Source organism: Brachypodium distachyon, chromosome 2 (assembly GCF_000005505.3).
Source record: "Brachypodium distachyon strain Bd21 chromosome 2, Brachypodium_distachyon_v3.0, whole genome shotgun sequence".
Lineage (NCBI taxonomy): Eukaryota > Viridiplantae > Streptophyta > Magnoliopsida > Poales > Poaceae > Brachypodium > Brachypodium distachyon.
The window spans coordinates 4,888,491-4,991,018 of record NC_016132.3 but is presented as its reverse complement, the minus strand read 5'-3'; the positions used below and the strand labels follow the sequence as shown (position 1 = coordinate 4,991,018).

General features: G+C 45.7%; 12 protein-coding genes and 1 non-coding gene across 25 annotated transcripts; 6 read left to right on the top strand and 7 right to left on the bottom strand.

Moving 5' to 3' along the window:
- Positions 1-4,781: 4,781 nt before the first annotated feature.
- LOC100845578 (putative serine/threonine-protein kinase) lies at positions 4,782-6,410 on the bottom strand. The gene is made up of 2 exons (XM_003565431.4): positions 6,076-6,410; positions 4,782-5,985 (listed from the first exon to the last, which is right to left on the bottom strand). The coding sequence occupies exons 1-2, from the start codon at positions 6,149-6,151 to the stop codon at positions 4,880-4,882; spliced, it is 1,182 nt and encodes a 393-aa protein (XP_003565479.1). The 5' UTR covers positions 6,152-6,410; the 3' UTR covers positions 4,782-4,879.
- An 8,355-nt stretch (positions 6,411-14,765) lies between these two features.
- On the bottom strand, positions 14,766-16,283 carry LOC100846387 (peroxidase P7). The gene is made up of 3 exons (XM_003565224.4): positions 15,881-16,283; positions 15,571-15,762; positions 14,766-15,463 (listed from the first exon to the last, which is right to left on the bottom strand). Exons 1-3 carry the CDS (start codon positions 16,100-16,102, stop codon positions 14,894-14,896), a joined length of 984 nt encoding a protein of 327 aa, XP_003565272.1. The 5' UTR covers positions 16,103-16,283; the 3' UTR covers positions 14,766-14,893.
- Positions 16,284-24,758: 8,475 nt separating this feature from the next.
- LOC100841209 (shaggy-related protein kinase GSK1) lies at positions 24,759-29,886 on the top strand. Its single transcript, XM_003565209.4, has 12 exons — positions 24,759-25,038; positions 25,171-25,251; positions 26,839-26,898; positions 26,977-27,249; positions 27,334-27,408; positions 27,491-27,547; positions 27,774-27,914; positions 28,016-28,066; positions 28,146-28,241; positions 28,420-28,503; positions 29,025-29,126; positions 29,352-29,886. The coding sequence occupies exons 1-12, from the start codon at positions 24,952-24,954 to the stop codon at positions 29,442-29,444; spliced, it is 1,200 nt and encodes a 399-aa protein (XP_003565257.1). The 5' UTR covers positions 24,759-24,951; the 3' UTR covers positions 29,445-29,886.
- A 1,580-nt stretch (positions 29,887-31,466) lies between these two features.
- LOC100844862 (enoyl-CoA delta isomerase 2, peroxisomal) lies at positions 31,467-32,774 on the bottom strand. The gene has a single exon (XM_003565219.4). It carries the CDS (start codon positions 32,439-32,441, stop codon positions 31,716-31,718), a length of 726 nt encoding a protein of 241 aa, XP_003565267.1. The 5' UTR covers positions 32,442-32,774; the 3' UTR covers positions 31,467-31,715.
- Positions 32,775-32,941: 167 nt separating this feature from the next.
- On the bottom strand, positions 32,942-35,328 carry LOC100843642 (60S ribosomal protein L11). Its single transcript, XM_003565215.3, has 5 exons — positions 35,182-35,328; positions 34,949-35,056; positions 34,451-34,493; positions 34,163-34,358; positions 32,942-33,321 (listed from the first exon to the last, which is right to left on the bottom strand). The coding sequence occupies exons 1-5, from the start codon at positions 35,182-35,184 to the stop codon at positions 33,129-33,131; spliced, it is 543 nt and encodes a 180-aa protein (XP_003565263.1). The 5' UTR covers positions 35,185-35,328; the 3' UTR covers positions 32,942-33,128.
- Positions 35,329-35,447: 119 nt separating this feature from the next.
- On the bottom strand, positions 35,448-35,520 carry TRNAE-CUC. Its single transcript has one exon. It is a non-coding gene; the product is annotated as a tRNA-Glu (tRNA).
- A 2,179-nt stretch (positions 35,521-37,699) lies between these two features.
- Positions 37,700-39,287, bottom strand: LOC100838460. Of its 2 annotated transcripts, none has more exons than XM_010232297.3 (3): positions 39,085-39,287; positions 38,546-38,815; positions 37,700-38,053 (listed from the first exon to the last, which is right to left on the bottom strand). In XM_010232297.3, the coding sequence occupies exons 1-3, from the start codon at positions 39,173-39,175 to the stop codon at positions 37,908-37,910; spliced, it is 507 nt and encodes a 168-aa protein (XP_010230599.1). In that variant the 5' UTR covers positions 39,176-39,287; the 3' UTR covers positions 37,700-37,907. The 2 variants fall into 2 exon arrangements, with proteins under 2 accessions (XP_010230599.1, XP_003565249.1); XM_003565201.4 differs by having other exon boundaries at positions 38,546-38,806.
- Positions 39,288-39,472: 185 nt separating this feature from the next.
- On the top strand, positions 39,473-42,995 carry LOC100845277 (pentatricopeptide repeat-containing protein DOT4, chloroplastic). Its single transcript, XM_010232296.2, has one exon. The coding sequence runs from the start codon at positions 39,562-39,564 to the stop codon at positions 42,808-42,810; it is 3,249 nt and encodes a 1,082-aa protein (XP_010230598.1). The 5' UTR covers positions 39,473-39,561; the 3' UTR covers positions 42,811-42,995.
- A 12-nt stretch (positions 42,996-43,007) lies between these two features.
- On the bottom strand, positions 43,008-47,739 carry LOC100834783 (WD repeat-containing protein 53). Of its 3 annotated transcripts, none has more exons than XR_001406139.2 (11): positions 47,524-47,739; positions 46,348-46,444; positions 46,187-46,248; positions 46,010-46,066; positions 45,220-45,276; positions 44,883-44,939; positions 44,697-44,739; positions 44,479-44,556; positions 43,861-44,180; positions 43,638-43,774; positions 43,008-43,485 (listed from the first exon to the last, which is right to left on the bottom strand). XR_001406139.2 is itself a non-coding variant. In XM_003565190.4 (11 exons), the coding sequence occupies exons 1-11, from the start codon at positions 47,659-47,661 to the stop codon at positions 43,396-43,398; spliced, it is 1,149 nt and encodes a 382-aa protein (XP_003565238.1). In that variant the 5' UTR covers positions 47,662-47,736; the 3' UTR covers positions 43,025-43,395. The 3 variants fall into 3 exon arrangements, 1 of the variants encoding a protein (XP_003565238.1); XR_001406140.2 differs by having other exon boundaries at positions 43,638-43,741; XM_003565190.4 differs by having other exon boundaries at positions 43,025-43,485; positions 43,638-43,785; positions 43,859-44,180; positions 47,524-47,736.
- Positions 47,740-47,879: 140 nt separating this feature from the next.
- On the top strand, positions 47,880-56,424 carry LOC100832632. Of its 8 annotated transcripts, XM_024459621.1 has the most exons (9): positions 47,880-48,200; positions 48,471-48,578; positions 48,881-49,133; positions 49,659-49,776; positions 50,398-50,534; positions 51,920-52,087; positions 54,132-54,644; positions 54,730-54,955; positions 55,059-56,424. In XM_024459621.1, the coding sequence occupies exons 4-9, from the start codon at positions 49,734-49,736 to the stop codon at positions 56,303-56,305; spliced, it is 2,334 nt and encodes a 777-aa protein (XP_024315389.1). In that variant the 5' UTR covers positions 47,880-48,200; positions 48,471-48,578; positions 48,881-49,133; positions 49,659-49,733; the 3' UTR covers positions 56,306-56,424. The 8 variants fall into 8 exon arrangements, with proteins under 8 accessions (XP_024315389.1, XP_024315393.1, XP_024315391.1 ...); XM_024459625.1 differs by lacking the exons at positions 49,659-49,776; positions 50,398-50,534 and having other exon boundaries at positions 51,956-52,087; XM_024459623.1 differs by lacking the exons at positions 49,659-49,776; positions 50,398-50,534.
- Positions 56,425-57,552: 1,128 nt separating this feature from the next.
- On the top strand, positions 57,553-63,759 carry LOC100831421 (protein IWS1 homolog A). Its single transcript, XM_003565179.4, has 8 exons — positions 57,553-57,836; positions 58,786-58,841; positions 58,933-59,057; positions 59,241-59,400; positions 59,696-60,171; positions 60,317-60,814; positions 61,314-61,395; positions 63,243-63,759. Exons 1-8 carry the CDS (start codon positions 57,756-57,758, stop codon positions 63,385-63,387), a joined length of 1,623 nt encoding a protein of 540 aa, XP_003565227.1. The 5' UTR covers positions 57,553-57,755; the 3' UTR covers positions 63,388-63,759.
- Positions 63,760-70,578: 6,819 nt separating this feature from the next.
- Positions 70,579-77,383, top strand: LOC100844969. 3 transcript variants are annotated; one of them, XM_024459723.1, is made up of 3 exons: positions 70,579-70,924; positions 74,502-74,736; positions 75,401-77,383. In XM_024459723.1, exon 3 carries the CDS (start codon positions 75,502-75,504, stop codon positions 77,044-77,046), a length of 1,545 nt encoding a protein of 514 aa, XP_024315491.1. In that variant the 5' UTR covers positions 70,579-70,924; positions 74,502-74,736; positions 75,401-75,501; the 3' UTR covers positions 77,047-77,383. The 3 variants fall into 3 exon arrangements, with proteins under 3 accessions (XP_024315491.1, XP_003565477.2, XP_024315492.1); XM_003565429.4 differs by lacking the exon at positions 74,502-74,736; XM_024459724.1 differs by lacking the exons at positions 70,579-70,924; positions 74,502-74,736 and adding an exon at positions 74,756-75,290.
- Positions 77,384-93,337: 15,954 nt separating this feature from the next.
- Positions 93,338-95,313, top strand: LOC100844661. Its single transcript, XM_003565428.4, has 3 exons — positions 93,338-93,727; positions 94,660-94,777; positions 94,859-95,313. Exons 1-3 carry the CDS (start codon positions 93,414-93,416, stop codon positions 95,081-95,083), a joined length of 657 nt encoding a protein of 218 aa, XP_003565476.1. The 5' UTR covers positions 93,338-93,413; the 3' UTR covers positions 95,084-95,313.
- The last annotated feature ends 7,215 nt before the right edge of the window (positions 95,314-102,528 follow it).

Here is a 102,528-nt window from a genome sequence, read left to right as displayed (position 1 = left end):
TATGCCACGCAGAACTAGGAAAAAGTTGTATTATACTCAAATTTTGGCCGGAGCTTGGACCACATGTTGTGAGGTGTCGTGTCATGTGACTCCTTACCATGCAATTTTTTCGGTGGTTTGGCCAATGGTGCAAGTGTATTCGAAGATCAAGTCTGACGGCTCACAAACCACCTTCCTTCTATGTACGTATTAGGTTTACGGCTGCTTTCTTGGTGTGTGTGTGTGTGTCTATATATATATATATATATATATATATATATATATATATATATATATATATATATATATATATATATATATATATATCCTCTCGGATGCCCTAACCTCTATCTATCCCCTTCCCCGCCGCCTCCTACCACCTCCCCGGGTAGGTCTTTGATTTACCCTCCTCCTTTGCCTCCGTTCCCCGCACGGCGGCCGCCGCATAAAATCGACAATCATCTTGCTCCAATTGGCACGTATCATGGAAAGCACTTGATGAGATTTAAGGTGGGAGGGCGAGTGAGCGACTCTGAAGGTATCGCCGGGGCCGTCCTACTCCACCAGAGAAGATCAGCAAGTATTGTGGTGAGTTGGATAGTTGTATTTGACTTTTGGCCAGAAAACGCCATTGCTTTTTACGGAGCCCTTCCACTTACCACAGTCTTTATCTCTCTTGCAGACACAACGAAAAATCAAAGCAAGGTGCAATACAAGGAGGAGAGGCTAGATGGTGCGACCAAGAAGGGGAGAACGTAGGATTAACTTCGCCATTGACTATCTTGCCAAATACGGCTTTTCAAGGCCTCAAATCCGCAAGACCATCAACAATCTCCTACAGGTATAGACCGCAATTGCTGCCCCGCACCCTGTTGTTTTGTCTATGATCTTGTCCTCTACATGTTCGTTAGTACTTATTGTTATATAATACATCCCGAATCATCTAGGGGATCAATGTTCTTGTTTTCTCCAACTGGGTCTAATGAGTATGTCTAGGATGGATCTCCATGTGATTGTAGGCGCTACTAGGGGCTTTATGTAAATAAATAAAATACCTCAATGGATCTCCTTCCATATGTGGATTCTTTTTTTTTTGTATAAGGGTGTTAATACTTTGCAAGTATGAAGAATTAATTCAGTTTCTTCTTGTTACAATTTATTATCAATGTGGGAACACTTTTAGTCCCCTCCATAAAAAATGTGTGTAACACTTTCAATCCAGGTGTATGGCAAAGAGGGGTGGGTGTTCCTCTAAGAGGGATCGTACCATGTTGTGCTAGAAAAGCTCCTAGAAGAACAAGAGCAACATGATCAACAACAAAATGTTAGTTTCCTTTCCTCATTTTTCATCCAGTGCCACTAGGTTCAATTAGTTTTAAAATGGGCTTATGTTTTTATGTAATAGCAGGAAGCAAAAACTGAAGACGAGGAGGCATCATTGGGTACCGAGGCACAAATGTCCAAATCGCATGCTAAAACCGCAATAGTTGTTGATGAGACCGAACAACCTTCTACTGAACCTACACTACCATCTCCTGGCTCAGCAACTAACAGACATGTTCCTAGTAGAGTAATCATAAGTGCTTCTGAGATTGGATGCAATGAAGAATCAGAGCAAGTGGACCCTCTACCTGCTCGGCAACATGAGGCGATTGTTACGACCCATGAAGTTGGCTTGCCTCCTAATACGAAGAGCCCAAGTACATGGACCGAGCATCCTATGAAGAAATTAAGTGGACAAGATGTGTGCTCTTCAACACCTGCGGGCTACTTACTTGCTAGGAGCAAGCAACCAAATGACCAGGAATCCTGTCATGTGAATACTCCAAGTGTACACAATAACTCGCTTCCCAGAAGAAAACGATCAAGTGAAGGTGATGTACTCCCTATAACTTATCAAGGTGATAAGACTCCTAGGACCAATCAACCAAGTGGATCAAAACCATTGGAAGTGTGTGCTCTAGCTCCTGATGAGGATGACTTCCTTCCTAGGAGGAATCAAGCAAGTAAATGGGAATCACGGGATGTGCACCTTTTAGTTCCTCAAAGTGACTTGGTTCCTAGAGTGAATCAATCGAGTGGATGGGAACAACCGTCTGAAGGTAACATATTTCCTAGGAGGAACAGATCGAATCCTCATGATGACTCTGTTCTCGAAAGAACGCAAAATAGAAGAAGGGAATCATGGAATGTGCATCCTTCGAATCCTCGGAGTGACTTGCTTGCTAGGGGAAATCAACCAAGTGTATTGAAACCATTGGATGTATCTCCTCCCAATCCCGAGGGTAGGAGGACTCGATCAAGTAGATGGAATGTTGCCCCTTCTACTCCTGAGAGTGACTTGGTTTGTCCAGTTAGTAATAAACAGAGTGGATTGAAATCATGTGATGTGTGTCCTCCAGGAATCAAGTGTGACACATTTCCAAGAAGCAAACATCAATGTGGACAGAAATCAGGGGATGCACAACATTTGACCCTTCATGGCGACTTGGTTCCTAAGAAGAGTGAAGTAAATGGATGGCAAACACATGATGTGCATTCCTCGAATCCTCCAGTTGAACTGCTTCCTTTGAAGAAGCGATATGGTCGTGACATGCGACATGCTAATTGGTGAGGGTTTTGTCTCTAATCTACCTTACTATGGTTTGTCTAATTGGCATGTCTAGGATGCATTTATTTGATTTCTTGTTGCTATAACAAAATAATAAATGTCTCCAATAAAAGTGAAGTCTAAGTAATAGACACAACTTCATTTCTCTGAATGGATGATCTGCCGCCTCCGGCTTTGCTCGTCAGTGCGATACCCACAACCTACTAACAAAAAAAAAGTATATGTAGCTTAGAAAAAAGTGTTCTTTAATTTGGTCTTATTAGATAGAAATTTGTGTCACGTTTGCTAGTTAATATTTCAATATCTAAGCTTTATTTGTGTGGATCATTTTTTTGTTTGGTACGGAAGAGAATATTTCTACAAAAGTTAACTATGTATGTTAGGAACTAGGTCTGTACAATATTTTGTATGTTTGACATGAAAATAGAAAATTTATATAGATATTTGTGGTGTGCTATATCCATTTCTGAGAACATATGTTCCATATGTTTTTTACTTGAATGTGTCTCATACATTTCTGAGTTTATATGTTTTTCTTGTGGTAACTTCTAATTATTATTATGTGTCTATGTCTCTTGAATCTAATAGAGAAGTTGCTGATCTATTAGGATGGAAATGTGTTATATCAGGAAGCATCATAGAAGTGCAAGCATCTACCTATAAATTCACATGAAGGTAATTGATTGAAGTACAAGATATTTTTTTCCTGAAAGGGGAATACAGGTATCATTCCATATTGAAGTTAATCAAAGTAGACGTAGTATCCGCCAGAGAGAGGATAGTGATCTTGCAAGGATGATGTTATCTTTTACTCTCTCTTTTTTACGGGTGTCTTTTTTCTTTTTCTAGTATTAAACATTGATTTACTCTTAAGTATTTGTTTTTATAAGTGGTTAAGTCGGTGTCGATAATAATTCATCTGCCATAACTTGGTTCCAATAATTTCTTGCATCCGGAATCACAAGAGCATATATCAACCTTATTACGTTATGATTGCAACGTAAAACTTTAAGCACGCTAAAATTAAGTTGAACCAGTATCTTAATCTGCTGGAAAAGAACACTATTTGGTACCAGATCATGTCACTAACACTCGCAAGCTTGCGCCAAGAGCAGGGCATATGTTTCAACTTGCGGTTGCATCATTCCTCATGCACATGCTTTTGTCATGGCCTAGATGTAGCTTTCTGCTTCTTCCTGGGGAGGATCATGAACATGTGCAAAGGTGTCCAGCTCCCAAACATCCTCACCCAGTGGCTGAGTGTGAACAACATATAAGAGGCGGTCAAGTTTATATCAAACACGAAATATGTACTGTGAAAAAGAGCTGCCAAATGATAAAAAAGATTGAGTTGGCATCAATTAAATCAGGAGAGTTCACAAAAAGAGCGTACCGGCAGTCGTGTGCCGAGCGGTGGGCCGTGCAGGCGTGCAGCAGTGGCAGGCAGGCATCAGGCTGCCAAAGTGGGGTGCACGCCGATGAGAAGCCAAGAAGTATGGGAGACCAGAAGGGATTGAGGAGCCGGGAGGACTGGAGGAGAACTGAGGCGTTAGGTGATCATTGATCAGGCAGAATGCTATTAGAGATTTGGGAAGACGACACGAGTAGAGGGTGTGTGCTTATGTATCGTGGCGTTCTGACGATTGCGTGGGCTGGCGAATTGGAACTTTTGAAGAAGATCATTGGGTGATGGGTTGGGACGCTGCGCTATAACGTGTGGTATTAATTTATTTATTCTTAATTTTGAAGGGGGGCGTGGCCCATTTTGGACTTCATTACGCTCGGCCAAAAACCTAGCCACCCGGTTGATTGTCAACAACGCTAGTAGAAAAAACAATGAGCCAACTTGCATGCCCATTTTTTAGTATTAACTAAAAAAACAATGACCAACTTGCATTACAATTTCTTTATTTCAAACGACGCTAGTAAAAAATGTAATTGTATTAGTATTAACATGGGTGCCCAACAACATTATTGCTTTTTTTTTTAGCGAAACAACATTATTGCTTATAGTTGGGCCTTGCAGGCTGTCTTCAAAGAGATGGGCCGGCTTATATCGGTATGGTATTGTAGAGTTTTAAAGTCCCGATCGATCGATTGTTTGAGTGTCTCAACAACAAAGTATTGGGTTTACAACCTCATCTCGAATTCCCGATTGATCCATCCAACATCCAACCAAGCAACAGAGATCTTTGCTTAAGCATTTGCTGGAATTGCTTGCTCGCTCTTATCGATACTCATGAATGAATGATGCCAGTATACAGTACTCGTAATTAAATGAAAGTCCGATCACCTTGGCGCAATCTCAGTGACAGTACTATGCGAAACATTAACAAGCATGGACGAAACGGAAGAATGTTTCTTGTCCGACCCGTCCTGACGATGATGAGACTTGACCACGTACCCTGGCGGCGTCATCTCCGTCTCCCTGATCCTCACATCCCCTCTCTCCAGCATCTCGACCACCTGCGGCATCGCCGGCCGACGAAGCGGCGCCGCCTGCGTGCAAAGCAGCGCAACCTTCATGTACCTCACGGCCTCCTCCTTCTCCTTCGTCTCCGGCAGAAACACGAGAGCCGGGTCGATGATGTCACCAAGCTTGCCGGTCTCAAATGTCTCCCACACCCTCTCAACCAGCACCTTCTCATCGTCGTCGTTGTAGAGGCAATTATGGTGGAGACTTCTTGAGCTGCTCTTCCCGGTGACGATCTCCAGCACGAGCACGCCGAAGCTGTACACGTCGGCCTTCTTGGTGAGCTGGCCGTGCCACGCGTACTCGGGCGCCAGGTAACCCGTGGTGCCCGCCACGCGTGTGCTGACGTGGGTGACGTTGTCGGGGAAGAGCCTCGCGAGCCCGAAGTCGCCGATCTTGGGCGCCCAGTCGGCGTCGAGAAGCACGTTGCTGGCCTTGATGTCGCGGTGCACCACGCCGAGCTCCTCGTGCAGGAACGCCAGCCCGCGCGCAACGCCGACGCACGCGCCACGTCGGACGCGCCACGTCATCGCCGCCGGCAGCCTACGGGAGGAGCCGTTGGCCGCCGTGCTCGAGAGGAGGGCGCGGTGGAGGCTGCCGTTGGGGAGGAGGTCGTAGACGAGGATGCGGTGGCGGTCGCCGTGGGCGCAGCAGCCGAGGAGGTCCACGAGGTTGGGGTGGTCCACGTCGGCGATGACGTGGATCTCGGTGAGGAACTCCTTGATCCCCTGGCGGGAGCTGGCGGAGAGCACCTTGACGGCCACGTCGGATCCGTCGCGGAGTGTGCCCTTGTAGACGGCGCCGAAGCCGCCCTGGCCGATCTTGTTGCTCCGGTGGAAGTTGTTGGTCGCCCAACGCAGCTCCCTGTACGTAAACACCTTGAACTTCTTCTTCTTTTTCGTCTCCGGCTCCGATGACGATGCTGATGATCCGCCAGAAATTAGTTAATCCAAGCAAGAATATAAGATTACTGGAGTAGTTGATAATCTTAATAAGGATATGATCGAATTACCGGGAACGGAAGGGGAGTAGCTGAGGTGTTTCTTGCTGGGATTAGCGCGGCCGCGGAAGCAGCAACAAGCAGGCATGCTATGCCAGCTATCTTCGGATCCAAACTAGCTCTGTGGCTCTAGGAAGAGAAACAGAAGCTGCATGCCGTGTGGAAGAGGAGGGAATAAGAAGATATGATGATTTTGTTAGTGGAGGAAGCAAACTTATCAAAGTGAATGACCGATTAATATATCTTCCTGCTTCCACCAGGTATGTACTGATCGATTGAGAGTGACAGCCCACTGGGAGTCTTGAGGTCGATAAATGAAAAGCACAAGACGACTATCTATTTCAATTTCAGACTCGTGCACGTTGTGTATGAACGTAGGGGCGCCGGACGAGCTTAGACAAGCAGCTTGCTAGCCTTTTGTCGGGTGTGCTGTGCGCCTGTGCGGCGTGCGTGGACTAATCTTTGGCCTAGTTAGTTGAGTCGGCATCTTGCATTTCAGATTGCCGACGACTTGATTTCCTTTATTCCGACAATCCTTTACTCCAGCTAGTAGGTTGACCTGGGTGTATATAATAGAGGAATTGTTTAACAAGAATCGATCACTAATTGAATAGCAGCCACACGAGTAAAGGATTGATGAAGTAGCAGCCACACACGTACAAGAGTAGAGCAGGTAGTTGTGTTTTTGTTACACTAGTACGTCAGTGCTCACATGTATAAAACACTTTTCCTACTAGGAACTAGGAACACAGGAACGCCGCCAAGTCACTGTCCAGCACAGAGTAGGGTGGTGAACTGGTGACTGGTTTTTTTTTTTTAGGGGAAGTGAACTGGTGACTGGTGAGTCTCCGAGGCTGGTTGGGACACTGCTCTGCAGGGCCCGAAGAAGCGACCCAGATTCTCGAACTTCCCCAAGCGAATAAAGCCAGCTTTCTCGGTGAAGAAAAGCCAGCCCAGATGCACATTCTAGCCCAAACAAAGCCCAGTGTAAATCCAACTTTTGATACAGTCGATTTAGCACAGGATTTTCAACAACAGCTCAACAAATTCATCCCGAAAGAATAAAATGAATCTAACGCAAGAATTTTGTAATGGAAAACTAAAATGGATTAGCCTTTGCTGCAGTGTGTGAGCCAAACGGTTGAATTGGAAGGGACGTCCAAAAGAGGCAAGTGAGAATCTGCGTCGATTTGAGTTACCAAATGGTTCACCTTTCTGATGCCTGGAGAGGGTGAAGAAGAAGCGATCCGTGCTCGGCCTTGGGCGCGAGCGCGAATGTCACGTCGAGGTCAGTTGGCTCGCGGTCGTCGTAGACGTAGGTGGTGGATGAGTTTCTCGGCGTCGTGCAGGGGTACCACGAGAGATGAGCCGTGGCAGATAGAATGCGACGGCAACCAACGGGGTGAGGTCAAACCAACATAGATGGAACAGCTCCTCATCGAGCGCCCGATCCTTTCATTTCAGCAAGGAGATGGGTCAATTGATGCCAGAGACTTTGTTCGGGAACAACGACATAGAGATGCTGGAGAGACGGAACAAAAGCTCGAATTGGGCTTGAAACACAAAGCAAGACCTCAAGAGATCGAACTCTTCCCGAATCGAGGGTTCGAAGAGAGGCACATATGTATTTAACGAGGCGGGAACTGTTCAGGAAATAGTCGGGCACAAGTTTTCTTATTTTCGTGGAACTTAGAAGAAAGTAAAACTAAGCTAGCAGATCCAGAATGTCAGGGGAGCTCGTAAGGATCGGGTTTCCATAACAGAGATTGCTATGTGTAAAAGCTTCTTTGCACGCTAGGAATTGAGGTGATAGACGTGCTTTAAATAAATTATCTAACTCTTTCCGTCAGCTCGGACTTTTGGTTCTTGAGTTCGACTCCTGACCAACACAATATTAAAATAAATATCTGCGGCTCCCCAAAGAACGTCAAAATAGCCGACGGGGGCCTGATCGAGAGCATGGAGGTGCGGCAAGTTACAATTTTACTCTACTATCTAATTACTCCGTTTAGTTTTGGGATGATACTCCATCCATCCAAATTAGAAGAACCCTTATACATAGATCTCCATCTACTATATCTGACAATATTTTGAATGTCTTAATTTCTCAAACTGTTTGATATTAGACAGTCTCAGATGCTCCGTTGCGTGCATAGTCTAACATCATTTATAGATGACCTTTTTTCGTTGTAATATAAAGTAATTAGGTGTATAATATTTTCACGGTTTAAAATGCTTGGGTTTTCGTTAGGCACATTCATTGCATGTACAATAAAACGACTCAAAACATTTACTGCATATCACATATCATTAACAGAAATAATTAGGTGGATGAACGTGCAGATTGTGTTTATCACATTGGTTTAATGAATGGGCATATCATGCAAATAGCTCAGGCGGCCATATCCAAGTATTGGCAAGCCAATATATGCATTGTTGCCTCTTTCAAACAAAAACATTGTAATTCTAGGATTTCCCACTACTATATGCTCTCATGTCTTCCATGATAAATATCATTTCTATTCGAGTAATCTCACAATTTTTTTAAAATATTTCTATGTTTGTCATGGTGGACTTGCTCTCGGAGCTTCCATGGCAAATATCTCGATTTTCATGTAACCTCTCAAACCATCTAAATTACTCCAATCTTCTCAAGACAAACATTCGCAAGCTTCTTGTAAATGTCTTATTTCTATAATTATTCAAAGTATTCTAAAAAAAATTCAAGTATGCATAGCTAATTTTCAATGCACAGAGAATACAAAATAAATTTCTAAACATGCTGAACACGCCTAGTCACATATGTGCCTATCTCTGAATTGCTCGCTTTGTTTATTGTGCGATGCCTTGGATTATTCTTATCTCTTGTGTTGATCGGGTGCTCACTTTTTATGAACAGTTGGCTTCACTATGAAGCTAGCAAATTGGCTAAGCAAACCAAAAAATTTGCTTGATCTTTTGATTACATTTGGCAGAAAATAGAAGTACTGACTTTGTAGTCTCAAGGAAATTGGACTCTTGCGTTGCTATCAGAAGTGTTTGACGTTCCATAGCAAACAACAGGTCTGCCTGTTTATTGCGTGACCAGGGCAAGAGGAGTTTGGTGCTTCAAATGTACTTGCTTCGTAGAAGTATTGATTTATTCCCTGCTCATGCAAGCGTATATTAGCAGGAGTATTGTTGGCTAATTTTCACGAGTTGTGCTATATGTTAACTTGTACTCGCAGTCTCCATCCCAATTAGGCTGTTCCTGCCTGTCCAGCGCGACAACGTAGACTATTCAAAAAACGTTGTGGGTCGATATGTCTGTCCATGTGGGTTGCGGCTCACTCTGCAAAACAGTTTTCTGGCAGCCACGAGCCTTTGCCTTCCGCGAATCAAACGGCACATGTCTAGCCGGTGTACCATTGGCCCGGGAGATTCCCTGCCCCCATCTCAACCGTCCATTTCGCACATCAAACGGCTAAAGCTTGTTCTCCGTACAGAACTAAAACCTCACCCCTGCCACGGATCAGGTTACCTGCCTTGAGCGATCGAAGCTTATCAGACTGGAATTAAAAGTGCAAGACCGGCATTTGTAATTTATCAGAAAGAGGCTTAACAATTGATGCTTTTTGCGAAGAGTACAAGAAGAATCAAACGATGGATCGATTTGATTCGACTAGATGGGTGTTCCCCGCCGGCAGGCACGCCCTGGCCCGCAGGCCGCAGCCCCGCGGCGAAGGCGGCCCCGGGTACGTCTCTGTGCAAGTGTGTGTTGTTTTACTGCTATAAACTGAATCGAGTGTTGTGTGTGTGTGTCCCCACGGACAGACCGATGGAGCGCGAGCCGGACCAAAACCAACCTCGGCGATCCAGCGGGTTTGGTTGCCCGTCCGTCGAATCCGGCGAGGCAGCGCCAGCGCGCCGAGCCCGTATGGAGAGGCTACCGGAGGAATGTCGCGTGCATGGCAATGTAGTGGCACCAACCGGACAAACGGACGGACCCGTGCTACTGGGTAAAATCGGAACTCGGAACATCAGATCAGCGATGGCCATTTCACCTGTGGTTCACCCTCGCCGGCCGGGCGGTAAAATAGAACCAATCATTCAGCGAGGACAAAGGGGTTTTGCTTGCCTTTTTGGTCAAACTCAACGTCGGCGGGGTCTTGCTCAAGTTCCACCTCGTAACTTGGATCTACCAATGAAACACCGGAAAAAGGGAAACAAGCTACTGTTACGCTTATGCTCAAGACCAGCATGTAATACTTGCAATGATATGACATGACAATCTACAACTCAGAATAAGGCTAATACATCATGCACAGGTTAAAGCTTTAGTAATGAATTCCATAATTAAGAAATAAGCCTAACACTCTTCTTTTACTAAAGAACAACGAGCTAAGTGGACCAAACATGCATGAACATGGCACCATCAGGTAAATCACATTTTTCTGATCAATTTGATGTACTCACTTGTATTTTCTGAGTTCGTATGAAGTTTCCAAGTTTGGAGGCCTTTTAAGCTATTAATGGAATTCCAGATTAATACTTATTTTTATAGCCAACTTTTGTCACCTACTGCCGGAATAGCTACAAACATTGACATGTGGATCCGCGGCCAACAGTGCTGCCACGCGGGTATGGACTAGTCAACTGACATGTGGGCCCCACCATCAGGATTTTCCCTCATTTTCCAAAAATGGCTAAACTCGCTGACGAGTGGGTCCCAGCTCTAGCAAGCGGACCCAGAGGTCAGCGGCTGACGACGGTGACCAAAACATGGCGGCGCGGCTCGGGCACACCGGAATCGTGCCGGAAACGGTACATGGCACCAAACTGGACGTGGATAGGTTCATTCGAACGAGCCCTGGATGAACCTAACTACGGTGGAGGAACGACCTGATGGTCGCCGAAGATACGCCGGTGACAATACAACGGCGGTGACGGTCGACTTCGTCCTAGACGACACTACAAAGCACTAAAGGCTACGAAAAGAGAGGGGAAATGCTCCTCAGATCACCACAAAGCTAGCAGACGGGTCGGCGAGGCTCGGGGAGGCACGGAAGTGTGACAGCGGAGCAGCAATGGCCGGAGTTTGGGGAGACGGCGCCGATCTCGTTGCAGACAGCGTCCCGAGGTGGATGTGCTCGTGTTCGGGTTCAATCGGAAGCGGCGGAGATTCTTGACATGGTGGTGGACGCTATAGGAGACATTGGCTACGACGAGGCACGGCGGCGGTGGCATCGAATGTCGATCGCGTTCGGAGCGAGGAGGGCGAGACAGGGAAAATGACAAGCACGAGGAGATGCATACCGATGGGATAAACTTGTGGTCGCAAGAGAATTCGATACTCGCCACCTCATAAATCAAATGGTCTGGTTTGCATGGCACTCCATTCCCAATAGTGGAGTCCAAGCTACGGTAAAAACTCTCACGATTATACCCTTTGGTACTCTCTGATCTGCTTTGTTCTCTATCATTTTAGCTCTGCCCCAATATTTGCCTGACCACAGCGGCTGAGCGGACATCAAGAGAATACCATCTCTGAGACCATCTCTGAGATGACCGCACCGCCCACAGAGCTCATCGGAACAACAATCCTATAGCACAAATGAAAATGAGGACGAGACTTACGAAAAAAGTGCATATCAGGAATATGTTTTATAACAGAAAGTAATAGATGTGCGGGGAAAAAAAAACTTTTCTTGTGTGGGAAAAAAACTTGCCTTAGGAAATCTAGCATGCCACGCCATGATGTGGACGAGTAAAGTTACATCAGGATAATCGTTCCATAATTGTTGAAAGGTGTGTGCGGTCCGAGAAACCAAAGCAAAATGTTGGTACAATGTACAAGAGAAAAAATATCGATACATATGCACAAGAGGAGGAGGACTACTCGCCCGATCCATATCCTCACCCACTTATACTTCTTCTTGCACCTCCCTCGAAAGTAAAAAACCACTATAATAGTTGACACGATTGAGAATAAAATCAATAAGAACTCTGGGTCGTCGGCTAGAACGAAGGAGGAGTAGGATGGATAGACAGGCCCTCCAATACACGTTGATACGAAACACTCGTAGTACAAAACTTGTTGGTCATACATGTGAGTACTTTCCTGCACGAGACAAAACAAGAAGAAAGTACGGTCACAACTCACATGTACGCAAGATATTCGAAAACCCAAGATCTAGTTTAGCCACATAGACGTATAACGATCTAAACAAGCAGATAACAGCAGCCAACATGCGGATGCAATTTCGTCCCGATTTGAACGATTGGAACGAATGAAAAGGAACTACGGCACGATTAAATAACCGAGAAACAGGGACACACGAAGAAAGTAAAATGACCGCAATTTTAAGCATGCTCACCGTCAGGTCGTTGAATGTCGATGAGGAGGTCGATGTCCAGGCGGACGAGACCGTGGTTCAGGTGGATGAGGACGAGGACGAGAGCGAGCGCCATGGTTTGAAGGAAGGCAGGGATGAGATCCCGATCTCCTCATCCCGATCTCCTCATCCCGCTCCGGCTCAGAATCGCAGTCTGCCGCAACGGTGGAGTGCTTCGCAATATGGGCGGCGGTGCTAGCGGCGCATTTGGCAGCGACCGATGCCGACGCCGACGCGTTTGCGGCGTGCACGGCAGCAGCTAGAATGGTCACTTGTTTTATGTTCTGAATGTCATTTGGATATCACGGATAACCAATTATACCTAGATCTCCATCTATTATATATGGCAATGTTTTGAATGTTTTAATGTCTCAAATTATTTGATACTAGATAGTCTCAGACGCTTCGCTTCGCGCATAGTCTAACATCATTCGTAGATAACATTTTCTTCGTTGTACTATAAACTAATTAGGCGTATAATATTTTCACGGCTTAAAATGCTTGGGTCTTTATTATATTAGTCACATTTGTTGCATGTACAATAAAATGACTGAAAACATTTCATGCATATCACATACCATTAGCAAAAATAATTAGGTGAATGAACGTGCAGATTGTGCTGATCACATTAGTTTACTGAATGACAATATCATGCAAATAGCTCAGGCGGCCATATCCACGTATTGGCAAGCCAATATATACATTCTTGTCTCTGTCAAACAAAAACATTGTAATAGTAGGATTTCCCGGGGGGCTAGACCTACTATTGTATGCTCTAGTGTATTCTCCATCAATATCTAGTGTCTTCCACGATAAATATCATTTCTATTTAAGTAATCTCGCTTGCTCTTTAAAATATTTCTATGTTTGTCATGGACTTGCTCTAGGAGCTTCCATGGCAAATATCTCGATTTCCATGTAACCTCTGAAGCCTTCTAAAATTACTCTAATCTTTTCAAGACAAACATTCCCATGCTTCTTGTAAATATCTTATTTCTCCAATTATTCAAAGTCTTCTAAAAACTTTTCAAGTATGCATGACTAATTTTCAGTACACAGAGAATACCAAAGGAATTTATGGCTGGTCTAAACATGATGAACACGCCTAGTCACATATATGCCTATCTCTAAATGGTTCGCTTTGTTTATTGCGCAGTGTCTTGGATTATTTTTATCTCTTTTGTTAATTGGTAAGTACTCACTTGTTATGAACAGTTGGCTTCACTATGAAGCTAGCTAATCGGCTAAGCAAACCAAAAAAATTGTTTGATCTTTTGATTACATTCGGCAGAAAATAGAAGTACTGAGTTTGCAGTCACAAGGAAATTGGACTCTTGCGTTGCTGCTAGATCCGCCTGTTTATTGCGCGACCGGGGCAAGAGGAGATTGCTGCTTCAAATGTGCTTGCTTCGTGGAAGTATTAATTTATTCCCTCCCCATGCAAGCGTGTATTAGCAGAAGTATTGCTATATGTTAACCTGTACTCGCAGTCTCCATCCCAATTACGTTGTTCCTGCCTGTCCAGCGCGATAATGTAGCCTGTTAAGAAAACGTTGGGGGCCGATATGTCTGTCCATGTGACCGCGGCTCACTCTGCAAAGTACTTTTCTGGCTCGGCTTGTGTCATGTTTCCGGGGAGGTCAACGATTGGTTCCATCAGTTGGGAGTCACGAGGAAGCGTCGATCATTAGCTGTGTAAGCGTCAGAAGCTAGAAATGCCCAATGCGCGATGATGAGCAGGGTTTTTTCTTATGCGTAGCATTCGTTTCATACCAAATGAGATGCTACATTTCTAAGGATTGGTCTCAAATTTAATCTAATTTCTAAGGATATACATAGAAGGTGAGATTTCATTTAAAATTTCTAAGAATTAAAGTGTCCATCACATCTCAATCCTCTATTTTCCCTATTCCCATGATGGCTGCGAGTGCAAGGCTGAAAAATTATCTAATTTTACACACGTAATTGCACGGTTGTAGACTCTAGTTTCAGAGTTAATTTCTTCCTTCTGTAGCTATCTGACAAACACAGCTCACTGAGTGAGTGAAATTGACACGGATAAGAATCTGGCACACACTTTTGACAGACAGCCACGAGCCTTTGCCTTCCGCGAATCAAACGTTACATATCCAGTGAGCGTCCCATTGGCCCGCGGGAGATTCCCTGCCCCGATCTCAACCGTCCATTTTGGTCCATTTTGCACATCAAATGGCTAAACCATGGTCTCCGTAGTCCGTACAGAACTAAAACCTCACCCCTGCCACGGATCAGGTATCTGCCTTGGCGATCGAAGCTTGTCAGATTGGAATCAAAAGCACTAAAAAAAAATTTGAAACTGAAATCGCTAATTTTTGCTTTCTTTATTTGTCAAAAGAGGCTTAACAATTGGTGCTTTTTGCGAAGAGTACATAAAGAATCAAACGATCCATCAGTTTGATTCAACTGGATGGATCCGATCAGTTCACTCTGCGGCAGTTGAGCCGGACCTCGCCGCTGTTCCCGGTGAGCGCGAGGCTGCCCATCTTCACCATAGCCGCGGCGAAGTCTGCCGCAAACGCGGCCCCATCGGCAGCATAGGCCCGCACGAGCGCGTCCGTTGCGCCGCCGCCGCCACCGTAGAGCTCCTGGTCGGACCGCAGCAGCACGCGGCGGGCGACGAGGTCCTTGAAGTAGCCGTTGTCGAAGGCCGCGGGCGCGCGCTGCTCGAGCGGGGCCAGGTTGCCGTCGCCGCCGCCCCCCGCCGGCGGGCACGCCCTGGCCCGCAGCCCCGCGGCGAATGCGGCGTCGATGGCGGCGCCGCTGCTGTTGTAGACGTGGGCCCGGAAGGTGGCGCAGCGGGCCCAGCCGACGGTGTGGGCCCCCGAGAGCGCGGTGAGGTCGCGGGCGTCCAGGCCCTTGGACCGGAAGCGGGCCAGGAGGTCCGGGAGCGTCGCGTCTGGCGGTGGCAGGTTCTGGTTCGCCGCGTATTGGTTCGCGTCGCGGCCGTCCCGCCGGCCCAGCTGCACCGTCCAGCTCGGGCCCCCGAGCTGCATTCATCCAGCCACGCGATCGATTAATTAACAATGCCACTAGCTAGCTAAACTCACTCGATCGGACATGTGTTTCTTGGGAGAGAGATGAGAGAGGAGCGGACCAGGTTGACGGCGTCGCGGGCAGCGAGGGCGAGGATGTCGGCGCAGGAGACGGTGGCTTTACAGGAGGCCTCGACGTGCGCCTTGATGTCGTCGATGACCTCGTAGCCGCGCACCGAGTTGGCGTTCGGCCCGGCGTTCTTCTCGCCAGGGGAGTTGGCCGTGTCGTCCAGCAAGATGGACGCGTCGCACCCCTGCACCATGAATTCTATCAGAAACGCTGCCCGTACGCGATGCCCAGGCCTGAAACACGACGGTACGTAACGTGCATTTGGATGCGACTTGATCGGATGTGTATAGCAAGTGACGTACATTGACGAAGCAGTCGTGGAAGAAGAGGCGGAGGACGGAGGCGCCCATGCGCGCCTCCTTCTGCACCGCCTGCGCCATGCCGCGGCGCACCAAGGACGGCAGCCCCGGGCACGTCGCGTCGTAGAACCCCGGCATTAGCTGCCCGCCGACCGCCACGACGGCCGCGGCCAGAACAACTGCGACGACGCGCGCTCCCGCCGTCACTGACGCTCTGCTAGTCATCTCGGAGTGACAGGCTCAAGTGTTACAGTCTTACAGAAAACACAAGGTGTAAAGCCCGCGCCGCGGGCTCATATAGGACAGGCGAGGGGCAGCGCCAGAGACGGGAAAACCTGCGGCTCACACGGCGCGTACCCTTGGATTCTTGGTTTGCTCGGCGTAAGCGTGTGATTGTGTGTCGCGCATGCAGAGTCGAAACCGAAAATTGGACGTCGAAGTGGTGTACTGAAGCGTAACGTGTGAAACCGCAGAAGATTGTCTGTGTGCTGTTTTACTGCTATAAACTGGAGTGGTACAGATCGACTGCCAGGGGAAGCTCGGATAGGACGTTGTCGTCGATCGGTATTCTTGCAAGGTGACAGCTGACACGTGGGTTCGGTTTGTTGGTTTGCTCGAGTGGCGTGTCCACGGACAGATCGATGGAGCACGAGCCGGACGGAAACCAACCTCGGCGATCCAGCGGGTTTCGTCGCCCGTGGATTCGCGCCAGCGCGACGAGCCCCTATGGAGTGGCCACCGGAGGAATGTCGCGTGCATGGCAATGCATGTGGCACCAACCACCGTCGAGCTAGCATCAATCGATCAGTCGGCACGTCCCCAAGTTGCCACACGTCCGGACAAACGGACGGACCCGTGCTACTGGGTGAAGTCGAAAGTCGGAACATCAGATCAGTGATGATCACTTCACCTGTTGTTCACCCGCGCCGCCCGGGCGAGGCTCTGGGTCACAGTCCAACTTCAAATCCGTCCATTGCCTATGTAATGTACACTCACCACTGTAAGCACCTTGAAAAGACTGAGTTGGTCGATCTTCAAGTTAACGATAACATCACCTGCTACTGGAAGTATATCGCCGGCTAATTAATGAAATTTAAATGTAAAAGTATATCATGTCTAGAAGTTGAACTTAGGTGGAATTGTTCCACTACAAGTAACCAAGCCCCTCGAGCTACGCACAATTCACATTGACGGTGCGTCTAACATCTCTAGTGTTCAACTTTTATATTTTCCTATCTTATTCTGAACTTCTGTTATATTTTCTATCGGAATACACATAATCAAAAATTCAACTGCCACAAAATGTATGTGGCATAACTCACATATTGTTAGAATTTTATTCATTGATCAGAAAAAAAATTCAGACAGTCAAAATGTATCCTACATTTTTCCACAGAACAAGTGTTGATGACACAATCAATAATAATATCACCTACACATTTTAAATCGGGCAATTCTTGGGTTTTCCTTTCTAACGGGGAGTGTTACATTCTAAAAAATTGTGTGACAGATAGTCAACTGTTTACGAAATGTGGTTTGTGTTTTACTGAACTCGGAGTGTATCATTTGCACTTCAACAAATTTCATTTACGGTTGTACTTTCATATATTATTATAAATGCGGCATTTACATTTCCTTGAAGGGCCAAATGTGGTATTTACATTTAACGGAGTACTGCATTTGGGGATGACCAGCAGCGCAGAAGGCTGTAAGGAATAATGGAGAATACATGACTCATTTCGCAGTCACGGGCTCAGCCATGAAATTGGCCCTGTGGTCCAACCAGCCCGGGCCAATTCTGATTACAGAGCCCATGTTGTCTACCGAGCTTTCTTCTTGCAAATCTTTTTTTTTTCCATCCTTTTCTCAAAAAACAAAAACTATTTTCTCATCCGCAAGTTCTTTATTTTCTGAAACAGCGAGAGGATGCGTGCGCTTACATACACTCAAACCGTTACATGCATCATGCACGGACTCATTTGCAGTTTTGCACTGTGCCTAACACTAGACAAAGTTACCATAAACATGAGTTTGTTCTAAGAAGACCCATATGTGTCCAATTGAGTTTGTTCTAGGGAGTATATGGTGTAAAATATAAGTGTTAATAACAAAACTTTAAATTTAACAAAATGAATGCAAGGGCCAAAAAAAGCCCTCAAACCTGGCAAAAAAGAACATCATCTTCCGTTTGGAAACGAAGAAGATTTTTAGCAGCAACGTGCTAGTACTCCAAATTAGGCCAAAGTCTACGAGCTTGTTGTTTTCCTCTGTCTGGAGCAGCTTCTCCGTAGTTAACGTCCTCCGTCCCATTGCTCTGCCCAATTAGCAAAAGCCTCGCTGGTTTTTTGGATGGGAACGGCAAACAAAGCTGATCATCGACGGACGACACAGCATGATTGAGGTCCCTTGTTCCCTATTTTGGTCAATGTTGGATGTGACACCATCTGTGTCCTGTATCTGCGTCTCGAGGGCATTCCCTGGCCCACCACATGGCACCGTCTTCCTTCCTGTTCGCTGATAATTGCGTCCAGCGTGTTAAAAATCTTACTACTGCTCCCGAATCCCCATCGAACGTACCCCGTATTCTATTTGGAGAAAAGAATAATAATGGGGACGAGACGAGCTTGGCCATCAATCATTCGAGCGCAGCACTGAAAGAGGAGCGGTGCAGCCGTTGAGTATGCTTCATCAGAACGAGAACACCCCTTTTTCCGTTAATCTTTTTGTAGTACTAGTACTAGTACAGAAGAACAAAAAAGACGACCAGCCTAGTCAAGCTCATCACAGTACTATGAGTACGAGATTTGGAAGGAAGAGCATGTTGCTGGTTCGACGGAAATAAATTGCAAGATAGCCGTTCAATCGAGACCGTCTCTTTTGCTTGCACGAATATTAATTTCCATGTTCTCAGTGGACTCAGCCGAATCGAAGAAAATCTCTATTCGTAGCAAAAATCGCTATCGGAAACGCATGGCATTCCAGGAATGATAGAGAACGGTGCGCGGCAAACGGTTTTAATCAGAGGAAAACAGGGGCACTACTGCGCGTTGAACGTGGTTAGTTTTCCATGTCTCGATAGTACCCAGGCAGTACATACAGCGTCACCACTGCTGAATTTTGCCTAGGTCGGCAAGGCAAGCCAGCTGCTCTGCTCCCGGCCGGTCAAGTCAAGGCGGCCGGCCGGCCGGCCGGTCGAGTGGTAACGTCAGCGGCTCAGCGCCCCGTTGCGTGCGTCAGGTCGTCTAGGAATAGCTTGCGGCAGGGAGGGACGGCGCGGCAGGTTTACCGAACCCAGGGCAAGCAATGCAATGCCAATGCCAGGGCGCTGCAGGCGTCGTCTGGATGGACTCTGGAGGCGGTCAAAACCTACCCGGTTCTCGGTCATCGCGTGGCTAGCTACTCCTGGTAGTAGTACCCTGCCGTTCCGGGTTTTCCGAAAGGGTCCAAGTTCTCGGCGGGATTAACAACGAGCCTAGCTTATGGGAAGCAGCGCGGCGCAGAGCCGAAAGCTAGACGCAGTAGACGCAGTCGGTAAACAGGGAGGAAGGAAGGATGAGTTTATGATCAGTAGATCGGCTCTGCAGATGATGGCTTGGCTGTAGCGTTGGCTGCTAGCGACGGATCAGACTGTCGGAGGCATATGCGGAATCGTAGTAGACGCAGGCAGGACCATCGAATGAATGCAGAACAATTAGCCCGGTGTTAATTTCTTCGTTCTTTAAGGGTTCTCAGCGGTCAAAGTGTCAAGCGCGTGGTGTATGTGCATACGGCGTGGCGCGGGGTACAGCGCGGGCAGAGGCAGAGGCCGACTGGACGGGACGAGCAGTGAGTAAGTAGCAACGGTCGGTGGCGATGCCGTGCCGCACAGCGCGGGGCAGAGGCCAGCATGCATGTGGCGCGACGGGATGGCCAGCGCCAAGGACGAACGCAAATAATTTATGGGGCGCTACGCTGCTGCGAAATAATAATCGGACCGGACCGGACCGGAGCCCCATCCGTCTCTAGGCCGTAGGAGTAGCTTGGGTTAAAGAAATGGCGGATGAGGGTCAAGGGCGGGCCGCGCTGTCGGAGCACCGGACACCCCGCGCGCAGGCTCCCCGGCGATCCAATCCACTCTTGTCTTTTGAGTTTTGATTGCCACGCCGCGGCTGAGTCTGGCTCGTTCGTGAATCGGTTCGGGCGGGCACACCGTCCGGAGGTACGGAGGCATGAGCTTGGTGGGTTTTTTTCTGGTTGGAATCAGGCTGCGGTCGAATTCAAGGACCTGGTCTGCATTCATGCCAAAATAGTTAGTTCCGGTTTTTTGATCATTTCCTGCGGGTTTCAGGAATTTGTGTTCCAATTTCTATGTCTGAAACGACGTGCATTGAACAACTCTGCATAAAATTCTTATAAGTGTGGTATAACCCGAATTATATTATGTGGTTAGCACACTTAAGAACTGCATCATGTGGTTAGAACACTTGAATTGTTAAAGTAATGCGTAAGGGTCTAAAAATTCTAGAGAAAACACCCTAGTCAGGACGCTTACCTTTATCGTATTGCTCACTTGGTGGGCCGCATCTCGTCTCACGCCGGGACGCGCTCCGCTTTCTCTGGTTTGTCAAATTCCTTCACATCCGTTCGATTCGCCCGGCAGTTTGTGGCATCCGCTCCTTTCCTAATACTCTTGTTGCTCCCATCTACACGGTCATCGAAACGGGTTTCGTCGGGTGTACCATTATCAATCCATACACATCCGCAGAGAGGGCTATCAGATGAGAAGTGGGAACATTTTAAAAGGTTTTTTTTTACGAAATACTCGCTCCGTTCCATATTAATTGTTGCAACTTTGTTTGGACAGAAATATGCATACATCTAGAGGCGTTTTAGTGTGTAGGTATATGTGTATATTTAATGCTTATACCATGAGAAACACATGTCTTGAATTAAGACGAAACAGATGTTGTCATAACCGAAAAATCACTACAGCTTAAGCAAAGTGATAAATAAAAAATGTAGTTGGTTAATGCACAATAAAGAGGACATGCCCTCTTGGGATGACATTTAGAGTGAAATGTGTGCAAGTGTTTATAGTATTTTTAGTGGTGCGAACTTAGTCATAATACTATTAAAATGTGGGTCCAGGCCTCGAAAGTATAGTAAGCATACCATCTGATGTCCTGCCTGAATCACATAAGGGCATGTACAGTGGTTGATAAGGCTGTCTTCTCTCATGTGTTACACGCCATTTAGATAAGACAATAAATCATGTTGTACAATAGATCATCTCTTAGCGTCATATCTTACGATTAATGCCTAAATGAATAAATTAATCAAATAAATGTTAAGAAAGGTGAAATCTAGTACAGTGAGAAATTTGACTTTTGTTTGTCTTGTCCTTCTCATGAAGAGATCATCTCTTAGCTAAGATAATGCTCATGCCTTACTTCAACCCTCTCTCTTCCACGTCAGCAATTATCCTACTTGGCAGCCTTACGAAAAGACTGACGTCACCCCATTGTACACGCCCTAAGCTTTGCCTACTCATGTGGTTGCATCTCGCTCACACACGCTGGCGAGCCCAGCCGAGCTTGAGTCGGGAAACATGGTGTAGAGAGGGCGCAAAATGAGAAGTGGCTTTTTAGGAAGTCTTCTGTAAAATATATCACATGTTGCGGCGGTCAACTCACGAGGCATGCGGGATATGAGCTCTGATGACTTACTTAGCGTAGTTTTAGGATTCAAATATGCATATTTGTACTAATAAGCGTATCTTGACACCCCTACAATACTATATTTCACTCTAAATTTCATACCGTGATCAAACCATGCTTTGAAGAAAGATGAAACGAAATGTAGTAGTTGTTGTCCTTAATGTTGGGAATATGCCCTAGAGGCAATCATATATGATGTAATTCCCAATGTATTCATAAAGATTATTAAGTTGTCTTTATTTGAACATCTGATATGTATAATTGAATATGTGATTTGATTGTGGAACTATGTATTCATGTTGTTCATACTAAATTGTCCTTAGTCATTGAGATTGTGCTGGACACATAACCTAGACTAATGTGAAATTTGGTTGATGACTCAGTCCCACTTGTCATGGGCATGGTGATGTCATTCCAGCTTACACGGACTCGGCTAAAGAGTTTAGCGAGTCGGACTGACCCATATTGAGATGTAACGAGTAGGTCGTCATTTGCATGTCTCAATCAATGTAATCCTTAGACCTGAGGTTATCGCACAATCCGAGTTGTGGATCACCAACTTAGGTTCTGTCAAACGTTGTTCCGTAACAGGGCAGTTATAAAGGCAGAGTTCGGGTTGACTGAGAATCAAGCTGTGTGATGTGGATAACCAAGATGGGATTTTGCCCCTCCGACTGGAGAGATATTCTCTGGGCCCTCTCGAGTGATATGATTCGGGAAGCATGGCCATGCGCGACTCGGTTAACTGTTAACCGGGTCGATCGACTAAGAGTTAGTCGGATGAATCGTATATCACAGATCGAGAAGAGAGTTGAACTATTAAAAGGATGACGATTAATCGCCTATAGTTCGACAAGGTATATCGTGAGGCAAAAGGGACTAAGACGTATGTCACATTGGAAGGTACGTCGTCATGACTCGATGGTACTTGGGAGTCGGCACGTTCTGCTAGGAGCCGCTGCCGATTAATCGATTGAGAGTCGGACTCCAATCGTGTCCAAGTCGCCATAAGCCTGCGGGGTCACACAGTTAAGAGCGGGAGCAAGTATTTGGTCGGGTTGGACCCGAACCGGAAATGGACTGACAATGCGAGTTGGACTCGCAGAGTGGATGGGCCACAAGTGCTGGAGCCCACTTCCACTCGGTATATAAGCAGGGGCGTGGGATGCCTAAGGGGCACGGTTCGCCGCTCTCATGCGTTGAGAACCCTAGCCCCATTCAGTCCAACCGTCGCACCGGACCTAACAGTCCGCCGCCGGAGCTCCTCCTCGCACGTGTGGATACCGGCAGAGGTGCTGTACGTTCAGCACTTCGACGGTCGCGGGATTGGATCGGCTGGATCGGATCGAGGGACCGCACTGCATCAAGGCGCTGCATCAATAATCCGCAACCGCGCGTCTAGTGGTAATCCTCGTGGCCTTCTACCTTGGCTAGATCTTGGGAGTTCGCGTAGGATTTTTTTTTTGTTTATCTCTACGCGCCCCTTCACTTAATACTATACCTTTTCCTCACCAAACTTCCTTTTGCGTTAACAGATAAGCACATTGCACACGTATTAGCGAAGCATCACCCTAAAATTTTCCACAGTACTAAACATGAAAAATATGAATTCCAAGAATCTGTAAAACAAAACAACATAAGGATAATCCTTTATCGTCCACATAAAGAGCCAACTGTCGCCCCACGAGTATCAATTGCCAGATAGTCTCCGATTGATAGGCAATCGATTAATACATACTATACAGATACATGAAATACGATATCACTATCCCGGGATAAATTTTATGCCGCGATCAAAGCATTCCTTGTACCGAACTTCCCAAATTGCGAAATGATATTTCACGTCTCCGCACGTAAATTGCAACAACCGGTTAGCGCACTTGCTAATGAAATTTCACCCCGGTTTATCCTGGACGGTAAACATGAGTCCCAGCAATCTATAAAAGAACGCATTTTGCCACTAAAACAAACATATTGACCATGTCCTTTAACTTCCAGCCCTACAATACTCTTATAACTTCCAGTATATTTCACTCTAAATTTTATACCTTGATCAAAGCATGCCATGAATTAAAGATGAAGCAAAAATGCGGTACTTGTTCTCCTTTAGCTATACTGCTTTCCTTACTATATTTTCAAATTCTATTGATGATATTGAAGTTCTCCATGGGTGACCCACCTTTTTCTTGTGTTAACCTGTTAGCACACATCACACATATGTGAAATCATCCTAAAATTTTCCGTAGTAGTATACTCGCTCGATCCATATTACTTGTCTCAAATTTGCCCAAATATGGATGTATTTGTGTTTAAAAAACATCTATATACATGTAATATTTCGACAATTAATATGGATCGGAGAGAGTACATGAAAAATATGCATTCCTAAAATCTATAAAAACAAAAACAATCTATTTTTTGCTAAAATAAAGTAATGAGTAATGACTACGCCCTTATGTTTTTATTCCTTTAAGCGAGATAATCATTTCTTGTCCACATAACGTGCCAGCCGTCATCCGACATGTATCAATTGCCGGATAACTTCTAATTAATAGTCAATCGATTAATACATACTATAGAGATATATATTCGATATCGCTATTCCAGGATAAATTTTATGCGGCGATCAAAGCATGCCTTGTACCAAGCTTTCCAAATTGCGAGATGATATTTCTCGTCTCCACGCGTAACCCGTCTCAACAGATTACCACGCTTACTAAGAGCATTTCATCCCGATTTATCCAAGATGATAAACACGTGTCCCAGAAAATCAGCAAAACAACGAGGACAACAACAACGCATTTTGCCTTTAAAAGAAGCATATTGACTATGCCCTTTACGTTTATTCTGTAAAACGGCGATAACCCGTCCTTATCCATCATCTAACGAACCTCCTGCTGACACATGTCACTGAAAACGACCCCGCCATTAAAATGAACTAGTTTTGACACCGATCGTTTCCAGAACAGGAAACTAAAACTCTGCTAGCAGTAACAGCAAAACTGACGTGGCCGACCGTTTCCACTTTCGACCGGGTTTATCTTCCACTAAACTGAAGCGGCACTTAAAAATTCACCAAAGATAAATCATCCATTTCCCGAATTCCCCGGTTTGTCCAAAGCGGCATCCGGTACTCATAGCCAGCCCCACGACACGCCACCCCACACCCCAGACAGACCGGTCAAAAGCAAAGCGCGCAGCCAGCCACCATCCCATTCCCAACCCCCAACGCAAAGGCAAAACAAAGCCAAGCGGAGAGAAGTAGGAGAGCGCAGCAGGAGCAGCAAGCTGTTGTAGGTGGTGTGTGCGCGTCGCCCTCCTTCCTTCCCCCCCCCCTCGCCCTTGCTGCTGCGGAGCACACGCAACCCCGACCGACCCATGGAGGCGCCGCCGGGGTCGGAGGCCATGGCGCTCGACGCGCCCCCGCCAGGCGCCGCCGTCGCGGGCCCCGCTGTCGGCGACAAGGTACCCGCCGTTTTTTTTCCTTTGCTTTCCCTCCAGATCTGGTGCCCTGCGCTGGATCTGAGCTGGGTTTCGCCGCCGATCCGCTGCTCTGGGTGCTTGCTTGGCTGATTTTGGGCGTTTTTGGAGCTGCAGAGGAAGGAGGAGGGGGGCGACCCCGTCACCGGCCACATCATCTCCACCACCATCGGCGGGAAGAACGGCGAGCCAAAGCGGGTGAGCAGCTAGCTAGCTTGGGGTCCCGGTCTCGCGCTCTCGCGCCGGTGTACCGCCGAATGTGCCCTTTTCTTCCTACAGTGGTTTCCTTGCTCTGTTATGTTGTGGGCGGCATCATCTGTTGCCGCTGCTAAGGGATTTGTGTTCCCTAGCAGAATTAGCTGCTAGAGCTCCGTTTTCTCTAAGTTTATCGACTTTTGCAGTGTCGTTGCATGACTAGTGTGTCTTTGTACGTCTTCCTGTGCTGTTTTAAGCATGCCATGCCATTATGTTACATTCTAGTCAATGTTAACGCATATGGTAGTTGAGATGAACGGGACATAGCTCGGCGGTAGTGAAGCAAGAGGCATCCAGTAGTGTCGTTTGGATGGAATTTGGTGGCCTGGTGTTGATTCGTCCCGGAAGTTAGGGGCTGTTTGGTTGGAGGCCTGGACAAGATGCCTGACGAAAATTGCTGCCTGGTCAGGCGAGTTAGTGGCGGTCAAACCAGGCGTGCTCAGGCGACCGATTTCGCTGGCCTGACTCAGGCGCATGCTGCCTGGATGGACGCGAACCAAACATCTTGCCGTCACATGTCCAGCTGCCATCAGGCCAGGCTAGAAACACACCAGGACGCAATCCAATCAAGTCCTTAGTGACGTGGCTAAATTTGTGGGTTTGGTTGACAAGAAATTAGTTTTTGTTTTTCGTTTTACAAACTGTTTGGTATGCGGCAGTGTAATTGTGTGGATACCGCTTGATTGTGCCTGCTAACTGTATTATGGGGAAGGCACGTTTTGGAATGTTGTTCATTGCTTGTTTAGTGCTTAGTTTGTTGTTTCTAGAGGATACTAACTCTAATGTGCGGTAATCAGTCTGAGTCAGCTATCATTTGTAGTGTTTTCTTTTCCCGATTTACAAATTGTGTGGTATGTGGCAGTGAAATTGTGTGTTTACCGCTCGCTTTAGTGCTTGCTAACCATAAGTGGCGAAAGTGCCCATTTCAAATGCTATTCACTGCTTGTTTAGTACTCAGTTGTTGTTTCTAGAGAATAATTCTCAGCCTCCAATCCTAGTTGGTGGTGCAATGACTGAAATCTTACAAACTGTTTGGTATGTGGCAGCGAAATTGTGTGGCTACCGCTTGATTTAGTTTTCGCTAACCGTATTACGGGGAAGACACATTTTGGAATGCTTTTCATTGCTTGTGTAGTGCTTATTTTGTTGTTTCTAGAAGATAATTATCAGGTGGTTGTTATCTTGCAACTCTAATGTGCAGTAATCAATCTGAGCCAGCTATCATTTGTAGTGTTTTTTTTTCCCGATTTACAAATTGTTTGGTATGTGGCAGTGAAATTGTGTGTTTACCGCTCGATTTAGTGCTTGCTAACCATAAGTGGCGAAAGTGCCCATTTCAAATGCTATTCACTGCTTGTTTAGTACTCAGTTGTTGTTTCTAGAGAATAATTCTCAGCTTCTAATCCTAGTTGGTTGTGCAATGACTGAAATCTTACAACTCGTGTGCAGTATTCAATCTGAGCTAATTATTGTTTATGGTCTCATCTGAAACCAGAATACTCATATGTGTTGTTTTAATTCTGATTGCAGACAATTAGCTACATGGCCGAGCGAGTAGTAGGAACTGGTTCATTTGGGATTGTTTTCCAGGTACGGCCCGAGGTCTTGCTATTGCTTTTTATGTGTTGAACATTAGTTGACTCAATGTTTATCAAATTGACTATGCAGGCTAAGTGCTTGGAGACAGGGGAGACCGTGGCCATCAAGAAGGTGCTGCAGGACCGGCGTTACAAGAACCGTGAGCTGCAGCTTATGCGCTCCATGGACCACCCCAATGTAGTCTCTCTGAAGCACTGCTTCTTCTCTACCACGAGCAGGGATGAGCTGTTCTTGAACCTTGTCATGGAGTATGTACCTGAGACTCTATACCGTGTGCTCAAACACTACAGCAATGCCAACCAGCGGATGCCGCTTATCTATGTCAAGCTTTACATGTATCAGGTCTGTGAACCGACAATATCAGCAATTGCCTCCCTGCCTATATTCTTTATTGCCTTTCTAAGGATTCTTCTACCAAGTTTGCAGCTTTTTAGAGGGCTGGCTTACATTCATGCTGTTCCAGGAGTTTGCCACAGGGATGTGAAGCCACAAAATGTTCTGGTATGCCTTATGTGAACATGATGTAGTGTTTTCTAAGATTTGGTAGTTGGTTCTGAATTGGTCTCTTCTCTTGCCAATACAGGTTGATCCTCTAACTCACCAAGTCAAGATCTGTGACTTTGGAAGTGCAAAAGTTCTGGTATGTTGATTTCCCTCTTGAATCAGTAGTTGAATTTATCTTTGAAATTTTGTAGAGGTGGACCAGGCATACTGTTGAAATAGCGTGTGATTATGCCATTATCTTTACATGTATCATCAATATGCTATTTTTTTTAACTAAACCTGCATTAACCTTTCTCTTCATTTCCGTTATTTTCACTCATTGATTTTAACCCCAACTGTTCATCTCTGTTTTGTTGTGGCAGGTACCTGGGGAACCTAATATATCATACATATGCTCTCGCTATTATCGCGCCCCTGAACTCATATTCGGTGCAACTGAATATACAACTTCCATAGACATATGGTCAGCCGGGTGTGTTCTTGCAGAGTTACTTCTTGGCCAGGTTGGTTACCTTGTCAAGGACTTTCAACGTTTTTCTGGTGTGTTGATTAGACCATGTTATCTTTGGGGTGATTCTGATCATCTTGCGTGTTGTATTGCCAGCCTCTGTTTCCAGGAGAGACCGCGGTTGATCAGTTAGTGGAGATAATCAAGGTACTGCAAAATGTTCTGCTTGCCACATTATTTTCTTGTGCTATGAATGTTTCTTAAAGTTCATGTGATATTATTGCAGGTTCTTGGTACTCCAACACGTGAGGAAATACGATGCATGAACCCTAACTACACCGAGTTCAGATTTCCTCAGATAAAGGCTCATCCTTGGCACAAGGTATTTCTATGTTTAATCTTATGTTGGATTACCTGCCTCGTGCCTATTTTACTTTCAGGGTATTGTAGTCAGCATCTTCTTGTGGGGTTGGTTTAATTACCAGCCTCTACATCATCTATAAGTTGTGAATTTAAATTGTGCCTGTTGCTAACTGATTCCTCTACTTTCCCTCCCCCAGATTTTCCACAAGAGAATGCCTGCTGAAGCCATAGATCTTGCCTCTCGTCTTCTCCAATATTCACCAAGTCTACGGTGCACTGCTGTAAGTTCTTTTTCTTGGATTACTTCCGGGTCTGTCTTTAACACTGTTGGTTGCACTTCGGTGACACAAATTTGGGTGTCGTACCAAGTTAAGGCTGTTTTATTTTCATATAGCCGTATGTATTTGCTTATTTTCGCTATTCATTTTCAGATGTTTCGTCACAGTCAATTTCTATTTTTCTTTCTTTTAGAAAATAATGATACAAGTCATCCATTATGGCCAATGAAAAGAGCTGCTTCTGCAGAGTAGGTTCATAATGCTTAGCTTGCAATATTTTGTTAGCTTCTGGTCCATGCTGTAGAATTATGATATTTAGTGGTCCCGAACCAAATGTTGACGAGTGTTGACTCATAAGAGTGGGTGGAGCATTGTATTGTGGCATGTGCTTGTTAACTACAGTTTTTAGAGCTACACTGCAAAAAAGTTTAATGCTGATACTATAGCTGGAAAACATCATATCTTCAGCATAGTTATCTGTTCAATTTTAAATTGTTCTTATGTGTTTGGTTGCTTGTGTGCAGCTTGATGCATGTGCACATTCCTTCTTCGATGAGCTACGTGAGCCAAATGCACGCTTGCCGAATGGCCGTCCATTCCCCCCTCTGTTCAACTTCAAGCCTGAAGTAAGTAAACGAGGCACTGTTCAAACAACAACCATTTAAGTTGCTAAAAAAGAAAGCAATATTTAGTTCCAGGCACATGGGCACATGGCTCATTCAACATTGTATCAGTTCAATAATTATGATTGCTGTGCTGTGCGTTGTCATTGCTAGCCTGGAAAGAACCCTCTTGGGCTAGCTCTTGATATGCTGTTGTGCTTATCAATGCTCATTATTTCTGGCATGCAGCTAGTAAACGCCTCTCTGGAGCTTATCAACAGGCTAATCCCAGAACATGTTCGACGGCAAAATAGCCTCAACTTCGCGCATTCTGGGAGCTAGAAACCGTGCTGCAACCCTCAACTTTTTGGTTCTTCATCCGTGAGCTGCGCATGCGCAGGCTCAGATCGCCCCATCTTCGAAGCCACTCTCCTAAAGCCAGTGGAGAGACCGATCCAGTGCCAGAGAAAGGAGAGTACAATTATGTAAATTATCTGACCGTGAAGAATTGATGTTTGTTGCTGCTGCCGTTGTTAAGTATGTGACGGCGCATGTTGGTCGAGTTATTACTTATTTTTAGGTAAGGTAATGATGTAGGTTGGTGAAGACATGTTAATGCTAGGGCTTGTGACCTGTTGATCTTGCCATTTTTGTACTGCTTAGTAGTATTGCCGTGCAGCTTGTGTAGCCGCACTCCCTGTTTTGTCGGTTCTACTACCTGATGTAAATGTCGTCGCCCAGTCGCAATGACTAGTCTTCTGTTACATGGTCTGGTTCCTTGTTATGATGCATGTTTTTAGGAACTGTGAGATCGAGCACAGGGCGGCTTGACTATTTCTATGGCGCTGTTGCTAACATACTGTGCCAATTGGTCATTTTTACTCGTTAACGCTAACATGTAAGCAAACGAGTTTCATGAGCAGCTGTTATTTTTCTAGAAGCCGAGTGAACTCAGCCCATGTAAGAGGGCAGCTCGAGCAGCCCTCAGCCGGCCGGCCCAGCATTTCTCTTCCTGAGTTCTAATCTCAATCGAAGGTTCGCAGCCCGTCTCTTCTTTTCAATTGCTCCACTCATGGTCACCAGACCCACAATTTAAGAACTGACTTAAAACACAGTACACCAAATCGATGGCAACCACTAATCAGCCCAGCACTTTTTGATAGCGTTCGGTGTGCTGTCCTGCCGTGCCGGTGGAGTGTTCCTGGCCTGCCGCTTGCCTGCAGTGCTGCTGCATAGTGCTAACTTGCATAGTTGTGCTGAAGCTGCTTTCTGTAGTTGTGATTTTGTTGTATTGGTGTGGCTGTGCCCTGTGCGGCTAGCCGGCTATGCCTGCAGAGTATATCTTAACGAGCGCTCATGAACGACCTGAATTTAACGTAGTTCTTAATGAACTGAGTTCGCACAAGAGGTTCAGTTTGGGGGTGTTTGGTCGAGTGCACCGCATTTGGCCCGCACCCGCAATGCAAGTTTCAGGAGGTTTGGTTGCCTGGGCCTTAGTTTGCACCTGCAGCCCATCTGCAAAAAGAGGCCTCTCATCCCGCATCCAGGCTACGGCCGATTTGGCCATTTTTCTCGTGCAGCGCTCTTTCAGTCGTTTCACATCTAACTCTCCCGTCGTTCTCCTCTGCCCCCGCCGTATCCTGCCCGCTGCTGCCTTCCCTGCCCCAGTCTTGCCCACCGTCGGCAAGATCCGCTCTCTGTCGACGGCCGCAGCGACGGCGAGGGCGCCGGCGACATAGGGCTCGGCGAGGCCGCTCCCATCTTCATTCTCCATCGCCGCCAGCGACGACGGCCCCGACCTCCGTGCCTCCCTCTCCGTCCTCCTCGGCGAGGGCACCCCCTTCTTCCTCGTGCCCTCCATTGCCGCCAGCGACGGCGGCCCCGACCTCCGCGGCTCCCTTTCTGTCCTCCTCGACGCTCTGCTCACTGGCTGCTCCCGCCCCGGATGCAGCGAAGCCAAACACACTGCTGCAGTGCCAGCTCGCACCCCCGGTGCATACATCCCTCGTGCCGTAGCCCGGCTGCGATGCAGCCCGCGTCCGTCTTCGAAACCAAACACGCCCTTTGTTAATCTTTACGAACTTAATGGGCCTAGCAGTTTGTTAATCCGTACCTAGCTTATTTTCACACCAATTGGGAAGCCGAAGGCCGAAGCTGTGATCCCGGGTACATGTGTACCTTGCTTACCGACCTTGCCGTTGCGCCAGGGGCAGTTGCCGCGGGCACCGGCGCCAGCCAGGAGGATGATCAGGTGAGGCCGCCCTGCCAAGATGTCCATGTTTCTGTTGCGTATCAGTGTTTGCCTGAAGTGTTGAGCGAAACTAGATGCTGACTGACGAGGATGCAATCTGACAGAGAAACACCAATGCTAATGTCCTCCGAATGTTCACGGCAATTGGGTACCAAATAGAACGTTACATCACACTAGCTAATGCCCCATAGCCATAGGAAATAACCTGTGATCTTTACTTAGTTCCTGTCTCGAGCAATCCCATTCTGTTCCTAAGTAGAATTCCCAGCTCGATCTACAACATGCTGTAAATACAGAGCAATATATATCAGGCCACACCTAGACTGCACCAGGGGAGTGATCGGCAAGCCGGAACAGAGAGGCTAGAGCCGCGGCCGCGCGGCCGCCGCCTCGGCGCCGTAGTCCTTCACCTTGTCCCAGACGGCGGGCCACATGGCCTTCCTGATCTCGGCCACGACCTCACCGTCCCACCCTCTCGCCGCGAGCGCCTCGGCCGCCGCGACGGCCGCGTCCACCACGTCTTCCACGCCGCCGTCCGCCGCGGCGTCCACCACGCCGCGCCGCACCGCCTCCGCCGCCGTCATCTTGTCCCCCCTCAGGACCATGTCCCTCCGGGTCGCCGCGTCGGGGACCTTCTGCCGGAGCAGCTCCGCGAAGTAGTCCACGATCTTAATCCCGGCGTCGACCTCGCTCATGTACAGGAACCCGCGGGACGCGCGCATGACGGCGGCGTCGTGCGCGAGCGCCAGCGCGCAGCCGGCGGCGGCGGCGTGGCCCGTGACGGCGGCCACCGTGGGCATGGGCAGCGCCAGGAGGTCGGCCACGAGGCCCCGGAAGGCCTCGCTCATGGAGGTCTGGAGGCGGCGCGGGACGGTGCGCGCCCAGGCCTGGTCGAAGCCGTTGGAGAAGTACTTGCCCTCGGCGGCGATGACGAGCGCGCCGGCGCCCGAGGAGGCGCGGACGGCGGCCACGGCGGAGCGGAGGGCCGAGAGGAGGGGTGGGCCGAGGCGGTGGTCGCCGGCGCCGGTGATGGTGATGAGGTGCACGCGGCCGCGCTTCTCCACCGTGCATAGGTTTCCCGTGGCCATTTTGGGGATTCGGCCGTCGCCTCGCGAGGGGATCGATGTCTCTGTCAAAGGGTTCCTTGGTTGGACAGACTTTTGGGTGGTTCGGTACTAATCTCTTCCTGTAAGCTTCTCCGTGATTTTCTTCTTTACTGTGGCCGCCAACCTTTAGTGCTAGCTCATCCTTAAACTGTTGTGCGTCTCACATGACGCAAATTGCCGGCCTACTGGGAGCGACTAGTTATTGGTAGCGACGGTTATGTGACAAATTATAGAATATGTTTCGTATCTTTACTCATGTTTATCAATCATAATTAAAATCTTAAGTAGACAATCATTGAAAATGAAGGTATCTTAAGTAGATAATCATTGAAAATGAAGGTTTGGAGGTGGCAAATGCAAATACATCATACGTTGCGAATCATTTTTCATGGCGTTTGTTGCTTTCATCCTTTTCTGACTCAAAAAGACTTCACCACGGCTGTGCATGGAATTCAGGAGGGACCAAACAACGGCAGTTCATCTTATCCCATATGCCAAACATATATCTCTATTCTTGCAAGGATAAAACACAAGTGAGCATTTTAGACGAAAGTGCAGACCACCCGAAAATATCCAACTTCAGTACAGGCAAAACTGACAAAGCATTTTGGTTTCTAAGAAACATACAAATCCAGCATCAACACTAGTTTAATCAACTTGGTGTTCTTCTTAGCTCGCATGGGACTTGTTGAGGATGACACCCTCGTATTTGACCTGGAACCACTTCATGGCGTCCTCCTTGGTGACCCTCTGGTGGATCCCAACGCGGGCCTTGCATCTGCGGCGGCGGGAAACACGGTAGCCAGCACGCTCAAGAACAACGTAGAAGTCCATACCATAGATACCAGTAGATGGGTCATACCTGATAAAGCAAAAAAGTCAGTCACATGCGATTAAGTCAGAACTTCATTCACAACTATGAGGGGATAAGACGCCAGTGTGCAATGAGCAAAATAAAGGAACCAGGACTGCTTGAATGTTGATATGTGAAATTACTAACCCGAATCCCAAAACTAAAAAAATCAAACATCATGATGCCCACTATAAAACCAAAGAAGATTAGGTATCCTCTAGGATTCCAATATGTTGTCAACAATTAAGAGTACAACAAGATGCATCTAGTGGACCATATGATGTATCAAAACTCAGAGAACTTCATTTCTTGTTCCAGACTTGATCCGCAATGTGGCAACCAGCTATACTCGAACACCAATTACAGATGATCCATTATGAAAACACGCTTGTCCAGAGTATGATGCAGAAACTTGGTAAAATAAAGGAACTAATGCATTGGATTGTCTCTATTATACAGATGTGCTTTGTTGTCAATTGAAAACCTGAGACCTAAAATGAGGATTCTGATAAATGAAACAACATGATAAACATTAGTTCCAAGAATACATGACCAATCTGATAATCAACAAAAGATCCATTAGTTCCAAGAATACTTTAGGCATAGGAAAATTATAACTGCATTACACAATAGAAGTGAATTTCACTATATAAGTAGCTGACTAATGATTCTGGCTGCAGCTCCTACTATTACAACAAATTACTAGCCTGTGTTCTTATTTCTTAAACAGTTACTAAGTACATGTGGTTTCTTGTACTTGACAAGAAAACAGTTTCAGCACAAAAATAATAATCAGCAGAAACAAATGTACCACATTGACATCAAAAGTGCACGCATCAGATCAACTTACTTCATGCCAAGGTCAATGTGCTCCTGGATACCAAACCCAAAGCACCCGGTGTCACTGAAGTTCCTCCTCAGAAGCTCATACTCCTTCACCTTCAGGCCACTCTCCAGCAGCTGCATCGCCTTCTCACCCCTGACTGTAACGTAGCACGCAATCTTCTCATTACGCCTGATACCGAACGACCTCACAGTGTACCTCGCTGCAATAACACATCATTATCACAATGAGCGCAACCCAAATAGACCACATGTTACATGACCAATGAGAACAAGATGGGTTTAATATAATTACCCTTGGAGAACACGGGTGATTGTCCACTCAGCTGCTCCAGCACCTGACAAACAAAAGACAATGCAGTTGACATCAAGGATTAACAGTTAAGCTGCATTTTCCCCGACAACACAAATGCAGAGAGAATTCACTTGAACTACTGGGCGCGGCCCAGACTAGGTCAGTTAACGCCTCTCTATAACATCAGTAATGAGCAGACCACAATTGTTACATGGTAGCCGGTAGCGCATCAGTATCACTAGCTGGTTCATTTCCTGCTAGCGCGCTGCCCTTTTTTTACTCGACTACAGATAGAATGCACAAGTGCCGGACGGGGCTAGATCGCCACCAGCTTCAAATTCCCTGAAGCATTAGGGGATTGCTACAGGTGAAGCAGAAAACTCGCTACTGATCTGAACCTCATAAGAGGCAACAATCAACATAACCGTATCTCACGAAACTAATCTGAATCCACCCGCTTTAGGCGCACCGGGTAGACAAACATAGATAGTCATATACCTTGGAGGCGCGGGTGAGGCGATCTCCGCTCTCGCCGACGGAGATGTTGAGGACGAGCTTTTGCACCTTGATCTCCCGCATGGGGTTCAGCTGCTTCTTCTCCGTCGACTGCGAGCACGGAACCCAGACAAAACAACATCGTCAGAAAGTCCACAAACCTGAGCAACAGAGCAATTCGGTACAGGACAAAAAAAAAACAAGGAGAGCGATGCTTCTGGGCACCGAGCGCTCACCATGGAGGCGGGGGATCTGGGGGGTCGACGGCGGGGGAGGGGAGGGAGGGGGGGGTTGAGACGTTTAGAGCGTGGTGTGGGCCGGCGGCGGCGGCGAGGGCTTTGTAGGAAGAGAAGGAAACCCTAGTGCGGAGGCGCTTATATCGTGTGCAATTACCTTCGCACCCCCTCCGGAGCGTAGAATTAAGAACGTCGAATGAAGGGCTGAAGGGTGGTTTAGTAATTGTTGGATAATTATGAGTTGAGAAGAGCGAAATGGCAAAAATTTCCGTCGCCGGGACTTGAACCCGGGTCTCTCGGGTGAGAGCCGAGTATCCTAACCACCTAGACTACGACGGATGATGCCTCTAAATTCTTTCGACAGGTTAAATAACCTCTACCATTCCAAATTTTGTTCCTATTATAGCAAAATATATTAACATTTGGTATACGGATCAAACATACTATGAAAGCATAATTCATGATGGATCTAATGATTTTGATTCGTTAATATTTTCTCTATAAATTTTGTCAAACTCAATCAACAAAATGTTATACACCTTGTATTTTGCAATGGATGGAGTAAGGGTGTGTTTGGTTCTGTTTTGCTTTTTCTGCTGTTAAAAGTTACTTTGCTTTTTCTGTTGTGGAAAAATAGGAAGTGTGTTTGGTTGGATCAATTGCTTTTGCTTTTCTAGACCTAAATGACCGTTTATATGCAAGTTGATCGTAAATTGAATCTCTGTGTTGATTGTAACCACGACAAGAAATGTAATATTTATAACGATGCATATGTGTACATAAAACAATAAAGATTGATCTTTTAATGTTATTGTACAAAAGATATATAAATCACATAATAATGAATGCCATCGATGCAGCTAAGCTAGCTCGCTCTCGCACCAAAACAAAGCATTAGCTACACGGAAGAGTGAAAGCATGCAGAACTGCAGATGGAGAGCTGAACTTTTCGGTAGCTGAGCGCATCGTCCTCCGTGGTCCGGCGGAAAATGATACCTTCGTGACAATGTAGCTGAGCGCAGGTACCGTGGTCGTCGACGGGCACGCTCTCGAGCATCCGCACGGGTTCGTGTCGCGCAGGCGCTTCACTGCCACCATCCGCCCGTCGCTGAGCGTTGCTCTGTACACCATGCCCATGCCTCCACGGCCCACCATCTTCACCGACGCCCGCACTTCTTCATACCTGAAGGGGGCAGGGGCAGGCCGGGGTCAGGCGTGGAAGGGGGCAGCCGGGAACTGGCGTGGAAGCTTGGAGGCGGACGGTCGTTGGGGCGCGGCGGGCCGACGACGGGACGGCCGGGGATGGGTTTCGGGGCGGGGCGGCCGCCGGTGGGGAGCGCCGCCGATAGGGTACCCAGGCTCTCGGTCGGGACAGAGAACTGGCAGGAAAGAGGAATCGTGGGCTTGTTTCTGTTCGCGGAAGGGGACGGGGCATGGAAAGAAGTGAATCGTTTTCACCTATGGGTGTCAGCGTGGGTAAATTAACTGAACTTGGCAAAGAAAAGCAACTAAAAGCATCTATGTACCTACTTTGAGAATTGTACTACCAAAAGCAGTTTGCTTTTTTGCTTTTAGCTTTGAGAAATACACCTTTGGTTAACATTTTTTGTTTTTTGGAAGCAAAAGCAGAAAAGCATCCTAACCAAAGGCACGCTAAATAGATTACCAAACCCGGTATTCAATTGAATCATATTTAGCTACTCCAGCGAAATAGAAGCCTTTATAATTGATCGTGGGCGTCTTAGATTTTCTTTGTGGTGAGGCAATAAAGTCGGAGGTGCAACATTTTCTATACGCCAGAGTCCTTGATTTGCGAAGCTGCTCTTGATGTTAGTGATGTCGTGGCAGGAATGTACGCCGCTTTCTGTAGCTTGTCGGCGATGATGCCTTGCGAACGATGCTTTGGTGTCGGCGGAAGGGTTGTTTCCTTGTCAAGCCTGTGATCGGAATCAAAGCCACCTTGCCTCGACATGTTGGTTGACCGTTAGCATAGGTCGTCTTGGGCTTCGTGAAATTGTTGCGATGAGGGCTTAACTGGTGGTTATATACGGTGAAGTTGTGATGCATGATGACAATGACATTTGCAAACAACCTAGACAATGGTCTTCTCCTTAGCGGTGTATGTCGAGTGCATGGTGGTAACCAGATCGGTCAGTGACATCCCTTGTGTTAGGCAACATTGTAGCGTTTTTTGCTTAGTTTGTTAACTAGCTCCGGATAGAAACTTTTTAATTAATGAGATGAAGCAAGCTTCGTCCCGGTTTCGACAAAAAGAGAATCTCCCTTTGAAGAAAAAGAGAGGCATTTATTTTTAGATTAAATTAACAAATCCTGATATATTATGTTGGCAACGGCTATAGTTCTCAGCAGCTGACAAATACTGGAATGGATGGAGAGGTTGGATTTGCCAAAATAGAGGCGAATTTGCTTCCAAGAGACAAAAAGGGAATGCAAAGAGGTCATGTATTTTACGGAGTATGTGCTTGTGAGTTTCATAAAAAAAGAAGTGCCTCTTTCGTAAGCTGCAAACTGAAAAAGGAACTCATCTTGAAATGAAGCTAACCAGCAAGCCCTCCACCGAGTCAAATGATGATGCCATCAAATTGTACAAAAACTGAACAGAAGATCGAACCGCTAGAAAAATTAGTTCTGAAGAACCATGCCAGCAATTCAGTCACTGGCGCCATCCGTGTTCATGGCCTAGGACAATAAGAAGCCTGAAATTATCAGACCAAACCCCCCTTCAAACGATCGATCAGCTCCCCCTTCTTCAGCTTCGAGTAGCCTCTCATCAGCCTTGCTCTTGCCAGCTCCCTCAGCTCTGGCACCTTCATGTCCTTCAAATCTGGCTGCCCATCTCGTCCCAGCTCACCTGAAATTTATATCATTGAAATAATCCAAAATTAAGAATGGGTTTAGTTGGTTAAATTCAAAAAAAAAAGTTAATCAACTAACTTCGTTACCTAGTTATTATCTAAATAAGGATATTTATGAAAAAAAAAGTGGAATCATTTAACTTTCTATTCATTTTTCTATTTCTTTAAAACAAAGATGAAGCAGCTCTCTTGTTTAGAGAACTAAAATCATAATTACTATAATTACCTAAGTTTTATAATGTCTTGTTTAAGAGACTCAGTATTTTTTGTTTTTTAATTCGAATTCCATTATGGAATACCATTCTTAACTTAATTAAATAAATTAAATATTTGCATTTTCCGTTCTTTTTACTAAAATGTCTCGCGTTTTCAATTTCATCTTGAAATGCCCTGTTTACGGTAGAACGAACGGCCATTCTGTACCTGCAAATGCAGAAAAAATTGAAAAACGAAACGGTTTTGGTCTGAGTACCGTGTTTTTCAGTTACCGTGTGTTTGCTTCGTCATCCTGCCGGCGTCTTCGAATGAGTCAGGCGCCGGCGACGATGGATTCCTCGTCCGCTTCGACGCCTTGGGCGAGTCCCTGGCAATGGCGGCCTGGATGCTTCCGAAGAAATCCATGAGCTCCTCTTTGCTGTGCCTCCTGACCGTTCTTGGCAGCGACGGAGATCCGTTGACCTCTGATCTGACGGTCACCGCCGGAGACGAGCGCCGAAAGCCTTGCCGTGGAGCACGGGGGAGAACACCACCTGAAAATGCTAGTACGTACCAAGTTCGTCAAGGTTTGATGTGTGCATTGTGGATATAGTTCAGCAATTGTTTATACTCTCTCTCTTTTCTTTTCTTTGAATTTTTCCTTGGTAATAAATATGGTTTCAGAAACTGTTGCAAGGTTGGGGCATGAACAACTGGACTTTAAATGGCAAAAATGGACTGAAAATATCAGCAATGAACACATGGCAAATAAGGGCACTAAAATATTCCTCTCGAAGATAAAAGTTAATTACTGAAAATGTTTGACACTCACCTTTGAGGAGAGCAGAAAATGATCCGGGAAAGGAGTCTTTCCGCAGAGGACTGGGGGAAATTTGGTGATGCTGCATGAGAATTCCTCCCATTTTTCCTTTCTTCTTCCTCTCCGAATCAAAGAAGATGACCTCGCTGCTGTCCTCTAATGGAGTCACCGTTTGCTTACTTACTCTGTGTGCTGTGCTCTGCTGCTTCCTATCCTAATTTTTAGCCAGTCAAATGCAGGCCATGCAGATTTACACAAACACCCTTGTTACATAACTGAAGTTTGTGGGCATCTCACTGCAATGGTTGGAACTTGGAAATGTGGGGAAAGTAAATTCGACATGCTATTTTGTTAATTTTATATTTATGAGGGTGTAAATTGATAAAGAGGCAACCTAATCCAGAAACCTATCCATGAGTTGCAAAACCAAACTACGCCGTCGTCGCGAGGTTTCGCGGCAAAATTTGAACTCGTCTTCCACCGGCTCGCATGGCGACGCCTCCAGTCGCCTCCATATCCAGCCACCTCCGTGCCCCGCCGCCATGGCCACCTCCCAAGAACATCAGCCAGAGAGCAAGGGTTAGGTGCAGCGTCCTCGCGCCGTCCGGCCAAGCCTTGGAGGCAGCCGCTTCTCCGAGGGGTGCCGAGAAATCGCCAGATTGGGTCCCGACATCCGACGTGAACCTGCACATTCAGAGACTGTGTCGGTCGGGTGACTTGGAGGAGGCTTTGGGGTTACTCGGCTCAGATGGAGTCGATGACCGGAGCTATGGCGCCGTCCTCCAACTCTGCTCGGAAGTGAGATCGTTGGAGGGTGGGAAGAGAGCCCATTTCCTGGTTCGTGCATCTAGCCTTGGAAGAGATGGAATGGACAATGTTCTCGGACAGAAATTGGTGCTAATGTATTTGAAATGCGGGGACCTGGAGAATGCAAGAAGGGTGTTTGATGAAATGCCTCAAGTAAGCGATGTACGTGTTTGGACTGCTCTGATGAGCGGCTATGCGAAGGCTGGTGATTTACGAGAAGGAGTATTGCTCTTTAGGAAGATGCACTGTTGTGGGGTCAGACCGGATGCATACACTATTTCCTGTGTCTTGAAATGCATTGCTGGTTTGGGCAGTATCGAAGATGGCGAGGTAGTTCATGGACTCCTTGAGAAGTTGGGTTTTGGTTCACAATGTGCAGTTGGAAATGCACTGATGGCTTTGTACTCAAGGTGTGGCCATAATGATGATGCTCTGCGGGTGTTTGAAGGAATGCCTCAGCGGGATGCTATTTCTTGGAACTCTGTGATCAGTGGGTGCTTTTCAAATGGATGGCACGGCAGGGCTGTTGAAAATTTTAGCAAAATGTGGTTTGATGGCCTGGAGATCGATTCAGTGACGATGCTCGGTGTTTTGCCTGCTTGTGCTGAATTAGGTTATGAACTTGTTGGAAGAGTGATTCATGGATACTCTGTGAAAGCTGGACTACTTTGGGTGCATAAATCTTTGGAGAGAGGAGTAGATGAAAATCTGGGATCCAAATTGGTATTCATGTATGTAAAATGTGGCGAATTGGGCTATGCACGAAAGGTGTTTGATGTAATGTCATCAAAAGCCAACCTACATGTATGGAATCTACTGATAGGCGGGTATGCAAAGGTTGGTGAATTTCAAGAAAGCCTATTTCTTTTCGAGAAAATGCATGAATACGGAATTGCCCCAGATGAACACACCATTTCTTGCCTCATAAAGTGCATCACTAGTTTGTCTGGTGGTAGGGATGGCCTAGTGGTTCATGGGCATCTTGTGAAGTTGGGTTTGGGGGCACAGTGTGCAGTTTGCAATGCACTCATATCATTCTATGCGAAATCCAACAGGACTAAGGATGCAATCTTGGTGTTTGATGGAATGCCTCATCGAGATGTCATTTCTTGGAATTCTATGATTAGTGGCTGCACTTCCAATGGATTATACGACAAAGCTATTGAGCTGTTTGTAAGAATGTGGCTTGAAGGAGAGGAGCTGGATTCAGCCACATTATTAAGTGTTTTGCCGGCTTGTGCAGAGTTGCACCTTTTGTTTTTAGGGAGAGTAGTTCATGGGTATTCTGTGAAAACTGGATTCATTAGTCAGACATCTCTCGCTAATGTTCTTCTTGATATGTACTCAAATTGCTCAGATTGGCGCAGTACAAATAAGATATTCAGGAATATGGTCCAGAAAAATGTTGTCTCGTGGACAGCAATGATCACGAGTTATACCAGGGCTGGCCTTTATGACAAAGTGGCTGGGTTATTTCAAGAAATGGGATTAGAAGGTACCAGGCCAGATATCTTTGCAATCACCAGCGCTCTTCATGCTTTTGCTGGTAATGAATTGCTGAAACATGGAAAATCTGTCCATGGATATGCCATCAGAAATGGAATGGAAAAAGTTCTTGCTGTTACCAATGCACTAATGGAGATGTATGTGAAATGTGGAAATATGGAAGAAGCAAAGTTGATTTTTGATGGTGTGGTGAGTAAAGATATGATATCATGGAATACACTCATAGGAGGTTACTCCAGGAATAATCTCGCCAATGAAGCGTTCAGTTTGTTCACTGAAATGCTGCTCCAGTTGAGGCCTAATGCTGTGACCATGACATGCATCCTTCCTGCCGCAGCAAGCCTTTCATCCCTGGAGCGAGGCAGAGAGATGCATGCCTATGCCTTACGAAGAGGGTACTTGGAAGACGATTTCGTAGCGAATGCTCTCATTGACATGTATGTTAAGTGTGGTGCATTACTGCTAGCTCGGCGGTTGTTTGACAGGTTGAGCAACAAGAACCTCATCTCATGGACCATCATGGTAGCTGGATATGGCATGCATGGCCGTGGCAGAGATGCCATTGCTCTCTTTGAGCAGATGAGGGTCAGCGGCATTGCACCAGATGCAGCCTCTTTCAGTGCCATACTGTATGCTTGCAGCCATTCAGGTCTGAGAGATGAGGGATGGAGATTCTTCGATGCAATGCGTAAAGAACACAAAATAGAGCCCAGACTGAAGCACTACACTTGCATGGTTGACTTACTCATCAACACCGGAAATCTGAAGGAAGCCTATGAGTTCATTGATTCAATGCCGATAGAGCCAGATTCAAGCATATGGGTCTCGTTGCTGCGCGGATGTCGAATTCACAGGAATGTCAAACTTGCAGAGGAGGTGGCAGAGAGGGTCTTTGAGCTGGAACCTGAAAACACTGGATACTATGTTCTTCTTGCCAACATATACGCCGAGGCCGAGAGATGGGAGGCTGTAAGGAAGCTCAAGAACAAGATTGGTGGCCGAGGACTCCGGGAGAACACTGGCTGCAGTTGGATTGAGGCCAAGGGCAAGGTTCATGTCTTTATCGCGGATAACCGTAATCACCCGCAAGGGACGAGGATTGCTGAGTTCCTGAATGAAGTTGCCAAAAGAATGCAGGAAGAAGGCCATGACCCGAAGAAAAAATATGCTCTGATGGGTGCCGACAATGCAGTGCATGGCGAGGCACTCTGTGGGCACAGCTCAAAGCTTGCCGTTGCATTTGGCGTGCTAAATTTGTCAGAAGGGCGGCTGATCCGCGTGACAAAAAACTCAAGAGTTTGCAGTCACTGCCACGAGGCTGCCAAGTTCATATCCAAGATGTGCAGCAGAGAGATTATACTCAGGGATTCAAACAGATTTCACCATTTTGAACAAGGCAGGTGCTCTTGCAGAGGTTACTGGTGAGAAGACATCACACCTGTAACAGTAATTAGTGACCCAACTGCAGCATGTTCTAGGGGCGGACATGTGTGGTTGCTAAGAAACAATAGGAAGAGGCGCCGTAGCATTCACAACATGTGGACGATGATTTTGTAAGAGACGATAGTTGCAATTCTATAGATATGGAAAGAAAACAAAAGATTTGAGCACATTTCACCATCTTTGATGAAAACCACGATTACCAGCACAAACCTGATCATTCCATTCCGAAACCATACATTCATACTACCACCGTACAACATCTGAAGGAAGGTAGATATACATGTCTATTCTAGCCGCATATGAAAGTACAAAATTTCAGTAGAATGTAACGTGTCTTGGTAGAAAATAATAATTTTAGTAGAGCCTCTAAGTCCCATGTATGACACGCCAAAAGGAGAACCAAAATGGTCTTGAGCTGTCATTTCATCGGTCTAGCTGCAACTGGTTTGGCTTCATATCAAGAGACTGGAGTCCCCAACATGGTACTGACGGCCAGGGAGTATTTTGTGCCCTGCCACCTCAGGAAATTGTTCGCCAGATGATGCCACAGTCCACACATTTCTCAATCTACGGGAAATTATATACTTTGACCACCTTGGATGTGTCGCACACAATCAGGTTATCTGAATCAGTTGGAGCAGTACACAACCAGTTCACCTGCCAACATATGGACCAGAGATCAGTATTAGCCTAGAAATTTCAATTGCAAAATAACCAACAAAGTCTACTACATATATATATGTATTGGTGTTCCTAAGAGTGCTGATATCCAATAAGAACTCAAACAAATTTGAAGGTCAAGTCACAACCTTTTTCTTCACATCGATATCCAACACTAATTCACTATTGCTATTTGTTTCAGAAGAAAATCCTTTGGACCAATCCCATAGTTTCACTGATGCATCATTACCACCTGAAACAAGGAACTTTCCCTTCTCACCAAACGCTGAAAATGCTCTGTTAAGCAGCTAATTAGTGAAACATAGAGTCACACAAGGAACACAGAAAGAGCGTCAAGGAAGGGACTCACACACAGGACACAGCTGCAGTATGGCCACCCATTGTGTAATCAAGAAGGATTCTTTTCTGTTGACTTTGGTTACTGCTTCCATTCCCCAGATCAGTTCCTTTTGAGCTCATGGCCGACCCTCCTGCCCGAGAAGGGCCTTTTGATTTTGCAGGGGCCAATTCATATTCTAGATCAACTACGTCAACTGCACCATCCCCCCTTGCAACAGCACAAACTTTGTACAACCCACCCTCTTCAGAAACTGCTACCGAGTGAATGAAAGCAGGGTTGAGACATTGCCCTGCACTAGCCGAAGAACTGCGATTTTGCATTTCAGGTGATCCTGGCATTCAACAGAAAATACTTTTATTGATCCACATCGGAGAATACAAAAGTGAAAATAACGGAGCTTACAGCCTTTAAATAAATGAACAGAGCTTTTTTCTGCTATGTAAAGCCACTAATGTGACCCTTCTTTCTAAGACACATAAGAGCTGCATTTGACATGCCTAAAGCAAGTTATATGAAGATTACTAGGAATGGCTAGGATGCATTATTATCAAGGCAAGACATAAGTAGCACTTTGGAGAAGCAGAAGCAATGTAAGCTGCATACATGATTTTAATAGAAGGAGGAGGTACCATAATCAATAGAAAATAGTGTCCGCCCTTTGGAGAAATCCCAAACAGCAAGCTTTGAGTCGAGGCCACCAGTAATGGCTGCCAAATGGTGACAATAATACATCTTTGAAATAACAGATCCAAGACAAAAAGATACTATTTTCTGCCGTTATTAGTTGAAAAACCCAAGAAGCAGGAGCAAAACGAAGTGTCATGCGAAACAAAGGAAAATCAAGAACCTGTCCAAGGTCTCCAAGGAATGAATTGCACACTGCTGCAAATCTGTCGAAAGATTACTAAGGAACAACTATACATACACAGGCCACATATTAAAATGAGGATGATGACAAACAAAACATGTACTTCTTACAAAACATTGTTGTTTGATGAAAAGGTAAGCGAACTTCTAAACCACATAAGGATACACTTGTGTGGGCTTCCCTCAATCTTTTGTACAAGCATTTTTGCATCGTATTGACAATCTGTGAAATGAATAGCAGAACTTCTCAAAGAGTGAAATAACTGAAGAGTTATCATGTCAAAGAAGTAAGAATTTATCGTCCATGTATACAAGTTTCTTCAACTTGAACATTCTAGCCACTAGAGGACACTAGATCTAAGAAGTCATCCAACAGTCCTCTTGCAATTCAAAATTAATGTTTTAATCCTTCTTGACTTACAAGCAAAGCAAAAGCATATATAAAACCAGCAAGTTTGAACCTAGAATGACTTGATTATATTATTTAAAAAACATCTTCTAACCTTAACATCCCCACTGTCATCTGCAGCAGCAAGAAAGCCTTTTGAGCTGACAGCAATCTGTATAAAATGTGGAACTCTTAGATTTGACATTGTGGGACTCAGTTTAATGTTACTATGTCAGCATCAAATCTAAGGTCCAATAATAAGAGAAAATTCACACGGTCGCAGCATCATTTCACGCTGTAATAGACGACTTTTATGGATTTGGATTTGCTTTCCAGATAGGGCTGCAAAAAGGCTCAAGGCTCGTGAGTAGCTCTAACTCGACTCGTATTTTAGTGTGACTCGAGATCGACTCTAACAATGATGAGCTGAGTATGAGGAACTTTTGTAGCTTGGTTGGAAAAGAGCTGAGTTCGAGCCAAGATTAGCTCGCTTGATTTAACTCGAAATAGCTCAAACTAACATAGTTGGTATGCTACTTTTAATAAATGGAAAAAAAATGAATACCCTGTAATATTTTTCTTTTAGAATGTAATAATTTGCTACCTTCGATAGCCTATAAGTGAGATACTTCAATATTTTACATGCAGATGCACATACGGAAAGTGGAGAATGAAAATTTGTCGTTGCATAACACAAGTGGATCATGGCATATTTTGATTATTTATCTGGCTCAACAGTGGCTAGAGATCTACTGGAGATCGTTACAAGCCGAGTATGAACCAATTCTGCAGGTGGACCTCTAGCTCGAGTCAAATTAAGATCGCCTGTTTTTCAATACAGCCTGAGCCGAGCTTGGTCTAACTCGCCCCCTCGTTTGTAGACCTAATTGCAGATAGCATAACACCTGGTTGATTTCTTCTCTGTTGTAGTTATACGTCTCCAGTGGCTTTGATTGAGACCCCTGAAATGAAGCCACTGTGATCATATTACCAATCAAAACTCATGCAAAAGACGTGTCCTAGTAATGCGGAACATAAATCTTGAACAAGTAACAAAAATATTAATTGTGTGCTCAACTTACCATGCGAACATCGAAGGACAAAATTTCATTTCCAGCAGATACATATACAAAATCTTCATTTCCTATGGAAGGAAAACAAAGTATGTCAATGCGTGTGATATTTTCATTTCCTACAAATAATGGGATGAACTTTTTGAGATGCTTGGGAGGACATTGTTGACCTGCTTTAAAACAGACGGAAGAAATAGCCTTATTTGTCGCCTCAATGGTCAAGAGCACATCTTTTGTGCGCAAATCAAACCAGCAAAGACATCCATCCTAAGGTTGAATAATAAACTATTAGAAGTTTAGGACATGGAAAATTATCCCAAAGGACCAGGTGTACGCACAGTTAGTAACTTATCATTTGCCTCTCTAAAAAAGAAAATGTATCATTTGTAACATTCAGACTAATGGAAAGAAGGCCTGCATAAGGAAAGCACCTACTGGCCTGAGGATCATAATAATACCATAATTTCCTAGTACCTTCATCAATATTTTGTGTTGCATTGCATTTCTCATCATCCTACTGGTACTTTCTACTGAAAATGGAGCATTGACAATATTTCTGTGGAAGGCAAATGTTGAGAAATTCATTGTGGGGCATCGAACTAAAATGTACCCGGTTCGCAAAAAAGCGTGCTACCATGAAGTAGGCCATTGGATACTTTGTTTTTAAGTAAGCAGGAAACCCTAGTCTCCCAGGTCCGAGGAACACGCAAGGGTGAGCTCCTGAAGATCCTCCGGTTGCGCTCCTTGCAGACCCCCCCACCAAGTGAAGATGAGGCGACCGCTAATGGATGTTTTAGCCTTCTTTGTTCATAAGGTAAGGCCATTGGATACTCACAACGTATCCAGGGCACTGATTGATAAGGCCATCGCATTCAGTACAGCGGTAGAAGGGATCTACAAGACGGTCCAGTCGATCCTGCCGCGACAAGCTTAACACATATCTAGAGAAGAAAGAACGCCACTTGGCTGCACTGTTTGCCTACCTAGTGTGGCAGTGTCAAACAAACTAGCGCAACGGCTCCTTGCTAAAGCTCAAGGAGCACGACACCAGATGACCACAGGCTCCACTGACAAAGCCAAAGTGAAGCAACCGGATTTTTCATTGCCAAGATTACACTACTACAGCATTGCAAGTAAGCAGCAGTCGAGCCACGAGATTTGGCCACTCCACCAGCTAGCGCCGACGAGGTGTTCGACCGGCGTCCTCAGCGAAAGGCACCATGCTACCGCAACTAGGTGCAGTTCGGACACAGGGTCCTCCGGGCGAGTCACAAGCGGGACGCGAAGCCATGGAAGTATGGAACGGCATAGCCTTTTTCTCGGAGAGAGCTAGTTGAAGCTCGTACCTCGCCGGAGGACACGACGACCCCCGGGCGGGCGGAGGACGCGACGCAGCAGGTGACTGCGCCCTTCTTATGCCCCCGCAGCCGCCGCGGCTTCCGCTCCGTCGATGAAGCCCCCGCCGCCGCTCCTGTCTCGGACATGTCGCGTTTCCACCCTTACCGTCGGCGCAGGGGCACAGAACCCCTCCTTTTTTTTTTTGAGGGAAAGAACCCCTCCTAGTCCTAAAGTCCTAAGCTGAGAGGGCACGGGTGCGTGGACCGTCGATTAAAAATTGAAAGGTCCAGATCCGCCCAGGCCCAGCTTACCTCCGTATTCAGAACAAGTCGACCCGAAGCGGCGGCTTCCATTCCACCACCCAAGTCCGGCAACTCCGCCCGTCCGCCGGGCAGTTTTCCTCAGTGGTGGCGCCGGAGTTAGGGTTTCGTTGATCTGGTGCCACCGGCGGAGGGTAAGGACACTGTTGGTCGACCATATGGTATTATCATGTTCATTGGCCTCTACGGAAGACATTGGGTCAGATATCGAAACCTCCCTTGTTCAGAGAAACCTCGTATTTTGGTAGTAGAAGTATCGTAGTGTGGGATTAAGTTCTCGGGCAGCTTTTGAAGTGTTCTTATTTAAATATAAAAGTGGCTCCGTGGATTGTCATCTTGCCTGGGTACGGGGAGAGCAATATGAGGTAACTTACCTTCTTGCATCTGTTGTTCTTTTAGCGTATTGCTAAAGTTGTCTGGATAGAGTGGAATTTTTATTGTACTCCCTCCGACCGGTATTACTTGTCTCAAATTTGTTCAAATACGGATGTATCTATGTGTAAAAAGTGTCTAGATGCATGTAATATTTCGACAAGTAATTCCGGCTGGAGGGAGTAGTTAAAATCCTGTGAAATTATGTCATGATTGCAGCACATAATGATGCTTAATTTAGCCCATTGTTTTGGCATTTTAAGGTTTACAGAAATTGGCCAAGTGCTTTGGTTGGTTGACCAGACATTAGTAACACTTGACTTGGTGCAAGCCTCGCTCTTGTGATGTGAAGCATTTGATTTGTTCGGTGGGTAAGTACTCACTTCTTCATTATGAAGTCAATATCACATTCTAATTTTGTATAAATACTTAGCTTAATATTACTATCTAAGCAGCTAGTGGATGCAGCAGTAGAGTAATAAAACAATTATTTATGTGCATAAGAAATAAATACGGGCTTTCAAGTTTAAACTCCAATATGGCAATATGGTTACTATGGCATCATATGCATGTAGGTAATTAGTTGCCTCTTGAGACTGCAATGATAGTGGGAGGAAAATATACCATGGCAAGCATAAACAATGATGAATTCACACATAACATGAATGTACAGGACGAAGGAGGAGGATTTTGCGGCGTTGAATGGCAGGGCAGTTCTCCCTTGGCAGGACTACAGAAGCATGATGTCATCTTGCTTGGTCTCCCTGACAGGGGAGAACTGCACTGTAATTCACAAACCCCACACTTCTCAATATCACACCTGTTGGATCAAGCCCTTTCAGTCCTCATGCAGAGAATTTATAGTGTAGAGACCACTTAAGTGATCTGTTCTGGATATGCTGAAGAATATGCTACCACACCTAAAGGTATTCTCATGGAACTCTTGTATTAATCGTACACACGCATCTCTTGCTGTCTAAAGTTGTAATGATAACGGTGGGCCATTTTTCCACCATCAATGATATGACTTGCAGTTCTCTCTATTGTTAAAATTCTTTGATTGCGCAGTTCTACAGTAGCAATGCTTCATGACAATGCATCAAAACGTCACATAGGGCCATCTGTCACCTGTGCTAAACCATTTGTTCATGTGCTAGCTAAACTGCTAGATATTAAATGTGTCCACAACTCAACATATGTTGTTGTTCCACAATTCGAAGTCAAGGACATCTCTCTCTCTGGCAAAAATTAAGTCATCCATTTTTTTTATCTCCTGTGCCTGTTAGTCCAGTGGAGAGAGCTGATATGAGATGCTACAAAGTTACAATAAGATTTTGCTCTAGACAGTAATTGTCTTCAGAATTTTGGCTATCACTTAAAACCATGCCATTGATTAGGCCGAATGTATATGAGTTGTCCCTTATCTTTGTTTCTCTCTTTGGTTTTGCCAGAGTCTGTTTGACCACATATTCAACTTTAAGTCTACATGCATGAAGTTGTAGCATGCACAAGTACATGCTGAGAACATGTCTTTTGGACCAGAATGGGCCATATTATCCTTCAGGCCAGGTACAGGCATTCAAAATATATGTTCTGTATCTTTGAAGTTTGGATCCAAGCTGCACTTCAGTGAGGAATATCTCACAGATCTCCTGATCTGATGCTCTGCACCGCTATCTCTTGAGATATTCATGCCTCCTATAAGAAAATTAAATATATTCATGCCAGCTTTGGGACAATAGCTTCCAAAATGAGGTGTACGCAAAAGGAACATACTCCTATAGTTCTATGTGTGATAGCAAGGTGAACTGAGCTCAGCTTGGGTGGCCAGCCCAACAAGGTGTGCTGGCTGCCCACTGGGGTTCGACCCCCGAAGGTCGCATTCTGGTGTCTCAAAATATGTATCTATATACTGTCAGGTTGCAATCGCGCATCTCTTATAGTTAAAAAAAGTGTGATAGCAAGTATTGGTTTTCCGAATGGCCTCATACATCGTAAAGCGCTATATTAGGGACCAATCTCAAAATTGCCACAATACCTGTTTAGCTCTCTTGTCAGGTAATCTCTGCTTATTTTCTGGTGAGATATAAGTTCATCCTGAGACCAGAGCTAGCATTAGAGTCTCATTTTGGTTAGAAATTAAGTTGGCCTGTTTTACGTTTATAGTGACAAGTGGGGTCTCTGCTGCAGAAAGGATTATGTGCATCAGCTTCTCTTGGTGGGTTAGCAGTAGAGCATTACAGCCGATTTCTCTGTGCATCATCACAACTTCTCTACCAATAATTCCTATGTATGAAGTGCACCATCCCACAGATCTCCATTTTCAGGTAGTCTTTCGGGGTTTATGGTTGATGCAGTAACTCACTTCTCACCACAAGTTATCAGATGCCTCGTCGTCTACTGTCAATTTGTTTAGGTTTTCTGCTTGTCTAATTGCCTTCTGACTATTTTGAGCTGTTTTACTTGTTGTAAATTGAAAACATTAGTGTTGCTTTCTCATTAATTTCTAGTGAAGCGAAGTGGGGTTTCTGCCTTGCCAAAGCATGGTCAGGCTCCGCTGCTCATGGTATGATTGTCCAGTTTATTAAAGAAAATTTATTGGTGCATTCTCGTGATCTTTGTACCGATTGATCCAAACCTTCTCTGTGATTAGGGAAGTCATAAATTCAAGCAACATACATCCAGGTGTTCTCATTATTTCTATCCCTCGACTCTATCCATCTCGATCGACTTAGGTAGCCCAAAGTTGATAAGTTTAGTGTTGAATCTGTCATCTAAGAGGATATTGTGTGGTTTTATGTCCGTATAAACAATTACCTGCCTATATGAGGCAGAGCCCTGTCAACATTGGTGATGATGATCTAACAAGTGCACAAATCTAGAGGAGCATTGAGTCTCTATGCATGTATTTGTAAACCAGGAGGCTGTGAAACTGTCCATTTGTTTGAACCATGGTCAGATTTTTTACAATTCCTTAATCAGCCCAATCAAAATGTTCTGATCCAAATCTTCGATTATCATTCTTTGGTTCTCTAAGTGACCCTCAAAAACTGAACTCAAGCTGTTGATCTAGTAGATGAGAACTCAAGATTAGGGATGCAAGGGGGATCCCGCTTATAAGTCAAATTCCAAATCCACTAGTCAAATATAGTGCTCATATTTGACTTGTGAATTTGGAGATGACTTAGCAGCGGGGATATAAGCAGAATCCCACTTGCATCCCTACTCAAGATGCCACTGTATAGAAACCAAAGACACTTGATAAGCTATGCCGATGCTGTACAGTGTACAGAAACCAAAGCTACTTGATAAGCTATGCCTATGCCAATGATTAGTGAAGTACTTCTCTTCAATCAGAAGGATTCTAACACACTTCTTTTAACTTCATCACACACACACACACGATAGATATATATATATATATATATATATACTATACAACGATTCCTTTTCGGATATAGAGGGGAAATATGCATATGGCGCTTGTGCTGTTGAATGGCAGGGCAGCTCTCCTTCGGCAGAGCCAGAGCAGGGCTGCAGATCATTGCTTTCCCTGCATCTGGTTGTGTACTCTGCCGAGGGAGCACTGCCCTGTTATTCAGAGCCCACAATATTTCTCTATTCAGCACTTGTTTGGTTGTTCCTACCTCCTATACTTGCTTAGGCTATCTGACTGTGCACCGAATTTATAGATGGCTGACAACTTGCACAGTGTAAGCTTATTCTGGGGATGCTGATGCCTGCTCAGGATATGCCAGAGAACAGACTGAAGAATGTGGAGTATTCTTCTGAATCTTCTTGTTTGGATTGGGCCCGCAGTACGTGTACGTCTGTGTACCATCCTTTGAAGTCACATCTATGGACCGCCTCTACACTAACTGTAAGTATGTAACAAGGTTGTTAGCTAGGTACTCCCTCCGATCCCAAAAAAGTGTCGCCAATTTTGTACTAAGTTAGTACAAATTTTGTACTAAGTGGGCGACACTTTTTATGGATCGGAGTGAGTATTTAATTTGGGTTCTGCACTTGCACTTGAATATCTGGGCATATTCGCTGCACATTGCAGCTGGCACCTTTTCCTTGCCTTTCTTCAGATTTGCACTGTCAAGTCAGAAGTACATCTCCTAAGCTCGATTTATTCTCTTAGTATTTCCCATTTCACAATTATTCAGTCATTGTATGCCTTGCTATCTTCCACTGAAATATTCATCAGTAAAAGATAAACATAAGTTTGATATGATTTTCTTCAACGCAATATTCATCGGTGAAATCTAGCTCCTGGTAATTGAAATAAAGACAATCTGCAGAATTTAGCACCCTACTTTCCCTCTCTAAGCCAGAGACTGTTAAAGGAAATGGCTTGTGTTCTGCTGCTAATAACTGGTTAAACCTCATGCCCCTGGTACTATGCCGCAGCAGCGCAGCTGTTTGAACAATGGTTGGTGGTTTGGAATAGTAAGTCGAAGCAGATGAAATGTGTACGAGTTGCTGGGGTGTTCTGGGCTATTTGGAAGGCGCGCAACAATGCTTCTTTTTTTTCTTTTCTTTTCTTTTTAGAGGCAATGCTTGTTCTTTCACTGAATGCAACAATGCTTGTTTCCGCAATGTTCGGTTACATGAACCGGTGGCGGTCATGTTTTCCGCCTGCAAGTGGATTGATAACTGGGACATTTTACAGGCGAAGGAGAAAAAGAAGGCAGCTGCCCTGAGGGGCAAAGCTAGTCGAGCGAGTAGCTAGTGAGATATGAAAAGCGGCAGGTGGCTGGCGCTGCGGCTTCAGGTTGGAAGATCGGTAAACAACAGACAGATTCTGGATGGGAGCCTTGCTTGACTCTGCCGTTAGGTCCTGTTACTGCTAGTTTTGTTCAGTTAGCTGATCAGGCCTTTTGCTTTGATGGGTCGGATGCCCTGTCGCTCTGATGGATGAAACAAAACAAAAACTCAGCAGTCACGACGAAGCAAATTTTTGTACTCCGTATCTTGCATTGGCAACATATAATCATATGATTTTTAACAGATTTTCATGTTATACTCCTAGCATATGCAGTAGTATTGCACTTTTTGCACGCTTTTTTGCACAAATTTGAGAACTTCTGAACGCAAAAACAAAAACACGAAATAAAGAGCCCACTACCCGCAAAAAAAAAGAAAAGAAATAAAGAACCCACAGAAACGTTTTGCCGATCTGAGCCAGGAAATAGGGGGTTCCATACCCTCGCCCGGTCCTGCGACCGGAGCGGCCAGCCCGCCTCTGCACCCAGCGACCGGAGCCCAGCCGACGGCGGCCAGTGGCCACCGCCATGTGCCACGCTCCCCCCTGCTCTACTCGCACCGGCTGCTCCACTGCTGCTCCTCTCCCCTCGCCCATCCCTTCTCCCGTGCGACCAGGGGCGACCGCTAGCCCTAACCTCTCCCCGCAGGCGGCCCGTGACGGCCTGTTCAGCTCCCCTTCCTGCTACCCCTCTCGCTCACGCATTAGCCAGCGCCCATCCTCTCTGCTGCTCCCCCGAATCCACTCTCGTCCCGTAGAGTCTGCACCCGTTGCTCCAACCGAAGGCGTGGAATCCAAATCCTTCGATTGTACCCTCGACTGACAATTGATGGAGAATAACTTTGTGTCTGCAAGGGTAACGTATCTGAATTTTGACTTTCTTTGTGTACTACTAGAAAGTGTGCCTTCACATTGTTCAGAACATTTCTGCACCCAACCATGAACTGGTATTTAAGATTTAAGTGCTGCTGCAAGTTCACTTTGCTATAAGCTAACCACTCATGGCCATGCAAGGATTGCCATAAAATACCAATTACTCCTATTTGATAAGCATGTGACGCTCTTAAGTAGCTGTTAGCGACGTTCTTCTATATTGGTACTGTTCTTTACTATTCATAACATGTTTCCTACACTTGTCCAAAACGCATTGCAGATGAACAATGATAAGCTTAGAAGGAGAAGGATGATGCTTATAAGGGCCGCTGCATCCGTGGCTTCATGTATGGTTACGTTGTATGTCCAGTCTAGACCAAAGAGGAAGAAAGAGAGTGTTGCCTATGGCCCAATAGAGGAGAGGGACAAGAACAGAATTGCCTTCCTAAATAATCAGATTTACAAGGATGATATAACTTGTCTGAGAACGCTAAGGCTTATGAGGGCTCCTTTCTTCCGCTTGTGTCAAGTTTTGAGGGAGCGCTCTTTGCTCCATGATACCATCCATATATCCATTGAGGAGCAAGTTGCCATGTTCTTGATTACAGTAGGGCACAACCTTAGGAATAGGGAAGTAGGTGCTATTTTTAATAGGTCCGGTGAACCAGTTAGTCGCTATTTTGGACTAGTCCTCCATGCCATAGGTGAGCTAAGGGATGAGCTTATTAGGCCGCCGTCATTGGAGACCCCAACCAAAATTGCTGGCAACCCAAGATGGGACCCATACTTTAAGGTATGATCATGAACACCTATATTATTTAGTTGTAGGGTAAAAACTGTGTACTTACTATTTTTTCGTGGTGGATCTGTTCATGTAGGATTGTGTTGGAGCCATTGATAGTACACAGATACAAGCTTCTGTCAGTAAAAACATGGAGGCAGCCTTCTGTGGTAAGAAGTCATCTGCAGGACAAAATGTGATCGCGGCCATTGATTTTGACCTTCGCTTCACTTATGTGCTGGCTGGTTGCGATGCGTCTGCACATGATGATGCCGTTTTAATGGATGCAATTGAGTGCGAGAATGGCTTACGTGTTCCTGAAGGTAATTTTTCTTTTCTTTCTAGCACTATATGCCCATTTAGAGTTATTACTACTTGGTACTATGCAATACCACCTTAGGATAATATGTGTTCCTGACATGTTAGGTAAATTCTACTTAGTGGATGCTGGATATGGAGCCAAACCTGGATTTCTGCCACCATTCTGCGGGGTGAGATATTACTTGAATGAGTGGGGGAACAACCCTGCGCAAGATGCAAGGGAATTGTTCAATCTTAGGCACTCATCTCTACGAGTGACCGTAGAACGTGCATTCTCATCACTCAAGCGGCGATTTAAAATTCTCGACGATGCAGCCCCATTCTTTCCCCCTGCTACTCAAACAGATGCTGTAATAGCTTGTGTCATCCTCCACAACTGGATTCTTTCCCAAGGCACTGACTGTTTCATTCTACCAGAGAGTTCTTGGGCACCTAATTCTCCTAGTTCTCAAAGGGAGCAAGCACATGACCATAGGCACATGGTTGAGTTCCGACAAGCTCTTGCCGATAAAATGTGGGAAGACGGCCAAAACTATGAGCCTCTTGTTGCCAATGTGACTGAGAATGAAAATGTCAATGGAGAAAGCGACACTTTTGCTGCAGCTATTGAAGAGTTTACACTGCCTTTTCCTATTCCCAAAGAGGGGATCAACGGTGATTCCTCAAGCAGTAAAGCACCGAAAAGGGCCAAGTTAAACAACGACGATGATTTGATACATCTGATGACCCGCCTTGATGACCTTACCAAAGCTATAGAGAAGTCTGGTTCTTCAGATACACATGTCCCCGAAGACCTTTGGGGTAACTTGATGCATCTCCCTGGATTTCAAGAGGCATATCTTACCCATTACTATGCTCATTTAATTGAGAATCCTGCAATTGCTAGAGCATTCAACAAGCTTAGCATGTCTAACAAAATGATTTGGGTTTCTAGACATATTAGCGTGTCTGAGGAAGAAAATGCCAATGGAGAAAGTGACACTTTTGCTGCAGCTGTTGAAGAGTTTACACTGCCTTTTCCTATTCCCAAAGAGGGCAACACTGGTGATTCCTCAAGCAGTAAAGCACCAAAAAGGGCTAAGTTAAACACTGACGATGAGTTGATACATCTGATGACTCGCCTTGATGACCTTACCAAAGCTATAGAGAAGTCCGGTTCTTCAGATACAGATGTCCCTGAAGACCTTTGGGGTAACTTGATGGTTCTCCCTGGATTTCAAGAGGCATATCTTACCCATTACTATGCTCACTTGGTTGAGAATCCTGCAACTGCTACAGCATTCAACAAGCTTAGCATGTCTAACAAAATGATTTGGGTTTCTAGATATATTAGCAGCCACCTTTCTGGGTAGAACTGAACTTTATACTATTTGAACCATGTTGTCCGTCATACTGGACCTTGCGTTTTGTAAGAACTGAACAACTTGACTGTGGTTGACCTGGTAAATATTTCATGCGTGTGTTATTGCCATGTTATGCCTGTGCCATGAAACCTTCTTTTAGACGATGTTGTGCCATGAAACTTCGTAGTTGAATTAGGATTGCAATATTTTGTGGACATCTCAAACACCCACATATATAAGCACCTTCTTTTATGTATGATACAAGGTGTTCAGGGAGATGCTTACAAAAAATCAACCACCTTTTATTTAAGCTACTGTTTGTTTCTATAGGACAATTGTTTAGTTATGCATCCCAGGTATAGAAATGAGATTTAATTCTTGTATGTGTTTGTTTATTTCAAGTCAAGCAGTCGTGCTGGCAGAGATTCGAACTGAAGATTAGCCCCCTGTTTGTTGTTCGCAAGTTTTTTGTTTACAGGGTTCAGTTTTACTAAGTTACTCGCTCCGTTTCATTATTCTTGTCTCAAATTTGCCCAAAAATGAACGTATCTATTCCTAAAAGGTGTCTAAATACATGTAAAATTTCGACAAGAATTATGGAACGGAGGTATTAGTGTTTAGTCCCCTCGCGAAAGAAAAGTTCATTGTTCTAAGTTGTAGTATCGGATTTTTGCTTTGATGTTGTTGTCTGCACCTTTGCAAGTGTTGTTTTCCCAAAGACAGAACACTTGTCAGTTCATCATCCAAAAAAGATATTAATATATTTGGTCAAAACTTAAGTAGTTTGACTAAGGATAAATAATATCTTAATCGTGTACAATGGGTGACGTCAGCCTTTTTTTAAAGATGCCACGTAAGATAATTGCTGACTTGGAAGAGAGGTGAAAAAGTCATGTAGTTGAGAGATGATCTCTAAAGATGTGGTAAAGAAAATGCAAATTTCCATTACACTAGATTTCACTTTTTCTTAACACAAAGTTGATTAATTTTATTCATCTAGACATTAATTGTAAGATATGGCAATAAAAGATGATCCATTGTATAACATGTTTTATTAACTTATCTAAACGACATGAAACAAATGAAAATGACAGTCTTATCGACCATTGTTTATACCCTTGTATTTACCGTATTATTCGTGTGCTTGTAGAACGGTTCTGGTCCGTTCACGGGGAAATGGACGGATGGGATAAAGTGGGCAGCACGACTACGGCAGGGGATCTTCGGTCCCCGTGGTGCTCATCTCATGCACGGTTTGTCTTCGGCCTCCGTTCGCCGGTGTGGGGCCCACCCAACCACGGCTCCGGCCCGCGCCAACAAAATAGAGTCAGGCGGGAAAACCGCCCCCCGCGCGCCTCAATCCAATCCCGCGCCACGCTCTCCTTCGTCTTCACTTTCGCGCCGCCCCAGTTCGGAACCCTAGCGAGGGTCCTAGATCGGGAACGGAGGGCACCATACGATGGCTGCCGCGGCCGCCGACGGAGCGCTGCTCGACCTGCTGCCCCAGATCCACGCCCTCTTCTCCGACCAGCTCCGCGTGGTAACTTACAGGAAATTTCCCCCCGCTCTGACGGCCCAATCGCCGCTCCCATGATTCACTCGTCCGATTTCGCCTCGTATTGCTTGCCTATGCGGGGTTTCTCTGCGTGGGGTGTTTAGGGTAGACGCGATTTGTTGGGGTCCTTTGGTCGTGTTGTGTTTTGGGGCTCGGTTGGTGCGACTGGTGTGAGTTAGGGCTGCGATTGCTCTGAAGTGCAACCTTCTGGTGATTTTTCTTTTTTGCCCTTGTTAGTGGCTCATTCCGGGTCAAGGTCTGATTGCGTGGGGGGAATTTCATGAAAATATTTTGTATTTCCACTGAGGCACAGTTTCTGTATGGATTGTAGCAAACACGATTGAATTTTTCTGTATAGACGATTATCTAAAATTGCTGTAATCCTCTCTGCGAGGATTGAGTTTGTTAGTCTGCTCAGTTTTCAACTGACTAAAATATTTAAGCATGCAAAAACTCAGATAGATAGTTACGAGGAAGTATCCAATGAGACTGCTTTTTTCTGTGAGTACATTCATACTCCCTCCGATCCTAAATTCTTGTCTCCAATTTGCCCAAATATGAATGTATCTACTCTTAAAAGGCGTCTAGATACATGTAATATTTCGACAACAATTTAGGATCGGAGGGAGTACTTTAGAATTTAGAGTGATTAAACCATAATTTGTTACTCAAGCTCCATGCGGTGAATCGATGTTTTCTCATGTCACTTGAGATTTTTCGTATGTTGCTTCTTTTGTGGTTGCCCCATTGACCATTCTTCAGTGCATTGTAATTGTTTACAACTACTTCCTCCGTTCCTAAATTCTTGTCGTGGTTTTAGTACAAATTTGAACTAAAACCACGACAAGAATTTAGGAACGGAGGGAGTATTTGAGTATGTTTTTTTTTACATGGTGGTTAACATTCCCACATTCTACATCTGTTCTTCTAACAGATTTCATACAAATGGCTGAGTCGGAATTTTTCTGTATCATCAAATGATGCCAAGAGGTGATGTTCACTCTTCTCTTGGGATATTCAATTTTCCATCTAATAACTGTAGCATCATGTTCGCACCTAACTAGGCCTTAGTTCTGTTCAGGCTGCTTCAGGAGTTCGTCAAGAAACATGGAACTGATCACCAAGTGATTTACAGTGTATCTGGGTGGTTAAAGAATAACCCGCAAAATTATTGTGTAAAACTCACTTCAGGACATAAACTTGAAGGTAGCATGGGACAACAGTTTCTTTTACCGTGCAGTTTCTCAACTTATATTACTCCCGTTATTTTAAATGCCTGTTAGAATTCAAAACTAAATCTAGAGTATTTGCCTCTCTACTCTCCAGTCATATGTTGATACTAAGTGCCAGTCTTCTCTTCTAAATAGTTATTTTCCTTGAGCAATGCAGAAGCAAGGCAAGAGTTTAAGGATTCTTGTTCAGTTCAGGTTTACAGTGTCCAGGCTTGTATCCCAAAAGATACTGCCGTACTTTGGAATCCTGAATTTGTGCAAGCAGAGGAGTTGTTCAATCAGCCATTTGATGAAGAAAATTGTTTGAGAGATAATAGGTATTGCTCATTTTAATCTCCTTGCCTTGCTTTCCTCTCTACCCCAATATGTAGACATGCTTAGGAAGGATATGTAGTAGAAGACGCGATGAGATCAGAATAGTATGAAATGAGTGAGATAAAGAAAGGGGAAGGGATGTTATATAAAACATAAGAATATTAAAGAGTACCTCCTGATGCATATTTTGTGTTTTACCCATGCCAATGTTTTCCTCAATATATATGAAAAAACATGCATGCCACCTATTTCCCTAATCAGGTTTCTGAATTTCATAGCTTCTCAACTCTCGTGCAGGTTTTGTGGTGTTTTGAATTCTTTTGTCAAGCGAACTACCAAAGGGAAGCATGTGGGCTCAGTGCCCCCAAAGCCTACGAATATTGCTGCAGTAGCTGCACTGTCAAAACCTAGTAGTGCTCCAAAAGAACAATCTGTTATTGGTCGACAGCAAGGTCTACCTCGACCATCAAGTCCAAAGAAAGAAACAAGTAATAAGGCTGGTCGACAGCCAGGTCTACCTGGACCATCAAGTCCAAAGAAAGAAACAAGTAATAAGGCTGAGAAGGATAATATCCCAGTCCTGGATAAAACAGCCAATGCTCCTGTTGTCAAAGAACCATCAATTGCTATACATGCAAATAAAGCCAAAGCTCAGAACGGAAAGGCTCTGCCCAGTAATGGTGGATCCCTGGCTACCATGTGGGGCCGTGCATCAGCAAAACCCAAGGCTCCAGCTGTCACTAATGCTACTACAGATTTACCAAGTGTTGCTGGTATTTCTCACAAGACCTCATACTTTAACTCATGTTGTTGTACTTTCTTGCTGCTAATTTTCATTATATATCTAGTCATGTAAATTAATTCTCACATATAAAGTATACCGCAGTGTTGAAATTCTTATGCTGTTAATATGTTCAGTGACAGCTGATGCACAGATATGTGCAAAAGAAGAAGCAGATGCTGATAGCAGTGATGATGAACAAAGTGTACACTACAAGCGGGCTTCTGGAGGTGCAAGCAACAGAAAGAGAAGAGCGGTCTTTGATCTTTCAGATGATGAGGAGGAGGACAATGTTACAGCCATTGCATCTCCGGAGCCACCAAAACAATGTGTCACAAAACCTGGTACAGAATCTTCTCAAGATGATAAACCAGAGAAGAAGAAATTGGAAGGCAAACAGGAGATAGTGAATGACGTGAAAGATGTTACAAATGGGACAGATTCTGAGTTTACTTCGGAATGTAAAACCAAAAGTCACAACACTATCAACCAATCTGGAATTACCTTAAAAGAAAAGAGCAAAGATCCGCCTACCAATGGCAATAATAAGCAGGATCACGCTGCTGAGACTGCTTCAGACGCACCAAAAAGAAGGAAGGTTTTGAAGACACGCATAGATGAGCGAGGGAGAGAAGGTACATTAATACTCTGAGCCTTTGAAACAAACTATGCACTGCTTAGTTATGCTTATATTGTTTGCTGTGCAAAAACAAACATTTGAAACTTAACCTTTGAGTTATTCTACTATGATGGTGTCAATGACCTTTTTGCTGAATAGTTATAATATTGTGCCTTTATTTCGGTAATGATTAAGCTATTATGGACAAAAGTACTACCTCTGTTCCATAATTCTTGTCAGAATCTTACATGTATTTAGACACTTTTTAGGAATAGATACATCCAATTTTAGGCAAATTTGAGACAAGAATTATGGAACGGAGGGAGTAGTAGCTAAGCCCGCAAACATTTTTTGTTCTCCTAATTGAACGTGCTACTGAATGTGTGTTGTCCTAACATGGCTTGGACTTGGACTTGCATCATAGCTTTTCTAGTCGATCATTTTGCTTAATTCTTCCCTGTTTTCTGTGCACTAGATTCTAAATTTGCTGAAAATATGCTAATGTCCTATTTCAGTAACTGAGGTTGTCTGGGAGGGTGAAGCTTCTGACAGTGACAAGGCAGAGAAAAATGTGACCAGTCCTGATGCTGCACCCAGGTAATGGACTAACTTTTAGAGTTGGCATTCATTATTTATTTGCATTTTATAGTTTGATACCATGTGGTTACTGATGATAATGGAGCAATTATTTAGACTGCTCAGCTAGAAACTGGTCTTGTCTAGTTCATCAGAGACAAAAAGATAGAAAGAATTATACACCAGAAGTAATCCAGAAATTTAGTTTCCTTGTAATTGGCGGTATAATTCCACTGACCATTCTATCGTGTATGATAAAAATAGAAACACCATTGAGCTGCCATATCTCATTAGATTTGATTAAGATGTTTGAAATATTCTTGAATGTTGACTTGTGATAGAAGCATTGCCTATCTAATGTATGAGTGGAAAGCACTAATATGTGGGAGGCGGCAATGACTCTTTGTTCGGTTGCTAACCTTGAATTATTCTAGAATTCAAGTATGACATGTTAACATTAACATAGTTTGCGTCCTAAAAAAAATTCAATCTTGTGGATAAATGAAGAAAACCTGACGTAATCCGATTATTATGGGTTAATTGGATCTATGCCACTCTCTATTCCACCGGTTGGAAATATGCCATTACAAAAACTTGACTTGGAGAAATGCCACTCTAACTTTCTTATACCTCTAACTATGCCATTCTGTCTACTTAAGACCAATTACTGTTCATAAAATACATGTATTTCAGCGTGTATAGCAGTATAATACCCCTATTTACAACGTTCGGCAGTATGTTTGAGTCTCTTCCGGGCGCCATAAACGTTCAAAACATTCAAATTTGGCCCATAATTCAAACTTCTTAGAAAAATCAATAAAAATTCAAACATTCAAGTTAGGGTCAGGATAGAGGAGCGCATGGGGGATAATAAGGGGAATATAACTGTTTGACTTGGGATGGAAAAAAATTGTTTGTATAGAGCTATGTATATCTGTATTTAGACAATATACGTGATGGTATTGGACAAAATGGCATGGATAGAGGTATAAAAAAGTTAGAGTGGCTTTTCTCCAAGTCAAGTTTTTGTAATGGCATATCTCCAACCGGTGAAAATTATAATGGCATAGATCCAATTAACCCGATTATTAATGGCTGGCACCAGGCTTAAACCTACTTAGTTGTACCACACTTCCCACAGGCTAAATCACAGAAAGCTCATGGTGCTGCAATCACTCAACAGCCACCGAGCCCAGACCCAAAAGCCACAACAACGATAGCAGGCATATGAAGTAAGAGCATCTCTAGCAGATCCCTTATACAGCCTGACCTGTAATATTTTGGGTTTTGCACAAAAATAATGCCCCGAACAGACCCCTTAAAAGAGTCCGGCCTTTAAAAAGTTTTAGGGATCACCGTAAAACTTTCTGCCCGCGTGCTATATCTAGTGCTCCGACCCGTTTAAAGGTCGCGTGCTATATCTTTTTCACCACCCAAACACGGTCAAATCCGTCTGAGCCCACGCGGTACTGTAAAAGTATAACACTAGTTTAAGGGATCTGTTCTGGCCGACGCAAATCGCCACCTTAACAGTTTTAGGGTCTACCTTATATGGCTTTTAAGGACCAGCTTACGGGATCTGCTAGAGATGCTCTAAACGAGCCTGCTACAAAACATTTTATCCAATTTCTTAGTAGCTGTGCTAGTTACATACAAGACCCTAGTCTGAAGTTCAACATGTTGTGTTAACTCGATGTCTCTTTTTGTGCTGTTACTCGTCAGACAGCATGTTCTGTTGGCTGGATGTCTTATCTTGTGTTGTTGCTCATCAACAAGTTATGCTAGTGCATCAGTTTTTATTCACAGATCAACTTGCCTAATCCAGTCGAACCCTACTGATATTCTCTGCCCTTTTCATTTGCTGCCAGGCCAACTCTTCCAAGTAAGCCACAGCCGGCAGCAAACACTGACAGAAGCAATGTTGCAAGTAAAACAGCAGGCGCCAAGAAGCCTGCCAAAGCTGCTCCTCCCAAGCAAGGGAAGAACATAATGTCATTCTTCAAGAAGATATAAGCCTGCCCTCCTATCTGATGACCTGTCGAGCAAACTGTCTCCTGCACTAGCTTCAGCCACTGAACACATGACAGCCGAGCTAGCTCCACCTGAATATCACCTCGAACAGGGACGCCTTCTCCAAGCAGCGGTTAGCTTCATCGCAAAAGAAGGTAAAATGAATCGTTAGCTGTGCCACTTTTTCTACCGAAGTTGTAGCATTTTGTTGTACTTGTAGGTAGCTTGTTAGTTTGATTGGACATACATTTATGTTTCGGAGAATTCAGAGGCTCCCTTGCTGTACATACGTATCCTGTGATCCTGTGTTTCTGAACGTGCCCGATGTGTTTTCCGGGAACAAGAAAGGAACGCTACCATTCTGATTCGTGAAAACTGTCTACATAGGCCGTGGCTTTGATACTCCACGGTATGGCCTGTTTCAGATTATGGGCGCTACATCTGCTCTGGACGATCCTAAAAAAAAAAGACAAATCTGCTCATGACGAGAGCTCTCGCCTGTCACACGCTCTGTTGCTGCACGTTCCCTCTGTTACCTTCACTGACGCCGTGACGCAGGAAGTCAACCTCTGCATGTAAAAAAAAAACAGGCCCACTCTTTACTGAACCATTGCCTACTGGCGCCATATGTTCCCACAGGGATATATAGGCAGTGACGACAAGTAGCTAGAGACTGCAAAGACAGGAGGAGTGAAACGCAAGGAAAGGAAAACGTCACTAGCAACAACAGTATGATCATGTCTATCTCTCGTCGTGTTTTCCGTTCCCAATAAGCTTGCGTTCCCGAGCCGTGCCGAAGAAGACATGAAAGATTTGTTACCAAACCAAGCCGCTGCCTTCGTGCGGCGCTTCCGTTGCCATCAATCGATCGATGGCTGCTAGTATATGCTATTCGCCCTGCTCATCATGCATGCATGCTGCCCCGGCCGCGGGAAAGCGCGAGTATGATTACGCCACGCCAAGCTAAACCACGTCCTTATCTCTCCCTCTCGCCGGTGACGCAGAGGAAAAGAAAACAGAGGAAGAGGTCGATAAGAGAAACCCCCCGTCATGATCGATTCGAGACAGGGTGGTGGCTTAGCTAGCTTAAGATGGCAGCAAAACAAAACGGCCGCAGCGAGAGCCAAGACAAGCAGCACAACCAACACACGGAAAGGGAGGTTTCCTCTTCCCTGCCTTGAGAATTCGAGATGAGATGACGATACGATGTCGATCCACCGGGGATCGTACAACAGCTCGATGGTGTGTAATCTGCTGCTCCTGTGGACGAATCATGGCTACAGACGTGAATGTGCCAACTCTACTGAAAGGAAAGCTAGGAGCGACAAAGGCTGAAAATGCTCAAGGCATGGGCCGGTACTGGAATTGAACAAAAAAGAGTTAAATCCACGTTTAATCGAGGTTATGATGATGCCATGAGGAAGAGCGCGCGTCGTGTAATCTGGCCCAGCAGGCCAGCACGACTCAAGAGCTGGACTTGAAAAAGGAAAACCACGGAACATGTTGCCCTGCAGGCTGGGACTGGGACTGGGACTGGGACTGGGACCCGTCTATCTAAATTGTATTCCTGTACTATCATGTATCCGTCAGGGAAGCAAAGATCGCCCCTCGCTGCGCGCTGCATCAGGACTCTGGATTGCCTTTTTACTATTCTTACATATTAATTATTTTTAATTTATTTAAATATGAATGTATTTATATCAAAAAACATCTTGATATATGTGATATTTTAACAATTAATATGGACGATGGAGTAATATACGAATACCAAATTCTCAAGCAGCAGCACCCATCCCTGCGTGTCAGTTCACACGAAGCCCTTTACCTGGGACCCAGAATGACGCGCACGTCGCCGTGTCGTGCCGTCTACGAAAATCCGTCGCTCCTCCACACACACCAGACATGAGCCATGTCTCAGTGTATCAGTAAAAATAAAATAAACTATTGTAAGTATAGTAAATTAGTAATTGCGTTCTTTCAAGTCACTTCCCGTCGAGCTTTCTCCAATTTTACCTTAAAAATGTTTAAGCATTCAACAAAACTAGACAAACTGTGCGGTAGTGGCGTTGTATACTCTGGTGAAACACGTTTTACACGTCGCTGACAGGCGGGGCAGGGGTGGAGATGCATCACCATGGGCCCCACGGACCAGGCCCACACGTGATGGCTCGGACTGGAAGTAGGGGCCAGAGGCACATGGGTCTAGGTGCCGCCAGGAGGTCAGAGCGTGGGGCCCCCGCATCGTTAAAGAGACAAGCACGTAGCAGGACGGTGGACGGAGTAGGCTCCGCGTACATAGCCGTTGGGCTTAGCCAAAAGCCTCGGTCGGATTCCGGGGACATGTCTCAGTTTTTGTTCCATTTTCCTGCCATCTGGGCTCCATGCACCCCTACTGACTATGCTGAGTCACTGACTAGTCTGTACTGCTAGTAATATGTCTATTTTTTCGTTTTTCTCGTTCGAAATAAATTCTGGTAGAGGAATAGATAGAGGCCAGCTTTTTCAGAACATATTTGCAGTCCCCTCCCTCCCTCCCCTGATTGAGCTGGACCATTCGTCCATGATTCAAGACTCAAACGTGGCTATAATTATCCGCAGCTTTCAGGGCATTCAGTTACTCATCCATCGACGTTTCCAGCAGATATTCTCCATTCTGTCTTCCACTTTATCCCAACATTCAAAATAACCTGAATCTTTGCCTGCACGGATATCAAACATTACAAAACCCACCTCTCCTTTTTTCGTGTAGGAGATCAAAGAAGAAGTACCAGACGGCGCAGCCACATTATATATCATACGCGAAAGTCCGTCCCAAAGTCTCAACGGGCTCTGGACCAATCACTGCGACCCGGCCCCAGCTAGCGTCGCATCCTATGCTAGCGATAACAAATGTGACAAAACTTCAAGCTCCTTTGTAGTATCATACATTCATACTCCATAATTAATCTGCTGCTCGCGAGATCGATCGGCTTGATGATGAGTTTGGCAGTTCGTTGCGTGTAGTACGCTGGAGGATCATGCCACGGATATACTACTCCAGACTCTCTCCAAGATCACGTACCTTGCAGTCAAAGCATGTAGGGCTAATCATCCCATCCTTCTTCTTAGCCCGCGCTTATCAGATCAGACGGGCCTGAGCTAGCAAAAGTCATCATCATGATCGTTGATCGAGCCTGGCCTAAGCTAGCTTGTTCTTCTACTATTAGTAATGTAGACTTTTTTAGTGTATATGATGTTTCCAGCGACGGATGATCATGCGTGATTATATCAACTTAAAGCGGATGTTTGTTTTAAGATTATGTACCGAATTAAGTAAAAACAGATGAGCGACGAGTTGGAGGAAACTATCATTGCCCCCCTTGCATTGTTTCCTTTTCTTTACAAGATGTTGCACCGACGGGGGAACTCTATGGCGAGGTTTCATTGGACACCAAATCGTTCGTGCAAATTAATTCAGATTAGGATGCGCATACGGGTGTAAGTTGTACAGGAACGTCTAGTTGGGATTTCACACTCCCAATTAATCAATGATTTGTAAAGAAAAGATTTTTTTTCTCAGAGACACATGGCCTCAAATCTGTATCGTACTCCGTATCTAGAGTGGTTTAGACCAGTCACGTTAGCTCATTCTCGCTTTCAGGCCTCATAAGTGAAAAGCGTGGGGGCATTAACGAATGGGGTCTAGATTGTGCTTTCACTTTAATTGAGACGCAGACATAAAACTTTTCCCTTTTTTTAAGGAATGCAGACATAAAACTTTAGAAAGGGCTACTAGTACTATCTTGTTTTTCCCTTCTTACAAAATAAATGTGAATTTCGCGCATTCCAAACAGACCGTTCCATCAGAAGAGACAAACAGATCAGCAGCAAAGCGCAACGATCGACGATGATCCTCCGTCGGTTAATCCTACTACGTACCAATTAGCACGTGTGAACCAATTTACTCCCAAATTAATGGCGGAGAAAGCTCGAGATCACCGGACGCGATCTAATCAGGGGACTCTGGGCGTACACGCCATCTCTTTTTATTGGTACACGCAGTGCTTTTCGACAAATTAAATTCATTACGCTAGCTGTCTGATGTGCACGCACTGTTGAGTGTTGACCCGTTCTCACTGAGCCGACCTCTTCTTACTGGGCTCCGAGAAGCTTCGCCGGAAAGCCGCCGTCGGCGAGCGAAATGAGGAGCTGGAGCCATGGTAACTCTAATCTCTACTCCCAGGTGACATGTCCTCGAATGGTATGATTGGATTCTTTTGATATTCTTTTTCGGGAATGTATTTTCAGAGTATTTTACTGCCCGTTTGCTTGTAAGCTTTTTTTAAGGACTTTAACTTTTTAAGCTAACTAGCTGGTCATGATGAGTGGTGCTGGCTTGAGGCGCCATCCGGGCCCACGTGGCAGACGCCCACGAAAGGTAAAGTACCATGTTTTTTTTTGCTTTGGCCCACACGGGGTTAAGCAAGCTGCTTTGAGATATTCTCAAGTGCACTCACCCCCTCCCGGGCCCTGTCATGTGTCATCTCATCTCGCAGCCCATCATGCTGCCCGGCTTCTCTTTTTGTGCTAGCTCTTTGCGTTTGATTGGCTACAAAGATAACGAAGCTAAGGTGCAACAGTAGTACTAGTAAGTAGTTAGTAGGTGAGCAATGTGCCATCTCTTTTCTCCCTGGTGAAAAAAAGAAAAGGCAAAGGGCTGGAACTTGGAAGTGGATATCGCAAGGTTTGCATGCCTGCATATCGCAAGATCGCTAATCCACACATGACATGCATGGTCAGCTTTAATCGCCAGCATGCCTCGTGTTTTGCGTTCGCAAGCCATGAGACGGATCGGGCGTGCCTGCGCGCGTGTGCACGCTAAATTGCCTTTTGATTCTTTCGGAGGAGTTTCGCAGTTCCACGGAGTAGAGATGAATGCATCCATACATAGCGAGTACAGTGTACTCATTGCAAAGGTGGCTATATATACGTATTCTACAGGCCGAGAGCAGCACCCGTGCAGTGCAAGCACGGCAGTTGCATGCTTGAAAAGAGACCGGCCATTGATTTAAGAGGTAAAGTCGTGAAAGAAACACTGTCGCGTATCGGGGTATGCACGAACGTATGGCTGAGAAGGATGTAAAAGAAGATATACGCACACAGAATATCTAGAGTGTCCCATATCTGTTTTCCATCTTCCATACGAAAACTGTCAATTCTCATAAGATCTTCTTCAGTCTTACTCAAAAGGTCCAATAGTGTATGTATATTGGCCCTTCTGAGATAATTATACGTTCTAGAAGGCAATTCTAATTGATCAATAAAAATAAAATTCAATGGAATTCCTTTTTTGTTTTTCTTTCGATTAGTCAATCTTTTTTGAAAAGTAAAAAGGGGTGGAGTAAACCTGTTTTTATTTTCTTCGAAACCAGTTCCCTCTTCCTCTGCGTGTAGAAAAGGAAGAAATAAATCAATGGCTATATCTAAGTTGACCGATTTTTAATCAAAAGGTTTAAATCTAACTTGACGAATTAGACCCGTTGGATCAGTATATAGATCTCATTTTATTTTTTATTTTCATCATCCGTTTTGAATCTTAAAGACGGGGTTTAAAGCACAAATCATATCCAACGGCCGAGAAATCAACTTATCTAACTAAAAATCAAGCAATTTAGATCTAGCAAAACCGTAAAACATATGTACTTTCTCAACATATATTTTACTTTGTAGACACGTACCATTGTTGCTATTTGCTCCGCGAGATCCTTGCTTTTTTTTTCTTCATAAAATTGGATTGTTGATGATGAAGATGAATACAAACAGTAGAAGGCCAAGGAGTACTAACTCCACACAAAAAAAAGAAAAAAAGAAGAAGAAGCTAGCGCGTTGACCATGGTCCCAATGGAACTACAGAAACTAAGTCTCCCGTGGCACTGTTACTTCTTATGACAGCTTGTCGACGGCACATGACCTATCCCCATCCTAGTACTATCAATCGAGAGGAACACAAAATGGAGTACCCAACAACTCTGGTCCAAACTGTTTAATTGATTTCTTTGGTACTCCTACATTTGTTTTCGTTTTGTTGATCCTGTGACTATTTAAGCATCCGAAGCAATTAGAATCTTCTTCTTCGTTTGAATAAACAGCATGTGTGCGTGCAGCCGACCAGGCACCGCCACCTGACGACACCTAATATTCTCAACGCCTCCCAGGGCCGGTAAGCAGCACGTCGATCACAAATTGTCTGCAGCACCGGCATATCCAGACTATAAATAAATAATAGAAACTGAATTATATTTGTGTTAGAGTCTGAACGGGCATGTCATTTACTCCCTCTGATCCTAAATTCTTGACTCATATTTGCTCAAATATGGATGAATCTATTCTGAAAAAACGTCTGTATACATGTAATATTTCGACAATAATTTATGATTGGAGGGAGTAACAAATAATGCTCGTGTTAATATGTATTTCAAATGATTTAAATCATCCTCGAGACCGAGTCTTATCTGAATTTTGTTTACAATTTATTTATGTAGAAAAGCGAGAGGGAGGGAGGGAGGGAGAGAGAAATATTAATCTTCAAAAATAGTTACACTCTTTGCCAAGAGTTACTCGTAGTTAAAAAGTCGAACTCATTACTACTCTGTATCATTATTATTACACACCACCAAATTAATGACAACAAATTGTGTCGAGAAAACTTATGGCACAATCTATTTGTCATGAAAAACACATCCCTTGACTTAAAAACAAGATTATATTCAGTCTCTATATATGGCTGCGGATTTGATAGGATATATGCTTAAATTAGACACAAAAAATACAGATGAATAGATTTAAACCACATAGTTTTGTCCTCTAAATCTCCCTCTTCACATTGTACTTTATATATACGATAAAATACATAAGAGCAACAATTACAACTCGTTTGGCGGCACTCATTTCTTTTGGTTGAATTTTGAATTTCATATGAATTTGTATAATGAGCGGCAAATCCTTTGGGCCGGGCTGCAGGCCCAGGTCTACTCCGGATAAAAGAAATGAGTTCTGCCAAGCAACAAAATTGAGCGAAAATAATTGAATCGGCCGAAAACCCTGTCCTTCTACTCCACCGCCGGCCTTCCACGTGTAGCGCTGACACCGGACCAGGCGAGAGGGGCATTACGCCCAGACCAATCGCGCATTCATCAGCAATAAATACTACTGTCGATGCGCGATGGCCGTGCGAGGAAATTCTGTTTTTCCGCCCCCTTCCCTCTCGCCTCGATAGCGCGTCTCCTGCCCGGAAGAGACAGCGATAGGGACAAGCCGGCGGCATCGTACACAGCGGGGGAGGTGCCTAGGCTGCGCCCGGCCTGACGGAAGACGACGACGACTTTCCTGTCGGCCCCTTGAGGCCTTGATTGATTCCGAAGGCGGCGAAGCGTGCGAAGAAGAAAGAGGAGGAGGAGAAGGAGAAGGCGCGTGCCGCGTGGGGGAGCAGGAGGACCGACCGAGTGGGTTGCAAGATTGTCCGCCGTCTCTTTTCTTCCGTGCTTCTTCGTCCCGTCGTCTGGTGAGTTTCTCTTCGCCTTCGTCTGCGATTCAATCAATTTTATACGAGTTTCATGTGCTGCTTGGTGTTGTTTGTGTTTTCTCCGTCTGTTGCGCCGACAATTGCTCCGTCCGATAGGGCTTCGTTGGTTCCTCCGTTCTTGTTTAGTTCTTCCCCGCTGGTTTTTGGTAGTGCCAAAAGTCTTCTTTTGTTCCTCGTTTTAGGGCCTGCTCGGTCCAAAACTAAGACTCTTGCCTATTCATGCACCAATCATGGTTCATGTGTTAGGATTGCCATGTTTCTCGCCAGTAAATTAACCAGGGCCTTAATTATTTTTCCCTTGCCATGATATCGTGAGGTTTTTATCGGGAAAAATTGACGCGCACGAGGGAATAGAGATTTTGGGTCCAACAGAAAGAAAAAAAACTACCACTACAGCACTACAGGTGATTGTTCCGTAGAGATTGCGACGTTCCTTGTATCCAGAAATTATATTTCCTTGGAAGCGGATGTATCCCCAGATCAAAGTACTCTCGCACCATTACCTACCACCAAACCTCAACAGAAACCAATCTGCCAAATTTACCAGCGGTAAACTGGCCGTAACACGGCAGTAACCATTCCATCCATCCATCCTCTGCACAATTAAAGCGTCACCCTCCTACTGTTTTGAAAACATTCAAATCAGGCTTCCCTGTTGACGCGTTCGTAAATGGTTACTAGAGCATAAAAAAGACCTTTTCCATTAGTGCACGATTGGTCCTTGGCATTCTGCCCTGTCTAGTAGTACAACGTGCTACGGCCCATGGACCACGGCGCACCCTTGTTTCATCTCGTGGCGCGGAGCTTGCACCGGAGTAGTAGTATGCCAGTAGAGTAGGCCGTATAGTTGACTCAGCTGTACTGCTGCTGTCTCTACCCCACATGCCATTCTCAATGCTTCCGGCCATGGTCCACCTGCCAGCCGAGTCGAGCAAGACCTGAGAGTCAGAGCCCCGTGCTTTGTACTCCTACTTAACCTTGGATTCCCGTAACTGTCGGTAGAGTGGTACTCCTACTGGCTAGACTGTGAAGCAGGAGTGCTTGAACAGTGAAACCAGAGCTAACAGGCGCCAGTGGTGCACGCCTGTCCTTGTGCAAGCAAAGCGGTTGCAGTGAGCTGCAGTACACTGGCAGGCGGCACTGCTGTAAATTTCTGAGGTACCGCTACTAGGGCACCAAGTTCCTACCACTTGATCTTTGCTGTTCCTGCTTTGACCGTCAAGCTTTCTACAATATAAGTTTAGGGCTCATTCGGTCCGGAGGATTTTCAAATTAAAAACATAGGATTGGAGATTCCGTGGAAAATCTGGCCCTATCATTTTCCCTTTTGCACAACAAGATGTTCCAAGAATGATCACAAGCCCAAGTTTTGTTCAGAAGCAAAAAAACAAGCCATAAATAGTGAGAGACCATTTGTATGACCAGCTGTGCTTAAGGTGTTGTTAGCCCTTCATTCTGCTAAAATTCTAGTACTACTAGATTAAGACATCACTCCCGTCAGGAACAAGCAAAGCTAAGCCAGCCACCGAACCTGACAGTCACAGCCTAATCGTATTATTAGTACTGCTACTAGCAGAGATGGTGGCGGCCGTATTTGGTTCGTCAGAATCTATTCCCTGCCCGCCGATTGCAGATAACCAAATCGATAATCCCTGCCGCGCGATTGCGATTGCGGATGGACGTTGGCGCGTATCATTAGCATTCCTTCCCTGGCATGTGGCGAGGCATCATTCTGCCAACAAGGGTGGAGGGAGACGATCCTTGACGTATAAAGGATATATAATTAGCTGCAACCAACAAACAGGGGTACTAATGTGATGTGCGCAATGTAGTACTAGTAACATGAATTCTTAATCAAAAGCAACCTCTTTGCAACTAGGCAATCTTGCGTGGATTAACCTGTTGATCTCACTCTAGATTGGAAAAACGAAACAGTACAAATCAGTGCTTATATTATTAGCATTACTGTGTCGTGGTTCTGCGGCTGCACGTGAACTCTGACGGTCTTCTGGGGAATAACAGTGCCGATTAGTCCTAGAGTCTGATAACTCTAGCGCATCTTTTTGTACCGTTTGGGAATTTTCTTTTATGCGCAAGTTTCAGCTAGGTCCCTGCATGCTCATGTATTCCAGAATCTGGCCCTTTTCGGTCCAACAAAACTTCTGCAGATTTCGTAGGAGATCCTTGCATTCCAAAAAAGGGCATTAGGCATGTGTGCGTTTAGTGTACCTTGTCTGAAAAAGGCATAGGATGTCCGGTAAACAAAGCGGGAACGAGAAGAAGAGAGGCACGTGATATCACCTACTACCACAAAACAAAGGGTACATACATGCAAGATGTTAAGAGTTCTTGTTTTATTTTTGCGATAAAAGATGTGTGAGTCGTGGTGGGAATCATTGCAGCTAAAGTAGGAGGCTTAGTGCGACAGCACAAAACGAGCCTGCAATGTGCTGTTAAATGTGTTAACGCTGGCCATCGTTTCCTCCCTCTGATATACGACTACCATTATCGTACAAGTATATTATTGGTAGTTCAAATTGAACTGCCACGACATCTTATACTGCAGTATATGGGAACGGACGTCTTAATTGAGTTATTAATCGTGGAAAACAGTAACGACGGAATGGTTGATGTGGAGTTAATTAACCACGAGGAATATTTGTGTTGGAGCATCGTGGGCTTATTTACGCGCTTAATCTAGGTCACTGTGCTAGCATAGGACATGTCGGGTTGCTTCACTATTATTTTTTGCAAAAGATAGGAACATCGGAGCGACTAAACTATTTGTTGGGCATCAAAAGGACGCTGGGAAGCGGTGGCCCTCGGGGTCCTCTAGAGTTGCTCTAGATTCATCGTGATCTCATCCGTTTTGTACGAAGCCGATTTTATATCTTCAAACTCGTTCCCAAAGGCACTCGAAAGGCAAAAAAAAAACACTTGATAATGTAGTACCTATGAGCCCGGTTGAAACTCGTTCATGCATTCGATTTGGTCAATTCGCATAATCAGTTGAAATGCTTCCTTGAAAATTCCTTGCATCGTGTCGACAGAAATTATGTATTGCCAGTAAACACAATTTTCTATGACCCTTGAATCTTGATGAGGCACCAAAACCTGCTAATGAACCTGCCTACAGATACCCCAAAGGCTAACTAAACCGGTTGCTATCGGCCAAAAGCCAGTTCTTCCTTTATTCGGTCCCGCTGCCATGTGTGAACCCCGGAAGCCAACAACGGCCAGTCCATGTCTTTGTGTCCGTACCCTCGTCCCGCATATGAGCAGCACTTAAGACATCATTAGAGATTAGACCGTCCGGAGCTTTGCTGCCGTTGATGAAGCCCTACCATCACCATGTCCATAATAAATCCTCCCGAGGGCCAGTTCGGATCTACCCTTCCCGGCGAGGATCGACGGGGAATGATCGAATTTTAGTACAATTCCCCCAATCCACTCTGATACTGCGGAAATGTTTTGATATGGTCTGTTGTGGTTTGCGTGCGTTGGTCGGCGCGTGCCAGTGCCTCATTAGTCATTGGTGGTGACTTGTCACTGACAGGGATCATTTGGATTTGAGAAAGAGAGGTGTTGTTGCTACGTTGCCACGGCTGAGGTTGGAATGGTGCCGACCCTTGGACGCAAGCCAACCAAGGAGCTTTGAGGTCGAATCATTTCCAAGGAACGGGGGATTGGTTTTTCTGGTGCAGGCCCCATAGGTCGTCGTTTGAAGCATGGAAAATCCAAATGTTTCGACGTCATCTACCTCGAGTTAGAACAGCATTCAACGCCCACATGTCTGTTACACATTTCTTTTCTCGCTCATAATTGTGGCCCTATTTAAAGATTTGGTGATAATTTCGCTTGCAACATTTTACTTTTTTATTTTTGGTTGGCACAAGAACCCAACACGCCTCTCCTTTGCTTTGCTTTGGTCAGGCCGGTTGGCACGTGTAGTTTGTACCAATTGAATGCGCTGATTTGGAAACGTCCCGAGGTGCCTGAAGCTAAAGCTACTCCTCACCGTATCCTGTCCTCTTTTCACATCCAGCACGCTCCGCTTGTTGTTCTGGTTCCTCGGTCCCCTCTGTTTATGGGAATAGACGATTCTTTCTTCCACAGTTCCACTTGGGTATGGTTTGTCGAAAATTAATCAATCTCCATTGACACAACCACAACTGGAAATGCTGAATTGGAAGCCATTGACACAAATCAAGGAGGCCCGTGTTTGGAACTTGGAAGTCATTTTGGCCTTCCCTGGAGTAGTAGCAGTACTACTGCTGATGGGTGGGAAATGAATTCTTACCGTAAAAGTTAAAACTCATTGCTTTGCATTTGCATCAGCCGCACGGTAATAATATACGCGTCGTCGGCCTGCACGCCCCCGCTTTTACTTTACAGTATCCCCCAAATATTCCTGCGGAAATTTATCCCACTCACTTCCCCTCTCTGCCTCCGCAGAGCGCAGACACAGCCAAGAAGACGCAAGCAGCAGCAGCCGCAGCGGAGGACACAAGAGGCTGAGGAAAGCTGGAGGAGCGGAGGTGAGGTGAGGCGGCCCAATGGAGGTGCAAATGGCGGCCGCGCACCTGTCTCAGCAGCAGCAGCAACAGCAGCAGAAGGCGGCGAACCAGCTGGCCCGCACCTTCACCCGGCTGCTGCGCCGGAAGCGCGCCGACGCGGCGGCGGCGAGGGCGGAGGCGGCGCCGGCGTGTGTCGCCGGGGACGACGACTACGAGAGGTCCATGGACGACGCGCCCACCACCATTCCGTCGCTGAGCAAGCTCAAGTTGTCGGGGAACCTGGCCGCGGCCTATTCCCTGGACGCCTTCTTCCGGAACGCTGCGGAGAAGAAGGGCGCCGTGGGCCAGCAGCAGCACCACGCGTCGCCCGCGCCTGACGCCGCCGCGGACTCCCTCCTCGCGAGCCTATTCGCCGGCGTCTCCGCGGTGAAGGCGGCGTACGCGCAGCTGCAGCTCGCGCAGTTCCCCTACGACGCGGAGGCGATCCAGTCCGCCGACGCCGCCGTGGTGTCCGAGCTCACCAGGCTCTCCGACACCAAGCGGCGGTTCCTCAAGGACCCCGTCGCCGCGGCCAGGGACGCCGCCGCCTCCGGGAACACGCCCCTCTCGGCTCACGCCGAGGAGCAGCGGCACCTCCTCAAGACGTACCAGATCACGGCCCGCAAGCTGGAGTCGGAGTTCCGCGCTAGGGACGCCGACCTCGAGCGCGCCAGGGGATCCCTCGCCGCCGAGCTCCGCGCCGAGCGCGCCATGGAGGTTCGCCTCCACCCGGGCCGCACCCTCGCCTCCCTCGACGAGCTCCACGTCTCCGGCCTCAACCCGACCCACTTCCTCACCGCCCTGCGCCACGCCGTGAAATCGATCCGCTCCTTCTCCAAGTCGATGCTCACCTCGATGCAGGCGGCCGGGTGGGATCTCACGGCCGCGGCCGCCGCCGTGCATCCGGGCGTGCCGCTGCGCCGGGCCGGGGACGCCAAGTTCGTCTTCGAGTCCTACGTCGCCATGAAGATGTTCGCCAATTTCCACCGGCGGGACTTCAACTTCAGCTTCCTGGACGAGCGGGAGTTCTACGAGCGGCGCCGGTTCTTCGAGGAGTTCACGGAGCTCAAGGCCGCGCCGGCCGGGGTCTTCCTCGACGCGCGGAACGCCCGGTGGGGCGGGTTCGGCAAGTTCCTGCGCGCCAAGTACCTGTCGCTCGTGCACGCGAGGATGGAGACGGCGTTCTTCGGGAGACAGGAGCAGCGGGGCATCGTCAGCGCCGGGCCAGGGTTCCCGGAGAGCGCCTGGTTCGCCGAGTTCGCGGAGATGGCGCGCCGCGTGTGGCTGCTGCATTGCCTCTTCTTCGCCTTCGACGGCGGCGACGAGGAGGACGGGGCGTCCATCTTCCAGGTGCGCACCGGGGCGAGGTTCGCGGAGGTGTACATGGAGAGCGTCAATGACGGGCGGACGGAGGACGCCTTCTCTGCCGCTGCCGCCGCCGAGGATCGCGCCGTCGGGTTCACGGTAGTGCCGGGGTTCAGAGTGGGACGGACGGTGATCCAATGCCGCGTCTACCTCTCGCCGCGGCCGGGACGACGGCCGTGACGGGTGTAGCAATAGCAGAGAAACCGTCGCGTTTCCGGTGTCCGGCGGACGATGGGGGAGGAAGAATCCCCATTTTGGGGCGGCCGTCGAGTTCTCTCTCGCCGGTTGCCGGCCGGGTCTGCTTACCATGATGATTCATGGCGGTGCGGTGGGGTGGGGGGTTATGTATCTATTAAGGGATGTAGGGATGTGATCATGAATATAAGTGGCATTTCCAGTTCTGATCCATGGTCGATGATGCAATGTTCTTGCCCTGTTCTTGCTCTTGTCCGACATTGGATTCGATGGATGGTTTCTTGCAACTCCGCTGATTCTGCAGGGGGCCATGCGCTGCTTATGGTGTCTTGCAACTTGCTGAATCCAACTTGCTGGTGTTCATGAGCATTTTCTGGTGGTAGCAAGCATGTTCTGTCATTCCCCAAATTTCTGATCAATTACATATGCAGATTCCAGTCCGTCCTGCCTGTCGATCCGATGAACATGGTCTGAGTTCTCGAATGGAGTTTTTTGTTTGGCTGGGCAGTGAAGACCAGCAACAATAATAAATTGTTTTGGATGTTTGTTGATGTGGCATTGGCGCGTTGGAACTTGTGATTTGCTGTTTTGCAGTTGGTTGGCTTCCTTTGGTGGTTTGTGATCAAGTGTTAAAAGTATGCGATTATAAGCATTGTCATGGACTAGTTAACCTTGCTGCTCTCTTTAAGCCACATGTTTGTTAGGAAGAACAAGACAAGGCTAGAGGGGAAGGGGCTTTCCCTTGCTTACGCACAAGGCGATATTTACCATTAAATTCCGTTTTCCTTAGTGCGAGATCTGAAGAAAGGCAAGTGGTATTTGTAATACGTTATTTTGTGTATGAAGAAAGAGAAGATACTAGTATGATTCTTCCTTTACACGGTGCCATTTTCCTTCTGCTTTTGTATATTTTTTGAACAATAATAGCCTGTCGAAGAGCATTTGTTATATGAGGGAAATACAGCTGAGTGGCACTAACCAACTGCAAAGAAAAGATGTGAAAATAATTGCATTCCAAGTCTAGGTGGAGTGAGGCTTTTATTCCATCAGAAGTGTTCCCCTTTGAGCAGAGCTTTTCTTCTTCTGGGGTATCCCGACTGCTCTTGCAATCTGTTCGTTGTTCCTAGGAGACCCAGATCATTTATTTATTTATTTTGAGTGGAAGGAGACCCAGATCAAGTTGCATATTTGTGTACCCTCGCCCCATGGGCTGATGTATGGGTTGATAGGGCCCAGTAAAGGGTTCTTCAATTCTCGTCTTTCATACATGGGCCATAAAGTTTGCTAGCAATTTTGTGAGACTTTTGGGATATTTGGATCATTCATTCTCTGCCAATTTTCACCAATCAGCTATAGATCTCATAGCACTTATTGGTCAACTTTCTACCAAAAGTGATGAAGAGATTGTGACCTTATTGGGCAAGTTTCTGGAGAAGATAAAAAATCTGTCAATCAACCAAACCAAGACCAAAATCTTATAGGCTAGCAGGACATATTTAGGCATCAACCAACATACTCTGTACTCCACTATGTTTCGTTAAAAAAAAACATAACCATGTTGGTCCGGTTTTTTTTTAATATGTAATCTTATCTGTGGAAAATAGAAAGCTTAAGCACATGCTTTTTAATATGTTGGTGTTGTTGCATACCGCAGCATGGACCAGGACATGTCACGTGGCAATGCGAATCAAAATGTCAAAAACATTCGGATTCCGCACCTGTCTTTGGCCATGAGCCGTGGACCCCTTCCAAGAATGACATTTCATGTTATCATATAGAGAAAACGGACCAAAAAAAAGCTTGCCCTTTGTGCTCCAGATGGGCAGGCGGAATGGGCTTGACTTGCTTTACAGAAGTTTTACTTTCGCTACAAAATAAGAGACCAAGAACTAAAGTGCGAACATAGTTCTTAAAAAAAGAAGAAGTAAAGTTAACAAGAACATAGTGTAACTCTTTCATATAGCCTGTTTTGAGCACATAAATTTTACATGAAACAATCAGTAGCGAGTCGCCGTATCGATCTTCCTTGGACTACGTTTCTTGAGGGAATTCCCTGGACTATGTTGGAAGTGCTGCAAAAGAAGACAACTTTATGCCAGCCAATTTTCACTTGTCAATATCTCCCGGGACTCCCTTCAATTCACACCGGCTGTTTAAAAATCCAATCGCATATTCGCATCATATCCCATACATACACACAATCAAACACTGAATCGACCCCCCTCTGTGTGATCCAACCAAATCGATCTGTGTCCACGAGATCGCACACATACGCGTGCCAGAAATCAAATAAATACGCGTAGCACTACGAGATCGATCAGGGCATAAGTAGGAGTTATCGCCGTGCGTACGATACGAGGCCCTGATTATCACCATCGTAATAAGTTAACAGCGCGTATCAAGAGCTGCTCGATCGATCAGCCATGCCGCCTCGCCCTCCTTCTCTTCCTGTTGTCCCCGCGGCATCGTCATCATCGACATGGCTGCACGTCTTCTGGCGAGCCCTCGTCGTCCCTCTCGTGGTGGCGATGCTGTCGCTGGGGCTCGTCGTAGGGCTCGCTGCCTCGTCGACGTCGGCCATGGCAGGGGTGGATGTGGATCACCGTGGCAATAATAATCACGACGGCCAAGGCTCTCCTGCAGTGCCTGTGTTTCTGTCCGGTACAATGGGCGTGCAAGGACGCGGGCACGGAGGCGGGTGGACGCCGACGCCATCGGATCGTGGCGGCGGCGTCGAACCCAAGTCGCGGCGGCAACCGTTGCCGCCGTCCGGGCCGAGCGACGGCGGGCACCACGCTTAATTAGCGCCCCGCTGGAGCTTAAGGTGACCATGGTCCATGGGCATTGCCATGACTATCTACCCATGTCAGGTATATATGTGTACTGATTAATATTGTGTACATAGATTAGACATGGTTAGTGAATTGATCGAGATCGGGAGAAATATCTCATGACTGCATTGTACATACGGGTAATGGATATACTTCAATCAGCTACTAGCCTACTATTTGTGTCTACTTCCGTTAAAGAAAAATTGGCATGTCACAGCTCCGTGGTTTTTTCTAGAATCTAGGTCGACGTACAACTATTCTCATGCCAACCTTGGTTTTTTCCACAAAACAACAAGAATCTTCATTGAGCAACTATATTGTTATAGAGAAAATAACCAGGTACTAGCAGAACTCCCCGTCTTCTTCCACCTCCGCTATTGGAGCCAACACAATATTGTCGTACGTGGACGGCGAGAAGTCATCAGGACAACATGAAGCACTCGATCCATGTCCGGCGTCTTCATACACAGGAACAATACTTGTTGGCCACACGCTACATAAGATCTCTAGGATTCGTGTCAACACCGAAGGGAGTGCTTGACGCACCAAATAGGGTTGAAGCCTAAAAATCTCAGAATTACGCAATCACCACCATCTCACAAACGAAACCGAGAGAAACTTGACTTCACCGCCCTTGAGGAATGACAAACCTTTGCATATTTATTACTCTTGACTTTATGGAGCACGGTTATCACAACCTCCATCGTTGCGCATTTCACAGAAGGGAACAACAATTGGAGTCGAACGTAAAAAACATACCACAAAATATAATCTAAAAAAACGGTGATAACTGAGGGACTCCAACGAACATATCACGTAGTTGCTACCATTATTTCCTAAAAAAACTTAGCTAGCCTCTTCATGTCTCACGACATCGAGGAAGACGCCGGATTCAAGGAGTCCGCAGAGATTTGCACACTTCAAATTGGAGTGGATAGTTTTGAAGAAAAATCTGCACACTTTTTATAGTGCGTGTAGTATGTTTTTTTTTTAAAAAAGTAAGGCACACGTAACTTCATGTAAATGAGTTTTCTCAACAAAAAGAATTCTGACGTGAATGAGATTTGAGAAAAATCGAAGCGATTGAAAATTGGCGAAACCGGAAGCCAAGCTGATCCAGAACAAGATCAGCCTGGCTAGCCATTTTCCCTTAAAAAAGACCGGGTCGACCCATGACAGGGTAGTATATGGTAAGGTGCTGCCAGCCCAGCGCGCGAAATGCGTCCAGCCGCCCGCCGGCCTTCTCTGCCCTGCGTTGCTCCAACGAACAGAGCTTCCGTGGTGGTCTTCACTGCTGTCGTTCTACTGCTCTACAGTGCTCACTTCATTACACGAAAACGGCTGGGCTGAGTGGTTGACCGTTGACGTGCTTGGCGTGTCAGCGTCTACGTTTATATAAGTTGAAAAGCACAAGGCCTGCACTTATCACAATCTAAAGCAGGTCAACATGTACACGTCCATTCGAGCTGGTGCTACGCTGCCACAATCATGCCCAGAACCTTAGCCCAAACATGACAATCAGAAAGATCTTGACCAACAATCCTTGGATATCTAGAGAAAGACTATCCGGGCATCTGGCCTTGCTTTCAGCTTTGGTATATGGTCCAGTTCTGTCACTCTCCCGGAGAGTTGAAAGTAGCCTGAAACTTTTGTAAAGTGCACCCTTTCTCTTTCTCGTATAAAAGTGCAGTCTATATTATCGTGGACCTCGGTGCATGTGCTATAGTGGAGTTACAACGACAAGCATATATACACACACATGTTGTACGTGTAGGGTGGCGTCGATGTACAAACAAACTAGACCATGGAACAAGAGCTGCTAGGTGGACATCAGTTTGTGTTTTGTTTCACCGCGGACACACGTACTTAATTGAAGCCTGTGTATTGCTATTGGTGTCCTGTTCCAACAGGTAAAGGATGAAAAATACAGGAAAATATCTATAAAAAAATATTTACGTATTTTTGATAAGTCAGATCAGGATGAAAACATTCTTACTTCAAGAAAATACTACTTCCTCCGGCAGATTACTTGTCGCAGGTTTAGTACAAAGTCGTACTAAATCTGCGTCCGTACTAAACCTGCGACAAAGTAATTCCGGCAGAAATGAGTAGAACAATCCATGTAAAGTAGAGCCATACCTTGGCCACGGGGTTTGCACGGAGATTTGCTTTTCATTCGCTTGACAGTGCAAAACCACCCGTCGTCAAGATTTTGTTTGACTGATACTTGATTTTGTTTGCGGTACAGTCATAATACTGTCATAATGTAACCGGCATTAATATCTCCCCAAGGTGCCGGATCAAAAGAACAAAAGGCCACGGGAGGTCTATTTACAAAACGCACTTCGAATAGTACCCGTACGTGAAGCGACGGCCGGGGAGGATCAAATCAAACGCGTCGGACAACAAACTGGATGGCCCGGAATTGTTCGTGTTGTGAATTGGGACAAAATTCGACGTGGATGTCCTCCTCGAAGGAAGTTCGATCCAACACATTATCGGAACCACCTCGGTTTGTGCCCCTTTTTCTAGAATTCTAGTGCTAGATATACTAGTACTTTCTTAGCATGTTTATCCACTCAGGATTGTCTATTTGGGTGTGGAGAAAGTTGGAGATGTAGATGTTTGTACATTTGTGCTTTCACTTCAACCGTTGGGAGATGATGGATAAATTATTGAGCATGGGGCGCGTGATCAAATAATGACAATTATTGGTATCGTTCCTTCGTCCTACTCCCCTACGGTTCAAAATAAACGTAGTTTTAGGATTTTGACAATTATTTTTTTACGAATATTTATCTTGGACACTAAAAAAATTATACTTCCTCCATCCAACAAAAAATAAATTTGGATATGTCTAGACACGACTTAATGTATAGATGCATTCAAATTTGGTCAAAGTTGAGACATTTTTTGTTGGACGGGAAGAGTATGTATATATTTGTCTTGCAAATGCTTTTCTAATATTGTCTGGACAACTAAACATCGGTTCCACCACCTCCGCCGTTGGAAGCTACCTTGAGATACACACCAGGAGGAGTCATGTGACTCACATGTCCCAAACTCCACTAAATTTCCATCTAACGGTCGTGAGGTGTGAATAGCTACTATAGTGTTGAAATGCAAACCTCTATATACCGTGGATTGATGTCACAGCTTTGCTCTGGAGGACCATATGGAGTAATTAGCGTTCTCACAAGACTCAATTTGTGGTTATCGAACTGTTGTTTACTTGATAAACTCATTTAATAAGCTGCATGCAAAAGTTGGGTTTTTGCTTGATAGTTCAAATGGTAAAAAGACTACATGCTGGGCTGATAGTTCAAATGCTCGTCTGTGACCAAGAACCTGAGACGATTGATCACATCTTGCTGGGCTGTGTTGTCGCCCGAGTGATTTGGGCGCGGGTGCTGCAGGGTTGGGGTAGGCCGGCTTGGTCTCCGACGGCGGATTCTCATCTTCAAGAATGGTGGACGGCTTTGGAGATTGGAGCAAGAGGCTCCGGAATGTTGCCACGGCCACGACTTTGATCTGGTGGTCTATTTGGAAGCACATGAACAAAGTGGTCTTCGAAGGGGCTTCACCTAGTAGCGGCACCATTCTACAAGACATTAGGAGGGAGGGTGAGTGCTGGACTAGTGCGAGTCTTCTGAGGAACTCGATGATAGGTTCTTTGAAGGGAGTGGAGTGGAGAGACTCAGGTTGAGGTGTAACTAAACGTTGTTTCGCCGCATCGCGGCTCTTCTTCTTTAAATGATAATACACCATCCGATTGAGGTTGTTATAATTGGAAATCGGTTGGCCTGTGCCTTGATCATTGGAACTATTTCATGGCTGATTTTGATCTGGATGAGTCAATAAGTATCCTTCAAGGATTTAAATGACGATTTTCAAAGTCTTTGGTCCTACGCTTGAGAATCGAAATAGTCCAAGAATCTCTATTGTAATTCACTATTTTTTTAATTCTACAAGCTAAGAAGAAATAGAAGGAATGTGTGGGAATCTGTTAATTAGCTAGCTAGTTTGATAATTAGAGGGCTTCTTTGATTCATAAGTTTTTAAAAGGATTTTTGGATGATTTTAGTCCTCGTGAATTTTTTGCACATGGATCCTTCGTTTTTCATGTTCCCGCCATTTGAGAATCTTGTGAATCAATGAGGCATTGATTTCCCAACACAAATATATAGTGGGGTATTTCCAAAATTATTTTAGTACTCACTCCAGCCGGAATTACTTGTTGCAAATTTAGTACAATTTTTTTTTGCAAGGATGTTATAAGATAAGTTGACACGACATGACTCAGCTCTCATAAGCCGGCCCGATAATACCTGTCGATTACTTCTCTTCGTTTCTTTTAGGAAAAATACTCAATCCATCAATCAGCTCGAGTAGGTGATCTCCACACATCTGCATATACCCAGGAAATCGATATAGTACGAGTTCCCGTAAATAGTCATCGATCGAGGGGCCCTTAGTAGTTTGGCTGTTATGCACCAGATGCTGCGCCATCACGGCTCAATCACCACTGACGCGTGCATCCGGAGACAAGTACTGCAAATCCGCGATATGCACGCATACGGGCCGGGCCGTACGTACTACGAACGTATATAACGAAGTCTAGTTGTGCACGTGATCGATGCCCTTGGCGCGACGCAGGAGAATTCAACGCTCACGTCCAATCCGGGCGTACTTCTTTGCTCCCCCTCCAGCTTCAAGGACCGATCCCAAAGGAAAACATGTCAAGTCATCCAATCATAAGCGTCACGAACTTCATAGTGTACTAATCAGCCGATTAATGGCAAATAATTAGGATTAACCCTCTCGTTACAAACAAACTCCACGATCCGAGCTAGTTAGATGTGGAAATTAATTAACAAGACCTCTCACGTACGCTGAAACTACAGATCATCCTTGATTAACCATGTGCTGAGGACGATTGATAGATCGAGAGCTAGTGGCCGACGCCGGGGCTGGGCACCGACCCGAGCATCCTGCTGCTGCGCCGGGCAACGACGGAGAAGGTGATCTTCTTCGTCGTCGTCATCGGCGGCAGCGGCAGAGGGGGTCTCTGAACAAGCTCTTCTTGCAAAGACGAAGAAGAGCACGCTGTTACGGAAGAGCTGGTCGTAGTAATGACCGCCGGTGCCGCGGTCTCGCCGGGCACCATTCTGGCTTGCAGGAGAGAATTAGGCGACGCCGCCAAGACCAGGAATAGCACCAAGGCGATCGTGACGGCGCGGGGCGAAGCCATGGCAGCCGTTCGATCGAGCTCTCTTAGCGCGGGTGGATCTTTTAGTACGTAGCCGGTCGAGCCAAAATAGATCGAGTTCTTGTCTTCTTGGGTGATATATCTCTGTGTGTGTTTGAGGAGGATGTGAGCAGACTTCGGAGCGTATTTATAGGCATCCCGGCCGCATCCGATCGATCGGGGGAGAGGTCAGCCAGCTAAACTAATTTGGAGCTGGAAGGCAGGCAAACACACTCAACACGTCGCTCTCTCGCGCCATCGGCCCATCCATCGGTCCCTGCTCCTTTCCAAAATCAGGATACGTACGATGCCCACGGGGATATGATCAAGTGGAACCAGTCCTATAGTACGGCCGTACCGTACATACCTGCGGCACAGGGCCACGACTCTTTTATCGTTTCCTTCGAAACGAAGACACGACTTGATTAGCCGGATCGAGGCACACGTACGTGTACGTGTGCACGAGGGACGACGCGGCGCCGGCGTGCGTGCCGCGACGGTGCGCCCCGTGGAAGCAGGGAGTCGAATCAGAAGTCAAAACAATATGCCCCCACGTACGTACGTACTGCCATCTGCCTAGCGTTAGAAAAAGAAGAAGAGGTAAACGCGAAGCCGCGCGCCGGCGGGGTGAAGCATTCTTGGCTTCTTGCACGCCCCCGCACGCAGCAGCAGCTGGGAATTAGGATCTGTAAAAAGTCCTGCCGCAAACCGTCCGTCCTGGCGCGGCGTCCTGCCGCGGCAGAGGCTGCAATGCAACGTACTGCGCGTGCAGGGTGAACCAAAATCAACCAACCGACCCACTGGCTGTCGTCTTCCCGGCCCGTTGCTGCTTTCAGAATACTACTCCTCTGCAGTCTGCAGTCTGGATCGATCGTGCCGGGGGCCCCTTCAATCCAAGAGTTGTGCAGTTGTGCCTGATGACAGATGGGCAATTAACTGTAAGCATCGGAGCTTCAGAAAATTAGGAAGAGGTGAACCCATAAGTTTAAGCCGCCGGCGGGTGAAACATTCGTGCGCGCGCACGCACGCACGCAGCTGGGGATCACTAGGATTTTCTAGTTTTTCTATGGGATGACGCGACCCGTCCGGGGTTCGCGCTAGATGCTGCGATTAAGGAAAGCTGCAACTGCGCGTGCAGGGTGACCAAGTTATAAGTTATACTGTAACCAACAAGGCTCTTGTCTTATACGCTCTGTTGCTTTCGGAATCCCACTGCCTGCCTATACTACCAGGCCGGCGACGTAGTTAAGAGTACTATCTAAATGGAGTAGTATTATGGTTCTGCAAGTTTGTAACGGCTGGCCGGTTCAACCTATGATCAGCGCCCATGCAAGCTGACTTTAATCTACTGGGTTCTAACGTCTGCCTGGTTCAATCTAAGATACGAGTTGACTAACATTTGTTGGTTCAATCTATTTTGCGACCGATTTGTTGGTTTCCTGAAATTGTTATCGAATGATATTGTCTCCGGGGCAGGTTTCTGCACGGCTGCGTCATATAAATTAATGAGAACTAAAATAGATAAGATCATGCAAACTAGATATGGTACACAGCAGTAAATAGTGGAATAACATGTCTAATTTTACAGCACAATTTCTTTTCGGCTGCGGCTTCTCCAAAAACCAGTTTCAGCTGAATTTTTAAGGAAAGATGTTGCCACATGAAGCTACGAGAAGCTATTTTGATCTCTTCTTTTCGGCTTATAAAATTGCGGCTTAACGTTTGATTTGGGTAGGAAATGTCCGTAACGCCCCTAGATCAATTATTTCATGTTGAATTCATAAATACTCCGTATCATTATTTTCATTGTTTAACCACAGAATTGACCGATAAGATAAATTCTAAGAAAATAAAATAAAATGCTAGATAATAATAAAAACATGATCACATTGTTTACTTTGCACAAGTCTGTACAACAGATCTGTTTATGCATACAACACGTACAAACTGTACCTATACAACAATTCTGAAAATTTCTTCTATACAACAATTTAAATCAACAATTATGTTTATGCATATAACACGTACACGTACTTACGTATATACGAATTGAAGTCTAGTCAAGCAAGTACGTGATCGATGCCCTTGGCGCGACGCGGGGAAATCCAACTCCAAAGTCCAAACCCCGAAGGATAGTAGTATTCCAAAAATTCCAAAAGAGCGAAGTTTATCCCAACGCCTCTCGCGCGGCGCTGAAACTACGTTTTATTGATTCTTAATTACGTTTGGACGGCGATCATACATATCAATCGATCTAGCTAGTGGCCAACGCCGGGGCTGGGCACCGACCCGAGCAACCTACTGCTGCAGCGCCGGCCAAAGAAGGCCGTCTTCGTCGGCAGCGACATCAGCAGCGGTGGTCTCTGAAGAAGCTGCTGATCTTGTTGCAGAAATTAATGACGGCGCGGTGATCGCGCCGCTCGTTAGTTCATGGCCGGCTTCATCGGCCGGCATCGTCCTGCTGGCTCGCACGACCACGACAGGTGACGACGATGCCACAAATGCCAGGAACAGCAAGGCGATCTCAAACTTTGCACGGCGAAGCCATGACAGGGACAGCCGATCGAGCTCGGCTTCAATTAATTCTGTTATACTTCTTCCGTGTAAATGACAAAATATTACATATATCTAGACGCTTTTTTTGATATAATTACGTTCATATTTGGGCAAATTTGAGTCATTTCATATGGGATGTAGGGAGTACTATATAATACTCCCTCTGTCCCATATTAATTGTCTCAAACTTGTCCAAATATGAATGTATCTATAACCAAGAAGCGTCTAGATACATGTAATATTTTGACACTTAATATGAGATGGAGGGAGTAAGATTTTTGTGGGTTCCTCTGGTGAGTGAGAATATATGCAGGAGACTAAACATTGCGCCGCATTTATAGGCGCCATATCAAGTGAAATGGCTGATTTTAGGCCTCCACCGATAGATAAGTCTCTTAGAAGTTGTCTCTTAGTGCACATTATCTCTTTGGGTTTTGATATATCTAAGTCGACTGATTTTTAGTTATCTCTTTCGGTTTTGATATATCTAAGTCGACTGATTTTTAGTTAGAGATAAGTCGATTTTTTAGCCATTGGATATGGTATGTGCTTTAAGATTTCAGGACGAAAAATGAAAAGTGGAGAGTGAAATGATATTTACGTCAATCCAACAACTATGATACGTCGACTGATTTTTAAGCAAATCTAAGTCGACTGAGATATACCCACACTATATCTCTTTTTCTCTATCTAAACTAGTTGTTATTTAATATTCTTGTGAAAGATTTAATGCATTTCTGTTGGTTTGCGTGAAACAACGATAGTTTGCATAAGGCTATTCATAGTGGGGACTGGGGAGTAACATAAAGTAGTAACATGTATACATGTATATGTTACTACTCCCTCTGATTCTAAATTCTTTTTGTGGTTATAGTGCAAACTGAACTTCAATACTGAGTAGTAACATAATTTGTGGTAACATAAAAACCTTATTTATTGTATTATACAGTCATTCTATCTTAGAAAATTTGATGTGATGGTAACATATCTAGTTACTACAAATCTCTCTCTTATCATTTAATAACATGTCACATCATTAAATTGCTTACTCCGTTTCTAAATACCTGCCGTTGGTTTAGTGCAAGTTTGCACTAAAATAGCGACAAGTATTTAGGAATGGAGGGAGTACTTGGCACTGCGTGTTACACCTATGTTACTCCCAGTATGAGTAGTTAGCTTCCGCATTACAAATTATTGGACTGTATCACATAGACAAAATGCTGACGTGAACACTAATTACGAGACAAAAACACGTTGAAGCATTGGGATATGAGTGCGGATTTTATAAACCGGGAAGGACCACACCCGGTATCCCGGGCTGTCCGCGAGAGCGTCAAAATCCACGTCGTTCGACCGCTACCCCATGGGTCCCACCTCCCTCTCTCTGCCCCGGCATCTTGCGGCGTGCATGTATCTCGAGGCCGCATGTGAGGGGTCCAGATATACGGCGCAATGCACACGGTTCATCTCTGTTTTTTGTTGGAAAAGACTTCAGTTCGCCGTCTCTGGAAATTTAATTTTGAGCTAGAACCTAATAACAACATGTTGCGTCCGTGTCTCTTTCTATACTGAGCGCAATACCGTACTGCTAGTATTTATATATATAAGTACAAGTTAGGTTTACAAGTTGTTACAAGTAGTTACTATCTCAACTACATCACTAACAGCCTATCGCCGGATATGCTACAGTAACAATAACAGGAACTATAAAAGAGAATATCTAGGACGGGATATATAGCCATGACGCATCATGCTAGTTTAACATTCCCTCTCAATTTTAACAGAGGTTTTGAGGTTAATATTGTGCTTCATCTTGTCAATCGTGAGTTTAGTAGCAGGCTTGGTGAAGGCGTCGATGCACAATGAGCTTATGACACAAACCGGACCTCCAAACAACCGAGTGCCACCTTCTCACGAACAAATGAAAATCCAACTCAATATGCTCAACACTGGATTTGCAGCTAAATACATTGCACCAAGATTGTCAACCACAGAACATGATGACGTGGTTGAGGAATCAATAATTCGCGATTGCACCCAAGATACTTCTGCCGCTCCATCCGCGAGATCCTTGTATTCTGCCTCCCTGCTGAACTGGGAAACTGTAGGTTGCTTCCGAACGCTATAAGAGATCGATCAGATTGGCCCGAAGAACACATCAAAGCCGCCGGTTGAACACCAATCATCAACGTTGCCTGCCGCCCGGTAGGCATCAATGAACACACTAAGAAGAGTGGATCCAGATCGCCGGATATGAATACCGATTGCCATGATGCCTTTAACACCAAGTCTAGTTGAGCAAGTGATCAATATAATGCCCTTGGCGCGACACGGGTAAATTCAACCCAAATGTCCAATCCGGACTTACATCCTCTGCTCCAACTCCAAAGGATATATTCCAAGAGCGAAGTTCATCTCCAACGGCACGAATTGAACTATAAGCATCCCAATCACACGCCACCGTCGAACTTAATAATCGGCTGATTAATTCAATCTGATACTCCTCTCGTTACAAACAAACAAACAAACTCACTCCACGATCGTACTGTACTAGTGCCAAAACCTCTCACGCGGCGCTGAAACTACGTTTACAGATTCTTATATACCGACTATGGAGCTAGTGGCCAACGCCGGGGCTGGGCACCGAATCGAGCATCCTAGTACTGCTGCTGCGCCGGGTAAAGACGGAGGAGAAGGTCGTCTTCGTCGGCGGCGACATCAGCAACGGCAGCGGCGGTGGTCTCTGATCTTGTTGCGTAGACGACGACGCCGTGGTGGCTGAATCGGCATTAGCTGCGATCACGCCGCTCATACGTTCCTGGCCGCCGTCATCGGCCGGCATCGTCCTGGCTCGCACCACGAGAGGCGACGACGAGGCCACAAAGGCCAGGAACACCAAGGCCCCGATCGCAACCTTGCGCGGCGAAGCCATGACAGGGACAGCCGATCGAGCTCTGTAGATCGATCGACTAGAACTCTGTAGATCGGTTTGGGGGCTTCTGTGGTGACTGGAGGCTGGAGCAGAGCAAACATTGCAGCGCATTTATAGGCGCCGGATCGAGCCGAGATGGAGGAGGAGGGCTTATTCTAGCTCGCCGCGTCTGCAATAGGAGCATAGTTTTAGCTGGAGCCTACTAACTTACATGTCGCTCTCGCGCCTCTCCTTATACCGATTGCAATACCGTACTGCGAACAGTACGACTCTTTATCGTTTCTTCCAAACCAAGACACGATTTAGCCGGAACGAGGCGCATATACGTGCGTGTGGACACGATGGCTTCGGCCTGCCTGTGCGCGCCCCGTGGAAGCAGGGAGTAGAGTCAAACGACGATCGATTCGCAATTAACCGCACCAGAGCTTCAGAAAGAGAAGAGGTAAGCGCGAATTGAGCCGCCGCCGGCTGGTGAAATACTGGATTTATGTATGGTTTCTCTATGGGATGACGCGACCCGTGCGGGCGCCGCGCGTGCAGGGTGACCAAGTTATATAAGCAGCAACAAGCTGTTGTCTTATACGCTCTGTTGCTTTCAGAATCCTAGTGCCTGCCTTACCAGGCCGGCAACGTAAGAGTATCTAAATGGAGTATTATGGTGCTGCGAGTTTGTAACGGCTGGCTGGCTGGCTGGTTCAACCAACGCCTAAGATCATCAGCGCCCTGCGAGTTGACTATATATAATCTGTTTTGTTTCCTGCAGTTGACATTGGACGAAATAACAAAGCCCCTTCGGGATCGGGACAGAATTTTGCACGGTTGCGTCGTACTGTACTATATTCCCTGCCGGCTGCCGGCGGGTGAAGAAGAAGGAGAAGAAGCATTCGTACGTGCGCAGGCAGCAGCTGGGAATTAGAAGGCCGGGCGCGTGGGAGATGCGGCGACTGCGCGTGTGCAACCAGCCGCGCGCCTGTCAAAATAGCTGTTCCCTGCTTTCAGAATCGTAATTCTCTGCAGTCTGGATCGACCGTGCATGCCGGGGCCGGCAATCTAAGATGCGGAAGACATCTGCTACTGTGGACACCTGGTTTTGCATTGACATTTAGGTTGAGAAAAACTCAACAACTCTTGTGTTCTGTCATCTTAACTTGATCAATATGCGTAGGCATCTGAGGTTCTAAATTTTCTGAGCAGCTATTGTGTTGATCAGCAACCTTGTGTTAATTATTGTTAATTACTGTTGTCTCAAAATCGAGATTGTTAAAATACTACAGCTGGAACTTCCTGTCAGCAACTTTGTCTTGATAAATAGTACATAGCTAACATTCGATTGTCAATTACTATAGCTCTTGTGTTGGATTTGGATCGATTACTGTTAATTACTACATCCCTCGTGTAACCTGTTAATCGTTTAATCAAGTGATCTTACTATATTATTGCTTCAAGCAACAACAGTGCTCGTGGTCAGCAGCTTTATTAGTCAGTCATCCAGCGGCGAATAGGTGCAGCTAGCGGCAAGCAGAACTTAGGCGCAGCTTCAGGCAGCTAGCGGCAACCAACGCCTGGTGCAGCTTCTCAGTCACGGGTTTTTGGGCTGAGCCGCGGTGCCGCTGGACACAATCACATGGACTTGCGGCCGACCACGTGGTACGTTGCGGCTGAAGCGAACAAGTCCGCATTGCCCATTGGGCTGGCCGTTGGCATCCCTAGATACGAGTTGACTAGGATTTACTTGCAATTTGATATCCAACGATGTCTCCCCCGACAGGTTTCTGCACGCCTGAGTCAATAATCCCTGCCGGCCAGGAGTGCATGCCAGTAGTTTATTTTGAAGCTTTTGAACTCTCTCTGCTTTTTTAGCTGACGCTTTTCAACTCTGTTTATTTTCTACTCGAATCGGCCCGTAAGATCATTGGTGTCGCAATGTGCAGAGCGTTGTTGTTTAGAGGTATAAACTTGATCTGCATTTCTGAAACCGATGTTTCGCTGCATTTCTCTTACAAGCAACCATGCTCGTTGTCGTCGTCCTTTAACGAAGGGTGGAACCCAGGCCCTGCTCTGCCTTCCAAGGCAAGCCTTTGTTGTGTCTTTCTCTTCTCGGGAGAAATCCATGCCGGCATGCATGCAGTTACAATGGCTTGGATGCATGTCCCTCCCACGCACGGCAAACACAATGGCGTGCACGGACCGATGCCTATCCAAATTATCCATTCGTTGCGTCAGAGGGTGTGGCTTGTTCGCTAAACTAACTTGCGTATGTGTGTTAATTTGGATAGGCTCTTGGATTGTCATGATCCATGATGCGTCGGAGGAGATCAGAACAGGAGGTTCATCCTTCCTTCCCTGCCAAGTGCCAACGATCTAGAAACAGGAGAGGACCATGGCGAGTTGTTTACTTGTTTGGTCTCACTTGGTTAATTTTGGTTGCTAAGCACAGACTGATTGGCTGACTGACATGTGGGACCTCACTTGAATCATGTATGCTTGCGCTGATATACTGGCAAATCTCGAACAATTGGTTGACTAGAACATTAAATCGAGTACCTTTGAAAGAAACAAAAGAGTTTTTTCGCCTATAAGTAATGAACTGATACGTCTCCGAAGGTTAGGAATACAAAGAAATAAGGGCCTGAAACTAACTGAACTTTTGCAATCTTGCATTCAGTTCGCAGGAAATTCTAGGCAGGTCGAATTGTTAATTCTAAGCCATCAAACATTCGATCGGACGGCTAGGACCCAAAGTAGCACATGCCTTCCTCATCTCAGGCACGAAAACCCTAAACCCATGGCATTCTCCGCCACTCGCCGTCTCTCCGCGGCCGCAGCGCCGGCGGCGAAACTCTCCTCGCTCTTCCCGCATCGACGCACTCCCAAGCCTCGCCTTCCGGCGACTGAGTCCGGCGGTGAGCCGTGGCGGAGGAAGCCGACATCGAGACCGAGGCAGCCGTGGGGGGAGGATGCGGTGGCGCTGCTCCGGCGGCTTCACGAGGGGAGATACCTGCCGGGGCCTGACCTCTCCGAGGCGCCGCATGTCTTATCACCCGACATCGTCAAGGCCGCGGCCGAGCGGTTCGGCCATGATCACCAGGTCGTCGCCAAGTGAGTCCCGCTTCTCGTATTGCTTGTAACTTTCCATGTCAGTTACAGTAGATTAGATGGGATACTTCATATGGAAATGAGGTCATGGATGATATGAATTGCCCTTGAAAATTTCAGATTTGGTGAATTAAGTGGCTGTGTTTGAAGGGTGTCAGTTAATCTGTTGTCACCAGCTGTTCGTTTGTTGCATTCAGGAGGAATTTCTGGAAAATGACTATTGAAAGTATGATTGAAATGGTGGATGATTTCACTATATTGTTGGTTTCATTGGCTTGGGGGGTGTTTTAGGAAGAAAGAAAATACCCTGGAGAAGTAGCAGGGTGTGCTTTGTAGTTTGCTTGCATTGGAATGGAATGCTCTGGGGTTTCTGGACATGAGTTTTATCTCGTGGATTGCAGCATAACTTCCGTTGTTTCAAACCTTGAATTTTATAAGTGTTGATCTGCAGGCAAAGGCATAACAACCTGACTGTATCAATGAGTCACATTCTTTTGCTCTGGAGAGATTAAAATTGACATCTGTAACATCTAAACTGGGACGCATGGCTCCACGAGCACATCCTTTCAAGTTTCAAGTGACCGTATCAATCAGAGATAGTTCAAAAACCAAATTGGAAGTCAGATCTCTTTGTATTCTATATTTTGTGCTATGGCTGCTTGCTTTGCACGGATAATGATGGTTTGGGCTTTTGGGGTATTGCATCTCTGCAAACAATATTGATCATTTGATCTTGTTTCCCATGTTTGCTACTCTGTCGTTTTATCTCTGCATAATCTGAAAACTGAAAAGGCACCCTGATACAAGCCAAGTTTTGATTGTTCATATCAATAAGTCTGCATAGTTCTTTGTTTCTTTATAAATGGAAATAACATGACAGAACTATTGCTTGCCACTCGATTATCTGTTGTTGAACCTTTTGCCTATCATGGCAGATGGTTATCAGGGAGTGATTTGAAGAAGCTTGCATTGTTTGGTTGCCCATCTGTTGAGCGAAGAACAGTTTTTGCATCAAAAAGATTGCGATCTTTCTTCAACATTCCAGAAGATAAAGTATGTATTTCTCAACTCAATAATTAGAACTGTTCTCAGCATATGCCCGAAGTTAACATTTTACATGTTGTCTTCTTGCAGATATGCAGCTCTTGCAAGATAAGAAGTTCATGCCAGTTTGTTAACCAGGAAGTACCTAGGCATCATAAAGTGATCCTGTCAGATACTATGAGAATCCTCACTTTATTTGTCCTTGATGCATGTCCTCAGCAACTTCAGGTTACTGCTGAATTAAAAGCTAGTGTTTGCAAACTTCTCAAGGACACTATGAATCTAAGCAGTATTTTTGACAAGCCCATTGTGTAATCTACTGGATTTACTATGTAATACGTTAGATAGGCTTAGGTTCATGTTTCCTTTTTCTTTTGCATCTGAAGATATGTAACGTGATGTGAAGCAACTAATCAACATTTATTCACAGACACTAGCTATCTGAAGGATTCAGATAGTGTGCTGACCTCATTGATTTTTCTTGGTTCTTCTGACTCCGATTTTATGAGTGTTGTACTGTAGCAAATTCAAGAAGCATATTCCGATTGGCATGGTGCAAATGTATTTGGCTTTACCTTGGTTGTTGAACTTTGCTTTGTCTTTGATAAGTGCTTTTTCTATCAAAGCAGAGAAACAAGTCACGATATCTTAAACTTTGGAGTTTACTTCTTTCTTGGGAACACGTGAACTCCAAAATGTAAACAGAGATACATGTAACGATGTCTTAACTCTTGGGAGTTTACATATTTCTGTCACGACCAAGAGGCCCATGACCCAGGAGGACAATAAGGCCCAGCACCTATGCAGCCCAGATGTGGCACCCGAGTAAGAAGGCCCAGAGTCCGTGATTAAACGGCCCAAGGACAAACGCCAGCTAGGGTATATGACCGTCATCGTCTGCATCGAGCTCGGCGTGTAGAATCAGAACTCTTAGAGCACTGCGTGCTTTCCCTGTAATATCTTCTTCCTCCTCCAGATCGTCCATCTTCTGTGCGATTCTGTGTATCGGAACTGATTACCGTCTAGTGTGGCGCTAGAGAATGTCATTCGCGTGACATTTTGGTATCAGAGCCATCTCCCCCAAAAAATTTCCGCTGCTGCTCAAATTCTCTCGAGCGATTTGTGAAATCCTTGGTGACGGGTGTTGTTTCTCTTTGAGATTCGACGCAAAACACCTCCGGTGTACCCTATCTCAGTTGAATCGCTTTGGAGTGAGCCGCCATGGCGAAATCAAGCAAGCCCACGCTGACGGTGAGGATGAGGGCCGCCGAGCTCTCGCTTCAGGAGATCTAGCAATTGGTCGCCTCGGCGGCGACGGTGGCGCACGACAACGCTACGACGGCACAGGAGCACACCAAGCAGATCGATCTCCTCGCCGGTAAGATCGATTATGTGCTCACAACTCAATCAACGCTGCTGACAGAGGCGCGTCAGACTAATTCCACGGTGACGTGGTTGGTCAACTCCACCAATTCGCTTCACATGGAGTTTGCGGCGCTGGTGCATCGGGTGGACAGGCTGGAGGCCATCCCATCGGCTTCACCCATCCACATCGATGATGATCAGCGGGCCAAGGGCCACGACGATGAACATCCAACCCAGGGGCATCCCAATCGAACTCACCAGGTTCATGGGCGTCCCCTGGAACAAGGTGAGCGTGCTAGTGCTCAGTTTGCTCCACATGTTACTTTTCATGCTGATATTGATGCGCATGGAGAGGGTTCCCATAGTGGCAGTCGATTTGGTAATGCTAAAATGCCTAGGACAGATTTCCCTCGCTTTGATGGTGAAGATCCAAAATGGTGGAAGGATTGTTGTGAAAAATACTTTCATATGTTTTTTGTTCCTCCCCAAAATTGGGCCACTTATGCCACTTTACACTTTCATGGTCTAGCTAAATCCTGGCTATAGAGTCATGAATCTCTACACAGAATTGCTTCCTGGTCTGGTCTAGTTCTAGCTGTTTTTGAGAAATTTGATAAAAACAAGTATGAGACACACTTAGAACAACTATTCAAACTCAAACAAGTCAGCACAATAGCTGACTATCACTTGCAGTTTCAGGAATTAATGCACAAGGTGTCAGTGCACAATCCAGGATAAGATGAGGTGTTCTTAGTTAATCGTTTTGTTAATGGCTTGAAGTCCAACATTCGCATAGCTATTAGATTACACCATCCTATAACACTTGATGTTGCTGTATCTCTTGCTCTTGTCCAGGAAGAGGAACTCGACTTACTAAGGAAGAAACCTTATTACAAGTCTGAGCATAAGGATTATCCTTGGTCCTTTATCAAAACATCTTCCTCAGATGGCTTATTGGGTCCACCTCTAGCATTGGACAAACCATCTCTGCCTGAAAAATATGAGTCCCTTCGTGCTATGCGCCGAGCAAAAGGGTTATGTTTCAAATGTGGTGACAAATTCAGTCCAGGCCACAAGTGTGCAGAACAAGTATCTCTCCATGTCCTGAATGAATTGTTAGAGGCCTTACAGTTGGATACCAATGCTGCACCTGCGTCCAGTACTACTCCAACCAGTGACTCAGAATCTGACACAGAACTTATGAGTATTTCCGAAGATGCTGTGCAAGGCACTGCAAAAAAGAAAACTATTAAACTGCAAGGCTTTATTGGCAAACAATCTGTTCTCGTATTGGTGGATACAGGCAGTTCTCACAATTATATCAGAGATCAATTGGTGGACTTACTTAAGCTGCCCCATTCGCTTCAGTCGCTCTTGCTGATGGAAAACCTATGTAGAGCACTACTATGGTAAACCAAGTTCTGTGGTGGACTCAAGGACACACATTTGGTACATCAATAAGAGTGTTGGCATTGGGTTGTTATGACATTATGTTGGGGATGGACTGGCTTTCTAATTGCAGCCCTATGTTTGTCAACTGGAAGACAAAGAAACTCAGGTTCCAACACCAGGGCAAGCGAATAACACTTCGGGGGATCAAAACAGACACTACATCTTGCTCTGCTATCACCTCTCCCCAATTGAGCAAGCTACTTAGCAACGGCCAAGTTGAACAAGTGCTTCATCTGTGTGTTGTCAGCTCAGAGTTGTCCTCCCACCAACCTGCATCAATTCCTCGTGCAGTTCAAACATTTTTAGATCAAAATGCTCAATTATTTGCTGAACCCACTGCCCTTCCACCCGCCAGACAATTTGACCATACAATTCCTCTCTTTCCTGGTGCTAAACAAGTCAACCTTCGGCCTTACAGAATATCACCCCTGCTCAAGGATGAGTTGGAACAACAAGTTCATGATATGTTAGAAAAAGGCTTTATTCAACGGAGCGCTAGCCCTTTTTCCTCTCCTGTTCTCTTGGTTAAGAAAAAGGAAGGCACTTGGAGATTTTGTGTAGACTATAGGCAGGTCAATGCTATCACAGTCAAAAATACATACCCCTTGCCTGTTGTGGAAGAACTTCTCGATGAACTGACTGGTGCTCAGTGGTTCACAAAGTTAGATTTGCAGGCAGGTTATCATCAAATCAGGATGCCAGTGGGAGAGGAACCAAAAACTGCATTTTAAACTCATAATGGCCACTATGAGTTTAAGGTCATGCCATTTGGGCTAACAAGTGCCCCAGCCACTTTCCAAGCTACCATGAACAGCACATTTCAAGAAGTTATCAGAAAATTTGTTCTGGTCTTTGTAGATGACATCTTAATCTACAGCAAGTCCTTGTCTCAGCATCTGCAACATCTGCAACAACTATTTGACATACTGCAAGCTAATCAATTCCTTGTTAAGTTGTCCAAATGTTCCTTTGCCCAGCAGACTCTGGAGTATCTAGGCCATATCATTGGTATCCATGGGGTAGCCACAGATCCTAAGAAGGTTGAAGCTGTGCTGCAGTGGCATGTGCCAACAACTGTAAAACAATTGCGGGCCTTTTTGGGACTTGCTGGCTACTATAGGCGTTTCATTCGCAATTATGGTATCATTAGTAGACCCTTGACTGACCTCCTCAAGAAAGGGGTGGTGTTCTCTTGGCACTCCTTAGTGCAACAATCTTTTACAGCACTTCAGACAGCTCTTGTACAGCCCCTGTTCTCAAACTTCCTGATTTTACAAAACAATTTGTAGTAGAGACTGATGCTTGCCACAATGGCATTGGGGCTGTACTGATGCAAGATGGACACCCTATTGCTTATCTTAGCAAGGTTTTGGGCCCACAGTCTCAGGGTAGATCCACTTATGAGAAGGAATGTATGGCAATGCTCATGGCCGTCAAACGATGGAGGCCATACTTGCAACACCAGGAGTTCATCATTAGAACTGACCACCAGAGCTTGGCCCATTTATCGGATCAGCGCCTCAGTACTCCAATCCAACAGAAAGCATTCATCACTCTGTTGGGTCTTCAGTAGAAGTTGCAATATAAGAAAGGACCAACCAATCAGGCTGCAGATGCTTTGAGTAGGTGTTTTGACATCACTGAATCAAATGCAATCTCTACTTGCATTCCCAAATGGACTTCTCAACTCATAGCTGGTTATTAGGAGGATGATGTTGCCAAAGGCCTGCTCACTGCATTAGCAACTACATCTGATACTGCTGGTCCTTACACTCTCCGGGATGGTCTTTTAAGGTATAAGGGCAGAATCTATGTAGGTAACAATTCTCTAGCCCAACAACATATTTTACAAGCTCTACATGCTGGTGGCATTGGTGGGCATTCTGGTTCAACAGCCACTTATCATCGCATCAAACAATTGTTTGCTTGGCCTAACCTGAAACACACAATGGATGATTTTGTGAAACACTGCACAGTCTGCCAGCAAGTTAAGGTTGATTACACTAAACTGCTTGGGTTGCTCAATCCCTTACCAATTCCAACTCAACCTTGGTCCATCATTAGTATGGATTTTGTAGAGGGTTTGCCAACTTCTCAGTCTTATAATTCTATTCTAGTGATCATTGACAAGTACAGCAAATATGGCCATTTCATTCCTCTGAAACATCCCTATATCGCTCCACATATAGCTCAGGTTTTTGTGGATCATATTTACAAACTGCATGGCCTTCCAGAAACAATTATCTCTGATAGGGATAAAGTGTTCACTAGCCACTTCTGGCAAAGTCTATTCAAGTTAACTGACACAACATTGAACATGAGTAGTGCTCGACACCCAGAGACAGATGGACAGACTGAACGTCTAAATCAATGTTTGGAGACTTATCTACGCTGCTTTGTCCATTCATGCCCTAACAAATGGTGCCAGTGGCTTCCTCTTGCAGAGTTTTGGTATAACACTTCATACCACTCTGCACTGAAGAACACCCCCTTCATGGATAGCTGGGTGTGGTGACTCCAGCTCCTGCTAATGTCCTTGACTTAGATATCTGGCTGAAAGAACGAGCAGCTATGAGCAACGTAATCCAGCACCATTTACCGTGTGCACAACAGCGTATGAAGGCCCAAGCCGATAAAGGACGCTTGGAACGAGAATATGCTGTGGGTGATCTGGTGTATCTCAAGTTGCAACCCTATGTGCAGATGACTGTCGCTCGTCGCAGTAGTCAAAAGTTATCCTTCAAATACTTTGGGCCATTCCGTATCTTGCAGCGCATTGGTAAAGTGGCCTACAAGCTTCAACTCCCTGCAAGTAGCAAGATTCATCCTGTAGTTCATGTCTCAGTTTTGAAAAAGGCTGTCCCTCCTACTACTGAGGTATGTCCGGAACTTCCCAACATTTGCATGGATATTGATCATATTGCTCTACCTGAAGTTGTCCTAGCTCGCCGTCTCATCAAACATTGTCTGGGTGCTACTCCTCAAGTTTTGATCAAGTGGCGAGAGTTATCAGAACAATTGGCAACCTGGGAAAACCTAACTGATATGCAACATCAGTTTTCTCTGCACCCGGCTTGGGGACAAACCGTTCCTAAAGAGGGGGGAAATGTCACGACCCAAGAGGCCCATGACCCAGCAGGACAAGAAGGCCCAGCACCTATGCAGCCCAGATGTGGCACCCGAGTAAGAAGGCCCAGAGTCCATGATTAAACGGCTCAAGGACAAACGCCAGCTAGGGTATATGACCGTCATCGTCTGCATCGAGCTCGGCGTGTAGAATCAGAACTCTTAGAGCACTGCGTGCTTTCCCTGTAATCTCTTCTTCCTCCTCCAGATGGTCCCTCTTTTGTGCGATTCTGTGTATCGGAACTGATTACCGTCTAGTGTGGCGCTGGAGAATGTCATTCGCGTAACAATTTCTTGGCCTCAAACGGTTCATCCTACTGATCTAAAAAAAGTCCATTCTACAGTGTCATGGCTGATGTTTAAACAGAGACATCAGTTAGTGATCTGTCTCCTGAGATGATTACTTTAAAGGTTTGTGTAAAAAAAAAGACAATGCCGGCGCTCGGCTACTTTTTTGTAACCTTTTGCGGTAATATTAATATGCCTCGTGTTGCACGGTGCAGTTGACATTGACCATGATATCAAACAAGTTGATTTCTCATGTAGTTCAGCTATCTCTGCATACATGTCAAGTTCCTTGTCTCTGAAACATGCAATGTCTGACATTGCTAACACAAGATGTCAATTCTTCTTCCATATTGTTTACTTCTGGAAGCCATTGTATGCGACAGTGTGTTCATGACCTTTCAACAGCAAAAAAAACTAAAGGGCGTCATATTTCCAACTCGCTACGATTTATTGGTCTCCTGCTTCACCTCTCCTCACTATTCAAAATGACCCCGTAACAGCGCCCCCAATCCACATCTGCCTCGCGGCCGACACTTCTGACAAGGGTACCAGATCCCCCGTGATTTGCTTAATTTTGGCAGCGAAATAACTCAACACTGATAACCATTGATCCAGCAGCAGATGATGCCTCCGAAGGCATCAAGGCTTTACCCAGCAATGATCCAGTCCAACCTCGCCGCAGGCGACTTTAGCTGGACAAGGTATACAGTTTTTCTTACTAGTACGTTTCGAGTCTTGGACTGTTCCTTTCAGAAATCTGTTCCGTTTGGCGAGTTAAATATTCTGACGACGGTATGCGCTTAGCCGGCAGCGCCTTTTATAAGGACGCCGTTCGATGTGCTGTTCCTGGAGCTCCAATTGGCACGGGTCTCCTCGTTCCGATCTGGCATTCTGGCTCCGCACGCTGCCTTGTTAATGGGAGCCAGTAGAAAGTGGACCGGCCTTTTCCAGGACAATGGTAGTGACTTTGTGTTACTACCTTTGTTCTCGCGAGATGCTTTCCACGCGAGTGCCACCATGTAGCAAAGTCTTATATGAAACCAAAGAATCATTCCGTGCGGAGCGGATGATCCATCAGATTTCAACCATGGATGGGGCTTTTCCGGTCTGATCTGAACGCCGGACCTTTTCTGGTGCTGCCACGCCGGCCGGAAACCAGCAGCTCGGTTTCTCTACAGGTTTTGCGAGGAGATTTGATGCTGTGCGCCCGTGCTCTGCACTTGTGCTGACCGGGTCGTCTCGCATCCTCCACGGTCTGTTCCCACGAGTCCCGTTGCCTTCCTCTGACCTCCATCACGCAACGGTGCCAGCCAAGTCTTGCGCGCGTGGTTGGACAACATTTTCCTCCGTTGAAACCCGAACCGAAAAACGCCACGGATACGATTACTTGGATCCAGTCCCAGGCAGGCCTAGGCCTGGCTTTGCCCCCCGGGTCTTCTCGTCTCGTCTGGCATGGTGGCGGGCTCGCCGTGGTGGTGGTAGTTCTGGCAGGGACGGCAAAGCGACTGACGCGACACGAATGTCACATG

Bases quoted from the DNA above. Each gene is read 5' to 3' on its own strand.
- LOC100845277 (XM_010232296.2), top strand. From the start codon at position 39,562: ATGGCGACGCCTCCAGTCGCCTCCATATCCAGCCACCTCCGTGCCCCG.
- LOC100844862 (XM_003565219.4), bottom strand. From the start codon at position 32,441: ATGGCCACGGGAAACCTATGCACGGTGGAGAAGCGCGGCCGCGTGCAC.
- LOC100841209 (XM_003565209.4), top strand. From the start codon at position 24,952: ATGGAGGCGCCGCCGGGGTCGGAGGCCATGGCGCTCGACGCGCCCCCG. The intron at 28,504-29,024 runs GTAAGTTCTTTT...GCTTGTGTGCAG, and splicing joins CAAGTCTACGGTGCACTGCT to CTTGATGCATGTGCACATTC. The intron at 29,127-29,351 runs GTAAGTAAACGA...TCTGGCATGCAG, and splicing joins TGTTCAACTTCAAGCCTGAA to CTAGTAAACGCCTCTCTGGA.
- LOC100844969 (XM_003565429.4), top strand. From the start codon at position 75,502: ATGGAGGTGCAAATGGCGGCCGCGCACCTGTCTCAGCAGCAGCAGCAA.
- LOC100838460 (XM_010232297.3), bottom strand. From the start codon at position 39,175: ATGGGAGGAATTCTCATGCAGCATCACCAAATTTCCCCCAGTCCTCTG. The intron at 38,816-39,084 runs GTGAGTGTCAAA...GGTACGTACTAG, and splicing joins ATTTTCTGCTCTCCTCAAAG to CATTTTCAGGTGGTGTTCTC. The intron at 38,054-38,545 runs GTAACTGAAAAA...TATAAATTTCAG, and splicing joins GATGACGAAGCAAACACACG to GTGAGCTGGGACGAGATGGG.
- LOC100846387 (XM_003565224.4), bottom strand. From the start codon at position 16,102: ATGACTAGCAGAGCGTCAGTGACGGCGGGAGCGCGCGTCGTCGCAGTT. The intron at 15,763-15,880 runs GTACGTCACTTG...TTCATGGTGCAG, and splicing joins TCCACGACTGCTTCGTCAAT to GGGTGCGACGCGTCCATCTT. The intron at 15,464-15,570 runs GTCCGCTCCTCT...GGATGAATGCAG, and splicing joins CCCGCGACGCCGTCAACCTG to CTCGGGGGCCCGAGCTGGAC.
- LOC100832632 (XM_014899022.2), top strand. From the start codon at position 50,187: ATGGCCTCATACATCGTAAAGCGCTATATTAGGGACCAATCTCAAAAT. The intron at 50,535-51,919 runs GTAGTCTTTCGG...CAACTTGCACAG, and splicing joins CCACAGATCTCCATTTTCAG to TGTAAGCTTATTCTGGGGAT. The intron at 52,088-54,131 runs GTAAGTATGTAA...AACGCATTGCAG, and splicing joins GGACCGCCTCTACACTAACT to ATGAACAATGATAAGCTTAG.
- LOC100845578 (XM_003565431.4), bottom strand. From the start codon at position 6,151: ATGCCTGCTTGTTGCTGCTTCCGCGGCCGCGCTAATCCCAGCAAGAAA. The intron at 5,986-6,075 runs GTAATTCGATCA...GCGGATCATCAG, and splicing joins CTACTCCCCTTCCGTTCCCG to CATCGTCATCGGAGCCGGAG.
- LOC100834783 (XM_003565190.4), bottom strand. From the start codon at position 47,661: ATGTCCGAGACAGGAGCGGCGGCGGGGGCTTCATCGACGGAGCGGAAG. The intron at 44,740-44,882 runs GTATCCTTATGT...ATCTTTCGACAG, and splicing joins TGAGGGAAGCCCACACAAGT to ATTTGCAGCAGTGTGCAATT. The intron at 44,181-44,478 runs GTACCTCCTCCT...GTTGAATGCCAG, and splicing joins ACTATTTTCTATTGATTATG to GATCACCTGAAATGCAAAAT.
- LOC100844661 (XM_003565428.4), top strand. From the start codon at position 93,414: ATGGCATTCTCCGCCACTCGCCGTCTCTCCGCGGCCGCAGCGCCGGCG. The intron at 93,728-94,659 runs GTGAGTCCCGCT...CTATCATGGCAG, and splicing joins GATCACCAGGTCGTCGCCAA to ATGGTTATCAGGGAGTGATT. The intron at 94,778-94,858 runs GTATGTATTTCT...GTCTTCTTGCAG, and splicing joins TCAACATTCCAGAAGATAAA to ATATGCAGCTCTTGCAAGAT.
- LOC100831421 (XM_003565179.4), top strand. From the start codon at position 57,756: ATGGCTGCCGCGGCCGCCGACGGAGCGCTGCTCGACCTGCTGCCCCAG. The intron at 59,058-59,240 runs GTAGCATGGGAC...TGAGCAATGCAG, and splicing joins TTCAGGACATAAACTTGAAG to AAGCAAGGCAAGAGTTTAAG. The intron at 59,401-59,695 runs GTATTGCTCATT...ACTCTCGTGCAG, and splicing joins AATTGTTTGAGAGATAATAG to GTTTTGTGGTGTTTTGAATT.
- LOC100843642 (XM_003565215.3), bottom strand. The intron at 34,359-34,450 runs GTAATTATATTA...GTGTTATTGCAG, and splicing joins ATCACCCGTGTTCTCCAAGG to CGAGGTACACTGTGAGGTCG. The intron at 33,322-34,162 runs GTAAGTTGATCT...TTGCTTTATCAG, and splicing joins CACATTGACCTTGGCATGAA to GTATGACCCATCTACTGGTA.